Source organism: Peromyscus eremicus, chromosome 19, assembly GCF_949786415.1.
Source record: "Peromyscus eremicus chromosome 19, PerEre_H2_v1, whole genome shotgun sequence".
NCBI classification, from domain to species: domain Eukaryota; kingdom Metazoa; phylum Chordata; class Mammalia; order Rodentia; family Cricetidae; genus Peromyscus; species Peromyscus eremicus.
In genome coordinates this window covers 1-130,241 of record NC_081435.1, presented here as the reverse complement: position 1 = coordinate 130,241, position 130,241 = coordinate 1, and the positions used below count along the sequence as shown (strand labels likewise).

At 41.9% G+C, this 130,241-nt stretch overlaps 1 protein-coding gene and 2 long non-coding RNA genes across 3 annotated transcripts in view; 2 read left to right on the top strand and 1 right to left on the bottom strand.

Moving 5' to 3' along the window:
• Positions 1-2,400, bottom strand: part of LOC131895961 (uncharacterized) — a 10,054-nt gene extending 7,654 nt beyond the window's left edge. The window contains exon 1 of the long non-coding RNA XR_009375336.1: positions 2,243-2,400. This is a non-coding gene — a long non-coding RNA (uncharacterized LOC131895961). The remainder of the gene's footprint in view (positions 1-2,242) is intronic.
• Positions 2,401-2,652: 252 nt separating this feature from the next.
• Cetn1 (centrin 1) lies at positions 2,653-3,361 on the top strand. Its single transcript, XM_059246513.1, has one exon. It carries the CDS (start codon positions 2,708-2,710, stop codon positions 3,224-3,226), a length of 519 nt encoding a protein of 172 aa, XP_059102496.1. The 5' UTR covers positions 2,653-2,707; the 3' UTR covers positions 3,227-3,361.
• A 20,040-nt stretch (positions 3,362-23,401) lies between these two features.
• Positions 23,402-84,102, top strand: LOC131895784 (uncharacterized). The gene is made up of 3 exons (XR_009375269.1): positions 23,402-23,538; positions 44,335-44,432; positions 82,869-84,102. It is a non-coding gene; the product is annotated as an uncharacterized LOC131895784 (long non-coding RNA).
• The last annotated feature ends 46,139 nt before the right edge of the window (positions 84,103-130,241 follow it).

The window sequence follows — 130,241 nt, the reverse complement described above, 5'->3', positions numbered from 1 at the left end:
GCCTATCTTTTCAGCCATGCTATGTTTTACTAATAATCTCAATTCTGGGGGAAGGCAGCATGGTGTAAGGAGCAATGTCTAAGTGTTGGGCTCAGATAAGCCCAAGGTGTAATCTCAAATACATTTGTTGGCTGTATACTATTAAATATGCATTGCAGATCTCTTCTATGCCTTGCTTTTTTGTTGTTTCCATCTACAAGATGGGGAAGGAACACAGGGATTACATGAGGCAACAATGGGAGGCCCAGACTCAACACTAGGCACATAATTAATGTCTCCTTTTCAAGTCAGGGTTGAGACTATGAACATAGAATGTTCGTTAAGAACTGACTTCAAGGGCACTGTTTTCTATGAAGAGAGTACTTGGTGGCCTTTTGTTGTGACTGCTGATTGTACACATCTGGAAACTATGACAACCAGTTTGCTTTGAGTTCAACTTGGCCCCAATATTGCTCTATATAAGGCAACTTCTAGCCTTTAGTTTTCCTCAACACATCATAGCTTGTCTTGAATTGGGGCAGAGGGGGGCCTGTCAAAGGAAATGCAAGTCTGAGAGGAACTGAGGTCTGACTGGCTGGTACCCAGTACAGTATGATCCCGTTAGAGAACTGTCCCTGGAGCTTTTTTTTTTTTTTTTTAATTGAAAATGCATTAGGGAATTTCAGTATGGTGCTTCAAATGAGAGGGTGTGTGTGTGTCCCTGGGGTTGAGGGTGAGTTGATTTCCCCAAACCATAAAGATAATAAGATGGAGAATTGGAAGAAGACGCAATAAGTGCAAGAACAGGAGAGGGGAGGGGCTATACAAGCTTCTTTTGTCTTCAAAACCCTAACCTAAGCCCTCTGTTCACTGTCACTGGGGCAGGTCAATTAAACAGGCCATGAAGTTCAGTGGATAGCACTTTCATAGCATAGGTGCAACCCTGGATTTGATTCCAGGAAAACCAAATAACTAAACAAAATTTCCAAACACTTCATATAATCAGTATTGGATCACAACTTAAAAATGAAACAAAATACAGTTTGTAAAATACTCCTAGTATTATTGGATCTTTTGAATCCTGCCCCCTTTTCTTTTGATGACGTAGAAGGTATTTTAGGACCAATATTAACTGTCAAGCATTAAATCAATGGATACCAATGTTCCTTCAATGTGTCAAGCACTGTTCTGGGTGCCTGGGATACAGAAGCTTTGCAACAAAAACTCTCCCAGGTGTCATCTGTTGCACAGATCAAATACTGGTAAATACAGATTTTTGCAGGGGGCACAAAGAATGCTAAAAATTAAAAGTTGGCTACCTATATTTGCTCACTTAGTAACTTTTTCTTTTCTTTTTTTCCCATCTGAAAAGCTTCCAGTTTTCTCTTGTTTCTTTGGTTCCAAAAGACAATTTTAGGTCCTCACATGTGATGCATAATCAACTCCCATGTCCACAATCAAAGAGGGACCACAGTAACTGAATACAATGGGTTCTCCTCTAGATGAATGTGAAGTCAACCAGCATGACCAAATGAAAGTGTGCAGGAAGATTTATTACTTGCAGCACCTAAGGAGAACACTGGCATTATCTATAAAACAACGCTCTCCCCAATAAAGTGTGGGAGTTTTATTTCAGAAGTCTACAGATACTCATACAAGAAAGGACATATTGGAGGCACTTCTGAGCTTGCTTGGTGAAAGGTGTCTATCACTGGACATGTTCAATTTAAGGTCATGTATCACAGGCTTAAAAGGAAAGATGGTAGGCATGAAACTTCCAGGCATTTGTGTTTAGGATTTTAAGAGCAAAGTTACCTTTAGGCAACCTTGACTGTTTGCTTAGAGGTTTCTTAGGTGGACCTAAAAGGAAGAACAACTTCGAAAGTGCACTCATGGTCTTTTAAAGGGGAAGTAGATTTCTCCTTTATAAAGACAGTTTGCCCCTAAAGCTACCTTCCTTCTTAGCGGCTTTTATTACCAGAGTGTGGGTTTCTGTACAGCTCTGAGTGTATGATAAGCAGTGAGAGTAAACATATTGCTAGGGTTTCTAAAATACATGCCAGAATACCAGAATGCAATACTTCACCCCTCACCTGTTCAAGTCAAACATTACTTCAAGTACTTCAAACCTGGGTACTCAGAAGTGAATCATAATAGATATTACATTTCATACTTGAGAAACTTACAGAAAACTTTTACTATGGTTAAACATAGTCAGGATACAAACTTCCTTAAATTTTATACATAATCACTTCTGTCTTACCTATTTTCTAGTTATATCTAGCAGAACACAGGGTGTGACCTGGGTATTCCTTCCTTCTTTTTTGAATTTAATATCAAGTGATCAAACTCAATCTTGATTACCCTACCTTTGTCCTTGGGTAGCCCCAGACTAAGGAAGTTCTTTTAACTAGTATGGAAAAGGAGCAGGGGGCTTTCAAATAAATATACACAAGGCGCTGCAGATGCAAACCAGTGGCTTGGAGAGAACTGCGTGTGACGAAAAACTGTAGAGACAACAGTAGCTGCAGCAAGGCTCTTGCCAGCAGGTATCAACTTGTGGTATCAACTGAGGAAACTGTGGATTATAATGTAAATAAGATCTCACTGATGGGGCAGGGCTCTGTGGTCCAGACACTAGGCACATAGGGGCTGGCGCAGGCGCAATAGCAGGGGCAATAGCACACGCGGTGGCAGGGTGCCGTTAAGGACCCAACTGTGATGGAAGATGGCGTCCAACTTGAGGAAGTCAAATGTAGCCTCCACCAGCTACAAGAGAAAGGTGGGTCCTAAGCCTGAACTCACCGAAGACCAAAAGCAAGAAGTTCGGGAAGCCTTTGACCTCTTTGATTCTGATGGGAGCGGGACCATTGACGTGAAGGAGTTGAAGGTGGCCATGAGAGCTCTAGGCTTTGAACCCAGGAAGGAAGAGATGAAGAAAATGATTTCGGAAGTAGACAAAGAGGCCACAGGGAAGATCAGCTTCAATGACTTCTTGGCTGTGATGACTCAGAAGATGGCCGAGAAAGATACCAAAGAGGAAATTCTGAAGGCTTTCAGGTTGTTTGATGATGATGAAACGGGGAAGATCTCGTTCAAAAACCTCAAGCGTGTGGCCAACGAGCTGGGGGAAAGCCTCACAGATGAGGAGCTGCAGGAGATGATCGATGAAGCTGATCGTGATGGCGATGGAGAAGTGAACGAGGAAGAGTTTCTTAAGATCATGAAGAAGACCAACCTTTATTAAGTGACTGGCTGGGGTCCCCGCTTCGGGTGTTGTGAAAGTAGAACAGAACAGCTCTGGTCTGTTACCTCTTCCTGCCTCACTTGTCTTGGTTGGCTTCTAAGCCTCTAGATCAATTATACATTTTAATGGTACTTACTTTATGAGTTCTGTTGTTTAATTCTCAAAAGAAAACCTAAATTAAAGGTCCTTGAGGCTAGAAGCCACTAAACTGAACACAGAACAGCTTCTAGGTCAAACAAAACTGGTTTTCTGGTCACTTAAGTGATTTAAATAACGTGCATACACTGGTGATTCTTTCAGTTCAAGTCAGTATTCTAAGTATGGTGAGTTAGAATTTGCCCCAAGTCATTCAACCGTTGCTTTTCACTTAAGTGGATACTGCTCTGAGGGATAATAATGTGGCTACTTAAGAACTATTTAAATTAAGGAAAGATTACTTAAGAATTATTTAAATTATGGAAAGACACTCCTCAATAAAACATTGCTTGCTCCTCAGAAATAAAATATAAAGTGTAGGTTTGCTGAGTGTGATGGCACACAGCTATAATCCCCAGCCCTTGGGAAACAATGTATAAGGCCAGCCTAGACTACATAGCTCCCAGTCATCTGGAGACTATAGAGAGAAATCTTGTCTCAAAAACCAAAAGGGTATTGGGGAGATAGCTCACGTGGTAAGGTGCCTGCTGTGCAAGCTCGGAAACCTAACTTTGGATCCCCAACATCAATGTAAATAAAATCCAGTGCTATCTCCAAGGTTTGGAGATGGGGGAGCAGATCAGAGTTTTTAGAGCCTATTGGCTATCAAGCTTTAATTAATCAGTGAGTTATAGGTTTAGTTAGAAACCTTGCCTCAGTATAGTGGGGCTGGCTGTGATGGCACTTGCTTTTAATCCCAGCACTAGGGAGGCAGATGCAGATGGATCTCTGTGAGTTCAAGGCTAATCTGGTTTATATAATGAGCTTCAGGCCAGCCTGGGCTGCATAGTGAGATATTGTCTTAAAAGAAAGAAGGTGGTAAGCACATATGTATACACATGTATGCTGGTACCTGCTCACACACATGCACATATCCACACAAACATATCACATACATACAGAGCTAGGACTTTAGCTCAGTACTAGATTATATGTATATAGGCTTTCCTTTGGGAGGTGGTTAACTGCAATGGTTACTATTTTCTAGTTTTATTGTGTACCAGTGAGTCTTCCTTTAATGAGTCTAAATTATCTAGTGAGGAGTATGAAGAGAGGATATGTAGACCTAGAACAGGATAAAAATGAAATTTGATTGTGGCCTAAGCAAGTATAACTTTTTAAAGAAATTAAGCTAACTATTCCCATTGTTTGTTGAGACAGGATTCCTGTGCCCCAGACTGGCCCTCTACTCAGTATGTAGCCAAAGATGACTTTGAATTCTAATCTTCCTGCCTCTACGTCCCAAGTGCTGGGATTATAGGAGTTCACCACTACTGCACCCAATTTATGCAGTGCTGGGGATAGAACTCAAGGCCTCCTTCATGCTAGGCAAGCACTCTACCAACTGAGCCACAAACCCTTGGGTTTGTTGAGACAAGATTTCATTTGTATCCCAGGCTATCCTCAAACTTCTCCTGCCTTAGCCTTCCTAGTACTGGGTGTCACATGCATTCAACACCATGTTCAGCTTGATATTTTAAAATAATTATTTACAAATGCATAATCTTAGTTCAGGTATTTTTGTTTGTTTTTTAAACTTATCTGATATATGGGGCTGAGGACATGGCTTGTTGCTCAACTGTGAGGACCTGAGTCTGGATCCCCAGGACTTACATAAGAAGCCAAGTATGCCTCTGTAGCCCCAATGTTAGGAGTTGGGGAAGGGGTGGTAGATGCAGATCCCAAGCTTGATGGTGAACTAATGCAGCTAATTAGCAAGCCCCAGGTTCAGTGAGAGACTCTGTTTCACGGAAGTATGATAGAGAGAAATAGAGGAAGACACTCTAGATTAACCCCTGTCCTTCACAGTACATGTTCATACACACAAACCACATATGCACAAATACATCCTATGCTACTCATTCTCAGAAATAGCAATGGCAGTTTTAGTTATTAAAATATAACAACTGTACATATGCTATTAGAGTTTAGCTACAAGCTACTGTCTGCTAATTCTTAGAGCTTTGTTTCCTTGTGATATGTAGTTAATGTTAGAGTGTCTAGGATACAGTCAGTAAGCTATTTCATTGTGACATGAATATGTGTTCATACTACTCAGATTGTTGCACTTGTGTCCATTGTCATGGTCCACATGAATACTGAACCTGAAGCGTGTGCAGCCTGCGTGAGTCCTATCACTCTGTTTCAGCTACTTCATCAAAGCTTTTCTTATGGCAATCTTCAGGTAGTGCTGTTGCTTTGACAAGTTAGTCCCTGTTATGAGAATTAAGTCCAGAAGACGAGTTGCCCTCATTAGTGACAGACACGATCTGCCAGGAAGACAAGTGAAAAAATTTCCAAAATTGGAGCATTTAATGAGCAACTTTATGTGAAGATTTCATTTAGGTTTGCATATGACCACAACATCTACCTTTCTTATTGGTATTTGCCATTAGCTTTCAAAACCTCCATCTCAGCAGAAGCATATTATCTGAATTTTCTCTAATTTGAGATTTGTAAATCTTTAAGTACAGTGTCTTCTTTCATTTTAGAACAAGGAAGGCTTAGTTTATAGCACATACATACACATAAATAATGTTTTTATTTTGTTTTCTAAAGACAGGGTTTCTCTGTGTATCAGTCCTGGCTGTCCTGTAACTTGCTTTGTAGAGCAGGCTGGCCTCAAACTCAGAGAGATCTGCTTGCCTCTGCCTCCTAAGTGCTGGGATTAAAGATGTGCACCAACACTACCCAGCTAATGAAAATACTTTTTAAACAAAGACTAAAAGGGGAAAATAAGCTGAGTGCCACCAACATTTCTCTCTCTCTGCTTCCTGACCATGAACAAAAAGTGATGAGCTGCTTTGTTCTGCTGCCATGCCCTCCCACCACTGTGGACAGCCCCTCAGTCAGTTAGTCAAAATAAATGTTTTGTCAGGTATGGGGAAAGTAATCTGGGAACTGAGACTGTTTCCCATGAAAACAGAATGCCCTGGAGACATACACACCCTCCAAAGAAGTAGGACTTGCCACTGTGTTCCAAGAGAGAAAAGTGAGAGATGAAGGTTCCAGGAAGACTTCTCAGGTGTCAGAGTGATAACCCAGTGGTTAAGAGAGCTTGCTGCTCCTGCAGAGGACACGGGTTCAGTACCCAGAACCCACACTGGGCAGCTTACAACTGCCTGAAACTCAAGCTCTATGGGATCTGATGCCCTCTTCTGATTTCCCTGGGCACCCCCTACACACACACACACACACACACACACACACACACACACATACACACACACACACACACACACACACACACACACACACACACAGGCAATCATACATACATACATACACATACACAAAAAAAGTAAAAAGAAATCCCCCCCCCCCAAAAAAAAAGACTTCTTAACAATCAAACCTTCCTGATAAAGGACTGTGCTACCTAAGGATTGTGTTCCTGTCAGTCAAGGTACAGAGGCATGGGTTAGATAAGACCTTTCCCCAGGTGCCACAGATGTTTCAAGTGATTACTGTTGTGATAGTCTGTTAGGCATCTCCACTTCAGTATGTGTTCCCAGGATGTAACATGAAGTGAAACATCTAGGCAGAGAATCTGCAGACTCACAACCTATTTATTATTACTAATGTGTATATATGCAGGTGTGTGTGTGCATGTGTAAGCAGAGAACAACTTTCAGGAGTTAACTCTCCCTTTCTCCTACAGGATCTGGGATCAAACTCTAGTTTTCTGGGCAAACACTTTTACCCAATGAGCCATCTCCTCAGCCTTACAATTTTTATTTTGATATTAATAACTACTCCAAATTACTTTTCCTACATAAGAACATATTGGTGATGACAACCTTAAGAATATGTCTGCATCTGTCTTATATTGGACCTTGTCTGCTATGTTTGTAATTAAAGGTTTTATTATTAAGTGATAATTAACTTACTTTGCACCAAATACTTAATATAGTACATAAACAATAGAACTCAGCGCAGTTCTTGAAACAGCACATACCCTGTATTAGACACCAATATAGAATCATTGGCATACTCCATTATTATATCCATTAAAAACAAAGAAACTAAGTCATGGAGAGATTAAGCAACTTGTTCAAAATTATGTAGCTAATAAGTGCTAAAGGAAGGACTGTAGCCCACTTACTATAGCTCTAGACTTTGGGCACAAAACTAATATCCATACCCTAACTCTATTGCATTTAACTTATTTGCCAACCTGTCTAGGACAGCAGATGTTTTCCCCCAAAGTCACAGACTTAATAGCACTGCTGGACTTACAACAGTTTTTGAACTTTCCCATTTGGAGACAATTTAAAAAGTTCCAGAAATTTCTTCTGAATATTATGAAGAGACAAATCTTTTCTTTGAAATGAGGCTTAATTTTTAAAAAGACAAACTCAAGTTGTTTGTGGTTAAATCTGATGAAGAGAATGGCTTGAAAAGTTGGATACTATCACCTGTGGTGTGAAACAGTAAATGCCATTGAACTGGTGAGCCTAATTTCTTTCAGTAGTCTGAAAACTGGCTTTGAAGGAACTTCAAAGGAGCGTCACGAGGAAGGGAGTAGCTGACAGTAGAATCTTTGGGATAAGTCTCTGATCACCAAGACAACCTGTGTTTTTAAGGAATGACACTCACCTGACATTTATTACTGGTGATGTTCTTTTCTTTCTGTCCTTTTTTGGGGGGAGAGCAGTTTGGAGTTTTGGTTTTGAGATCAAATCTCATGTAGCCCTGGCTAGCCTCTAACTCTAGAGTAGCTTTGAACTCCTCATTGTTCTGTCCCAGCCTTCAAAGTGCTGGGACTGCAAGTATATCCCACCATGCCATGGTGGTGTTGTTATTTTCCAAGTTTTATATAAATGTAGCATTTGCTGTGTAGAAGAACTGCAACTGTATTTCTAAAGAAGTTACCTGGACAGAGAGAAGGCAAGCCAGTAGGAGATTTTCCTGTATTAAATGTTCAACATAAGCCCTTGATTAGAAAAGCCACAGACTTTGCCATTACAGGTACAACAGTGAACCACTGTGTAGTGAGGGAGACCCATGCTAAATTACCCACAGCTATTTTTTCTGGCTAAACTTGAGGAAAATTACTTCTTTGATCCTTACTGTCTATAAAATAAAAATCCATTACTTTGTCAATATAGCATCAGAATTATAAACAACTTATATAAATTAACCTGATACAAATATATGAGGAAAGAGGATATTAAAAAAAAATAATAAATGAAATGTAGCAAAATGGAGAAGGCCAGAGAACAAGCACATCCCTCTCCCACACAGAGAATAGTAGGCTCAGGACAACATTATTCAAAATAAACACACGTCCTCACCCACATTTACCAACACTTCAAAATAAGCACACCTCCTTACCTGCATTCATCCATAGTAAGGAAAAAAAGTTTGGGATCCAGTGGGGGAGATATTGAAAATGTTTGGTGGGGTAGTGGTGGTACCAGACAGAGGTTGAGTTCTACAGTCTCTTTTGAGGACTACTGGCAATGACTTGAGGCCCCATCCTCCAGCTCACTAGAGCTCATTCCACAGCAACCCATAGCCTCCAGGTTCCTGTGTACCATGCTGTTAGCTAGCAGCAAAGGACGGCATGTACTTAGGGGGCAGCGCACCACTGAAATTTCTTTCCTTCCTGCTGCTGTCCATTTTCCCAAGATAAAGATGCTTTCTGGGCAGGTAGGTGCACTTCCCAGATGCTATATTTCCTTGGAGGTGGGGAGAACTTCATGTTTTTCTTTCTGTAGCCAAACTACAGTTGACTGCCTCAGAGGCTGCAGGCAAAATTCAAGTGACCTGCTGGGATATTCCTATTCATATCTTTACAATTTTAAAGGAGCCAGAAGAGGCTGATGCAAGAAGACACACCGTCCATACAAAACCATCAGCAAAAGTCACACAGTCAAAGAACAAACAGCATGTCCAAATAAAAACATGGAGCACAGGGAATTCTCAGCTCAGCTTGCCTCCTTTATCAAGTCAGGAGGCCAGATGTGCCGATTGCTGCTCGTATCCTGATAAGTCCTGAATACCCAAGCTACTAAAGCTGAGAGCTGTGCAGAGTATTTCTGGATACACAAAGTGGCTTGGCTTATTTTTCAATACTCACTGCTTACCGCTGCCCAACAACGATGTTCCCTCTTTCTGCTCCCTGGGACCTTTCTCTCCACATTGAAACCATAAATGCAAGCATAAGGTCTTTCTCAATTGCCTTGCAGCAGGATTTTCAAACTTCTCTCTAAACACTTATGCACCCTTTCAGTCCCTGACAGTGATAGGTGGGAAAGTTTCCAGAAATATGTGGCAGCACTACTACCAGAAACCAGACATTGTTGACTAATAAAAAATGCTGTAAGTGCAGAATGATGAACTACATGGGTAATGCGCTGATAGGGAAGGACACTCAGGAATGTGGAGGAGTATAACTCACTTCAACTTTGTATGACCTTGAAAAAGTCAGAGTGATCTATTTTCCCAGGTCCCTCAGCTAATGCCAAATTGAGCTATGGTTATCTCCCAAGTCTTTCTGTGGGCCGAACTGAAGTAAGACCCCACCTTAGCCATCATCCTTCCTGGGAGTCTTTAGGCCTCCCTGCTAGCTTCCTGGCCCTTCAGCACCCTTCCTGGAATACCAACTGATGAGGCAACTCCTTTCATTAAGTCACCTCCTTGGTGGTGGTAGGTACAGAAATGCTTCTCTGGGATAATTCCAAACAGTGGTGGGCAGAGGTCAGACCACCAAACACAGCTGTGACACAAGGTTCCCTGCTGGTTTTTTACAGCTGCTCCTGATTTTCCATGTGCTCACCTTTAAATTAAAAGAATCTCTGCACTTTCAAGAATTTGAAAACAAAGCCATGTGTGAGAATGTGAGATTCACTTTTATGCTCTTGCAAGCAATAGGTTGTATTCCGTTTTCTGCACTAAGAAACAAAAACAAAAAACAAAAACAGCCAAAAAAAAAAAACCCAACAACTATTTTCCCACTCCACCCCAAAATGCCATCTATTAATCTTTAGCATGTACCCATGTTGTTTCGATTTACTACATTTTAGAATATATCCATTGTTCTCTTTTAACAGCTTTTGGCAACTATTTCAGAACTTGAAATGTATTAGCAAAATGAGTACAATTAGCAAATACCATTCAACAAGTGCTAATGGCATGAATATCCCAACAATATACAAATAATATGACAGGCTTTGTGATGCTGCATAAAATTTCTTTTTTTAAAAAAAGATTTATTATGTATACAGTGTTCTGCCTGCATGTATGCCTGCAAGCCAGCAGAGGGTACCAGGTCTCACTACAGATGTTTTTGAGCCACCATGTGGTCACATAGGACCTCTAGAAGAACAGCTAGTGCTCTTAACTACTGAGCCATCTCTCCAGCCCTGAAGTTCCTTATTTATCATTACTCTAGTGTGTGTGTGTGTGTGTGTGTGTGTGTGTGTGTGTGTTATCTGTGTATGGGCTAATCCCACGTGTAGGGGGATTATTTGTGCAAGAGGAAAATGTTAGCGTCTTGCTTTCTTTCTCTCTCCACCTTAGTCTTTTGAGACAGGGTCATTTACTGAACCTGGGGCTAGGCTGCCATTTAGCAAGCCCCAACAATTCTGCTTCCACTTCCCTTAGTGCTGAGGTTACAGGCCCACAGAGCAATGCCCAGCTTTTTATGTGGGTTCTGAGATCCAAATTCAGGTCCTTATGCTTGAGCAGCAAGTGCTGTTACCCAGTGAGCCATCTTTCTATCCATATCTGCATTTTTTTTTTTCCGAGACAGGGTTTCTCTGTGTAGCTTTGCACCTTTCCTGGAACTCACTTGGTAGCCCAGGCTGGCCTCGAACTCACAGAGATCCACCTGGCTCTGCCTCCCAAGTGCTGGGATTAAAGGCGTGCGCCACCACCGCCCGGCCATATCTGCATTGTTTTTAACTTTTAAAAAACATGTATGTATTTAATATGTGTGAATAGGCACATGAGTGCTGTGGTATGTGTATGGAGGTCATAGGACTTGTGGGAGTCAGTTCTCTCATTCCATCATGTGAGTGTCAGAGATTGAACTCAAGTCATCAGGCTTTGTGGTAAGTTCCCTTACCCACAGAACAATCTCATTGACCCCCTATTATCTCTTAACCAGCAAAATGCAGCAAACTAACATGGTTATCAACATCACTTTTAAATGCCTGTAAGTGTTTTTGTGTTGAAGGTAAGAATGTGATGTGATTGAAGTTGGACATATTAACTTCTTTGATCCTTGGTGGTTTTATTAAATTGTTCTTTAGTTTTAATCTATTCTGTAAAACAGGATGCTGGAGATCAAATTATAGCCTTTGAATGTGCTAGTCAAATCACAACCAAGCCATAACTCTAGCCCTTATTTTATTTTATTTTATTTTATTTTTTCTTTTTTCTGTTTTTTTTCGAGACAGGGTTTCTCTGTGTAGCTTTGCGCCTTTCCTGGAACTCACTTGGTAGTCCAGGCTGGCCTAGAACTCACAGAGATCCGCCTGGCTCTGCCTCCCGAGTGCTGGGATTAAAGGCGTGCGCCACCACCGCCCGGCCTAGCCCTTATTTTATTCACCTAACAAATAGCTTTGATGATGATACTCAGGGTGCTAAAGAATTAAATGCGATTCTATATAAAATGTCTAACAGAGTGCATGACATAGTATAAAATAATGGCAGCTTTCACTTTAGTTTTGTCTCAACTGTTGTTTTGATTTCTGAGACATAGCCTTGTTAAGTGGTTCAGAATGGTCTGGAACCCATTATATAGCACACACTGGCCTCAAGCTCACAGTCCTCCTGCCTTAGCTTCTAGAGTGTTGGGTTTATAGTCACGTACCACCACACTTGGCTTCATTATTAAGTTTTAAATGGTGTTTTAAACATTTAGGAAAATTAGTGCCAGCAAGATGGCCTAACATAAAAATGCTTGCCATCAAGCCTGATGATCTGAGTTCAAGTCCTGAACCCACATGGTGGAAGGAGAGAACTAATTCCTTCAAGTTGTCCTCTGTCTTCCACATGGGTACTATGGCATGCTGAGGATGTAGTTCAGGGATAAAGTGTTAATCTAATTAATATTTAACAATAAAAAATTGGGAATCAAATATCAGGGTAAGACCTGAAAGACTGGAGAAGCAGGGAGCAGCCACCAGTTGCTTCCTACCTCTACAGTTCCACCGTCCAAAGGGGCTGAGATCCTCTCTCAGTCCCACCTTACCACTTCCTGTTTCGTCTCCGGCTACAGTCCTCCAAACCTCTATGGTTAATTTTTGTCAGCTAGTGGCTAGCTCTGTGCTCTGACTCCAAGCAAGTTTTATTTGTCAGAACATAAAGTATCACACAATGGAGTGCTGGCCTGGCATGTGTCTACTCACACTGTTTAAGTTAATTTGGCTTGCAATGCTCACAGAATCATGGAGTAGATGGTAAGACTTATATGTCACTACATAATTGAGAGAAGAATTTATTTCTCCTTAGGTTATTGGGACAGGCAACAATTAAAACCTTTGAAGTATTTTTATCCTGTTGTCATGGAGATTAAGAAACAAATTAAAATACATTTGCCAGAGTCATGATAATATGACCCAAACTTAAGGAAAATCTTATTTGCCTTTAAAGATGTGATCTTACTGCATATCTCAAGTTGCCCTTAAACTTGTGTCCCTCCTGCCTCAGCCTCACAAATACTGAGATTACAGCTGTGTGTTCCACATTCAGAATTCAGCCTTGTTTTCTAAGTATTATGGTTGCTTACTCAGCAGTGAAGCCATTGGCTCACTTGGGTCCTTATACTGTATGGCCTAGATGTAAAGTATCTGGTGGTTGGTTTGGGTTGGCCACTGCACTTCCCGGGAGACAGAAGTCAAAGTGATCCCCAAATGTCTGAATCTGGTGACAGGAAGATACGACAGTGTGAGCTTGAGGAGAAAAGTCTGGATTTGAGTTGTTGGCCTGAGGTCCCTGTGGCTAGTGCTGACAAATGTCAGCTAGTAGAGGACTGGCTATACTTGTCTGTGGTTCTGGAAAGCAGCATCTGAACAGACTGCTGAGGCAGCTGAGGACAAAAATCTTTGGGGTATAAACATCTGAGGACCAGGAAAGAGTCTGAGCATCCTGTATCTGGGAAAGACATAGCTGGCACTCAAAAAGTACCACTAAAGGGATAAACACTGACCCCTGTGCCCTGTGTCTGCAGTGCATTGCTTGGGCCACAAAGCTCAGGTCATTCTTACTCTGTCTGCAAACACATCCCATGTCTGTGTTTCTCTGATATTCTCTTTTCCTATCCTCCTCTAGTCTTCCACAAGGGTTTCTCTAAGCTGGCTATTCCTGTTTCCTTTGACTTCATATTCTTTAGAGTGGAGCCCTAAAAGGCAAAATTATTTTTTCAAAATAATATTTTTACTGATGCTTTGGGAAGTTCACATCATACACCCCAATCCCACTCACTTCCCAGTCCTTTCATGTCTGCCTCCTGCCCTTGTAATCTTCCCCAAAAAAGAACAAGTCAAATTTGTGTTGCCCGTATTCTCACTGGAGCATGGTCAAACTCCCAGTGGCTTGACCCCTAAATAAAATTGAGTCCTTCTCCACCTGCATCCCCTCCAGAAGCCATCAATTGTGGAGAAATAAACTTCAGCATCTGTATCACAATTTTTAAGAGTTTTCTTTTATGGCTTCCTTTTTAAGGTATTACTTTTGTGGGGGAGGGGGATGGGTGGGTAACGATTGTCACAGAAGCCTTCCATGTCCCTATTTCTCAACTGCGTGTCTGCAGTCATTGATATCGCTGCCAAAGTAACTTCGTTACTCTTTACTGTCAGCAGGAATTTAGATCATGGGTTTCTGGTGACAGCACAAACCACAAACAGCCCCTGGCTGCAATAGGGCCATAGACCCAGAGAAGTTCCTTGGAGGCAGTCTGGACCATGAACATCACCATGGTCTCAAGTAGCAACTCAAGCTACTTACAGCAATAGGTCTCTGGCAACAGCATGACACATGAACATCAACATGGCTTCAGGATGCAGCACAGACTATGGACATCCACATGACCTTCAGTAGTTAGCACGAGCTACAGACATCAATACAGAACCCAGCTGTAGTAGGTCCACATACTTAGGATCCCTTGGCAGCAGTGGGATCTAGACATCACCATGGATCAGTGGGCAGTGCAGGCCATGCCTGTCAGTATGGCCCCTGGTGACCTCACCTCAGACATCGACATGGCAGGTGGCAGCACAGACCATGGACATTCCCATGGCCTTCAATGACAACATGGGCCACAGACATCAACATAGACTCCAGCAGCAGTAGATGCTGACCTGTACATGAAGGTGAGGGAAAAGGCCAAGCTCACTTTTATACCACATTCTTGGACTCATTTCTGTGAGTAAAACATTAATCCTTCTTAAAAGCCTCTACCTCCGTTTGTGTTTTTTGTTAGAGACAGGGCCTTATGCAACTCAGGCTGGCCTTGAACTTGACATGTTAGACTAGTCTTCTGCCTCCACCTCTCCAGTGCCCAGTGTGTCATCATGCCCGACCCCTAACACCCTCTTAACACTGTATTGGAGACCAAACTTGAACGTGATTTTTGCTGGAGACAAAGCACACTCAAGTTCCTTTATTCTCTAGGTCTCCTTTCTCTTTCCTGGCCTAGCTCTCCACAAGAAGAGCACCTCAGGGAACATTCTCCAAAATCACCACATTCTCAGTGACAAAGCAAGTCTCAACAGATATAAGGAAACTGAAATAACCTCCTGTATTCTATCAGACCACCACAGATTAAAGCTGGACTTCAACATCAACAGAAATCACAGAAAGCCTGTAAACTCATAGAAACTGAACAACTCTCTATTAAGTGATTACCGAGTCAAAGCAGAAATAAAAAAAGAAATTAAACACTTCACTGATTCAATGAAAAATGAACGCACAACATACCCAAACTTTTGGGACACAATGAAAGCAGTGCTAAGAGGAAAGTTCATAGGACTAAGTGCCTTCATAAAGAAATTAATGAGATCTCATACCAGCAACTTAACAACACACCTGAAAGCTCTAGAATGAAAAGAAGCAAACACATCCAAGAGGAGTAAATGTCAGAAAATAACCAAACTTAGAGCTGAAATCAATAAAATAGAAAAAAAGAGAAGAATACAAAGAATCAGTGAAACAAAGAGTTGGTTCATTGGGAAAATCAACAAGATAGACAAATCTTTATCCAAAGTAGCTAAAAGGCAGAGAGAGAGAATATCTAAATTAAAAGAATCAGAAACAAGAAGTGGGGCATAACAACAGACACAAAGAAATCCAAAGAATCATTAGGTCACACTTCAAAAACTTGTACTCCACACAATTGGAAAATCTAAAAGAAATGGATAATTTTCTTGCTAGACACCATTTTTTTTTAATAGTCAAGGCCTGCTGTGGTAACATTACTGGGCTCTAGTGAAGACATATTCTCCTTGCTGTTATTGTTTGTGTTTTTACACTGGTGTCTAGGCATCTGGGATTGTGAAAACTAAATCTGGCCTTGTCCTTATTGGGTGAATATATTCCTTGGTTTCTGTTTTCTCTCTGGTTCCTAGGCTGTGTGGTGACTGTGTGTTGCCTATAGGAAAATCTTCTGGGATTCTGAGAGGTATGGGCACTGGGGATTACAGGTAAAAGTTGTTTCTGGGTGTTGGGACATGAGACTTAAGAATGGGGAAGGGCTAGGGGAAGTGGAGGGGTTTCACAAGAGGAAGGAGAGCAGTGTTCCACAGGATCTGCTTAGTCCTTTAGGAATAGGGGCAGAGAGTGTGGAGAGGCCACAGCTGTTGTTTGATTTTGCTCTTTTGGGGGACACACCACCCAGCTCCCGAATAAATCACATACTTATTCTTAATTATAAATACCTGGCTTGGTTTGGCTTGTTTCTTGCCAGCTTTCCTTAACTTAAATTATCCCATCTACCTTTTGCCTCTGGACTTTTCCTATTGTCTTACTTCTGTAAATCTTACTCTTACTCTTTCTCTATGGCTGGTTATGTAGCTGGCTGTCTGTCCCCTGGAGTCCTCCTTTTTTGGCTACTTATTTCTCTCCTTCCTCCCAGATTTCTCATTCTATTAATTCTCTCTGCCTGCCAGCCCCGCCTATCCTTTCTCCTGCCTACCTATTGGCCATTCAGCTCTTTATTAGACCATCAGGTGTTTTAGACAGGCACAGTAACACAGCTTCACAGAGTTAAACAAATGCAACATAAACAAAAGTAACACACCTTAAAATAATATTCCCCAACACACAGCAGAGGTTTAGGTTTGCTAAAAAGATGGAGGTGAGACTGGGGAATTGAACATGGAGTAATAGAAGGAGAGTAGCTTGTAGGTTCCTAAGAAGAGCCAGCTGGAGTCTGAGGCTAGGAAAAAGCAATGAATAGAGGTAAGGAAGTTTGGAGAAGATCTGTGTGATCCACTGGAGATGGATGCAGGAGGGGAAGGGGGACTGCATTAGGTGTTCTGCTGCAGAGATGGGATGAGGCTGGGGAATTAGTTTGAAGGAGCTTAGGGAAAGGTGAAGATCTGCAATTAGCCTACCTGCTCCCCTGGCTGGAATGGACTATGTGTTCACAAGGAGTACCTGCTGGAATTGGGGGAAAGGACAAAGCACCAAGTGGGGGATGGGAGGCTAGGAGGGGAAGATCTGTGGGATCCCTCAGAGATGAGGTTGGGGAGGTTGTTGTGGATGTTCTGTGGCAAAGCTGGGATAAGACTAGAGGATTGGACTTGGAAGAATGGAGGGAGAGGGGAAGATATGCAGTTAGCCTACCTGATTCGCTGGCAGGAGTGGCCTGTGGCTTCCCAGGGAGTACCTGCCTGAGTTGGGGGCTGGAATAAAGCAATGGGGGACAGATTAGGAGCAGAAGATCTGTGGGATCCACTGGAGATAGAGGCAGAGGACAAGGGAGGCTTTAGCAGGTGTTTTGTTGCAGAACTGGGAAGAGACTGGGGATTAACTTGGAGTAGCAGAGATGGAGGTAAAGATCTGCAGTTATCCTACCTGCTTCCCTGGCTGGAGTGCAAAAATTAATCTTTTAAGATGAGTTGAGATTCCTTAACTTGTTGCTTTGCCATTTACTAATTCCGTATAGTCTACAGTATAAATCTTTCTTTCCAGTCCCTAAGTCCCATTCTCCAACTCAAAGCAACTCTTCAGATTATTTTCTAGAAGTGGCCTGTGCCTGTTATCCAAGCTACTATCTATATATTATATACTATATAAATAAAAAGAAGTCTTGGAATTATGGCTCAATGGGACAGCATATGTAATTCCTGCTATATGTATTATCTAGGTCAATCCCTATTATTTCCAAATATACCTAAAGTATTTATATTTTCACTAAATATTTTTATTTGTTCTTTGACCATTTCTTACATATATACAATATATTTTGGTCATATATGTCCCCAGCTTCCTTCTCTCACATAATCTATATTCTTTCATTAGAAATATTTTCAATGTTCAAGTGGACTTATAAGTTGTAGAGTTGAAATGCATAGTTCAGAAAATAGTTCCTCAGCCCAGAATCTCAGGGTACCCCATGCAAACACTACATTATTCTTCAAATAGCTTATCAATAGAGAGAACCACCACAGATGTTGGATTAGCACTATCCAGATGCTGTACTAGGCAACTGAAAACAGGGGCCCCTTTGACTTCACTAACTACTGGATAACAAACAACTAAGGCTAGTACGGTGTATATTTGGATTTTAGCTAGAATTAGATTAGGATTTGGAGAGAAGTACAGTGAGAACACTATAAGATCAAATTTGAAAGAGAGAGAAAAAAAGATTAAGATGTGTACAGCTGCTGGACAGGAAGTTTTGGGATATGGTCAGTGCACTCAGATTTTAGAGACTGTTAAAGCTATGAAATGTTAAAGTTAAGAAGCAAAAGGAAGGAACTGGATGTAGTGTCACATGTCTTTAATCCCAGGATTTGGGATGCAGAGACAGGAAAATCTGTGAGTTTGAGGTCAGTCTGGTCTACAGAGTTGAGTTCCAGGGCAGTCTGAGCTCATAATGAGACCCTGTCTGGAATAAACAAAATAAACAAAACAAAAAGGGAAAAGAAAAGAAATAAAAGGAGGAAAGAATAAGGATGATAAAAAGAGGAAAAGACATGGGAATAAGTAGGGAAGTATAGGAGATAGGGAAAAGGTGTAGAAAAGAACGCCTTGTGGTAAGCTGGGTGAGGAAACATACCCAGGAACCCTCAGACCTAACTGAGCAACATACAGACAAAAGCAATCATCATGAGACATACATAAGAATGGAGATTAATTAGAAAAACAAAATGAACAGAGTGCTTGTGGCATGGATTGCTGGCACAGCTAAGCTAAGATGAAAGGTAAAGTTCTCAGATCTCCTGACTATAGCAGGCTCTGCTTGGTGCTGTGTAGTAGAAAGGCAAGCAGGAGCTATTGGTCTCTGCAGCCTTTGTGTGTGACGGAGGTTGTAAGTCCTTTGCTGACAGACTCCTGCCCTCCTGCGGGTCCTCCTGGTGCTGATGGAGAGGCTTGCACCTGTGTTCTTGCTGCTCCTGCTTTCCTCCAGAGTCCCACCCCATCCCTTGCAGGTAAGAACTTACTGTATTTTATCTTCATTGTTCTCTTTCACCAACTTTCAAGAGGAAGCTTCCAATCTGCCATTTTATCCAAAAGCCCTAAAGTCAGAAATTGGTTGTAGGTATTCATTCTGCCAATAGCTTTGGAGTACCAACCTTAGGGCATGGCCTCTTGGCAAGTTACATGAGTGCTTAAAATCTGAGAAGGGGTGTGTGGTTGCTCTCTTGGGGTGACTGGAGACTGGACAGCCAGATCCATTTGCTCCCAGCAGAAAGGAGGACAGCAACAGCTGTTTACTTGGTTCTATATCCCTGAGGGTATTTTCCCCCGGTTTATATATTAATAAATCCTTGATACCCTTTTAATAGACTCTCTTGGCTTCACTTACAGAAATTTTAAGTGGAACACACTATTCTTCAAACATGTAAATGTAAGTTATCCCAAGGGGTCAATATACTGCCCTTAACCTGTGAACTTGGCAATGAAGAGAATAAGCCATTGAGTACAATGTAGGAGATGAGCCTATACTAGTGTGCTGGTTGTTTTTTGTCAACTTGACACAAACCTAGACATATCTGGGAAGTGGGGATCTTAATTGAGAAAATGTCTCTATAAAATTTGCCTGTAGGCAAGTCTGTATTGCATTTTATTTTTCTTTCTTTCTTCCTTTCTTTTTTTGCTTAAGAATTGATGTGAGTGGGCCCAGCTTACTATGGCCAATCCCACCTCTAGGATGATTCTGGGTGTTAAAAGAAAGCAGACTGAGAAAGTCATGGGGAATATGCCAGTAGGCAGCACTCTTCTATGGCCTGTGCATTAGTTCCTGCCTCCAAGTTCTTGCTTTGAGTTCCTGCCCTGATTTCACCGGATGATAAACTGTGAGCTATAAAACAAAATAAAACTTTCTTCTCCAAGTTGATTTTGGTTATGATATTTTATCACAGCAATAGAAACTCTAAGACAACTAAGCACCTTGAGTGTCTATGGTTCAGATCCCAGACTGCAACACCAAAGAGGTGAGCTAGAAGGCAGTTCTCTAGCTCCTATCATGCTTTGAAGCACTCTGTTCTTGAAATGCCGGCATTACTTAGAAGCATCCCTAACTCTGCGGAGGTGGAAGGCTTTGAAGGTCTGATCAGCACAGGAAGTACAGCTACTCTCCCCAAGGAAAATGCCACCAATAGAATCTGGAAGCTGTGGATGCAGCTCTCCCTTTTTTCTTTGCCTCAGGTAAGCAGTTTGAAGATGAAATCTACTTGCCTACAAAGCATTCTGTGTGGCCGGAAGTTTGTCTGGTCCTGCCCGCCTCACGGTCGGGATGAATCTCTCCCACCAGCGTTCCACAGCCACTTGGTCCCAAGTAAACACACAAAGGCTTATATTACTTACACACTGTATGGCCTGTGGGTCAGCTTATATTAGCTAGCTCTTTCAACTTAATTCAACCCATTCCTATTAATCTATATGTTGCCATGTGGCTGTGGCATTACCAGTCTGCTGGCATGTTGCTCCTTCGGTGTCAGGATGACATCTCCTTGACTCTGCCCTTCTTCCCTCTGTATCTCTGCTTGGATTTCTGGCTGTAATCTTTCTTGACACAGGCCAAAACAGCTTTATTTATCAACCAATCAGAGCAACACATATTTACAGCATACAGAAAGACATCCCACAGCAATTCTGTTCAGCCATTGCTCTTTAGCTCTCTGTTGCCTTTATCTTCTTTTGTGACCTTGAGGGATTTACCCTTACCCCTGTTTCCCTAAGATATCAGATCCTTTCAAAAGTCTTTTAAAAACAGCAACTATAGTTTTTTGTGAATGGATGTTTTGCCTACACACATGTCTGCATGCCACATTGTCATGCCTAATGCTCAAGGAGGCTAGAAGAAAGTATTGGATCCCCCGGAACTATAGTGACAGATGGTTGTGGGCTGCCATGCGGGTGTTGGGAATCAAACCTGGGTCCTCTAGAAGAGCATCCAGTGCTCTTAACTGCTGAGCCATTTCTCCAGCCATCACCACCCACTTCAAACATTTTGGCAGAGGAAGTTTTGTTTCAGCTTTATTTTCTAAGAAACTCAGGGCACGAGTATTACCATTACTTGAAAAGACACTGTGCCGAAGGGGCAGGGGAAGGGTTGGGGCTGCTATTATTTTTAGATTAGCTTTGTGATACTGTTGTCAATTCTCACCACCCTGATGTAGAGAAATATTTCAAAGGGGGTCAAAATTCCTAATTAAAAGTCTTGTCAGTTTTTATCACAAGAAGCTTTGGAGTGTACAGCTCCTCTAACAATGGAACTTTTAATTTCTGTGAGTAGTAGGGCTATATTTTGTGAAAGTAACGAGCATGTCATACAGTAGAGAGAAATAAAACCTTCTAGGAAGCAACAAAAAAGAACAAAATGAGCATTGTTGGTTGATGATTACACAGTAGGAAGAAAACTACTTTGCCTTACAGTGTTTCCTCATCTTTCTTGTCTAGCTCTAACAAGGTATGTAATTATAAGTGGGAAGCAAAAGATGTATATATTATGAACTAATAAAATATATTAAATATAAAGGTATAAATGTAATGGTTTGTTAATGGCTTTTACATTCTCTTATGTTGTTTAAGGGCTAATGGCTAAAGAGTAAACTTGAAAAAAAATTAAAAAAAAAAATCACTTAAAGTACATGTCTTACAAGCCTAAATTGTTTTAGTCACGTGTGCTGTGAAAACATGGAGAATTTTGCATTATGCTCTTAGACAGTTATTGTTCACCAATAATTTTTAAATTAGTTCCTGTCATGATAAATTAGGATGTGTGTGCACCATATATCTGTGATGGCTAAAGAAACTCCATTTTGTGCTAGACATCCATCTTGGTGTATAATTGCTATTTGTCTCTAACTCAAGTTTCTGGAAGATAAATTCCCAGCAACCTTGCTCCTTGACCCTCATTCAGACATGTACAGCTGCAACCATCTGCTTCTTATGATATGACTAACTGCTGATTTTGGCTCCTGTAACTTGCTTTTGCAGACATTCAAGGACTATTTTGATGTTACTTTGACCATCTAATCTTAGCAGAGTAGAACAGGTCTTGTGGCTTTGCCTTTAAAAGCCCTTTCTTCATCAGCCTCTGGGCGCTTATCTCTGATTTGGGCTAGAGATTGTGGTCCTGCTTGCAGCTTTAATAAATTTGCTTAATTATAATTTGAATAGAGTCTGGGAGTCTTTTCCTAGTGGTCTTGAACTCCATAATTTCCTCCCACCCCACACACAAGACAGGCAGTATAGAATACACCTCCTGTCCATATGCCATTTATGGGATGCTGTTTTTAGAGTAATTAACTTTCTTCTTTTTTTTTTTTTTTGGTTTTTCGAGACAGGGTTTCTCTGTGTAGCTTTGCGCCTTTTCCTGGAACTCACTTGGTAGCCCAGGCTGGCCTCGAACTCACAGAGATCTGCCTGGCTCTGCCTCCTGAGTGCTGGGATTAAAGGCGTGCGCCACCACTGCCCGGCAGTAATTAACTTTCTTGCATGTAGGCACAGAGTGTCCCCAAAGCCAGCCGCAAGTTGTGTAACAGATGTCCAAATTCCTCAAATCCTGTTATCCCAACATTCCTGTGAGTGTGCACAGTGGTTCTGAGTATGGGGATTTTTTTCAGTAACTTCTGGAGGGTTGGGATTCCTGGATGTATACAATAGTCTGGAGGTATCAGTCAATAAACACCTCTATGCCATCCATTTTACAAGCAGCAACTCTTGAGATCCTCAGGACTCTAGGTCCCATTTTTCCATTAGTTATGTGATTTTAAAGTGCATAAGAGTTTCTCGATGGGCCATGGTGGTGCACGCTTTTAATCCCAGCACTTGGGAGGCAGAGGCACAGGCAAAGGTAGGCAAATCTCTGAGACTGAAGGAAGCATATCAAGGCAAGCATGGTCTACAGAGCAAGTTTCAGGACAGTCAGAGAAACCTTGTCTCATAAAAAACAAAAACAAAACAAACAAAAAGAGTTTCTTTACACAAGTTCTGATTAAAATTTGCTCTTTCATCTTTCTTGTTTTCATTTCTTGCATTACCAACTTTGGCTAGATAACTCATAATATGTGCTTTCTTGTCGAATCTATCTTCTAGTTTGTCATTATCCATTGGTCTAGGTCAGGAACCTGCCTTCCTTTTAGCATCTGTTCCTAATTCAAAACTAACTTTGGATTCTTCCATTGATGGACATTGAAGTCTTAACACTGCTAGATTTCACAAAGTAATAGTGTCACCCAAAGTCACAAAAGTCATATATGGTGCAACGGACACATCATGTCCTCAGCTAATATTGAAATAATATGTAACAAATGTATCTATTGTTATGAGAACTTTAGAATGTCTGACCCTGGAACCCCAGCAAGAGAGGCTTGGCCAGCTGTCTCCGGTGTGCCTATTGAAGTGGTAAGTAATAGTGAAGAGAAGAAAAAGGAGATTATTCAATGTGGCCACCCTGGAAAAATAATAAGGGAATCCAGTAACCCCAAGTAAGGGTAAGGAAATCTATGAAACTAGACCTTTGGACAAAACCCCAGCTTTGGTAGCTTAAAGATGAGTCTTCCCCACCAGTCCAAATGTGCAAGAGTAGTGAGAAGCAGATAAAGGAGATTCAGTGTAGCACACTGGGAAAAACAACAGACAGAAGGGTTCAGCATCTTTTGGATGAGTCTTCCATTCTCTTGGTATTCACATGGACTTTAGATGGAAATAGGAAAAATTGGTAGGGAGGATGGGGAAGGGGTCTACATAGCTACATATCATGGTCACGGTGTGTGTGGGCTGAATGACCATTGCTCTAGTTCTGGCTCTGTGAGATGCTGAAGTCCTTACTGCCTGAGGTGATCTATCTGGTTCCCATGGGATGATGACTCTTGTAAGGTGCAGCTTTATTAGCACAGATGTTTGTCTCCATCTGGAGCATGGTCTGCCCTGTTTGACTTTGTTGTTTCTAGAACTCAAACTGTCTACAGATTTAGGCCAATGACCTCCTGCCTTGAAGGGGAATGGAATGAGATGGCTTTGGTCTCACTGGTTTGTAGATGGATACTCCTTGAGTGACAACAATGCCTATGTAGAGTCAAGTAGGATGGCCAATATAAAGGTGATAATTGTAAAATGAAGGAAAAAATGTCCAACTTTCATCCTGTTTTTAGTTGTTTTGTAGGTCCAAGTGAAGAGCCCATGGTTTCTAGCAAAAGTTGATTTTAAGTGCCTATACTACTAAAAAAATTTGGTTTATCAGCTAAATCACCTTGGGAAGCCAGTTAAGCATGCTTCTCTTCCAATTCTGTATCTGAAAAATGTAGATAATAATTCTTCCTAACTAAATAAACCAATTATGTAAAATACTCAGAAGAGTGTCTAATTCAGAGTAAGTGCACTGTGTGTATGTTTGTACATGTATGCCCCTCTTTGTGTACAAATAAGTGTTACTACGGACTTTACTCCCTGTCAATTTCTTCTGAGAATAACAGAGTACCTCCTTTTATATTGCTTCATAATTTTTTTTACTCAGATTTTTTTTTTCAAAATTTTATCCACTGGTCTGGTAATTTTTCCTGTTTCTCACCTTTGCCCTTTTTATAAGTAGTTGCCAAATACAGATTATTGTTAGTAGTAAATCCTGCTACTTCATTGTGAGTAACTAAACTGGGTACATATAGACATCTCTGGGGCTGAAAAGTAATGACTGTGACATAAAAAAGTACTTCTTGTCACCCCAAACAGTTTTGATATTCTCTGTGTTCCACCAACTGATCATCTTCCCAGCCTAATCCCTGGTAACCAATGCTCTTTGAATGCTCTATAGTTTGACATTTCCAGGATGTCATATAATTAGACATAGACAGCACATAATACTTTTTTCATGTATAAATATACATTTAAAGTTCCTCTATGTTTGTTCATGGCTTGTTTATTTTCATTGTCTCGATGTGCCATAGTTTATCATTTGTTCCTAGACTTTCTTGTCAAGACCCCAGACATGGAATTATGCTCAGCTACTCATCCTAGCAGGCTAATAAAAGAGAAATAAAAGACAAGAAATGGTGAAAAAAGAGAAGGATTTAGTAATTGTGGGCATGTTGTGGATAAGGGTTCAGTTAAGTTCTTTCTTTAAGCTATTGACCTGAACTGTAGCTTTCAATTGATAACTGGGAGTAATAGGAGAGAAGAATGCCCATTGAGCCAGCTTTGGAAGAATGAGGCTGGCTTGATCATTAACTTAGTTCTTGTTCTATGAGGTAGTTTGAAGATCAAGTCCTTATTGTTAGAGGACTAACCCAGAATACTGAGTTGGTCAAGGATGATCTCTTGAGGGGGCAATCTGCCTACAAGGCTCTGTGGTTCCTAGAGCTCCAGATAAATGAAGGTTTCAGACAATGACTAGAGGATGTCAGTCCCCTTTGGGGATCTAGAATAGATCTGTAAAATAGATCTAAAAAGCTGAAAGCAAGATGCATCTTATTCTTATCTTTGTGCCTTCAGCCTTGAAGAGGGATGAGCTAGGTTAGGTTCCACTAGTTGTTAGAAACTCCTTGATTAACTTACCTAAATTTTCCAGAGGTAAGCAATTATTTGTGCAACTCCCCCCCCCCCCGCCTCTCATCTCACAGGGGATAAGAGATAGTTTATTATGAAACCAAATATTAGTGACCATGGTTCAGTGACATAGATTGAGATTATCCCAAATTCCATGTTCTAAGTTTATGAAATTTTTATAGTTACTATAACAAAGAAAGTCATTAGTTAAGAGTATTTTCAAATATATTTGTGGAAGCATTAAGTATGTGATTACAGCAAAGCTGAAGAAATCTCAGCTATAGGTCTCAGATATATTTAATGACACCCTTATCCTTTTTTTTTGAACATGTTTTTTTTCTTTTTAAAATAGATTTATTTATTATGTATACAGTATTCTGCCTGCATGTTTGTTCACTGGAAGAGGGCACCAGATCTCATTATAGATGAGTGGTTGCTAGGAATTGAGCTCAGGACCTCTGGAAGAGCAGTCAGTGCTCTTAACCTCTGAGCCATCTCTCCAGCCCAACACCCTTATCCTTTTAGATGGTGGTTAATGCATCACCCAAAGTTATATCTGTTAGTCATAGATGTTGAGTTTGACACAGAGATGGGTTAAGAAACAATTATTGGTGAGGGGCTAAAGGTAGTCTAGTGTCCTCTATAGTTATCAGCTCTCTGCTGTTACAACACATGCCTAACAGAATGAACTTACAAAGAGTAAATTGTGGTTTCACAATTTAGAGGTTTCAGACTATAACCAATTGTTCCTGTTGCTTTGCGCTGGTGATGGCATAGAACATTATGGTGAGAGAAGATAATAGAACGCAGCTATTCACATTCACAGTGGCTGAGAAATAAAAGAAAGGAATGGGAAGAAGTAGCATTCCTTTAAGGGCATATACCCAATGAGCTATAGATTTCCTACCAGGTTCAACCTCCCGAGTGTCTGAGATTACAGGCATAGCTGCATCTTTTAGATCCTCTTCTCAATACAACCACCCATTCAAAAATGACACAAACTTTGCTCATTCCAGCTGGACTCTTGCTTCATAGAAATCAAACAACCTGGCTTTCCAAATGCTTAAAATTCTCTCTTTCCTCTGCTCTAATCATTTCCAATTCTCCCTCAATGTAGCCTTTTCAGGACTGAAGCAAAACAATGAAATTAGTTTGGTGTAAGTAACAGAGTTTTCTTCGGTTACTGAGGGGAGACAATTGTCAATAATACATGGCATTTTACTGTGATGTACTCAAGATCCCTTTGTTGTGCAGGCCCATGGTCCTGTGGTGTCATGAGTCTTCCACACAGGATTCCACTGTGAGGTGACTGTATCTCTGTTTATAGCCTATTTGCTTTGCTGAGTTTACTTCAAAGCCTTTATTTTGCCTCCTTTGAATAACAAATCTTTTCCCTATCTGACTAATCTTGAAAATTATTTTCAGATATCAACACCAAATGAATGAAAGAAACAAAGAAATAAAATGGAAAGGAAAGGATTTCTCCTTGGTATGGTGGAGGAAAAAGTTTATTGTAGATATGTGGAAGAGCAAAGCCAGAGGCAAGAGACATCTGAGAGAGTCCAGACTAAGCCAGGCCATGTGAGGAGAAGGGGAGAGGAAAAGGGGAGAAAGGGTGACAATGTGCAGCATCTAGGAGGCCCAAAGGTACAGAAGGGAGGGTAACCAAAATGATTGGATTATATAGGGAAGAGCAGTCCAGCACCATGTGCTGGAGAATCAGGGTAGGGGGCAGAGTATGCCAGCCAGGCAGACCCTGTAACTGGAAGGGACTGAGGGATGCAGGGAGAACCTGACAGCCAGAGTCCCAGGAAAAGCAGGCTATTTCACTTGATGTCCAGACTCTGAGGGACCTTCTGGGGCTAGGCAGCAGCTGGAGCAGTTTGTGAGGCTGGACCACCTGGGGCTAGCTGCTTTGAAGATGTCCAGGATGCAGATTTTGAGGGGACACCTGGAGCTGGTGCTAGAGCAATTTGTAGTTGATTTGAAATCTGCTGGGACAGATAGATTAGGGAGAGAAGATAAAGCTAAGAAGTTTAGGGGGAAATTTTTTTCTTAGGTGTAAATTTGAAACTTTTAGGTCTATGGTCCTGGTAGTTGGGGGAGAGTAGTCCCAAGACCAGGGAAAGAGGGAGAGATATCCTACCCTCAGGAATAGAAGGAACAGGCAGGTGGGAAAACAAGCTGTTGGTTGGCAGTACATTTGATTTGTGAGAAGTAGATTTAAGTCAATTCCCTGAAGCTTACAAGAGTTTTTTAAGTTTACAAAAAAAAAAAAAAAAAAAAAAAAAGACAAATGTTTTGGGTATGTTGGCATTACCAATGTTTGCAATCTGTACTGAAATCCACACTGTAGAAAAGGCAGTAGATTCACTTTCGAGTCATAGTAAAAGCTTGAGGACTCAAAATGATTTTGGGTTAAAAGCATGAACACTCTTTTCTCTATCCAGAAGACTGGGTATATAGAGATTAGATGGATGTTTTTATCACAATGAGAAGCACTTTTAAGTCTATACTTAGAAGAAAACCAAAGGAAATTTGTAACATGAATCTTAAAAGGTCTTATTAATAGAAAACCCAGAACCAGATATTGGAGTAAAAGCTGAAAGATCAGAAAAACAGAACAAGCCACAGTCAACCTCATCTTGTCAACTCCTCAGCCAATCTTGTTTCCACGAATCCTCAGACTGAAAGCCTCTGAGTCCTCACCCTAGAGGGTCTCAGTTGAACTGCTGCTTAGTTCCTGTCTCCTCACACCTTATATACCGTTCTCCCCCCAGCCATGTCACTTCCTGGGATTAAAGGCATGTGTGCTTTCCAATTAAAGGCATGAGATCTCAAGTGCTGGGATTAAAGGTGTGTACCACCACTGCCCGACTCTGTTCCCAGTGCGGCTTTGAACTCACAGAGATCCATCAGGATCTCTGCCTCCCATGTGATAGGATTAAGGGTGTGTGCCATCACTGTCTGGCCTGTGTCTAATCTAGTGGCTGGCTCTGTCCTCTGATCCCCAGATAAGTTTTATTGCTCTGTCCTCTGATCCCTAGATAAGTTTTATTGGGGTGCATAACATATCCCCACAGAAATTTAAAATCTTAAGTTTGTGACTATGATAATAGTAGTCAGCACTTACCAGTGCTAAAGTAATAGCTTATCAGAGCTCCATTGATTGTTAAAATTCTGAACTTTTTTTTGTTTGGTTTTGTTTTTCAAGACAGGGTTTCTCTGTGTAGTCCTGGCTGTCCTGGAACTCACTTTGTAGACCAGGCTAGCCCCAAATTTAGGGATTGCCTGCCTCTGCCTCCAGAGTGCTGGGATTAAAGGTGTGCACCACCACCAACCTAAAATCCTGAACTTTTGAAGTCTTAACAATAGCACAGCAAGGGAAAGAAGTCTGAAACATTTCTCAAAAAGTTACTTTGGGACCTGTCTGGTAGCAGAATAAACTTGTTTTCTCAGCTGGAGGCCTAGAAGCTCTAAGTAAGTGAGGCCTGGGGCCTGATTTTTACATATGAAGAGAACTGAGAAGGCAGCTGAAACCTTGGCAGAAGAGCTTGTAAACTTGTGCTGTTAAAGCTACAGTTAGTCAATATTGTTAGAGATCTGAGAAGGATAAAGTATAGCTGGAAGTATAATCCAAATGGTCTATGTATCAATTAAAATGACAGAGGCACATTACCTAGACCCTATGCTCCTGCAGTTATTGGGGACAGAAGTGGTCCATCTTTGGCTATCATACAGAACAGCATTTTATCTTCAGCTGTCATACAGAGCAGTATATGCCTTTAGCTGTCAGACCCAGGTCTGAGAATTTTTCCTGTAATAGAACTTGGGAAAACTGACTTTACTTTGGCCAGGCAAATTAGAACAATCAACCACCAAGTGTCCACAGTTTGTGCAAAGTCTTCCCAGCAGGCAAGGCATTGGGCAGTTTTTCCCAGTGGTTAGTGCTACCGTAATTCAGGTGGAGTCATCACATTCCATTTGTCTTCTTTGAAGACTTTATAGGTTCCCACTAGGAGGAGGCAATTCTGCCCATTATGGGGAGGACTATCTATCTATTAAGTATACCTGATTTTAGGCTCAAGCTTGAAAACACATACAGGAGGCTAAATAAAGCTCGTTACTAAATGAATAGTTTACGAGTTAGAATTTTAGAGCTTTATCCCTGTTAAGTTTGAGCCTTAAAATTTGAGTTGAAGATTTAATTGAGTTACTTTTGGCATCAAGATAGAATATCATGAGTCCACAAGCCTTGCTTAGCACCATTAGGCCTGAGCTGGTGGAGATGGATATACATACGCCCCCCCCCCCCCCCAGAACCATTTGTGCTATGTGGGAAGAAGAAACCTGAGCAAATACATGGTGGGGTATGAGAGAGAGAAAGGCAGAGCGGTTCATGTCCTGTGGAGAAAGGCAGATCTGAAGAGGCCAGCCTGGTCTACAGAGTGAGTTCCAGGACAGCCAGGGCAAACTCTGTCTTGAAAAACAAAACCCAAACAAACAAAAAAAGTTCAGAATTTTAACAATCAATGGAGCTCTGATAAGCTATTACTTTAGCACTGGTAAGTGCTGACTACTATTAAATAGTCACAAACTCAAGATTTTAAATTTCTGTAGAGATATGTTATGTACCCCAATAAAACTTATCTGGGGATCAGAGGACAGAGCAATAAAATTTATCTGGGGATCAGAGGACAGAGCCAGCCACTAGATTAGACATAGAGATTAGACATAGAGGCCAGAGAGTGATGGCACACACCTGAGAGGAGTTTCGGTAAGAGTCCAGTATTGATGGTGTACCAGAAGCCAGAGGCCTTGAACCTGACCAATAATACATTAAATAATGAATGTTTGCAAGTAAAGCTGTGTGGACAAAAGGGTATACTGCATGATACACAGCAGCTCCCAATGCCACTAAAGTGAATGAAGAGGTGATGGAGAGGCAGGAAAGATGGAGGAGTGTAGTGGGGATTTTTTGGGAGGGGGGTGGTTCTTTTGTCTTGTTTTATTTTTTAATTATTTGAATTTTTAATTTTTTTACTTTTATCTTATTTTTATTATTTTGTTTTTAGTTTTTCTTTGTGGGGGACACTACAAGGGTGAAGGTCAGATATGGAGGGACTGAGAAATGAATGGGATTGGAATACATGATATAAAATTCCCAAAGAATCAAACTGCCAGGTAGATTTGCTCCTGATCAGATCAGAGGACAGCTGTCTACTCGGTTCTGAATTCATGAGTCTATTTCCTCAATTTATCCTAATAAATTTTCCTAATATTCCTTAAGCAGACTCCTGTGGATTTCTCAAATTATCACAGTTTTTTGCATGACTTAGTTTACCCAAATAGCTAAAGCTTAACAAAGTGAACACAGACAAAGAAGCTAGACAAATACTAATATGACCTTAGGAATTTATAACCCTAGATTATCAAATATACCTTATTTATCAAACATATGATGTTACTAATCTAAATTTTTTTAGAAGCTTGATGTTGAACGTTAACAAAGACATAAGTAGAAAGGTGTAAATCTCTAAGTCAGCTTTTGTTAATTTGAACAGACCTTTATAACCTTAAATTTTTTCATAATACAAAAATTCATACCAATCCAAAATATTTTAGAGACCTGTTGTTTTCTTAGTCTAAAATGAGATACAACAATAAACTAAGGGCTCAGTAGGACTGAGAAATGTTATAATTGTTGCTGTATGCTATGTAGTCATCTTAAAATGGCGAAGCCACGTGGCTTTTGCTCTTTAACCTTAGTAAAGATGGCTTCTTGCCATGTGGCTGCTTACATCTTGATGAGGTTATCTGCCAAGATAGAGAGCCACATGGTTGCCATGTAAGAACATTTATTTTTCTAAACAAGAGTTGAATCTAAGTTATATACACAGTATATTCTAGACAAGAGTTGAATCACATATATATATATATATATATATATATATATATAATATATATATATATATATTTACCCATGTAGAGATTTTTAACTATAAGCCTTTTGTTATAAATTTAAAGCCAAATTTTATTACAGATTTTATAGTTTTTAAACTATACCCAAGGAATTTATAAATCCTGAGACAGAGTTAAGCATAGTCTTAAGAGATTTTTGAGAGCCGAGTGAAGAGAAATCATATTGATAAAAGATTTAAGAGTTGGAAGTTGTGGAACCTTAGAGATAAGAGACTTTGAGATCATTAGTTAGTGGCAGAAGTTACAATCTGCGAATTTGGAAATCAAGTGTGTCAATTTTTGGCCATTGATCTAAGCTGCAGTAATAAAATCTGAGTCCAGGAAGGGAGAGAAGGAGGGAGGGAGGGTGGGAGGAAGGGAAGGTGGGAGGGAGGGAGCTGAGAGCTAAAGCTGACAGACTGCAGACTGGAGCAAGATAAAGCCTAGTGGTACTGCAGGTGTTCTGTAGTTCCTACAGGGAAGGCGGAAGGTGAGAGAAAGCTAGGAGAGTGCAGGGAAAGGGAGCCAGTAAGTATCTTTAGTAGAGAGACCTAGACAGTGTAGAAAGTTGCCCATATGGTGGGCTGCCCAAAAGGGTATAGTAGCAGGCTCCAGGTTCCAGAGAGACACTTATGGAGCTCCAAGTGGGAGGAAGCAAGGAAAAGAGTTCCAGGCTGCTGTAAGCAGGACTGCAGCTTCAGGAAGATGCTAGAGAGACCATGGGGGTGTAGCAGGCCAGAGGCATAGTAGGTGCCGGAACCAGTGATGTACATAGGTTTCGGTGGAGGGCATAGCAAGCCAGAGCAAGGAGAGCAGCAGTCAGAAAGCAGGTAGAGGGAAGCAGCAGCTGAAGCAGCAGCCGAAGAATCAGACTCTAGAATTTGGAATCAAATTTTGCTGGTGACAGAAGCCAGCAGAAACAAATGTTCCATACATACCTTAGGAGACTCAGATCAACAGTTTACTTCAGAATGGTTGAGTTTGCCAGAAGGGAGCTCATTTGTGCCATTCCCAGGTTTTGGCACCAGATGAATGAATGGAGAGAGAGAGAGAGAGAGGGGAGGGGGAGGGGGAGGGGGAAGGGAGGGGGTAGGAGGAAGGGTGGAGAGGGGGGAGGGGGAGGGGGTAGGGGAGGGGGAGGGGGGAGAGGAGGGGAGGGAGGAGAGAGAGGGGAGGAGGGAGGAGAGAGAGGGGAGGAGGGAGGGGAGAGAGGGGAGGAGGGAGGGAAGAGAGGGGAGGAGGGAGGAGAGAGAGGGGAGGAGGGAGGAGAGAGAGGGGAGGAGGGAGGGGAGAGAGGGGAGGAGAGGGGAGAGAGAGGAGAGGGGAGAGAGGAGAGGGGAGAGAGGAGAGGGGAGAAGAGAGAGGAGAGGGGAGGGGAGGGGAGAGAGAGGAGAGGAGAGGGGAGGAGAGGGGAGAGAGAGGAGAGGAGAGAGAGAGGAGAGGAGAGAGGAGGGAGAAAGGAGAGGAGAGAGGAGAGGAGAGAGGAGAGACAGAGGAGAGGAGAGGAGAGGAGAGAGAGAGGAGAGAGGAGAGAGAGGAGAGGAGAGAGAGAGAGAGAGGGGAGAGAGAGAGGAGAGAGAGGAGAGGAGAGGAGAGAGGAGAGAGGAGAGAGAGGAGAGAGGAGAGAGGAGGACAGAGAGAGACAGAGAAGAAAGAAAGAGGAAAGGACATGACTGCTCCTAGATATGGTGGAGGGGAAAGTTTATTGTCATAAACATAGTCAGAGGTATCTGGGAGAGTCCAGAGTGCATATGACCCTGAGCTGTGACATGTTAGAAGAGGGGAAGGGGAAGGGGAAGGAATAAGGAAGAGAAAGGGGAACCAGGTGCAGCAGACAGGAGGTCCAAAGGTACAAAGTTAGTGGGAAACCAAAATGGTTGGATTATATAGGGAAGAGCAACCCAGCACTCTGGGCTGGAGAATTCAGAGTAAGGGGTAGGGTTTGCCAGACAGCAGGGCCCTGTAACAGGTAGGAACTGAGGGATTCAGAGAGAACCTGGCAGCCAGAGTCCTCTTTGATATGTTAAATGGACACCTTAGCCATTTGTTCCAGGTTTGAAACCTAACAACACCCCCATTGTGTCTTCCACAAGAGGCACAGGCACAGGGACTCCATGCTTTTAGTGGCTATAGCAGCTGATAAGTCCATGTCACATCTGATAAGATTCTTTCTACAGATCTTCATTTGGGCAGCTGTTTAAAAACTTGTAAGAACTTTCCTCAATCTTGTCTTGAATTTCTGGGGAATGTTTAATTTGCTTCCTCTGTATGTACACATCAGCTTGTGTGTGAGAGGGTTGGGTACACCTGTGGGTAGATTACAGAGGGATACAGACCGCCTGCAGCTATTTCTCCCCTGGCAGACAGAAGGGCATTTAGATTTTTATACATTTTTCTCTGAGCTTATTACCATGTTAAAAAAAAGTTGGCTCTGGCCGGGCGGTGGTGGCGCACGCCTTTAATCCCAGCACTCGGTAGGCAGAGGCAGGCGGATCTTTGTGAGTTCGAGGCCAGCCTGGTCTCCAAAGCGAGTTCCAGGAAAGGCGCAAAGCTACACAGAGAAACCCTGTCTCGAAAACAAAACAAAACAAAACCAAAAAAAAAAAAAAAAAGGTGGCTCTGTATTTTAGCAAATACAAACTTTGACTATAATTTCCCATGATAGAAGTTTGAGGGCTGGCTGGATGACTCAGAGAGTAAGAACACTTTCTGGTCAGCTCTGGCAACCAGAGTTTGATTCCAGAAGCCATGCAGAGGTGGATGGAGAAACTGACTTTATGGGGTTGTGCTCTGGCCTCCACGTGCTTGCCATGTTATGCAAACCCACACATTCGTTATCAACACATTCACATAATAAATAAACAAATACACAAATAAAATAAATAATTTTAAAAGTTTGAACAACATTCTATATTAGTTTTATGTACCCAGACGATTTGTCCAAGGTTAAAAACACAAATTGTGCTTAGTTCAATGAAATTATAATATGCTTCAGAGATTAATTATAATGAATTTTTGTTATATTACAAAATCATAAGGGATCAATGCATAAGTAAACTTACAGTTCTAATTTTTTTCAGTTCTAAATACTTAATTAGCTTTAAGTCTTTAGACTAACATTTAGCTAAGCTTCTTAATAAATGTTAGTATTGTTTAATTGAAAATTTCATGCATACATATCATGTGTTTTTATAAAATATACCATCATTCCCTCTCCTCTAATTCTTCCTTTAACCCTCAACCATATTCCCTTTTCAACTTCATGTTCTCTCCTCCCAGCCCCACTGAGTGTACTTTCTGTTGCCTGTGTTTGACAGGTGTAGGTCCACCTACTGCACTATGGGTTTATCACTACTCGGTCTTCACTTGCTCCAGTGCAATTAGAGTTTGTGTAGAAGCAGAATGCCTTGGCAGGTTGGCAGAGGTGGCAACTCGGGGCAAATATTTCAAAACACACCCCTTTTGGAAATGTCTAATCTTTTCCATGAAGCTTTGCCAGCATTTCTTTTAGAACTATGAGAAATATGGAACTTGTATCTGGATACCTAATGCAATATATATTTATCTGAATTCATTTACTTAGTTGGCTATAACAAAGGTACCATGGACTAAGAAGTGGCTCAAACAAAAGATATTAATTTTCTGATGGTTTTGAAGGCTGGGAAGTCTGAGGAGGGCAAGGTGCTAGAAGAGTGGAGAGCTTTGTTGGGCCCACTCCTGGTTTGTAGATGGCCCTTTCCTGCTACATCCTCATAAGTTGAAGGAACAAGGGATCTCTCTGGATGCTCTATTATAAGGGCTGGAATTCTGTTTGTAAGGGTCCCAATCTAATGATCTAATAATTTCTCTACATCTTGCTTTTTAATGCCATCACATTGGCAGAGGCAGATTTCAACTAAAGGATTTTAAGAGAGACACAAACCCCCAATTTGCTGGTAACAACATCTAAAACATCTCTCCTATTGTCCAGAAAAGGTTTAGCTGACACATCATGGGACACAGTAAGGTCTTTCAAGTTGCCTAATTCTGCAGGTACTTCTATGTAAACAAATTAAGTCATGGACTCATGACTCCAAATAAACTGCCTGAAGTCGCCAAGCTCTTTAATGACATATTTTACCCTAAAACTCACACTTAAAACTATCTGTTTTCACTGAATCCTCCTAATTTTGAGGAAGAGGAGGTTTTACCTTACTATGAAAACAATAAAATTCAGAGTCTGAGTGAACAATGAAAACAGTGCTTTTGAGAAAAAGGGACTAAATCAGATTATGTTTACTGTTAGTGATGGTATCATACAGAATAAAGTTGATTTTTTTTAGATGACTCACTTTGCTTTTATGTTTTAACATTTATACCCAATAAAATAAGACAACAATGGAGCCTTGTTGGAACACAGTATCTGAATAAAGCTGTGGGAGGAGAATTCTGAGTGTGGTGTGAACACTCTAAGAAAACAAGATGAGAGTCTTGTGACCTCAGTTCTTTCAAAATATGGCATTGTTCTTGCAATGTGTTTGTGTGCTCCTCCCAGGAGTAGCAAATAGGAGGAGTGGAGTTTGCCTCAGATTTCCCCATTATCTTACTATTGTTACTGAGCCAAACACAGCTTGTCCTTGTGATTATTTACAGCTTGGGATCATGTGAACTTTGCTCATATGACATTGCTGAACACTCAGAATACAAATAGTCTGATGCTCTAAATAAAGTTAGCTATTGAATGAGACTTTAGTCTGCTTCATTTTTAAGCCCCATTCTCCTAGGTCCCATAGCCTCTAGAGTGGTGACAGAGGCTACTAATTATTCAATCTTAAATGGATTCTTTTACTCCATTTTAAATTCCTAGAGGAAATGTCATCTGGATAATTCCATTAAAATTTCTTACATTAAAAACAGGGCGGTAGTGGCACATACCTTTAATCCCAGCACTCGGGAGGCAGAGCCAAGCGGATCTCTGTGAGTTCGAGACCAGCCTGGTCTACAGAGTGAGATACAGGAAAGGCGCAAAGCTACACAGAGAAACTGTCTCGAAAAACAAACAAATAAACAAAAAAAAACCCAGAAAAAATAATTCCAACAAATTGTGTTAAAGTGTTAATTTTTGAGAATATCTTCTTATTTATTTTTAAGAAGGCCATATATGAACATGCCTGCTTCATTTTGGCAGCTTGTCACATGTTTATTCATATTATTTAACTTTATAATAATTTAAAATAATAAATTTATGAGGCACTGGCTTTGAAATCATGCTAATCATGCCTTATACTAAATTTATCTCTTTTTTTAAATGAGGAAACAGAATCAGAGAATACAAGGGGATCAAGAGTTACCACTGGATAAATGATGGAATTCTATTGCATTTAGGATGTCACTACTTATCGGGGACTATGGGGGGTCTAGCCCCTTGATAGTCCCCTCCCAGGGTCTGGGAAGAATCTACAACCAGCTGATAATTAATCTTTGATGAGAAGAAATGAATCTATGTACAGGAAACTACTTAGTCCATATACTTTATTATTCTGTGTCAGTTACAAGCTTATATTCTGCTCTCATATTTAGCTCATTTTTAGCCTGATTTCTCTCTACACTTGTCTGCGGTCCCCTCTAGGTTCTATCTTAATTCCTTCATCTAGTTCTGCCCCTTCTATGTTCTCTTCCATCTTGTTCCTTCCCATATCATCTTTTCTCCCATCTCCTTCTCTCTCCTCATCTCGTTCTTCCTCATCTTGTTCTTCCCCATCTAGTACTTCCTCATCTGGCTCTTCCTCATCTTCCATCTCATTTCTCTAGTACTTCCTTCTAGCCCTTCAATCTAGTTCTTCCCCATCTCTGTTTGTTCCTCTCAAGTTCTTACCTGTCTAGTTCTCCCATACTCTTTTCTCTTCTCTGACTCTCCGTGCCCTGGAAGTCCTGGTATATAAAACCAGGCTTCCAGGGTCAAACGGAGGGGTGATAAGAATCACACTGAGAGGAAATAACTGTTAATTATCATTTGCAACCCCAAAGGGAAGTGACCAATGGGGAAATGAATTAACTAAAGGCTGAATTCAGGTAATATCTAAGAAGAGGGCTCTTATGTGCTCAACTATAATCTTAAACGTGATTGGTAGAAAATGTTAAGAATCTATAAGTTGCTAGGTCAATGAGAGAAAATAAAACTGTCTTCTTTTTTCCTGTGGCTCCTATCTGTCCAAGCTATCTGCCGTTTTTCTGCAGGGTGGGGGAAAGTGTGCTCAGTCGCTAGGCAACCTGTGTACAGCTAGATGCCTCTGGTGATAGTTAAAGGGAGATCTGGAACTGGAGGTAAGGTTTGGGAAAGGAGGAAGTAAGGCTTAATTAGCACATCTGCCAGGCCTTCTCAAACAGGTAGCCTGGATGGTTAAGTCTGTTCTTAGAGAATACAGAGGTATCTCTGATAAAGTACTCTCCTCCATCTGGGGATGGACCTGGCTGGATGCTGCTAATGATGATAATTACAGGGAGGCTTGAACTGGGGTTCTGGCTGAGCATAGCTGTCAGCCCAGAAGGTTATCCAAATATTTCTAGAAGTGGTTAGATAAGGAGTTAGAGGTCTATAAAGTTAGTAAGGCTGTAAGAAAGGAGGGTCTGAGCTAAATTTTGTAAAGCTATTACTGAACATCCACCTGACCTAGGCGGTGTCTCCTTGTGGAATTTGTCTTAAATCAGGAGACTTGCATGTGGACTGTTAGTATTGCTAGTCCTTGAAAGCGGCCAAGGGAGATATCTGATTCTAGGGAAAGCCTTTCCTGAGGCAGTTCTCCAAATACCTGGAATGTATATGTCCAGAGAGTGATCAGTCCACACTGTTAGCCCTTCTTAGGGAAAAGTCAACTGGGAAAACTATGAAGGCACACATGATTTGCATAACAGAAGACAGCTGATATATAACAAGCCAAGTAACACCAAAAACTCCTTGGGATTTGGCTTCCTCTGGAGGAATTCCCTGATCCCTCCAGGTAGTGACTTTGCCATAACCAGCTGAGTTCTTATGATATATTCCTGCGGCCTGCAGCAACTACTGTCTTTGTCTATTACATCAGAGCCCCCAAATTAACCTAATCTAAATAACTTCTGTTTAACTCAAGCCCCCAAATTAACCAAATTCAAACAATTTCAGTTTAACTTTTTTGAGGTTGATAATTAAAAGTCTGTGCTTAGATAATCTTAAAGAAATCATGTAGCATGATTCTCTTCTGGAATATAAGCCACATGTGGTTGGTTGACATCTTTGCTAGGGTTAGAGAGGGCAGATGTCATGTGGCTTCACTGCCATCTTGACTAAGGCAACCACACAGTATAGGCTAACCTGGGAGACAACAGGTCTCCAAAAGTACCTTTAAACTGGGATGGATTTTTGTATAATTCCTGTCCTGCATTGAAAACAAGGCTTATAATGAAGTATCAAAACTACACCTCCATACCTTCATATGCAAGAATGTACCTTGTGCTGGCAGCCAAACTTTATAACGTAAGAGTCACTAAGATGGTATTCATTTTAAGATATGAAGGAGTCATGGGGAACAACTGAGGTTTGCAAGTGTGTGATGGGGCTGGAATTCCTAAAAAGAGCCCAGTTACAAACCTTAACAGTTTTTGATTAAATTGTTTGCACTGTTGCAGCTTGGTTTTTGCCTTATCTAGATTATGATCGTGCCCTGTTTTTTTCCTCTTGAAGTAAAAAATACTTTATTTTTGAGAGATTTTACACTTTTTTAAAGAGGAAATTTTGGAGTTTTATAAAACATTTAACTAAAAAAAACTAGATTTTTTTCAAAGAATACCTTTTAAAAATGTTTAAACTAATAAGGCGATGGAGTACTTTAAATTTATAAAATATTTTTATTATAATGTCTTTATTAATATATAATATTGATAAATGGATGAATAAAAGGCTAAAACTTAGGGCCACAGCTATACACCAGAGACTGAGGTATTCCTATCTTCCTGCCTTGTACATGACCTCTGATAAGGAGTTGGAGAAGGGTCACAAGGTACCTTCTCTCTTTTATTTATTTATTTTATTTTTTATCCTGGTGTGATTGAACTTCGGATGGCCTGGGAATTGAAGCTGGTTCCTCTGGAACATCAGTCAGTGATCTTAACTGCTGAGCCACAGATCTGAGAGCTATTAATAAAGTAATTCAACCTATGAGCTCCCTTCAGAGTGGGATAGTCTTGTCCTCTCTGCTACCCAAAGAATAGCCCATATTAGTTATTGACTTAAAAGACTGTTTCTTTACCAAACCTTTAAAAGAAAACGATAGAGAAAATTTTGCCTTCACAGTACCTAATTATAACAATTCCCAGCCAGTCAAGAGATATCAATGGAAGGTCATTCTACAGGGAATGTTAAATAGCCCTACCCTGTGCCAATATTTTATGCAAAAGCCATTGGAGATAATTTGTGTGGTTATATTTTATTATAATTTATCATTATATGGATGATCTCTTATTGACTGATCCAAAGCTAGGTACCTTAGAAAGCATACTTGAAGAAGTAAAGAAAGTTTTGCCTTGCTGGGCACTACAAATTGCTCCTGAAAAAATACAAAGAGGAGATTCTATTAATTACTTAGGATATAAGATAGAGCTACAAAAATTTAGACTCCAAAAGGTACAACTCAGGCAGAGATCAATTGCAGACTCTTAATGATTTTCAAAAATTATTAGGAAGCATTTCCAACTTACAGGGTATCATTGGAATACCTAAAGATGGACTAAAAAAATTGGCTAATACTCTAAAAGGGTACAAGGACTTAAATAGTCCAAGAGAATTATCATCTGAAGCTGAGAAGGAATTGATTCTAGTAGAAAAGACAATAGGCGAAGGGCATGTGGATCGTGTGAATCCAGAACTTAAATGCATTCTGATCATACTTCCCTCTAGACACTCCCCCACGGGGATTTTGATGCAGAGGGAAGATATTATATTGGAATGGATATTTGTACCATGTAAACCAAGTAAAAAGTTAAAGATTTGTATAGAAAAGATCTCTGATTTGATTCAAAAGGGAAAATTAGGACTTCACCAGTTGACAGAAATGACAGAAATTGTAGTAGGCAAGATCCAGGAGAAGGGACATGTGACCCTTCTCCATCTCCTTATCAGAGGTCATGTACAATGGCAGAAAGCACTGTCTCCTTTGGGTATAGCCCAAGGTCATGGGTGGAGAAAATACCATTGTACCTCTCCTTACCTAAGTTCTTTTCAGGCTAACAGAGACTGATTTAGGGATGTGTGTCTAACCTCCTTGCTTTTGCTAATATTGCTAAACTATAGCTATTTTGGTAAACTGAGTCATGCAGAGAACTGTTATGTTTTATCATGATATACTATAAAAGGATCAGGAAAGTTCCCAGTCTCCTTGTGGACTGTGTTTATTAGTTAAAAAGTCTTGGTATTAAAAGAGCTTCAATTTAGAAATTCATATTTTCTAAGGCTAAACTTAACAGGGATAAATCTATAAAATCCAAATCTTATAAAATGGTTAAAGATAATTAAGACATACAAGTTAATAGTCAAATTCTCTGATACATTCAGATTTAGCTTCTATATGTTTTCAAAGTTAAGCCTAAAACAAATCTAGAAACAAGCAACATTTGTCTACTTTAGATATGCTTAATAGATAATGATTCTCAAACACTTCAGATATCTGAGAACATGGCATTTAAACTGTTATTAAAAAGCTTTTTGTGATAGAGAGTCATGCTAACTCCTGAAGACACCCCCATATCCCCCAAAGAAGATGATGGGCACAGAAGAACTCCACCTGGAGCTTGTTTTAAACGTGGCAAAGCTGGGTACTGGGTGGAAAAACTGCCCTTCACCTCAACTGCTGCCAAGACCCTGTCCAGACTGTGGACAAGCAGGACACTGGGGAACTGATTGTCCAGCTTTGCCTAGACAAAATAGGCCAGTCCCTCCAAGTTCCTATTCCACAGGAAAGTCTGTCAGATCTTCTGGACCTGGCAGCCAAAGATGGATGCTGCCTGGGACCTCTGACCGCAATAACGATGGAGGAACCTGGGGTAGCTATCTAGGCAGCTGGTAAGTCTCTGTCATTTTTTTCCTTTTTTTTTATTATTAAGAAATTTTCTATTCACTTTACATACCAACCACAGATCCCCCCTCTTCCCTCTTCCAACCCACCAGACTTCTTCCCTCCCAACCCACCCCCATCCCCACATTTCCTAAGTCAACGTTTCCCATGGAGAGTCAGCAGAGCCTGGTACATTCAACTGAGGCAGGTCCGAGGTTCTCCCCCTTGCACCAAGGCTGTGCAAGGTGTCACACCCTAGGCACTGGGCCTAAACATTCTTTTTTTTTTTTTTCTTTTTTGGTTTTCAAAGACAGAGTTTCTCTGTGTAGCTTTAGAGCCTGTCCTGGAACTCATTCTGTAGACCAGGCTGGCCTGGAACTCACAGAGATCCACCTGCCTCTGCCTCCTCAGTGCTGGGATTAAAGGCATGCGCCACCACTGCCTGGATGTCTCTGTCATTTTTAATAGGTTTGGAAGCTTAGTTGGGCTAAGCTGCTTACTTAGATGAAATTTATCCTTCTTAGATCTCTGATGGTGTATGATGAGTAGGCTAGTGATAGCTTTGCCAGTTTAGCAGCTCCTTCCCCCAAGGCTGCAGCCACCTTGTTAGTTCATTAGTCAGTACACTAGATCTCTTGTTTAAAAAAGGCAGCAATTTTCAACTTCATATGGAAACACAAAAAACCCAAAATAGTTAAAATAATCCTGAATAATAAAAGAACTGTATGAGTATCACTATTCTTGGTTTCAAGTTGTATTACAGAGCTATAGTATTAAAAACAACATAGTTTTGGCACAAAAACAGACATGTTGATCAATGGAATTGAATTGAATACCCAAACATAAACCCAAATACCTATGGGCACCTGATTTTTTATAAAGAAACCCAGAAACACACATTGGAAAAAAGATAGCATTTTATCAAGAAATGGTCATGAAGTAGATGTATACATGTAGAAAAATTCAAATTGATTCATACTTATCACCCTGCTCAAAACTCAACTCCAAATGAATCAAAGACCTTAACATAAAACCAGATACATTGAATTTGATAGAAAAGAAAGTGAGGAATAGCCTTGAACTCATTGGCCCAGGAAAAGTTTTTCTGAACAAAATACTGTCAGTGTAGGCACTAAAATAAAAAAAAACTAACAAATGGGATCTCAAAAAACCAAGAAGCTTCTGCATGGCAAGACACATCATTCAGACAAAGTGGCAGCCTACAGAATGGGAAAAGATTTTTTTTTTAACCAGCTAACATACAATAGAGAAAAATATGCAAAATATATAAAGAACTCAAAAAAAACCCTAGATATCAAGAGAACAAATAACCCAATTAAAAATTAAATATTCAACATCCTTAGTCCCCAGGGAAATACAAATCAGAAGTACTTTAAGATTTCATCTTATACCCATGAGAATGACTAAGATCAGTAAGTGATAGCTTATGATCGTGAGGATACTGTAGTAAGAGGAAGACTGCTGGTGGGAGTGCAACCTTGAATAGCTACTATGAAAATCAGTGTGGTGGTTCCTCAGGAAGATGGGAATTGATCTACTCCAAGACCCAGAGAAGCTTCCTCCTGCAACAGATGAGAACAAATACAGAGACCCTCAGCCAGACATTATTTAGAGAGTGAGAGACCTTGGAGCATTCAGCCCTAAAGGTATATCTCAAATCTCTCTCTTTAGGGCTCAGTAAACACTAGGGAAGAGGAGGCAGAAAGAGAGCAATTGCCAGAGGTCTTAGAGGACATGAAGAAATCAAAGCCCTTGAGGTCAACAAGATCAAAGTTCATATGAACTCTCAAAGACTGAAGCAGCAGGCTCAGGGATTGCATGGGTCTGTACCAGGTCCTTTGCATATATATTATGTTTCCAGTCCAGTGTTTTTATGGAATAGCTGTGTGTGTGTGAATGAGTGGGTCTCTGATTTTTGTGCCTTGTCTTGGGCTCTTTTTCTTTTGTTTGTCTTGTTCAACTCCAATGTGTCAGCTTTTGTTTTATCTTATATTTTATTTTATTATTGTCCCTTAGAGGCTTGTTTATTTTCTAATGAGAGATAGAAAGGAAGTGAATTGGTACAGGAGGGAACATGAAAAGGAACTGGGAGGAGTAGAGGGAGGGGAAACCCCAGTCAGGATATATTATGTGAGAAAAAAATCTATCTTTAATAAAATAAAAATATATAAAAAAAGAATAATTTGGGAGTTAGAATTCAGACAATATATAATCACCATTCATCTTGGCCCACTGTACAATACAATACCTGCAATACAGTTCACCTAACAATAGTACAAATGAATGAAATAAAAAACTACTCAGAAGAAATGAGGAATATACACACAGCTTGCCACAGCATACTAGAGCACAGCACAATGCCCCAATATTATGTTTAGGATACATCAGTAAATTCCTATGTAAGTGTATGTATGTAGGTATTTTTATCTTAGGTTGTTAAGTTGTTTTATTCCTCAGTTTCCCCTGAGTAATGAAAGGTTTTCATATTAATAGACACATAGATTTATCCCTCTATAAATACATATGCACATCACTATAAATATATAAATAGATGTGTGGATAAGATTGTATACATAGAAATAAATACTATATGGCTAAACACACAGATGTCCATATAGTGCTGTCAATTTTAAAATGGGGCATATATGCTTGTGATCCCTTCCATGCACATGTAACTTAAATATTTGTCCTCTGCCACTACTTCAGAGACTGCAAGACCTGGGAGAATGGAGCCAATAAATGAGGCAGACTGAAGTCTCATGCAATTTGCATCTTTATCCAGAGCGTCAGACAATTTCTGAAGGGTAAGAAAGTTCTTATGAGTAAAGTTCACATGAGTTCAAGCTGTATACAAAGACAAAGTTAGGATAAGCATGACAGAACATTTTTCTTTAGAAACACAGGAAGGATGTAATGTACACGTCATCTGATTATAATATTAACAAGGAGTCACAAGAAACCTGAAATAAGTCACTCCTTTCTGCTATGCCTGGAGGGAGCACGAAAACACATTATAAGAACATTTCTGTGTTTTGAAGAAACTGAGTCAGAAGACTCTTGTCCTGTTTTCTTGGAGTGTTCTTACAAGCACTCAGAATTCTTCTTACATGTCTCCATTCCTGAGCCATGTTCTGACATCACCTCTTTTTTATTTTTTAAATCAGGCTATTCAGAGTGTTTTTGATTTGGGATGTAGTAGATAACCTAATTGTCATTTCGTACATGAATATCCTATAAGTAAGCAAAATCATAAACACAATGAATAATATTAGATATTCTTTGCTACCACCACCAAGAATCTTTCCTTTTCACTTTGGCATTTAGACCACAATTTAAAGCCAAATTTGAAGTAAATTTTAATTAAATACTGGCCAGGTGGATGAGCTCTGGCCAGGTCCATCTCTAGTTTTCCAGAAGATGGCCCAGACTCAAGTATGGCAAGGGCTTAAGAAGGAAAACCCATAATTCATTGTATTTCCCCTCAGGTCCAATCAAGGGCAAGCCTATATCCTGACATTTTCTGCCTATGTACCTCCTGCCCACATATAATCAAGCACATCAGTGCAGGTGGGTCAAACAAACTTGTTCAGGGAAGTGAAAACATGTAGCTTGTTATCTCTTATAAACAATAGCCTCGAGCATTTCATGAACTATCTGTCCTTGGGCAAGTGGCTTGCAGATCAGGGGCATTTTTTATTACATGGATCTCTTAGGCATAGTAATTAAAAGTTAAAATGTAACTTTGGTTCTCATGAACACTCCTAGAATGTTTACTATGCCCCATGTCCTGTAACTTCTTTTGACCTTCTCAGAGCCTTTTCACCATTGGACATGATATTTTGTCCATATTCAAAACTTTGCACATGTCCTTTGCATCCAGGCTTTTGGTCTGGTATTTTCACTAGGATTTTCCACCTGGACTTTTGTGAAGTCTTTGTTACAGGCTTTTGTGCCCTGATTATTTCCATGGATTTTTCTTCTGGATTTTTGGCCAAGTCTTTTTGCCTGGCATTTTCACCTGGACCTTGTGCCTGGATTTTTGCTTCGCCTTTGGTACTGGTCTTAGCCCAGATTTTTCTCCTAGACTTTTGGCATAGCCTTTTTGCTGAGCATTTTAACCAGGATTTTCAACCAACCTTTGTGCATGGACTTTGCCACTCCCTTCACTCCTAGCTTTTGTTTCTGGCGTTTTTTGCCTGGATTTTTCTTCTGTATTTTTGATCCGGCCCTTTTGCCTGGTCTTTGTGACTAGACTTTTCACTTAGCTTTTGTGCCTGCATTAGAAAAATGGTAGCAAAGGACAAAAGTTCAGGTCAAGTACTCTTCTTATTCAACTTAGGTGAAGAAATGAATACTGTACTGCATATTTTATTTAATTCATGTAAACTCATGTTATAAATGTTTATGTATTATTCGTGTTTGTGCAGCACACACATACAGTGCCCGCATATGTCTGAAGAGGACATTGAATACCCTGGAACTGGAGTTAAAGACAGTTTTTAGCCACTAATTGGGGTCTGAAAACTGAACCAGTAGTGTCCTTTAGATGCATATTTAAAGCATGGTTGAGGATATACATTTCAGCTCTTTACAATTTGTGTCAAAAGAGACAATTGTAAACTCTGTTTTTATTATATTTTGGTTTTCCTGGCCAGGCTTGCTTTGTGTAGCCCTGGCTGTCCTAGAACTTACTCTGTAGCCCTGGCTGGCATCAAGCTCAGAGATCTGCTTGCCACTGTCTCCAGAGTGCTGGGATGTAAGGTGTGCAAAACTACCACCTTTTAAAAATTACTCAAGAGCTTATCTTTTAAAATGACAGATACCCAACTCTTTGGGTTGATGAGCCAGACTGACTTCTGAGAGATCTGGGCAACTCAAATTGGTTCTCTTTCTGCAGCCACAGATATTCTTAGGAGAGCAATACTAGGAAGAGATCAAGACTTTCAGAGTGTACATTCCACTGTCTATAATTGTTCTGGATATTGGGAATGGGGATACAGACCTTACACACATCAGGCCTAGTCCCTTTGTGATTAGGAGAAGCATGAATATATTCTACAAACTACCCATGTAGATAGCACTGTTAGAACGTTTGCTGTGCCCCACACCCTGCAACTTCTTTTGACTATCTCTGAGCCCTTCCACCACTGACCCATGATGTCCCATTCAGTTCTATGAGACCTTTGGAAGAAAGATACCAAAGGTCAAGTCCTTGGAAGAAGTATCTGCATCCACAAATTAATTCTTTTATATTTTTGAAATTAAGTTATACCATTTACTACAGTTTGTGTTCCTTTTTTGTTATTCAGTTAATATTCTTTTAATTTCTTCATAAGTCTAATTCATTTTACATTTTGGGTATAGCATGCAGAGAAATAGGTTTCATTTTCACAATTTCATACATATAAAACATTACACTTTATCCTTATTCACAACTTTGTACCCAACTTTTTCACCTGATATTTCACTAGAGTTTTTCACTTGGTTTTTATGCCCACACTTTTCACTTACCCTTTGTTCCTGGCTTTTGTACACCTAATTTTTGCCTAGATTTTTCTCCTAGATTTTTTTTTCTCAAGAAGGCTTTCTCTGTGTAGCTTTGGAAGCCTGTCCTGGAACTCACTTTGTAGATCAGGCTGGCCTTGAACTCACAGAGGTCCACCTGCCTCTGCCTCCCGAGTACTGGGATTAAAGGTGTGCACCACCCCCACCCCACTCTTCTCCTAGATTTTTGGCCTGGCTTTTTCACCTGGCCTTTTAGCCTGGCCTCTGTCTTGGCTTTTTGTCTGGCCTTTTTTTGCCTTTTTGCCTAATTGTTCACCTTTTATTTTAACCAAAACAAAATTACATCCATAGTCAAGTGTGGTGCCAAATCCCAGCACGAAAAAGGAAGAGGCAGGAAAATCTCTGAGGTCAGGTCAGTCTGGTTCCAGGACAGTTGAGACCCTAACTTAAAACAAAAATTTAACAAATATTTGTCTGTATGTGTACATGCCACAACCTGAGTGTGGAATTCAGAGGACAACTTTCAGGAGTGGGTCCTCTCCTTCCATGCTCACACTCAGCTCATTAGACATGGCTATAACTGATTTTATCTGCTGAGCCATCTCAATAGCCCTTATTTATTTAGAACCTGCAGGATAAATCTTACCAATGAGAGACATTACAAAATGAAGGAGGCCCAAGGTTCAATCTCTAGTTTCAAAACTAACAAAAAAAGTATAGAATGATAGTTTGAATAAGTAATAATGAGGTAATTTTTATATTTTGGCTACATTAATGATAGAAGTTACAATGACAAGAAAGGGTAAATTATATTTTAAGGGAAAATTCAGACTTTTGAGCCATATGCGTAATATGACTTTATAAATTGAAAAAGTAAAGCTGGATGATGATAAGAGTGTGGTTTATATTTGTTTTCTTTATAATATAGCCACATATATAGTTTATACAATGACAAAAATATAAAAAAATTTCTGCAATGAGTATAAATTGCTTTTAGTAATAAGAAATAACAGATGTCATAGAGAACAGCATAAAAGTTTATAAGCTCCAGTGAATAAATGATAAAAATCAGAAGGGCAGCCTTCCTGTGGAAGTCTGTATTTTAACCAGTTCAAAGCTTGATGCAATGGGAAAGTGGGAGAAAAGATTACTGAGAGGGCCATGAAAGGCTCATGATTGGTCCAATATGGGTCAGTAATTGGCCTGTGATAGGCCTGTGATAGGCCTGTGATTGACTTATGGAGTCTGCACTTGGGCCAGACCTGAAAACAACAGTAAGTCGATTCCCAGCTCAAGCTTTCTTTCCAATTCACTCCAGGAACTACATGAGTCATGCTTTAACTTCTTTGGGACAAGCCTCAGTGATACAGAAGACAATACTTTATTCAGAGGAGCATAGAAATAGACGCTCAGGGACATATTATCAATGGTGTTGGTGGCATGAATTATATTTTTGTTTAATTCTTTGAATTGGAATTTCCCTTTCAACCAAATCACTCCCAGAATACTGATTCTGTCAAGAGCTGAGGGTCATTCTTGTACCCTTAAGGATTGATAGTATAGCTAGGGTGGATCCCAGGGAAGAGCATTAGGGTGTGAGTACAAACCTGAAAACACAAAATGCAAGAATAAAGCCCATAGATAAGAATTGATAAAGTCAGTTAACTAGCTTGGGGTAAATCAATGTAAAGTAAAACTAAAAAGCCATTAAAGTGATAATTTGCATATTTATTAATGTTAACTGATATCATGTATTTAGTGAAAAAAATTAAGAATTATGTTATAAGTGACATTCTAATACTTATATAATCATATAATCTATAGATATTAAAGTATCTGTATGTGTGAATGTGTGGTGGTGTGACTGCATGGCCCCTATAGGCTTGAAAATATTAGGATGTGGCCTTTTTGGAGGAAGTGTGTCACTGGGGTGGGCTTTGAGATTTCAAAAGCACAAGCCAGGCCAAGTGTCACTGCTGATGGATCAGAATGTAGTTCTCATCTACTGCTCTAGTGTCTGCCTGCATGCTTTTATGCTTGCTGCCATGATGATACTAGACTAAACCTCTGAGTCTGTAAGCAAGGCTCTAATTGCTTTTTCTGAAGATAGTTGCCTTTGTTATGTATAGAAGAATTTCTAAATGGTCTTATTAAATAAGAAACACAGAGCCAAATACAGAGGTAATAGCTGAAGAGATCAGAGAAATAGTGAATAGCCACTGACTAACCTTATCTTACCACCATACCATACCTTCCCAAGAGAGAGCTTCTTCCTGTCTAACTTGCGCTTTTATTGCCTTCCTGTTCTGCCTTCTCATTGGCTCTAAGCCCAGCCACATCACTTCCTTGTCACTGCCTGTCTATACAGACCTCCAGGTCTCTATGGTTGGTACTGGGATTAAAGGCGTGTATCACCAAGTTTGGCTGTGTCCTTGACCACACAGAGACTCTGCCTGGCATGTGATCGGATTAAGGGCACATGCTACCACTGCCTGATGTCTGTTTAGGCTTGCTATGACCTCTGATCTCCAGGCAAACTATTTATTAACATACAAATAAAATCACATTTCAGCACAAATAAAATATCACCACAGTTATGATGTCTCTTCATAGCAATAGAACAGTGACTAAGATATTCCCAAACAGACATATAACTATACTAAAATTGATGATCTTTTATTTTTCCTTTGCCTCGATATTTGCATGCTAGGAATTTTTCATACTAAAAGTAAAAACAAAACAAAACAAAACAAAAACAAAATGAGAGCACATGAAGACATACATGCTTCACTTATCAAATGAATAAAGATAAAACAATATGACAAAATAGAGTGCTGGCAAGAACACAGCATTCACATGCTGCTGCAGAGAGTTTAACTGGGACAGCCGCTATAAAAGATGATCTCACAAGGATGATCCCCAAAGGACATACTTTTCCAATAGATTCCATTTCTGGGAATTTATCCTACAGGCACACTTGGACATTTGTAACATTATATAGCTAGGTGATAGACTCATAACAGGCACGTATTAGTTTGGGAAAACATCTTAGGGTTTTTATTGCTGTGGAGAGACACCATGACCATGGCAACTCTTATAAAGAAATCATTTAGTTAGGGTTGCTTACTTACAGTTTCAGAGGTTCAGTTCATTATCATCAGGAGGGGGAACATGGTACTATGCAGGCAGACATGGCACTGGCTACATCTTGTAGGCAACAGGAAGTCAACTGAGAGTCGGGTTGGTCTCCTGAGCATAGGAATCCTCAAAGCCTGCCCCCACAGTGACACACTTCCTCCAACAAGGCCATACCTACTCCACCAAAGCCACACCTCCTAATAGTGCCACTCCTTATGAGATTATGGGGTGGATTACATTCAAACTACTACAGAGAGGCATGTGATAAACCTGTGGCAGGTTCCCTCTAACATGGTGTTCCCTATAGTAACTAATATGACTTATGATTTACAGGAACATTTTCACTTTAGATATTTTGGCACAGTTTTAATTAAGCCATTGCTGAACATGGAGAAAAACAGTATAGGGTCACTGTTAACACGTACTTGTCGCTAGCTGCCTGTGTGATCAAAGCCTATGACTTGTCCAGCCTTGTTGTGTGCCATAACAACCTGAATATGGTAAGTGACAATATTAATCCAAAGCCAACAGTTGCTCAGATAAGGAGGCCATTCTGCATCAGAGCTGAGTTTCTAGGTCAAACTACCGAACAGAATTTGGAGAATGTTTTCTGCTGAAGAACCAGCTCCAACAGGTCAGATTGGAGAAGAGATGTGGGGTTGGCGAAAGCTAACACACACAGGAGGCTTATCTGAGGGGGCAAAGATTCATTCTTCAATTTACTTTTCTCCTTCTTTTTCCTTCTTTCTTCTTCCTTTTCTTCCTTCTGTTCCCCTTATCCCTTTTATACCACCTAAGACAAAAATTTCTATGCAAGAAAAGATTACCTTATAACCTCAAGTTACATATTTTCCAAAAACAAATTAAAATCTTTACACAAGTGGAAATCACATTATGAACACAGGTTACATGTTTTTCTTAGAAGCTCACAAGTAGCTAAACATTTTTATTTTGTATTTGTTTTCTCACCACAACACCTACACCCCAAAGCAGTGATTCTTTTATTATTGATTAGCAAAGTTTTAAGAAAGCCAAGTATATTTCAGCCAGTTCCTTTGTATTGGCAGGCAGCTGTTTACTGTTTTAGTGTAGTAGATTCCTACACTATTTCTACTGTACAAAACCTTAAACAAGTGGTTAGTTCACTATCTATTTTTCTTTTTTCTACACACACAATAGGGTCATTTGATTTCCTTTCACAACTGTGTTTTTTCAAGGTGCATATTGAAACCTGTGATTAATTCTTTTTTTAAATTTTTAAATTTATTATTATTTATTATTATTAAGAGATTTTCTATTCATTTTACATACCAACCACAGATTCCCTTATCTTCCCTCTGCCCTCCCCCCAACCCAGCCCCCATTCCCAAGCCCCAGTCCCACCTCCTCCAAGGCAAGGTCCCATGGGGAGTCAGCAAAGCCTGGTACATTCAGATGAGGCAGGTCCAAGCCCCTCCTCCCTGCATAAAGACTGCACAAATGGCTGGGGATGGGTTCTGATCCCACTGCCTGGGGGACCCCCTAAAAAGTTTAAGCTAAACAACTGTCTTGCCTATCCAGAGGGCCTAGTCCAGTACCATGGGGGCTCCTCAGCTATTGGTCCACAGTACATGCATTTCCACTACTTTGGCTAGTTGTCTCTGTACTTTTTCCCATCATGGTCTCGATGTCCCTTGCTCATAGTATCTATCCCTCCTCTCTCTCATTGGACTCCTGGAACTCAGCTTGGGACCCAGCTGTGGATCTCTGCATCTGCTTCCAATCATTCACTGGATGAGGGCTCTATGATGACAGTTAGGGTATTCAGCCATCTGATTACCAGAGTAGGCCAGTTCAGGCACCTTCTTGACTATTGCCAGTAGTCTATGGTGGGGTCATCCTTGTGGATTCCTGGGAACTTCCTCAGCACTCTGTTTCTCCCTGTTCCCATGATGTCTTCATTTATCATGGCATCTCTTTCCTTGCTTTCCCACTCTGTCCCTGTTCCAGCTTAACCCTCCCATTTCCCTATGTTCTCATCCCCCATCACATGCCCCCCCCAGTACCTCCTCTCACCCTCAGTTTGCTCATATTGATCTCATCTATTTCTCCTTTGCTGGCCGATCCATATGCCCTTCCTAGGGTCCTCCTTACTAGCTAGCCTCCCTGGAGCTGTGGGTTGAAGTCTGGTTATCCTTTGCTTTACATCTAGTATCCACTTATGAGTGAGTACATACCATGTTTGTCCTTCTGAGTCTGGATTACCTCACTCAGGATGGTATTTTCTAATTCCATCCATTTGCCTTCAAATTTCATGATGTCTTTGTTTTTCTCTACTGAGTAGTACTTCATTGTGTATATGTACCACATTTTCTTTAGCCATTCTTCAATTGAGGGGCATCTAGGTTGTTTTCAGGTTCTGGCTATTACAAATAATGCTGCTATGAACATATTTGAGCAAGTGTTCTTGTGGTATGATTGAGTATTCCTTAGGTATATGCCCAAGAGTGGTATAGCTGGGTCTTGAGAAAGATTGATTTCCAATTTTCTGAGAAACCACCATACTGATTTCCACAGTGGCTATACAAGTTTGCATTCCCACCAACAGTGTAGGAGTGTTCCCCTTGCTCCACATCCTCTCCAACATAAGCGGTCTTCAGTGTTTTTGATCTTAGCTATTCTGACAGATGTAAGATGGTATATCAGAGTAATTTTGATTTGCATTTCCCTGATGACTAAGGATGTTGAGCAATTCCTTAAATGTCTTTCAGCCATTTGAGATTCTTCTGCTGAAAATTCTCTGTTTAGCTCTCTAGCCCATTTTTAAATTGGATTGTTAGGTATTTTGTTGTCTAGTTTCTTGAGTTCTTTATATATTCTGGAGATCAGCCCTCTGTCAGATGGGGGGTTGGTGAAGTCCTTTTCCCATTCTGTAGGCTGTTGTTTTGTCTTATTTACTGTGCTCTTTGCCCTACAAAAGCTTCTTAGTTTCAAGAAGTCTCATTTATTAATTGTTTCTCTCAGTGTCTGTGCTACTGGTATTATATTTAGGAAGCAGGCTCCTGTGCCAATGCATTCAAGACTAATTCCTACTTTCTCTTCTATCAGGTTCAGTGTAACTGGATTTATGTTGAGGTCTTTGATCCACTTGGTGTGGTGGTATTTTACTTGTACTGAAATGTGATTTTAATTGTATGTTAATAAATAAAGTTGCCTGGGGGTCAGAGCTATTAGAACCATAGCAAGTGCGTGGCGGTGGTGGCGCACACCTTTAAGGACCTGGAGGGCAGTACATACAGGCCGTGACAAGGCAGTCACGTGTTTAGGTTTACAACCAATGAGAAGGCAGAACAGCTAGACTATATAAAGACATACATACAGGAAGTAGGTCCCTTTTCAGAGAGCTCTCTTGACTGAAAAGGATCACTGAAGCAGGAAGGGTGAGGCTCTTAGCTCTGACCTCTTGGCTTTCTTCTCTGAATCGGCTCTGTGTATCTTATTTAATAAGACAGTTGGTTACATCTACAACTTGGACTTAAGTTTTATGCATGGGAACAGATCTGGATCTATTTGCAATCTTCTACATGTTGACATCCAGTTATGCCAGCACCAGTTGTTAAAGATGCTTTCTTTTTTCCATTGTACAGTTTTGGCTTCTTTGTCAAAAATCATTTGTGTGTGGATTAATGTCAGGGTCTTTAATTCGATTCCATTGGTCCATATGTCAGTTTTTATGCCAGTACCAAGCTGTTTTTATTACTGTAGCTCTATAGTAGAGCTTGAAGTCAGGGACCGTTTGCCTCCAGAGTTTGCTTTATTGTACAAGATTCTTTTAGCTATCCTGGGTTTTTTGTTTTTCCATATGAAACTGAGTATTGTTCTTTCCAGGTCTGCGAAGAATTTTGTTGGGATTTTGATGGGCATTGCACTGAATCTGTAGATTACTTTTGGCAAGGTTGCCATTTTTTACTATGTTAATCCTGCCTATCCAAGAGCATGGGGGATCTTTCCATTTTCTGATATCTTCTTCAATTTATTTCTTCAGGGACTTAAAGTTCTTGTCATACAGGTCCTTCACTTGCTTAGTTAGAGTCACCCCAAGGTATTTTACATTATTTGTGGCTATTGTAAAGGGTGATGTTTCTCTGATTTCTTTCTCAGCCCTTTTATTATTTGTATATAGGAGGGCTACTGATTTTTTTTGAGTTAATCTTTTATCCTGCCACCTTACTGAAGGAGTTTATCAGCTGTAGGAGTTCCCTGGTAGAATTTTTAGGGTCACTTATGTACACTATCATATCATCTGCAAATAGTGAAAGTCTGACTTCTTCCTTTCCAGTTTCTATCTCTTTTATCTCCTATTGTTGTCCTATTGCTCTAGCTAGAATTTTAAGTACTATATTGCATAAATATGGGAAGAGTGGACAGCCTTGCATTGTTCCTGGTTTTAGTGGAAACGCTTTGAGTTTCTCTCCATTTAATTTGATGTTGTCTGTCAGCTTGCTGTAAATTGCCTTTATTATGTTTAGGTATGTTTCTTGTATTCCTGATCTCTCTAGGACTTTATCATGAAGGGTGCTGGGTTTTGTCAAAGGCTTTTTCAGCATCTAATGAGATGATCATGTGTTTTTTTTCTTTCAATTTGTTTATATTGTGTATTACACTGACATGTTTTTGTATGTTGAACTATCCTTTCATCCCTGGAATGAAGCCTACTTGATCATGGTGGATAATTTTTTTGATGTGTTCTTGAATTTGGTTTGTCAGTATTTTATTATTTTTGCATCAATGTTCATGAGGAAAATTAGCCTATAATTCTCTTTTTTTTCTTAGATCTTTGTGTGGTTGCAGTATCAGGGTAACTGTAGTCTCATAGAAAGAGTTTGGCAATGTTCCTTCTGTTTCTATTGTGGGGAACAATTTGAGGAGTTTTGGTATTAGTGATTCTTTGAAATTCTTATAGAATTCAGTGCTGAAACCATCTGTCCTTCGGCCCTTTTTGGTTGGGAGACTTTTAATGACCTTTTCTACTTTCTTAGGTCTATTTCAATTGTTATCTGGTCTTGATTTAATTTTGGTATGTAGTACCTATCCAGAAAATTGTCCATTTCTTTTACATTTTCCAATTTTTTGGAGTACAGGTCTTTGAAGTATGACCTCATGATTCTCTGGATATCCTTATTGTCTGTTGTTATGTCTCCATTTTCATTTCTGATTTTGTTAATTTGTATGTTCTCTCTCTGCTTTTTGCTTAGTTTGGATAAGGGTTTGTCTATCTTGTTGATTTTCTCAAAGAACCAACCCTGTGTCTCATTGATTCTTTGTATAGTTCTCTTTGTTTCTATTTTTATCTATTTCAGCCTCAATTTGATTATTTCCTAGTGTCTAAGCTTCCTGGGTGAGTTTGCTTCTTTTTGTTCTAGAATTTTTAGGTGTGCTGTTAAGTTGCTAGTGTGAGATATCTCCAACATCTTTAGGTAGGCACTTAGTGCTATGTCTTTTCCTCCTAGCACTACTTTCATAGTGTCCCATTAGTTTGGGTATGTTGTACTTTCATTTTCATTGAATTCTAGGAAATCTTTTATTTCTTTCTTTATTTCTTCCTTGACCCTGTGGTGATTCAGTTGAGCATTATTCAGATTCCATGAGTTTGTAGGCTTTCTCTATTTTGTGTTGTTGAATTCTAACCTCAAACCATAGTGATCTGATAGAATACAGAGGTTATTCCATTTTTTTTGTAACTGTTGAGATTTGTTTTGTGACAGAGTATGTGATCAATTTTAGAGAAAGTTCCACGGGGTGCCGACAAGTAGGTATATTCTTTTGTATTAGGGTGGAATGTTCTGTAGATATCTATTATGTCCATTTGAGTCATAACATCTTATTTGTCTGTTAAGTTTCTGTCTTGTAGACTTGTCCATTGGTGAGATTGGGATGTTGAAGTCTCCCACTATTAGTGTAGGGTTTGATGTGCATTTTAAGCTTTAGTAATGTTTCTTTTATATATGTGGGTACCCTTGTATTTGGGCATAAATGTTCAGAAATGAGACTTCATCTTGACGGATTTTTCCTGTGATGAATATGTAATGTTATTCCCAATCTCTTTTGATTGATTTTAGTTTGAAGTCTACTTGTTAGATGTTAGGATAACTACACCAGCTTGCTTCTTAAGTCCATTTAATTGGAAAGTCTTTTCCCAGCCTTTTACTCTGAGGTAGTGTCTGTCTTTGAAGTTGAGGTATGTTTCTTGTATGCAGCAGAAGGATGGGTCCTGTTTTCATATCCATTCTGTTAGTCTTTGTTCTTTTATAGGTGAATTGAGTCCATTGATACTAAGGGATATTAATGATCAGTGATTGTTAATTCCTGTTTTGGTGGTAGTGCATGTGTGTTTCCCTTTTCTAGAATTTTTTTGCTGTGGGATTATCTTTTGCCTGCATTTTTGTGGGTGCATCTAACTTCCTTAGGTTGGAGTTTTCCTTCTAGTGCTTTCTGTAAGGCTAGATTTGTGGATAGGTATTGTTTACCTGGTTTTGTCTTGGAATATCGTGTGTACTCTGTCTATGATGATTGAAAGTTTTGCTGAGTATAATAGTCTGGGCTGGCATCTGTAGTCTCTTAGTATCTGCATAACCTCTGTCAAGTTTAGAGTCTTGACTGAGAAGTGGGGTGTTATTCTGATGGGTATGCCTTTATAAGACACTTGGCCTTTTTCATTTGATGCTCTTAATATTCTTTATTCTGTATGTTTAGTGGTTTGATTATTATGTGGCAAGGAAAGTTTTTTTTTTAGGGGGGGCATCAAGTCTATTTGGTGTTCTATAAGGTTTTTGTATCTTCATAGGCATTTCCATCTTTAGGTTGATAAAGTTTTCTTCTATAATTTTGTTGAATATATTTTCTGTGCCTTTGAGCTGGTATTCTCCTTCTACTCCTATTATTCTTAGGTTTGGCCTTTTCATGGTGTCCTAGATTTCCTGGATGTTTTGTGTTATGACTTTGGGTTTTGTGTTTTCTTTGAATGATAAATCTATTTCCTCAATCATATCTTCCACACCAGAGATTCTCTCTCCTATCTCTTGTATTCTGTTTATGCTTGCATCTGTAGTTCCTATTCATTTACTCTGATTTTCCATTTCCAGCATTCCCTTGGTTTGTGTCTTCTTTATTGCTTCTATTTCAATTTTCAAGTCTTGAACTGTTTCCTTCACCTGTTTGATTGCTTTTTCCTGGCTTTCTTTAAGGGATTTATTGATTTCTTCCAATTTTTTGTCTTTTACTCGATTTCTTTAAGGAAAATTTTCATTTCCTTTTTAAAGACCTCTATCATCATCATCAAATTATTTTTAGTCTTTTTCTTCTGTTTCTTCTATGTTGTGATATTCAAGTCTTGCTATTGTAGAGCTGCTAAGTTCTGGTGGTGCCATATTGGTCTTTATGTTGTTGTATGTATTCGTGCACTGGCGTCTACGCATCCATTCCTCCAGTTGGTGCAAGAGGTGTCTGTGTCTGAGGGAGCTGCTTTGGTCCCTCTGTGCTGGATGCATCTGTGTTTCAGGGGGTCACTATTGGTCCAATAAGCACTCTTGGTCCAATCAGAGCTCTTGATCCAATCAGAGCTAGTAGATTCTGCATTTCAGGGAGCTGCTGAGGTGGCAGGGGAATGGATGGGTTTGGGGGAGTGAGTGGTGAATATTGTAGATTGCATGGCCCACTGGGGGGGTATTGATGGGGAGGCCTGACTACAGAAGTCTTCCATGCTGGCCTGCAAATGAGGCAGCAATTGGGGGGGGGCAGGAGTTGTGCCCTAGGGCATAGGTCCTAGAGACAAGACTCTCCGGCTGGGAGAAGAGTCACTTAAATCTTGGTCCAATCAGAGCTGGCAGATTCTGTGTCCCAGGGAGCCACTGAGGTTGCAGGGGGATGGGTGAGTTTAGGTGAGGGAGTGGGTCTTGTTGATTGCAGGGTCCCCTTGAGGACCTCACCTTGTTGGTGAGGAGGTCTTCCCTGCTGGCCTGCAACTGGGGCAGCAACGGGTGGTGGTGTTAGGCACAGGTTGTGCCTTGAGGCCTGGGTCCTAGAGGCTAAAAGGTTTTCTTTTTTCTTTCATAAGAAAGCTAACTGAACTTAACTCTATAGAAAAATTTCCCTCAATACTTGATTTGTCAAATGTAGGAAAAGTGAATAAGATGGTGGATGTTGATACTATTCTTCCAATTGCAAGTCTTCCCAAGGAAATTATTATTCTGTGCAGTCACTGGTAAAATTTTCTTACCCATTGGATGGCTGCACACCCTTGCATGTATGGGAATCATTAACTGGACCTAGAGTGTATAAAAAAATTTGAAGTTTGGAGGGGGCATGTTAGAAGAATATAGGGAGAGATGTAGGAGTAAAGTAGATATAATTATATTTCATTGTGTGTGTGCATTATTTCCAAAGAAAAACTTAAAATAGAATAAACAATCCCAAATATGGCTTTAGAGAAATAAAATGACAATTTAAGGTGCTAGTGTAGTCCAAATAAGATCTTTAATAGTATTAAATTAATGATCATTGTCTTTTTTCTATGTTTATATAAGATGTTAATGCTGTCAGAATAAGCTTCACCTACAAATTCTATGAAGTAATCTTTGCAGCTTCTATGTGCTTATAAAGCAACATAACTTCTTTTTAAGTCCAACCCAGCTTGCCTTGAGCTTTTTGCTTGCAGTTAGAGAAATGGTAGGAATGGATAAAAGCTCAGATAAAGTACTTTCTTATCCAACCTGGGGGAAGAAATGAGTGCTCGACTGTATTTTTTAATTAATTTATTTTTATGTTATATGTATGTATGTTTTGCCTGCAAGCATGTCTATGCAGCACATGCATGCAGTGTTCATGGATGCCTGAGGAGGATATTGAATACCCTGGAAGTGAAGTTACAGTTTTTATCCACTGTATGGGGTCTGGGAACTGAATCAGTGTCCACTGGAAGAGCAGCCAGTGTTCTTATGCACTGAGCCATCACTTCACCCACTAGACTGTATGTGTAAAGCATGGTTGAGGACATACATTTCTGCTCTTTACAATTTCTATCATAAAACTGTAAAGACTTTTTTTTATTAAGCAACATTTTTCATTCATTTTACACATCAATCAAAGAGGCCCCTCTTCCCTCCTCCCACCCTCCCAGCCTCCCTCTCCCAACAACCCCACAAGAAGGCAAGGCCTCCCATGGGGAGGCACATCCAATAGAGGCAAGTCCAAATCCTTCCCCCTGCCTCAAGGCTGCATGAGGTGTCCCATCACAGGTAGTGGGCCCCAAAAAGCTCCCTCATGCACCAGGAATGGATTCTGATCCTACTGCCAGGGGGTCTCCCAAGCAGATATGCTGTGGGATGGTCTGTATGTCAAGTGTGTTGCTGATTGGTCAATAAATAAATCACTGATTGGCCAGTGGCCAGGCAGGAAGTATAGGTGGGACAAGGAGGAAGAGAATAAAACTGGGAAGTGGAAGGCTGAGTCAGAGAGACATTGCCAGCCGCCATGATGACAAACAGCATGAGAAGATGCCGGTAAGCCACGAGCCATGTGGCAAGGTATAGATTAACGGAAATGGATTAATTTAAGCTGTAAGAACAGTTAGCAAGAAGCCTGCCACAGCCATACAGTTTGTAACCAATATAAGTCTCTGTGTTTACTTGGTCGGGTCTGAGCGGCTGTGGGACTGGCAGGTGAGAGAGATTTGTCCTGACTGTGGGCCAGGCAGGAAAACTCTAGCTACACAGATCAAGCTACACAACTGTCTCACCATGCAGTTGGCCTAGTCCAGTCTCATGCAGGCTCCACAGCCATTGGTCCAAATTTCATGAGTTCCCCCTAGTTTGGTTTGGAATTTTTGAGACTGGGTTTCTTTGTGTAGCCCTGGTTGTCCTGTAACTCTCTATGTAGACCATGCTGTCCTCAAACTCAGAGATCCACCTGCCACTGCCTCCTGAGTGATATGATTAAAGTTGTGCACTCACACTGCCAGTAGACTGTAAAGACTTAAAGAAATCATACTCAACTAAAAATAACAGATAACTAACTGTTTGTGTAGATGAGCCAGACTCTGGCTTCTGAGATATCTGAGGAACTAAAATTGGTCTGTCTCTGGATCCACACATTCTTTTGAAAGCAATACTAGTAAGACCTCAAGACTTTTAAGAATAGTGTCCATTTTACTGTGTACAGTTCTTATGGATATTGGGAACAGAGATACAGACTTTCCAAGGACACATTATCCCCAGTCCCTTTGGGATTAGGATAAGCATGAATATGTTCTACAAAGTACTTATATAGACAGAACACTGCTAGAATGTTTGCTGTGTCCCACATTCTTACATTTCTTTTGACTTTCTCATAGCCCTTCCACTGGCTCATGATGCCTCATCCACTGCTACTAGACCCTCAGGAAAAAGACATCAGGGGCCAACTGCTTGAAAGAAGTATCTATGGTGGTATTTTATTCGTACTGAAGTGTGATTTTAATTGTATGTTAATAAATAAAGTTGCCCGGGGGTCAGAGCTATTAGAGCCATAGCAGAGCTGGGCATTCGTGGTGCACGCCTTTAATCCCAGCACTTGGTAGGAAGAGCTAGGTAGATCTCTCTGTGTTCAAGGATACAGCTAGCATTGGAGACACACACTCCAATGTGTGTCTGGAGGTCTGTACAGATAGGCAGTGACGAGGCAGTCACGTGGTTGGGTTTACAACCAATGAGAAGGCAGAACCGAAAGTCTATATAAAGACAAACAGACAGAAAGTAGCTCTCTTTCGGAGAGGTCTCTTGGCTGAAGAGGATAGCTGCAGCAGGCGGGTAAGGCTCTTAGCTCTGATCTCTTGGCTTTCTTCTTTGCATTGGTTCTGTGTTTCTTATTTAATAAGATGGTCGGTTACATCTACAAGTATCTGTAGCCACAAATTAATTCTTTTACATTAAAAATACTCAAATTAGCCGGGCAGTGGTGGCGCACGCCTTTAATCCCATCACTCGGGAGGCAGAGCCAGGCAGATCTCTGTGAGTTCAAGGCCAGCCTGGGCTACCAAGTGAGTTCCAGGAAAAGGCGCAAAGCTACACAGAGAAACCCTGTCTCGAAAAAAAAAAAAAAAAAAAAAAAAGAAAAGAAAATCAAATTATGCAAATTTTATAGTTGATGCTTATTTTTTCAGGTAACATTCTTTTACTTTCTATTTAAATCTAACTCATTTTCCATTTGGAGTTTAGCATGCAGATAAATGGGTTTCATTCTGGCAATTTCATACATAAAAATCATTGTACTTTGTCTTCTTTACAACTTTGCACCTGGGATTTTTGCCCAGCCTGTTTGCCCAGCATTTTCACAAGGATTTTCATCAGGCTTTTGTGCCCAGACATTTAGCCTAGCCTTTCTTCATGGCTTTTGTGTCAGATTTTTCACTTAGATTTTTGTCCAGGCCTCTTTTTGTCTAGCCTTTTTGCCCATCACTTTACTGCGTATTTTCATCCAACCTCTGTGACTGAACTTTTCACCTTGCCCTTGCTCTCAGCTTTTGTGCTCAGATTTAGAGAAATGTTAGTAAAGGACAAAAGCTCTAATCAAGTAGTCTTCTTATCCAGCCCAGGGGAAGAAGTTAATGCTGTACTGTATATTTTATGGATGTTTTGCATGCAGGAAGGTTAACTGAACACATGTATGCAGTGCCCACATGTGTCTGGGGAGGACACTGAATGCCCTAGAACTGGATTTACAGTTTTTAACCACTATGTGGGGTCTGGGACAGGGTCCTCTGGTAGAGCACTCTGTGCTCTTACCTATTAAGCTATTGCTGCAATTCCTTTACCTCATTTTTAAAGCATGGCCTCTGTGTACAGACCTTTTGCTTAGCCTTTGCTTAGATTCTTCTGCCCAGCTTTTTCACCCAGCCTTTTCTCCCCACAGTGATGCTTTTGGTATTGCATGGGTCTCTATTGCTCTCTCCTGGTTTCTGAGGGCACTGCATGGGAAAGTATTGCTTCTGAAGGCTTTTGGTACTGCATATGGATACATAATACTCTTCTGGTTGCTTTGTGTATTGTAAAGGTATCTGTCACCCTCTTCTTGATGTCTTGGTTACTTCATTGGCATATGTCACCCTCTTTTGAGTGCTTTGTGTACTGCACAGTATCTATGGTGTATTTCTGGTATTGTATTGTGTTCTGCATGGGGATCTAACCCCTCTGGATGCTTTAGATACTGCAAGGGGTTCTATTGTTCTCTTTTGGATGCTATTGGTACTGCACGGGGCTTGATTGCCCTATTCTGGGTGTTTTAGGTATTGTATGGGGTTCAGCGAATGGAACTATCACCTTCTTCTGTATGCTCTTGGAACTGCATGGTGCTCTATTCTGGGTGCATTGATTACTGCATCGGGTTCTATTGCACTCATCTTGCCACTTACATTACCATCCTCTGGATTCTTTGTATATTGCATGGGCACCTATCACCCTCTTCTGACATCTGCTGGTACTGCATGGAAGGTATTGCCCTCTTCTGGATGCTTTGGGTACTGCAAGAGAATCTAATGCTTTCCTCTGTATGTTTTGGATATTGTGTGAGTCTCTATTATCCTTTTCTGAATGATTTGGGTATGACATGGAGATCTGCATGTGGAACTCTCACATTTTACTGGGAGCTTTGTATACCGCATGGCGATCTATTGCACTCTTCTGGCCACTGGCAGTATTGCATGGGATCTAGTGCTCTCTTTTGTGTGCTTTGAATACTGTAAAAATATATCTATAACCCTCTTCTGGATGTTTTGGGTACTACATGGGTAATCTATCATTGTCTTCTGGGTGCTTTGGGTACTGCATGGGGAACTGTCTCCCACATCTGACTTCTTTTGGTACTACATAATGGTCGAACTTTTACCTTCTTCTTTGAGGTTTTGGTACTGCCTAAAGTTCTATCACATTCTTTTGGTCACTGACTGTACTGCATGGGAAGCTATCACCTGTGGCTGGAGAGTTTTCTCTCCGAGTCCTGCCAAGCCCTGGCAGTCCGGCAGCCCACTTATAAAATAAACACACAGACGCTTATATTATTTAAACTGTTTGGCCTAATGGCTCAAGCTTCTAGCTATCTAGTTTTTACATCTTAAATTAATCCATTTCTATAAATCTCTGCCTTGCCACGTGGCTCGTGGATTACCGGCATCTTCACATGCTGCTTGTCATGGCGGCGGCTGGCAGTGTCTCCCTCGCCTTCCTGTTCTCTCAATTCTCCTCTCTGTTAGTCCCACTTATACTTCCTGCCTGGCTACTGGCCAATCAGTGTTTTATTTATTGACCAATCAGAGCAACACATTTGACATACAGACCATCCCACAGCAATCACCCTCTTCTGGATAATGTGGGTATTGCAAGGGAATCTTTTGCCTTTTTCTGGGTGCTTTGGGTACTACATGGGTGGTACTACATCATTGTCTTCTGGGTGTTTTGGGAACTGCAAAGCAATTTATCAAGCTATTCCTGGTGATTTGGCAACTGTGAAAGAACCTATTGCTCTTTTTTTGGTGCTTTGGATTCTGAATGTGTTGGATATCTTGTACCCTCTTCTGGATGCCTGTATAATGGTCTGGAATGGGAACTGTTGCCCTCTTCTGGATGCTTTGCATAGTTCATGGGGATCTGAATGGAGATCTATTGCTCTCTTTTAGAAACTTTGAGTACTGTAAGGGGATCTAACATCTTCTTCTAGATGCTTTGGATCCTGCCTGGGGCTCCACTGTTCTTTTCTGAATGGTTTGGGTATTGCATGGGGCTCTACATATGGATCTCTCACCCTTTTCTGGGGGCTTTGGGTACAACATGGGCATTTATAGCCCTATTCTAGATGTTTTTGGTATTGCCTTGTGCTCTGTTGCCCTTTTCAGGATGTTTTGGTTACAATGTGGGGGTTCTGTCATACTCTTGTGGTCACTGACAGCACTGCATGGGAAACTATTGCCCTTTTCTGGATGCTTTGGTTATTACATGGTGATCTACCACACTCTTCTGGGTGCTTTTGGTACTATCAAACATATCTGTTACCCTCTCTGGTTATTGCATGGGTAATCCATCATTGTCTTCTTTGGGAAGACAATGTCTTTTCAAAGGTGCTTTGGGAACCATTCTTGGTGATTTGATAACTGCAAGGAGGTCTATTGCCTTTTTCTGGGTGTCTTGGGGATTTCATTATAATCTATTGCCCTCTTTTGGATGTTTTATGTAAAGCAAAGGGATCGATCACTATCTTCTGGATGCTTTAGGTACTATATGGAGATTTATTTCCCTCTTCCAGTACTTAATGCATGGGAAGATATTGCCCTCTTTTGGATGTTTTAGATACTACTTTGGGTATACTGCCACTTCTGGGTAATTTGGTACTGCTTGGAAGCTATCATCTTCTGGATGCTTTTGCTACTGCATGGGTTACTATTGTCAACTTTAGGATGTTTCAGGTACTATATATGAACCTATCCCCATCATTTGCCTGCTGCAGCAACACTGGGTGCTTTGGTTGCTGCATAAAGGTTATAGATCTCTTCTGGGTGCTTTGGGTTCTGAAAAGGGATCTATCACCCTCTTCCATATGCTTTTGATACTCATGGGAATCTGCATGGGTATATATTGCCCTCTTTTGGGTGCTAGGGTACTGCATGGATAATCTATTGCCCTCTTCTGGATGCTTTGAGTACTGCAAGGGGATGGATTGTCCTCTTATGGGTGGTTTGGGTAATGATAGGAATCTGCATGGGAAGCTATTGCCTTCTCCTGCTTGCTGAAGAGACTATATAACTCTCTGCTTTGGGCACTGTATTGGGATGTATGGCTCTCTTCTGGGTACTTTGAATAATTCAAAGGCATCTATCACACACTTTTGAATGTCTTGGATACTGCATTGGGATATATTACCCTCTTCTGGATGCTTTAGGCACTGCAAAACACCTTCTTTTGGGTGCTTTGGGTACTGCATGCAGCTCTGTGGCTCTCTTATGCGTACTTAGGGTATTGGATGGGAATCTATCACCATCCTCTGAAGGTACTGAACAGGAAGCAATTGCCCTCTTCTGGGTACTTTGGTTACTGCATGGGCTCTATTCCAATCTTCTGGGTATTTTGGGCACCCTCCTTTGGATGTTCTTGATAGTGCATGGGGTTCTATTGACCCCCCTCTGGGTTCACTGGGTGCTGCAAGTTGTTCTATTGCCCAATTTTGGATGCTTTTGGTATTTCTAGGTCTCTATCACACTCTTCTGGGTGCTTTGGTTAATGCCTGGGGACCTATTGCCATCTTCTGGATTCTTTGGGTACTGACTGGAATATGCATGGAAATCTTTCAACCTCTAAATAGTTTACATTATGTGTAAAAATGCACATAGGCTTGGAAGAGAGAGGAACAGGCGGATAGACAGTTATATAGAGAAATAGCTTTAAAAAGTAAAATCTTTAAAGAAACAGTAAAAGTAATATAAAAATAAGCCACATAAAGATGAAAATTACACAGTCTGGATTATATTGTCTTTGGGATTTTTAACTGCAGAAAGACTGTAAAGCTGCTGAGTTATCCAATATATATGTTTTAAAGGTATCTTGATTTGTGTCTAAGGATACATTGCTTTGGAAAAGAGGTTCTGCTTTTGTTTCCACAGAAGATGAGAACCTTGGGTTACTTCCAAGCTAATATGGTTTGATCAAGGAAGACCCCCTGAGAGGTCTCTAGATATTCCAACATCCAGAACCGCCAAGGCAACTAGATCAGACAGTGCAGGCTCATAAACTTCTCCAGTCTGGACTTGACCGTAATTCTTAATTTTCTCAGAATCCTCATAAGATTGCCAGCACCCCCAACCAGCAGGAAATAGCATGAGAAGCTATGCCCAAATTCTAAAAATATTGTTTATAAGTGTTTATTTTATTTAAAGGGGATTGATTATAAATGCAATTTCTTTCTAAAGAAGAAAGGGGGATAGGATGAAAGGATAGATTATTGAATCTACTTTTTTTTTTTAGTTTTTATTTTGCAATACAATTCAGTTCTACATATCAGCCACAGATTCCCTTGTTCTCCCCCCTCCCGCCCCCCTCACCTTCCCCTCCCAGCCCGCCCCCCATTCCCATCTCCTCCGGGGCAAAGCCTTCCCCGCAGACTGACATCAACCTGGTAGACTCAGTCCAGGTAGGTCCAGTCCCCTCCTCCCAGGCCGAGCCAAGCGACCCTGCATAGGCCCCAGGTTTCAAACAGCCGACTCATGCAATGAGCACAGGACCTGGTCCCACTTCCTGGATGCCTCCCAAACAGATCAGGCCAATCAACTGTCTCACCCACTCAGAGGGCCTGATCCAGTTGGTGACCCCTCAGCCATTGGTTCATATTTCATGTGTTTCCATTCGTTTGGCTATTTGTCTCTGTGCTTTATCCAACCTTGGTCTCAACAATTCTTGCTCATATAAACCCTCCTCATTCTCGCTAATTGGAGTCCCAGAGATCCACTTGGGGCCTAGTCATGGATCTCTGCATCCAGATCCCTCAGTAGTTGGATGAGGTTTCTAGCACGACAATTAGGGTGTTTGGCCATCCCATCACCAGAGTAGGTCAGTTTGGACTGTCTCTCGACCATTGCCAGCAGTCTGTTGTGGGGGTATCTTTGTGGATTTCTGTGGGCCTCTCTAGCACTTTGTTTCTTCCTATTCTCATGTGGTCTTCATTTACCATGGTCTCCTATTCCTTGTTCTCCCTCTCTGTTGTTGATCCAGCTGGGATCTCCTGCTCCCCCAAGCTCTCTTTCCCTCGACCCTCGCCCTTCACTACCCCCACTCATGTCCAGGCTGTTCATGTAGATCTCATTCCATTTCTCTGTCATTGGGTGATCCCTGTGTCTTTCTTGGGGTCCTGTTTTCCAGGTAGCCTCCCTGGTGATGTGAGTAGCAGTCCAGTCATCCTTGTTCCACATCTAGTATCCTGCTATGAGTGAGTACATACCATGTTTGTCCTTCTGAGTCTGGGATACCTCACTCAGGATGATTTTTTCTAGATCCATCCATTTGTCTGCAAACCTCATGATGTCATTGTTTTTCTCTGCTGAGTAGTATTCCATTGTGTATATATACCACATTTTGTTTATCAGTTGAAGGGCATCTAGGTTGTTTCCATGTTCTGGCTATTACAAACAATGCTGATATGAACATAGCTGAACAAGTGCTCTTGTGGTGTGGTTGAGCATTCCTTGGGTATATGCCCAAGAGTGGTATAGCTGGATCTTGGGGGAGATGGATTCCCAATTTTCTAAGAAAGCGCCATATTGTTGAATCTACTTTTATTTATTTTTATTTTTATTTTTTATTTTTATTTTTTTTTTGGTTTTTTGAGACAGGGTTTCTCTGTGTAGCTTTGCGCCTTTCCTGGATCTCACTTGGTAGTCCAGGCTGGCCTCGAACTCACAGAGATCCGCCTGGCTCTGCCTCCCGAGTGCTGGGACTAAAGGCGTGCGCCACCACCGCCCGGCTGAATCTACTTTTAAAGAGCAACAACTTATTTGAAATATTTTACATTGCTATGGATTTTAGTTTGATACAAATTTAAAGTTAATTTTGTTATACTGTATATATTTCTACTCTTGTTTAAGGTATTATGTTTATGCAGTTCATTTAAATTGTAATGTATAATTAAGAAATACAGATTAATAGTCACCTAGGATAATCAAACTTATAGTCATGTTAGTTAAGTTTTCTAGGTATACATAAAAATATTTCCATTAGGTAGATAATCTTTAAACATTTCAAAGACCTAGAGAGTATGGAATTTCAAATGTTTTAAGAACTTTGATTTTCTGACATGTCTTCTTCTGGCAGCACCAATCTACTTCAGAGAAGGTGGTGGGCATTGAAGAAGCTCCATATGGAGTTTGCTTTGTTTGGAAAAAGTTAGCCACTGGGCAAGAAACTGTTCATGCCTGAAGTGCTTGACAAAATGTTGTATCAACTGGACATGCCTGACCCAGGGAAAAATGACCGACCACTAAATGTTGCCAAAACAAGGTGAGATGGTCCTTCAGGTTCCTGCTTCATAGAGGAGACTGCCAGACATTCTGCAGGACACAGGGAGAAGCAACTGAGAGAAAAACTCTGGGCCTATAGGCTGAAGATGGATGCCCCAATGTTGCAGAGAAACTTTGGGTGACTGTCTAGGCAGCCAACTGTCTCTACCATTCTAGAATTTTGGAAGTTGCTTACAATGTACATCTTGTTTACTTAGATAATATTATATCCTTCTGAGGTGCATGCTTCTAGTACTGCTTGTGAAGTTATCTGACTCTTCTAGGTACTTTGTTTACTGCAAGGGGATGAACTGCTCTCTTTTGGATTCTTTGGGTACTGAATTGGGAGTTATCTCCTAGTTCTGGATGCTTTAGGTACTGTATGGAGATCTATCCACATTTGCCTGCTTCTGAAATTGCATGGAAGCTATAGTCTTATTTTGGATACTTGGAAATTATTGCCCTCTTCAGGGTCCTTTAGCTTCTCAAGGGATCTATGTTCCTCTTTTGCCTGCTGCTGATACTCCTTGGGAAGCTATCACTCTCTTCTGAGTGCTTTGTGTACTGCAAGGGGATGCATTGCCCTATTCTGGATCTTTTAGGTACTGCAAGTGACTGTATACTGCTCTTATGTATACTTCAGGTATTGCATGGTGATCTACCACTATTCTCTTGATGCTGTTGATACTTACTGGAAAAGCAATGGCTTTTTTCTTCTGGGTTCACTGTCTCATGGATGCTTTGGGAGCATCCATGGGGGCTCTAACTGCCTCCTCTGGGTACCTTGGATACTGCATGGGAAATTATAGCCCTCTTCTGGATTATTTGTGCTCTACATAGTATATACCACGGGATGTATCAACCTCTTCTGGATCCTGTGAGTATAGCAAGGGAATCTATTCCCCTCTCCTGGATGCTTTGGGTACTGCAGGGGAATCTATTGCCCTCTTCTGGTCACTAGAGGTACTGCATGGGAAGTGATTGCCCTCTTCTGGAGCTTTGGATACTACCATATATAGCATATAGCTCTCTTCTGGATTCTTTGGGTATTTCATGGAATTTTCATGGGGGATCCAAGACCCCTTTTTGATATGTTTTGCATTGCAAAGGGATCTGTAGGCTTCTGAATGCCGTAAACACTGCATGGAGGTACATATTGGGAGGTTTTGCCCTCTTCTGGATGTTTTGGGTACTTCTAGAGGGTCTATCACCCTCTTCTGGGTGCTTTTGGTAACGCATGGGGGAAACTATCACCCTTTTTTGCCTGCTTTGGGTACAGGAAGGGAATCTATCTCATTCTTCTGGTTACTGAGGTGCTACATGGGAAGCTATCACTAATGTTCTGCATGTTTTGAGTATTGAATAAGGGGCTATCACCCTCCTCTAGTTGCTCTAGGTACGGTAAGGGAATCCTTCATCCCTTTGCTGATGCTTTTGGTACTGCGTGGGGTTCTTTGGCCCTCTTCTGGATGCTTTGAGTACTGAATGGCAATCTTTATGGGGTTCTTTTTGCCCTCTTTGAGATTCTGTGGGTACTGAGTACTTCATGAGGAATCTATTGCTTGGTTCTGGATGCTTTTGCTACTGCATGGGACTCTATCACCCTTTCCTGGATGCTTTGGGAACAGCATGGGTATCTACTACCATCTTCTGGATTCTTTGTGTACTGCATGGGGAACTTAATGGGAATCTGTTGACCTCTTCTGGATGCTTTCAGTATTGCAAGGGGATCTGGTGCCCTTTTCCAGATGCTTTGTGTACTGTACTGCATAGGGTTCTGGATGGGGACCTGCTGACTTTTCTGGATGCACTGGGTACTGCATGTGGATGTATCACCTATATCTTGTCACTGAAGGATCCAGGAAGCTATCTCCCTCCTTTGGTCAGTGCATGCATAGCCATCACCCTCTTCTGGATGCTTTGTGTGGTTGTTATGAATGAGAATGGCTTCCATAGCCTCATAGATTTGAACACTTGGTCACCAAGGAGTGGTACTATTTGAAAGGATTAGGCAGTGTGGCCTTGTAGGCAGAAATGTTTTACTGGGGGTGGGCTATGAAGTTACAACCAGCCCATTCAAAGCATGAAGTTTTTCTCTTGCTTCTGCCTGTGGATTAGGATGTAGAATCTTAGCTACCTCTCTAGGACCATGGCTGCTGCCCTGCCATAATGCTTCCCACCATGATAATAGACTAAATCTCTGAAACTGTAAGCAAGCCCCAATTAAATACTTCCTTTATAAAAATTACCATGGTCCTGGTATCACTTTACAGCAATAGAAAACTAATTAAGACTTTTAAGTACTGCAAGAGGATATGTTGCCCTCTTCTAGGTGCTTTGGGAACTGAATAGGAAAGCCATCTCTCTCTTCTGGGTCTTTTGGATACTGCAATGCAATCTAGTTCCCTCTTTTGGATGCTTTAGATACTGCCAAAGTACCTATCACTCTTCTCACTGCTGGAGGTACTGCATGAGGCTCTATAGCCCTTTTCTAGATATCTTAGGTACTGAAAGGGAATCTATCACAATCTTCTGGGTGCTTTGGGAACACGTTTTGAAAAATGCTTACATCATCTTCAAGAAAAGGTAATCTTAAGTGGCATTTCATTTTCTTTCTTTTGGTGAATAAATATTTGACTGTGAAATACCCTGGAACCTGACTAAACATGAATATTTGGGAAGTCTTGTTACTCAGTTACTTAGTTTTAAGAATTCATTATTACTTCTTTATTCTTTGTGAGTCAGAGCATCAGATTTGAGCACTAATGCATGGGTGTTGACACTTGTATTTGTTCAGTGAAACATCATTTGCACAATGAGAGCAGAAAGGCAACTCCATGTGAGCAGAAAGGCAACTCCATGCTGTTCTAATAAGATGATGTCAGTACAAAGGACATATAACTCAGCGGATCCAAGTTTCCTTTATATGAAGGTACAGGGGGAGCACCTGGGATCTCTTTGTCTAGGTCATGGTGATGTTTAGTCTCATTCTGATAGGTATCAGTATGGGTTCTTTGTCTTTCAATTCCAGTCTGTGTAGCATAGTCTAAAGTTTTTCAGAAAGTCTGAGTTCAGTTTGAGGCTTAATGTGTTATGTAGTACAGTTATGGATCAACTATGGATTCACAGACTCTTCCGTGGTCAGGAACAATCTCTGGCTCCTACGAGGCCTTAGTTGGGGCCAGAAACTGAATGTAAGGGGGGCTGGATACAAAAGTTCTGAAGCCCAGATGTGGCTCAGAACCCAAAAAAGACTATGACATGGTCCTGGCATGGATTAAATGAAAAGTTTGTATAACATATTGCCTTGAATTTCATGTGGCCAGTGTCATTTACAGTGCAACAATGCTGGTAGATATGTTGGTTCCAGTCTTTTCTGAGGCCTTGGTGTTGAGTAATGCACAATTGGGATCAACCTGTCCTAGATTTGTTGAAGACCAGATAGCATCTGGGCCCACACATCTATCTTACCAAAGTGTACACTTATTGTTTCTGTGTTCTAGAAACCATGGATATCCTATTGTTGACCTGGCTCCACTAAATTGAGAATTATCTCCTGGGTATCATGAAGCACTTGGGGGCTCATACACCCTTGAAGTTAAATTGGACCCAGGCATCTATCACAGCTTGCATTTTTTCATTTGGCTGTCAGTCATCAGCTTAGAAAGACTCATGTTTGAACTCAAGATTTTTGGTGAGTAGGGTCTGGTCTGGTAAAAATCAACTGAAGTCAGGATAAGGTTGAGTGCAATCTATTCATTATTAATATTAAGGCATAACCATGATTTTTGGTCATTAATTTGAATCTTTGTCTTATTTAAGGTCATGTTATAGTCCAGGCTCCTGTGTGTTTAGGAATATCCTGCTTCATATGAAAAGAGGGTGTGTCCCATACTCCCCTGAATTTAAGCTTGGCATAGTCTACTTTGTAATTAGAGAGATGCTAGGCTGCTATTGATGTCCCTTTATGGTCTTTGTCCTTATGTTACTCATTAGGCCACCACCTCTAAGTATTACTCTGGGTCCTAACTTCCCAGAGTTGTGTGTATGGACTAGATCACACTTGAGGTTAAGTTGTCCTTGAACTGTGGTAATCCAGAAAATACCTGGGTACAGAGTATTCCTGGGTATGGCCCACAAACTCTTGATTCCAAAGTTTGTCCATGTTAATATTTAAGAGTGACCAGGTCACATTAAGGCTGTGATATGATGTTTACTTACCCCCTGATTTAAGAATGTTTTCCATGGTGATTGAAAGGAGCATGAAGCTCAAAAGTCCTAAAGATATGTGTTGGATTTCATTCATCAGATTACCAATATTTGTTAGTACAATGGGTCTGTCTTTGTTAGAGGATTTGGTTTGGCTAACTCACACTTGAAGTCAACTTGGCCTTCAACTTTTGAAGTACATATTGCACATGGTCAGACATCACTAGAGAGAGTGGCCCACACATTCTTCATGCCCAGACTGTAGAACTGTCCTTTGTGGCCCAGACATCACAAAGGCCATGGTTTGGTTCTGACTCTACTAAACTGGGGATGTTGTCTAAATTTGAAAGAGAGTGGGTGTGGCCCAAACACATTTGAAAGTTGGCCCCTAACTTCTTGGTGGTCAATGAACCATCGGGTTTCATAGATATCATTTGGTATCCAGTCATCAGGTTAGGAAGACTTATGTATCATTGCATGGTTTTGTTGAACAGAGTCTAGTTTGGAAAAGTTATTGATTGAAGTCAAGAGAAGTCTAGATGCAGTTGAATCATTTTTTGTATTTAGAAATGCCCATATTATTTGGTGATTAATGTGAGCACTTGACTCCATTAGGACCATGGTGTGGTCCTGTCTCCCTTGTTGGAAGGATCATTGTGGGATTCATGAAGAAAGTATGGTCCACAGCAATAAAGCTGGTTCCAGGCTACTTGCTAATCATGGAGTTGCTAGGCCACCATTGATGTCATGTTATTGCCTTTGCTTTTTTGTAACTCATAAGACTACCATCCTTGGGGTTCATCATTTTTACTTATTCTGGAGTAATGAGTGTGGGCCAGGGAATAATTGAGGTTAACTTGTTATCATTGATCTCTAGAAGTCCAGATAAGAGCTGGGCACAGAGGATTTCTGGGTGCAGCCAATACACCCTTGATTCCAAGTTGTGCTCATGTTATATGATGTTCATGTGCACCCCAGGCTATGTGAGAGCAGTGATGTTATCCTAACATATCTGGAGTTAGAATATTGCCTGTATTGGAAGAATAGAGGGTGTAACCCACAAACCCTTGAATTTAAGGAGATGGATATCACTCATCAGATTTTCAGTTCTTGTTGTTACAATGGCTCTAACATAGTTGGAAGGCTTGTTTGTGGCTAACTCATACTTACGGTAAACTTGTCCTACATCTCCATAAGTTGACCTAGGACCTAAAAACGGACAGTTATTAGGTCCAGACATCCTTCATTATTGCTAACTGGGGGAGCTAACTTCTAGTCAGCACCCAGGGTATGCAAAAAAATTCAGAGTATGCAAAAAATCCAGGGTATAAAAAAATCCATGAATGCAGTGATGGCTTAGGAAAAATTCTTATCTATCTGAAGGGGAAAATAAAGAAACTCATATGCTTCCTGATGGTAACTTTCTCTTTTACTTAATCTTGAAAAAAATACTTTCTGAAAATCTCTTTCTCCTCTGCATAGCTCTACACAGACACCCTCACAGCCAAACTCTGGACAATTATATGTTACATTTTCAGGGCTCAATCCCATCTCATAACACATGATAAGTCACATTGTTTCTCTTAGGCTAAGGAGGTCACATTGACCTGCCAGTGAGTAATGCTTGGCCATGCACATAGCTCTTTCACAGACAGAAAATGACATTGAAATTCAGGACTTAAACAATGAACAGTTAGTTAGCTGAACTTCGAGTGGTAGAGAGTATGTGCAGAAAGTCTATTACTGCAGGGGGTTATGTCTATCAAAATTGCTTCAAGTCTTACCATGAATCAGCAATAAATACCTGGGAATTCATCCTTGTCTGTTCATCTCCAGGGGCAACTAGCTTGCTTTGAATTTATTCTGAAGTCTAAAATTAGCTGTCGTTGTGAGTGAAAATATTATTACTTTTCTATGTCAGTCTGAATAATGAGAAATATCTTAATATTATTTCTATTCATCAAAATTATACAGTTTAAGTAGAAATCTTCCTGACCATCCACACCCATATGTGTGCCCAAAGATGGAATACTCACATGAAATAAACAGACAAGCAGTAGGAAGCACCCGTAGCAATTCTTAGGGAAGAAATGAAGTGGTGCATGAGAGAAATTACAGATAGGAGCAACTGGTCATTTGCTGTCAGTGGGTTTTTCCATGGCTTTTCCAGGTGGGGCTTCCCATCCGAGAGTCATTTATTTGGTGGGTTGACCTGCTCAACACTAGTTGTCACCTGCTATATATTCCCATAGCTTCTTGTAAAGCCATTGCTACCAGCAGCTCTCAGCACTTCATGCCCAAGGTTTCCAGACTATTGAATTGTCAGATATGACCCAGATATCATAAAGGCCTTGGTGTGGTCCTGGTTCCCCTGTGGTGAGGATATGTGACTTGGCTGGATAAAAGGAGAGTATACAATACCTGTACATATAATTTAAATGAGCTCAGCCTCATTTAAATGGTCAAGAAGCTGCCAGATTAGCATTGGTGGGTGTTCATGGCCTATGACCTGATATGCATTTTCAGTGAAGAAATGATAATGGGTGAGTCCATGTTTCTTGATGAACAGGGTGTGGCCTAGGTCACAAATGAAGTTATGGGTTGTCCAGAAAAATAATTTGAAAAGGCCTGGCATCAGAGCAGGCTGAAGTCATGGGTATGTCCATTTCTTTTGGCCATTGGTCCCTTTAAGTCCTGGCTCATTTGTGGTGGGATTGTTTTCTGGTTTGGATGGAAAGAGGGTGATGACCATTCACCCTTGAAGACAATATGGCTACCTGGAGGTCAAAGAACTGTCAGGTTTCTTTGAGGTCTGTTTTGTGCCTTGCATCTGTGTTAATATTCAGGTCACTAGCAAACTTTGCTGGTTTGGCTAGGATGGAATGTGTCCAGATGTCAGTTAATTAGAAGAAGGCCAATTTTGCGTTAGTTCAAGCTTCTTGATAGGAAGGGTTACTCCTATGTTACTTTTGAGACTTGTTTGTTCCTAGAAATATCAGTTGAAGTCAAGATTTGGAGTTTTATCAGACCACAACAGTGTGCAGTATAACACCCTTTGTATTATGCTATGTCCATATTCACTGGTTACTCAGATGAGAGCTTGGATCATTATGGTGAGTGGAATATCCTGGCTTGCATGTTTTGAGGATGGTGGTACATGTTGTAAATGAAATGTATGTGATCCACACAGTACATGAAATCTGTGAGTCTTAGACTCTCAACAAACATGCCTTTGTGTGTCTCTTTTGAGGCCTTGGTTGACTGTAAAATATCAAGTGAAATCAAAGTCTGGGATCAGAGTGCCTCAAGGTTCTCTCTAACTACCAAATATGTTAATGTCTCCATTTGCTTTCATCTGTAAGGGAGCCATTGGCTCCATTGAGAACGTGGTGTTTCAGGCCCTCTCTTCAGGTGAGGGTGTTTCCTGGGTTGGATGAAGAAGAGAATTCTTGTATATTATTAAAGGGCCAGCTTTAATAATATACTTCCCAGGGCCCAGGAGAGAAACTACAAATAGCAAGAACTATTTTTGGGAAAAAAGAATCTCAACATAATGAGCTCTTTGTCCATCTACTTTATTCTTCTGGGATAAAAATCCTATCTATACAGCTACAGTTCTGTACTCAAGCCTAGTTTCTTTCTTGCCTGATTTGTCTCTACCTTTATCTGCTGTCCCCTCTAAGTTTTATCTTAATTCTCTCATTTTAGTTTTGCCTCATCTAGGTCCTTCTTATCTCGTTCTTACCCATCTAGTACTCTTCCTCATCTTCCATCTCATCCTCAAGTTCTACACTCCTATCTTCCTCTTCATCTCCTTGTACCCCTAAATCCTCTCAAGTCTCTGAGGTGTTCAGTTATAAACCCAAGCCATAGCAATCCTCTCCCCGAGCAAGGTTACCAGGCTTGAATTTTATGGGGTCATAAAGGCAGATAAGAATTTTCCTCAGGCAGTGACTGTCAGGCTTTCTTTTACAATCTGAAAATGGATTGGTTAAAAGAGGAGGTCAGTTGAGAGCTAATGATCAGTTAGGGGATCTGTGTGCTCAGTCTTTATTCCTAGAAGTAGTTAGGTAAGAAATTAAGAGTCTATAATGTTAGTAATAGAAAGAGAGGGTCTCAGATTGCACAAGAAATAAAGCTATCCACCTAACCTAGGGAACAGGTGTCATTTCCACAAGGGTGTTACCTTAGTTCAGGAGATCATTTGGCCTTGGATGCTTGATAGGTATTTTAGATAAATACATTGTTAGGAGTTCTTGGAAGTACACAAGAAAATCATTTTAGGAACCAGCTAATATATATACAAAAGCTAAAATATCACCAAGACTTCCTTTTTTTTAAAAATTTTTATTTTGCAATACAATTCAGTTCTACATATCAGCCACAGATTCCCTTGTTCTCCCCCCTCCCGCCCCCCTCACCTTCCTCCCAGCCCACCCCCCATTCCAATCTCCTCCAGGGCAAAGCCTTCCCCACAGACTGAGATCAACCTGGTGGACTCAGTCCAGGTAGGTCCAGTCCCCTCCTCCCAGGCCGAGCCAAGCGACCCTGCATAGGCCCCAGGTTTCAAACAGCCGACTCATGCAATGAGCACAGGACCTGGTGCCACTGCCTGGATGCCTCCCAAACAGATCAGGTCAATCAACTGTCTCACCCACTCAGAGGGCCTGATCCAGTTGGTGACCCCTCAGCCATTGGTTCATATTTCATGTGTTTCCATTCGTTTGGCTATTTGTCTCTGTGCTTTATCCAACTTTGGTCTCAACAATTCTTGCTCATATAAACCCTCCTCATTCTCGCTAATTGGAGTCCCAGAGATCCACCTGGGGCCTAGTCATGGATCTCTGCATCCAGATCCCTCAGTAGTTGGATGAGGTTTCTAGCACGACAATTAGGGTGTTTGGCCATCCCATCACCAGAGTAGGTCAGTTTGGACTGTCTCTCGACCATTGCCAGCAGTCTGTTGTGGGGGTATCTTTGTGGATTTCTGTGGGCCTCTCTAGCACTTTGTTTCTTCCTATTCTCATGTGGTCTTCATTTACCATGGTCTCCTATTCCTTGTTCTCCCTCTCTGTTGTTGATCCAGCTGGGATCTCCTGCTCCCCCAAGCTCTCTTTCCCTCGACCCTCGCCCTTCACTACCCCCACTCATGTCCAGGCTGTTCATGTAGATCTCATTCCATTTCTCTGTCATTGGGTGATCCCTGTGTCTTTCTTGGGGTCCTGTTTTCCAGGTAGCCTCCCTGGTGATGTGAGTAGCAGTCCAGTCATCCTTGTTCCACATCTAGTATCCTGCTATGAGTGAGTACATACCATGTTTGTCCTTCTGAGTCTGGGATACCTCACTCAGGATGATTTTTTCTAGATCCATCCATTTGTCTGCAAACCTCATGATGTCATTGTTTTTTTCTGCTGAGTAGTATTCCATTGTGTATATATACCACATTTTGTTTATCAGTTGAAGGGCATCTAGGTTGTTTCCATGTTCTGGCTATTACAAACAATGCTGATATGAACATAGCTGAACAAGTGCTCTTGTGGTGTGGTTGAGCATTCCTTGGGTATATGCCCAAGAGTGGTATAGCTGGATCTTGGGGGAGATGGATTCCCAATTTTCTAAGAAAGCACCATATTGATTTCCAAAGTGGTTGTACAAGCTTGCATTCCCACCAGCAGTGGAGGAGAGTTCCCCTAGCTCCACATCCTCTCCAGCGTAAGGTGTCTTCAGTGTTTTTGATCTTAGCCATTCTGGCAGGCGTAAGGTGGTATCTCAGAGTTGTTTTGATTTGCATTTCCCTGATGATTAGGGATGTTGAGCAATTCCTTAAATGTCTTTCAGCCATTTGAGTTTCCTCTGTTGAGAATTCTCTGTTTAGTTCTATAGCCCATTTCTTAATTGGACTGTTTCACCAAGACTTCTTAAGCCATGGTATGACCTTTGAAGAAGTTCTTGACTTTTCCAAGTATTAGCTTTTGTGACAGTAGCTGAATTCCATTATGTTTTCCTGTGGCTAGCAGCAGAGACTATCCTGCATTCATCCATGCATTTTATGGTCAGGCATGTTTCTCTTCTAGGATTGCCTGGACTTCTTGCCCATAGGGCTTGGTCCTTGGCTACTTGACTTCAGTGTTTGGCCTATGAAAAGTTCTTTGTAGTTGGACCAGGAACCATTTAGATTGTCTTTTCAAACTGGGCTTCTTATGGTCACATTCAGTCTGGCCACATATCTCTCATTGGGTTGGCAGGAGTTCCCTTGATTTTAAAGTTTGGATTTTATCTTCAGCAAGGTCTATGATTGGCCTGTAACATTTCTTTCCACTTTTGATTTTGCCTGGTTTGTTCTATGAGATTTGTATGAGTTCTGAATTCTTCAGAGTCAATATTTGCCCCAGACCTACTTCTTCATTTGGTCCTTGGTTTCTTCAGAATAAGGATTAGAGCTGGGCAAATATGTTTTCTTAGTTTTTAAGAGGATGGCCCAGGCCCACTTCTCTTCTTGATTAGGGCCCAGGCATATTCATAGTTAGGATTGGACTCAGGCCCACTACATTTCTTGGGCTCTGATGTGGCCCACATCTCTTCTTGCTTAGGCTCATACTTCATCAGGGTAAGGATTATAGGCAGGTAATTTTTTCTTGCTGTGATCGATCTTGGCCTCTTTAATTTAAGAGAATGTCCCAGGTCTTCTTCTCTCCTTGTTTTTTCTCAGGCTTTTGTCAGGGTAAGTGTTAGGCCCCTATGTTCCCCTTTTCCTGCTTTGCCCTGGCCTCTTTCATTTGAGGGATTGGTCTGGGCCCACTTTCTTTCTTAGTTTGAGCCCAGTCTTTTTCAGGGTCAGAGTTATGCTCAGGCCAACTTCTCATCTTGGTAAGGGCCCTGGCTTCAGTTCAGTTAAAGTTTAGGCATGGATATTCTCCTTTTCTTTCTTTGAGCTGTGTCTTTTTCTTCTGAGGGGTTGGCCAGGACCCATTTCCTTCTTAGTTTGGGGCCAGCCTTCTTTAGGGTCAAGGGTGGGCATGGACATCCTTTCCTTTCCTTCCTTTCCCCTCTCTTCCCTTTCCTTCCCTTCCCTTCCCTTTCCTTCCCTCCCCTTCCCTTCCCTTTCCTTCCCTTTCTTCCCCTTCCCTTCCCTTCCTTTCCTTTCCTTTCTTTTCCTTTCCTTCCCTTCCCTTTCCTTTCCTTTCCTTTCCTTTCCTTTCCTTTCCTTTCCTTTCCTTTCCTTTCCTTTCCTTTCCTTTCCTTTGCTTTCCTTTCCTTTTCCCATTTGGCCTTGACTCTTCCATTTAATGGACTGCCCCAGGCATACCTCTGTTTTTCCTCTGGGCCAGAGCTTACTCATCTTCTGGTTTTGGTACAGGCCTCTTTTAGGTCAGGATTTGGCCCAGGTACACTTTTCTTCTTAGAATTGGTCCCTGGCCTCTCTGAGTGAAGGAGAGCCATTGTTACTTAAGCTTTATTCCTGGTCTTCATCCTTAGGCCTTGGAATACTTCTCTTCTTGACATTTTTAGTTTAATGGTTAATTCTGGTCTATTTTCACTTTAGGTGCTTATCATAGGCTTTTTCAGCGACAATGTTGGCCTGAGTTACTTTCAGTGTATGGATGTATCCAGGCAGTTTTTATGTTAAAGATAAATCTGGTTACATTGATATTCTGGGACTATCTGGTACCCATTTCTCTTTTTGGTTGAAGCAGTGGATACTTTTTAGTTCAGATTTGTCTGAAGCTACTTTGTAATTTGTAATTAGCCTTGGACTATGTTTAGCCTTTCTGGAAAAAAAATAACATGTGGATACTGATAGAGGACAATATTTATTGCCCCTTTCTTTTAAAAATTTTTTTCTTTAAAATTCATTTTACATACTAACCATAGGTCTCCTTCTCATCCCTCCTCCCACTCTCCGCTAGCCTCCTGACCCAACCCCCATCCCCTCCTCCAAAATGGTAAGGCCTCTCATGGGGAGTCAGCAAAGTCTGGTACATTCAGTTGAGGCAGGACCTAGCCCCTGTCCCCTGCATTAAGGCTGAGCAAGGAGTCCCATCATAGGTAATGGTCTCCAGAAACCCAGCTCATGCACTAGGAACAGATCCTGATCCCACTGCCAGGGGCCCCTACACAACTGTCTCCTGTATGCAGAGGGCCTAGTCTGGTCCTACGTAGGTTCCACAGCTGTCAGTCTAAAGTTCGTGAGTTCCTAGGAGCTTGGTTCTGTTTTCTCTGTAGATTTCCCCATCATGATATTGACTGCCCTTGCCCATACAATCCCCCTTCCCTCTCTTTGACTGGACTTCCAGAGCTTGTCCCCAGATTAGACTACTAGCAATAGTGGAGAGGGTGCTTGAACTGGCCTACCCCAGTAATCAGACTGGTGAATAACCTAACTGTCATCATAGAGCCTTCATCTAGTAACCAATGGAAACAGATGGAGAGATCCACAGCCCTTCTCTTATATCTCAAGTATGCTCTGAGGAACACTGGCCTTTTCCAAGGGAAATGTACACAGACACCAACACTCACAACACAGAGTCCAGATGAATACACATTACTCAAATAGAAAGGTGAAGTAGGTAGGAGAGAAAGGTGCTTGGGAGAGTTTTTCCTGTTGCTTTGGTGACTATGCCCATGGTAAAGAGGCACCATGGGCTCATGTGGAAAATTGTTGCTTCTGAGTAGAGATTACCAAATAGAGTCACAACATGGTCCCATGATGCCTTTCCTTCCTTCTGTGGTCTGCTTCCATGAAAGAATATCACAGGCAGTTAATATAACAGCAGAGGCTGGTCCTCCATTGATCTAGAGGCTGGCTTGATAAGGCAAATGAGGGTTGTATAGATCTTCACAGGGCCTCTTCTGCATTGTGGGCATGGCGTCCTCTTCTGTGTATCATTTATGGCATGCACTATCAGGGTGTTCCTTGGTTCTTGCTATTGAAATTCTTCTCAAGGTGTCATTTGTCTTCTACCTTGAAAACCCCTGGAACACTGAACTGTGCCTTAGTGACCCCTTTCAATAAAACTCCCTGTCATGTCCACTCACTGATGTGAGATCAGGTCTTCCCACAAAGAATGTCAGCACTGACTTATCAGAAATTGATTTCTGCTCACTTTTTTCTGGTTCTGAATCATAGCCCACTTTAATAGAGTGAGCTGCCAACTAGTCAAAGGCACATACATAACCATGACATTGATTCCTTATGTAGTGTCACAGAGGTCAGGCCTCTTACTCTGCTCAGGGAAGCACAAAGGTGGTCAAGCATGCAGATGTCTTTGGATTGGTAATTAGGGAAGGTACCTGAAGGCTTCAGTCATCATCATTGCTTGGGGACAACTTACAATTCAATCATCCTGTCCTACTACAGAACTTCACTGCTGAAAAGAGGAAGGTCATTGGGGATGGGGCAGACTCAGTCCGTATGTACGCAGTTCAAATACTGGTCTATCATTCCTGAGACTCGTCTTATCATCAAGATTCTCTTATCATGAGGCTTGTATTGTGCTATCTGCAGTACCTGGGCCTTGGGGAACAGAGCTTTTTGAAATTTTGCCCTCCAGCTTGTCACTTTACCATCATTAAATACAACTTGAAGTGGGATTGACCAGAAAGCAGAAAGCCATGAGGCTTTCCCTACCTCCTCTCATCATGGTAGTTGATGACTTCTGAGGCTGTCATTCACTGAATAGCAGTGTAACAGCAGTTTATCCTGTCCCATTTTGGAAAGTGGAGTCCTGGGACAGGTGCTGACTCTGCCTCAGCTGTTGTCACCTTTTCTAACAAATGTAAGTGGAGATTAGTAGTATAAAATAATGGACATATCCCACTTTGAACATACCCCTTCCCAATCTCCCATTGTCCTTTGCCTCTCTCCTTCCCTGAAAGTTTATCCCTCAAGGTGGGCCTCAGATTTCCAACAATCTTTCTAACTCAGCCTCCTTAGTGTTGGGTTTCCTTTTTATTTTATTTTATTTTATTTTTTTACCATGGATGCTTTTTTCTTGCCCTAACATGACATTTGAAGGGTAGTGGGAAGGAAACATCTTAGAGATCTGAGGGGTTAGTCAAGGTATTCCTTTCCTCTATTCAAGATCTTAGTGTGGATGAAAATCCACACTTAAGAATTGTGGCATGCAAAAAGAAAGAAAACAAAACTGAATTAACATGTCTTTGTACTGGTTTTCAACCAATAAAATCTCAGTTATAACAGAAAAATTGTGGGGAAATTCTTCCTGTTATTTCTAGATGAAGTATAAGCATTGTGCTACCCTCAAAAGTCAAACAGGATTTAGGGAAGGTAGCCCCAATTAAACCAGCTTTCTAATCATAGAGCTTGAAATACTTTTCCTGTTTACAGCAGCAGAATCTGGAAGAAGAGAACTTATAAAGTCACCCGGCAGAGATGCTGCTTTGCTGTGCCAGCCTGGATGCCTGTAGTAACAGTTGCAGTAGGAACACCTCACCTGGAAGTCTTCCTGTCAACATTAGTGTGCCCTAGGAACCCATACTCTCTTGTTCTTTACCAAGTTCTGGATAGCCAGTAAGTGTATTTAGAGTTACTTGGTGGTGGTGATTTACCATAATCTGAAAGTGCAGTGGAAGAGGAAGGAGAAGTTGAAAACTTACATGTACTTGGTGTCAAACATTATCTTAGGGACTTAACATGTGACATAGATTGTAGACATCCATCTAAGAAAGATCCTGGTATCTTAGACAACATCAGTGCTCTATAAGCATAGAAGTTCCATGCATAGAATGAAGCATGAACAAGCATGCCCCACCCCACTGTAATAGTGTCATTGGCCCATCATAAAGGATGAGAGCACCATCATTGTTGTGCCACAATACACACATGCTTATTCCCACACAATACACACATACATGTACCCATATTCATACATTTAAAATCGTGTATGTGTCTACACATATGCATGCACACACACATATACACACATAGAAATGCATTTTGAAATTAAATTAGATGTACAATAAATTAGCATAACAGGAAGTTAAAAAGAAACAACCTTTGTGGGGTTGGTATGCATGTTGTGTGAAGATCTATGAGTATAGTTATGTGCATGTTTTTATAAGTATCTATATGGTATACATAATGTATACAAACATAACTGCATACACATGTATATATATAAATAAAAAAAAATTGAAATCTCAACTCCCAGACACCAACCAAGGAGGCAGCACAACTTTCCAAGTAGAGTGGCCAGCTTGCTGTGTTAGCTCTTTTCTGCCTACAACTCTGAGTGCCTGTTATGTGTTTTGAAATGTGGTGATATTTTATTTGTGCTGAAATGTGGTGATATTTTATTTGTATGTTAATAAATAAAGTTTGCCTGGAAATCAGAGGAAATAGCAAGCCATTAAGTAAACACAAAAGTCAGGCAGTGGTAGCACATGCCCTTAATCTGATCACTTGGCAGGCAGGTTCTCTGTATGTGTGTGTTCAAGGTCACACTTGGAATAGAGCCAAACTTGGTGACACATGCCTTTAATCCCTGAAGGTCTGTACAGACAGGCAGTAACAAAGAAGTGAGGTAGCTGGGCTAAGAGCCAATGAGAGGTCAGAACAGCAAGGCAATAAAGGCGTGGGTAGACAGGAAGTAGCTCACTTTTGGTAGCTGCAGAGCTGGAGAGGTAAGGTTGGTTGCTATCACTATTTCCCTGATCGCTAAGGCTTTCACCCCTATATTTGGCTCTGTGTTTTTTATTTAATAAGACCATTTAGAGATTCATCTACATTGAAAGTCATCATTTTTTAATTCACAACAGAGACATTGCATTTGCCTTATTAGAAAATATGTAAAATTTGACTTTCAAAAAGAGGAAATATGAGAAATAATTTTTGCTTTCAGCATTTAGAGATAAATATCAAAAATTCCTTCAAGGCTTTTTTCTATACCTGCATATTGTTTCAGTAGTTTAATATTAATCCTATTTTTAAATCTTTGAGTCTTCAATATATATATCATGAGGTATCATTCTCTAGGATTGTAGTGGCCACTACTGTCTCTGTCTAAAACATCTTCTAGTTGCCTAGAAGTAGAGTTGTTAATTTCTTCATGTACTAGTTTATGTTTTGGTGTAGACTTAGGAAACATTTATTACACTAGGCTTTGAAGACACAGAGGTAACTAGGGTGAGTAGCATGGGAAGGAAATGGCTTGGTTGGGCTGACTGCGTGTGCTGGGAAAGTTCTAGTTAAATGGGTGAAAGGTCATGTCAGAAGTAATAGGAAAGAAAAAGGCAGAACACAAAGAGAAAGGTATTTCTGACTCTCCATGCTGCTACTCGGGGCAGAACAACAGATCAGCTCCTACCCACTGCATGACACATGGCTGTCCCAGGTTTCCACTTAGCAAGGTGAATTGATTGACCTTGGGCTTGCTCTTCAGTGGTGTCTGTGTAGATGATACAGATTTGAAAGTATTTGTAACAAATACAGCTAAATGTGCAAACCCTTACAAGGGATTCTGCATCTGAGCTGGTTTATACCAGAGATCCATGCCCAAAGGGTGGTCCAAAAGTAAAATTCTCTTTTGAGTCCATTGTTCTCTGCAAGTATGTTGGATACCTACTGTCTTAGTTAGGGTCTCTACTGCTGTGAAGGAACACCATGACCACAGCAATAATTATAAAAGAAAAACTTTAATGAGGTGGCTTACAGTTTTGAAGGTTTAGTCCATTATGATCATAGCAGGACATGGAGGCATGCAGGCAGACATGGTGCTAGAGAAGGAGAAGAAAGTGGAGAAGGAGCTACATTTTGACCCCACAGGCAACAAAAAATGCTCTGAGACACTGGGCATGACTTGAGCATAAGAGACCTCAAAGCCCACCCCCTCAGTGATATACATCCTCCAACAAGGCCACACTTACTCCAACAATGCCACACCTCCTAATAATGCCACTCCGTATTAGCTTATATTCAAATTACCATACTTCCAAGATATCCTTAGAAGGCAGAATAAAACAGTTTTATGATGGTTCTAATAGAATACATTTTTGAAGAGGAGAACACTTTTTTTTTAAAGGAGAGTCCTATTATTTGGTTCTCAAATGAGTTTTACAAGAAAAGTAGTAAATAGAGGAGGAAAAGTACATTTTCCTTCTACCTATTCTTAGGTTTCTTGTTCTACAACAAAGCAGAGATTTTTAAGAGAAAAGCATGAAGACTTACTTACAAACTTTCACAACCCGAGTCTTTCTAAGGAAGGGAAGCCCCAACAAGTGCTTAGATCTGAAAATTTTTTCAAGATTCTTTTAATCCAGAATTAGTTTTCATTACATAGAATATCCTTTTCTTAAGAAATACTCCTTAAATGTGCATATTTTCATATAATATTAAGTGAATATGCTAATTTATAATTTAAAAAGTCAGATATTTTAAATATACGCTAATGGCAACTTTTTGGACTTCACTTAATCAGTATCAAATTACTTAATCATAAAAGAATATAATATTGAGGCCCAGCCACAGAGTGGTGGAGGGAGATGAGAGAAGACAAATCCAACATCGTCGGCTGCCATCCATCCCCACCTCACTGTCCTGGGGAGCTTCTAACCCTGAATCCTGTGCACCCAGCCAGGCACTAGGCTCATGTGGGGAGGTGCTGGTTAGACTCAACTTATTCAATGAGCTTCCAACTATCAGGGGGAAGGATGGAAGGAGGTATCCCTTGCTCAAACTGTTTGATATGTATGAAGGTATAAGGACAGCTGTTACCCTTGTACATGCCTGCAGGGTCTTAGAAAAGTTGTCATTGCCCAGTATATGCCACCCCTAGCCAGCCTTCCAAGCCTAAAAGCCAAGAACAAAGTTGATGACACCAGCGTCTCACTAGTGCCTAAAGTCTCAACAGGATGAGCAAGCAAACAGGAGTAGTCAGTCCATCCCCAAGAGTTCTGATGCCTCCACCAAATGGCAGTTACCACAAGCTTCACAGAGTCCTGCTACCAACTGTCCCAAATGACATCCAGCAGTCCCAGAACACCTCTTAGTTTAAAAGTGGGGTAACATCCCAGGCACAGGTTAGAGTGACTAATGGAGATGGTGGAAGGGCATTAAGCCTGCTGTGGTGATTATCTCAAGAGGAATTATTGACCCTACAGGCAGCTAAAGACCAGAACAAGGCTTCCAAAGAAAAGGAATCTTCCAAACACTCATCTGGGCCCAAATCAAACCTCTGTCTCCAAATTCTTCAACTTGTAGGAACAGAGGTACACATGGCCCTGAAGAACTGATGGGCCCTTACTCTAGACTTCATTATGGTCCTGATTCTTGAGGTGGGCTACAGCCTTCATGTCCACTACAGTTTCTTCCCTACCACACAATGATGCCTTTATGTATCCCCCATATTTCCCAATACCCCTATCCTTCCCACCTCAGGGACCTTCTCTGATACTCGACTTCTGGTGAGCCTAACATTTCACCCATGTGGCAGGCCTCTTGGGCTCAGGACCAGTTCTGTGCCCTTTAGAACATGTGGTAGACCTGAGATTTTATATTAGAGTTGATGGAAAGTGAAATGTTATGAAGTGTGTGTCAAAATGAAAGCAATATGAGTCAAGCAGATAAATGGCAAATAGTGAGGGCTTTTGGATCATGTCCTTTGTGTGCCTTCATCAATCTTCAGATATGAGGCTGCACCTTTCCTCTATGGAGGACATGTGGTGCTTCTGACCAGCTTCAAAAAATGGTCAGGAGTCCCTTCTAGGTTTTATGAGCAGCTTCAGGGGAAGATCTGAGTCCTTTCTCACATTCATTCATCCACTCATAACTTCCTGTGTCTAGGCCCATGTTTTGAGACAGCATATTCTGAGTACCATCAAGTATGAAATAAAGCCAAGGTCTGGGTATAATTAATGACTGTGTTCATATTTGATCCTGAAATGCAACATTTAAACATGAACCTCAGTATACCATGTTCTGTGCACATCATTTTGCATCATCTTTTCAGTAATTCTTGTTTTAAAAGTATCTAGAGATCAAAATATACAAGGTAATTCATCTAACTGGAATGTTTTTCACTAATTCTTTGAGACTTTAGCATTCTAAAAAGTGCAGTAACCATGAAGGTTATTTAACTTTTGAAGTTCCTTGGAAATTTTGACCCTTGTAAGAATGTTATATTTGGATAAGTATGTGATGACTACTGCAACTAGTTAAATGCTAAAACCTGAACTGTCCACAGGGGCATGCAGCGCACTAATGACCAATAGCCTTAGACCAGTGCATGGGGCACATAGGACAGACTCTTAAAGGCACAATGCCAAGAAGGAACATGCCACTTTAATGACTCACCCTGAAACCTTCCTTGGTGCTTTTTCATATTCACTGGTGGTTTCCAGTGAACTCATTTACCTGCATGGCAGTGTAACTTCACTTTTGCCTTTTCCCATCTACTACTCTGGACAATCAGTTTTTTCAAACTAGACACACAGCAACCCTCCCATCAAGAATTCTTATCCCTAGGGTGAGCTTTTATTAAGAGCATCATTCATTTGAAACAAAATTTTGCACAAATTTTCACAATACACTTTAATGTACAATATTATATGAGTTTCAGAACCACAAGAAAACCCTCTAAGGCAGAAAGCTGCAAGTTGATCATGAAAAGTACCAGGGAGGGGCCACTGAGATGGCTAAGTGGGTGGAAGGGAAGAGCTTACTCCTCCTAATTTGTCCCTTAGCCTCCATATGAATGGAATGATGGTATGGCATGACATGTATTGTATGTTCATTGTCTGTCTTTCTCTAATGTATACATATGTATAATATTTACAAATATATATTTATACAGATATATTTCCCCTTCTCTATGAATAAATAAGTATATATTATTATTTTAAATACCCATCAGTAGATTTCCATACACTCATCATATGAAATAATTACTATTTAAAATAATGAAAAAAAACCACATGTAGCTCACAACTGTCTACAACTTCAGTTGCAAAGGAGTTGATACTCTCACTCAGGCATACATAAATGCACATAAAATAATAACTAAATTTTTGTAGGAGCCAGTGGGGTCAGGAGCACTACCAGAGATTCCACAGAACTAACTAACCGAGGCTCATAGTAGCTCATAGAGACTGAACCACCAACCAGGAAGCATCCATGGGACAAGGACCTCTGCATATATGTTACAGTTGTGTAACTTGGTCTTCTTGTAGGACTCCTAACAGTGAGAGCAGGACCTGTTTCTATTGCCTGCTTTTGGGAACCATTCTTCCTACTAAATTGCTGTAATAGAAGAGGACATGCCTAGTCTCATCACAACTTGATACAACTTGGTTGGCAGACATCCACAGGTGGCCTGCCCATTTCTGAAGAGAAAAGAGAGGAGGAGAAATGGATGGGGAGCAGGAAAAGGGGGAGTGGGGGAGGGACTTAAAGGAGAGGAGGGAGGGGAAATTTTGTTTGGGATGTAAAACCAAAAATAACTACCTACCTACCTACCTACCTACCTACCTACCTACTTACCTAACTAAATAAATAAAAACAAATTCATGCCAAAAGAAAGGAGAATATTGATGGTTATCATATTTAAATTTGAGACTTTAAAAGAATGTCCCTCAAGGGACATTGCTACTTATTCTAACTTTATAATGTGTTTGCAGTTGTACACGGATAGGTAAATCATGTTAGGCATAATTTTTAGCTAGTCTAATATATAATGTGTTTGCCTTGTACTTGGAATAGTTATATCATGTTTAGGCATTATTATGACTTGGTTACTGTTTTATATTTGGAAATTAATCATGACATAAAAAGATATAATTTTGTGTCAAGTTGACATGGGGTGCAGTTGTGATGACTATTTTTGTTTGTAAAGTTGTTTACATCTGGAATTAACTAAAACCTAAAATGGAGGGGCACATCTGTGAAGAATTTTTGCTTAATTTGAAGAAGGAAGATCCACATGTAATCCAGATCTTTGTAGTACAAAGACATTCCTTTAATCTGGATATTGATGGGGAAAGACACACCTTTAATTCAGATGTTTTGAGGTGAAAAACCCCACCTTTAAACTCAGCCATGCCTTGTGCTGGAAGCCTATATAAAGAAATCAAGAAGGAGCTTTTGCTGTTTAGCTGCTTGCTCTCACCTTGATAGCAAATCTTTCCTTCACTGGCATTGGAGCCAGTTTCTTTGGGATTCCAGACTATATTACAGATGGGCTGAGACATCCAGCCTAGTGGACTGAGAAACTACTGGATTCTTGGACTTTGCCATCATAGCCAGCCAATGCTGAATTAGCTGTACCCTAGCCTCTAAGTCATTCAAAAAATACCCTTCAATACCCTTTCTGTATATATAGAAATTCATTCTATAAGTTCTGTTACCCCATAGAACCCTGACCAATAAACCAGACATGTATAGAAGAACGTTTAGAGTAGTTTGAGCCTCAGAACAGCCTTACTCAGTTACAAATTCTAGATGGTCACATTCCCTTAACCTGTTTTTCTTAGGTGATGCTTTGATGCTGGCCTACTTGGTTTCTATAGCTTCTGGGCAAGAAAGTAAAATAACAAAAGACTGAAATTTCTCAAATGGAACACAGTAATACAATTACATGAGTAATTACATGAGGTAGAGAGGTTCTAGCTTAAGTGAGGAATGAAAAACCAAATGCCTCTGTGGGAATTGGATGTACATGGTGGCAAAACACCCATAAGTATAAAGAAAAGCATCACAAAATATTCCAACATGTCTTGCAAGAAATTATCTCTGCTGTTCAGTTATCACTCATGTTATAGTTCAAGAAATCCAGAGGCAGATTGAGTTTCATTTCCTGATTTCTTTTATACACCTTTAATAAATGTTCTTATTTACTGAGAGGCCTGGAGCAGTATACTTGTGTTTCCCTTTAATTTGATCTACATGATGATTTCATGAACCTGTGTGTCACTGGTAGGTAAATATATGATCTCAAGGATACAATATGTCTAGTTTTTCTATTATATAGTGGGCATCCATGGAGTAGGTTATGCCATCCACATCCAAGGTGCCATCCCCCTGTGTAGCCCTGAGACCCATTGCTGGGAAATCATTGTACAGCCCGAGCTGCCTAGAAATTGCTGAGATACACCCATGCCTGTGAGTTCTAGATTTACAGGAGTGTAACACCTCACCTGACTAAAGAAGAGTCTTAAGAATGAAAAGTTGGAAATTGTTTTTTTATTCATAAAAATATATTCATTTTAATAAATGGGGGCTTTAAAAATAGCAGTCATTATATACAGTGTATAGCCATAGCAAACTATTAAAACAAGAATAAAAGAAATAATAAAAATTAACAAAACCTTAAACCAAAATGAAGAAAACCAAAAAACCAAAGCAGAAATATCCCAAGATATAAACCAAAAACAAACAAACAAATAAAACCAAAATTAAGCAAATTTCAGAGCTTCTTTTGGAATTTTATTATGGAAGAGCAAATGAGGTGAGTGTAAGGATTCTGCATATGCACAGCTGGGGGTCTTGTCTGTTGCCTTATTATGCCATCAGTGAGTGACTGTGTCCCAGCCTAAAAGCCGGATGTGCAACCACACACTCTGTCTGCGTCTCTCTCTGAGCCCCTCTATCTGTTTCCTCTCTGCCAGGCCTTCTCTCTCTCTCTCTCTCTCTCTCTCTCTCTCTCTCTCTCCCTCCCTCCTTCTCCTAATAAAGCTCTAAAAGGTACCACTGGGTTCTGTCGTGACTGTGACCTTTGGCCAGCCACCAGTGCTGACACCCTTTCATTGGTGCTGTACTCTATACCGAGGGCTTGCGACCCTGCTCACCACTCGTGTGACCTCCACTACCACCTCCTTCCAGTGAGACCACGTGTGCATCCCCTGCCCTTGAGCCTCCACTTCTGCCACAGCTTCCAGCCGCTGGACCCACACACCACTCCCGCTGCTACTGCCATGTTTCTGCACCATACGTGAGTCCTCCGCTGCTGTCACATCTCGTGGCTGCAGCCTTTGTGACCAACCCCCTGGGAGTGGTCCTCAGGCTGTGCTGGCAATGACACATTTTCACTCCTGACTGAGGAGGTCAATATTGTTTTGGTCCACTGGGTGGTCCACATGTGGCATACGCCCCAGCCCTTAGCTCTCCCTTGATGAAGTGGGGGCTAACTTGAGCTGATTCATAGATCTTTCTCCTTGCCTCAGGGATGCCTGGGATTGGAGTCTGATACCAGTTTGCTATTTTAATTTTTTATTTTTCTTTCGGCTGTAGTCATGGGACAAAGGAGACAAAGGGGCGGATACCAGTAAATCTGGCCACATAACAGCTTTGCGGGAACTTCTGCCAGTGAATGGGCAAATAAAAAAAGTTACTGTTGTGCCCAGATCGTGACCCCCAGAGAGACCACCAAAGACGAGCATGTTGGAATGCAAAAGCAAGGTTTAATTTTGGATATACAAGCCTAGGCAGGGACTTCGTCCAGTACATCCTGAAAGACCCTAACCCTTCAGGCTTACACCCCCCAAGCCCCAGGAGAATAAGGAACTAAAAAGAAAACTAGTTCCAAGGGCAACCTGACTCAGCCGTTATTCAACCACCGCTTCCACAGTGTAACAATGTAAAGAGATTTCTGTTAAGAGATGTGCTCAACTGTGACTGGGATAGTTGCAGGTGTTCCAGGAAGAACCACTGTGACCTTTGTGTAAACTCCACTCCTGCCCTGATACCCCCCTTGAGGTTTGGGGAAGAATGTACATGCAAACGTGACTGTACCCACTCTGTGATCAGACCATGATCTTGTGAAACGAAATTGTATGGGAATTGTAATCTTATGGCTTCTGTGGGTTTTTCCTTTAAAAGTACACATGTGATTGCAATAGGTGCGACTCTTGCTCTTTGGAGCTGAGTTAGCCTGACTGTACAGCTGCTTCTTCAATAAACACCTTGTGCTGTTGCATCAACTAGACCAGAGTTTGGGTTCTTGGGGTGCCCACTCGAGACCCTAAACTTTGGGGTCTAACATTGGAGGTTCCACCGAGATTTTTGGGGTGCCCCAGACCCCCACTCTGCCAGTTGGAAGTAAAAATGAGCTTGATCTATGTTTTATGTTATTGTGTCCTTGTCCTTTGTCTGGTTGATTTGACATTCATATTCGGTGCCTGCAGAAGTGTGCAGGCCTTGTGTTTGGGACTTGCATAGGGAGCAGACGTGCTCAAATGTCCCTGGGTCCCCATTCTGGCCTCCATAATGATCTGAAAAAAGGAGATGAGTCTCTCCTTCCCTGGGGGAGCGAGGCTGTTCGCGGCCACTCCCATTTGAATTTGTGCTTTCAGTTTAAACTTTCAGTTTTGTAGCCAAATCAAGCACTGCGCAGACTGTGTCTGTCCATTTTATGTTCTATCTGTCTTTGTCTGTCTCTACTTCTTAATTCCTTCTCTATGGGGCAACAACTAACTACCCCCCCCAAGCCTGACTTTAGATAACTGGAGGGATGTCCTCGCCCAGGCTCACAACGCCTCTCTAGACGTCAAGAAAAAAAAAATGGATCACCTTCTGTTCCTCAGAATGGCCAGCCTTTGGGGTCGGCTGGCTGGGGGATGGGACATTTAACGCTGACATCATTTCACAGGTGAAGGCTTGAATCTTTGACCAAGGACCTCACGGGCACCTAGATCAAGTGCCTTATATTTCAGTCTGGGAGAGTTTAGCCAGCTCTTTGGAGCTGAGTTAGCCTGACTGTACAGCTGCTTCTTCAATAAACACCTTGTGCTGTTGCATCAACTAGACCAGAGTTTGGGTTCTTGGGGTGCCCACTACCTGCCTGGGTGAAGCTGTTCCTCACTGCTTCACCTGCCCCATCAATGCTGGGGCCCCAAACCCCACCTCTTCCTTCTCAAACTCCCCTTACTCCCCTTGTCCCTTCAGCCCCAGCTGCCCTCTGACCATTTCCCACTTCCTCCCTTTACCCTCTTAAGGAAATCCAGCATGAAGAATCTAAAAAAAGTAGAAACCCCCGGTTCTCTGGAAGGACCAGGGAGACTAATGATAAAATCACACACCCCCACCCCCCTTATGCCGATCCACCCACCGGCACAGGGAAGAAAATCCTCCAAACCAGCTTTGGAGGTGAACTCTCCCTGCTGAGACCACTCTCTCTGCTGGGATCCCTCCCTTCCCCCAAGCTGCCGCCTCGGCTGCCGATGCGATAGGGCAGGGGAGGGAAGAGACACTGGGGTGTCACAGGTTTTTCCCCTCCGCTCAGGGGGCGGCCACTAACTGAACTCCCCCATTGCTTCCTTGCTCCCTCTCTGACCAGAGCACAGGCAGCAGGCAATAGAAAGCTTTGCAATGGGTCCTGCAGGCAGTGGCTGCACAGCTGCTGCTTTGGGGACCCAGGGCACCGCTGAGAGGGCTAGGCAGCCTGTGGGCAATGGGACAGAGCTGGCAGGAGCCAGCTGGAGCATCAAGGAGCTCAAAATGTGTGGGATGGTGGAGAACTAACTGCCCTTCCAGGGTCACAGCTGAGGAATGGCCTACAGGTCTGTGAGCCCAGCCAGGGCATGGAGTCACTTTTAGTCTGCCGCTCTCGTGTACTTAAAAATCTGAGATTAACAGCAATCTTTTGTCCCCATGGTGCATGCCTTCCCATCTTCTTCATCTCCCATGCTGTTTGGTGGGGCTCCCAAGACCTGACCTGGGGGTAAAACCTGATCAGGGTCTGGCTCCGAGAATGGAATGTCACTCTCTATATGAGGCTAACCAACAGTTTCTTGTCTATGGTACAGTGCTGGTGTAAATTTAGATTTATTCTTGTTATGATATATGCATGTATTTCTGTTTTTGTTTAAAATATTGTAACTTCACAATATATTCTAGATTACTGAGGGGAATCACAAGAAAGACTTTGATATAAAAGATTGTAAAAGGTCAGTAAACTGTTTATTATGGTTTCTTATACCTGCAAATACTGAATTTAAAAGTTAATTCTGGTTGGTTTTCACCTTAAAAATGGCTAATGATTCTGCAAACTGCTTATGTATGTATATAGACAGGTAAGTGACTTAGAAATGTAAGCAAGCTTTAACTGTATGTATGCATGTATATAACTTAGATCCAACTAAATGTATATGTACAAGTAATTATTATTTTAAAAAATATATATGTGACACCTAAGTACTTATGTCTTTACCAAATGTTCAACAAGTTTCTAAAAATTTAAATAAATAACAACATATATTTAATAAATAAGATATTTGATAAATATTAAAGCTACACATCAATGCTTTTACACAGGAATATACCTTGCTCTGGCAGCTAAACTTTGTAATTTAATATTTACCCATGTAAAATGATAATGATTTTAAAGACATAAAAGGATCATAGGAAACAGTTGAGGTTTGCAAATATATGGCAGAACTAGAGTTCCAAAAAGAGTCTGGTTGCAGTGGTGGACCTTAACAGTTTTAAAGTTGCCAGTGTCAGGTGATGATCACCGGAAGCACCAGCCATAATAAAATAAAGCAGGCAGGCTATGTATGTGCTGCCAAAGGTAGAGTCAAAAAATCATCCAAGCCTCTAAATAAAAGAACCAAAAAGATTATAAATTAAATCCCAGATATTAAACTTTGGGATTGTTTGTACTCTGGAGCTTGGTTTTACTTTATACAGATTATAATGATGCCATGTTTTCTCCCCCTTAAAGTAAAAAAAGGTACTTTATTGTTGTTACAAAAGACATTTGAAAGATCTTAATTGTAGGGAAAAGGGGCTGGCTAGAGAAACCCATCCTGACCCTGGAGCCCAGAATTAGGGAAGGATGGCTCAGATAAATCCAATGAGAGAAACACAGTTAAGCTCAGATCAGAGTCATCTCTGCCCCTGTCCAACTGACTTGTGAAAACAACCAATCACAGAGCAGGACAGTAGAATCCTGGCCTTAGGGCCCTGGACCAGGGAAAGAAACACAGCCTGTGTTTGAGACCTGAGCCAGAGAAATGAACACTTTATTCCCAAACCCAGAACCCAGGAAATATGCCCTGACTCTGAGACTAGTACCAAAATAACACTCTTGGCCCCTAGAATCAGAGTCAGTGAAAGAAATGTGCCCTGGCCTTATAGGTAGTGTCAAAAAGCCAAGAAAGGCCAGTGAAAGAAACACAGTTTGGCCCTGAAATCAGGGCCATCTCTACCCCTTGCTCACAAAACTGGCCAATCCCTGGGCAGAAAATAAACCAATCACAGTTGACTCCGCCCCCTAGACATCCTATATAAACTTCCCTGCCCGGTCAGTTGTGAGCTATTCTCTCCACCCTGGTAGAGGCAGTTACTCTCCTGGACTCCTCCTTCCCAAATAAACCTCTTTCTCAAAAGAGTATTGAGTGAAGACCTTCATTGACTGCTGAACAGAAGAGCCTTGCTGGGACATCCCATAGTGGACTGAGCAAGGGGGAACTGAACAGAAGAACCTTGTTGTGATGTCCCATAGTGGACTGAGCAAGGGGGAGCTGAACAGAACCTTGCTGTGACATCCCATAGTGGACTGAGCAAGGGGGAGCTGAACAGAAGAACATTGCTGGGACGTCCCATAGTGGACTGAGTGAGAAAGAGCTGGTAACACTGAGCCAGAGATTGTGGCTCTCTAGGAAAGGAGCAGGATTGCTGTGTCCTGCGGGGAAACCATCCCCCATCATACCATCATACCAGGTATATCCTGACCTTCCCCAAGAGTCAGGATCCCCTTCCTTGCTGAAGCATTTCCAAGCCTGACTCTCCTGAGAAGTCAGAAAACCTTCCTTTCTAAGGTTGGGCTGTTTCTTTACAGTCTCAGCCATCAGAGCTGTGCTAAACAGCTCCAGGTGTCCGGGACACCTTCAAGGCAGAGCTCTTGTCCTAAGCAGCTCTGAGGTGTCCGGGATACTTCACCCTCTAGGGCTGAACTGTCTCCAGTTCAGCCATCACAGCTGTGCTGAACAGCTTCAGGTGTCCGGGACACCTTTAGGGCAGAGCTCTTGTCCTAAGTAGCTCTGAGGTGTCTGGGATACCTCACCCTCTAGGGCTGAACTGTCTCCTCACAGTTTCAGTCATCAATTTACTTACATTTGGTGCCAAAAACCGGGACACCAAACCCAGAGCTTTTGCAGTTCACTAACATTAATCCTTTAAGAACAGTTTTTATAGTTAAAAACCAATGACTTTTAACCAGTTTTTATAGTTAAAAATGTTTCTTCTTACCCAAGGTACATTCAGGCTTAAGAATGTTATCTAGCCTCTTTGTATTTGCTAAGTTTGTTAAACTTAAGTTATTTAGATAAGCTGATACATACATACATACATATATATATATATATATATATATATATATATATATATATTGATATTTTGTTTTGGTTTCTTTACTAAACCTGTATTTGATGCTAGAAGAGCTTCAACTCAAAAGCATTGTTTTTAATAGTCAGTCATGAGTAATCAAGTTTCTTTTTAATTGTAGTCAGGATAAATAAGTACTGATATAATATTACAGAGACAAGTTTACTCATTTACTCAGTCCCTTGCATATGTTTTCAGGATTAAGCTTAAAACAAGTAATTAGATACAAAGTTTGTCTATTCAGATATTTAGACGGCCCTCATACTTCAGAGATCTACAAAATATGGCATTTAAATGTTGATCTAAAAGCTTATTATATCAGACAGGCTTCCAGATCCTAACAATGACCCAAGGTTTCCAAAGAAGATTATGTACGAGGCACCAAAATGTCTCTGCCTGGATTATGACAACGCTGACCACAGGGCAAGATGCCCCAATGCAAGGCCTGCTGCCAGGACCCAGCCCAGACTGTGGACAAACAGTAGGACACTGGAATTGATTGCACCCTTTTGCCTAGTCAAGGTCAGTCTTCCATGTCCCTATTCCACAGGAAAAATACTCTCCCTTATGTATGTATATAGACAGGTATGTGACTTAGAAATGTAAGCAAGCTTTAACTATATGTATGTATGTATATAACTTAGATCCAACTAAATGTACACATACATTTAGTTGGATCTAAGTACACATTAGGCCTGATGGCGGAAGAAGATTGATGTTGCTCTGACTGGTGCCTCCAATGCTATTGAGACCTAGGTCGGGATTGGTCCCTTATAGGATTGGTCTGCTTCTTGGTCTGCACTCAGATATAATTTATCCTTCTCAGATCTCTGACAGTACTGATGGCTAGGCTAGTCTAACTTTGTCAGCGTAGCAGCATCAGACAACCAGATCCTTCTGCAAGGCCATAGCTAGCTTGTTAGCTCACTTTTTTAAAAAAAATGTTCTAAGATATAAAAATTTAAATAAGTCATAAAAGTTCAGATATAAGTCTAAAATAAAATATGTTTCAGATTACTCTCCTGTTCTGTGGTTCAGATTTAACATTTAGGAATCCTGATGAGCTGGTAAAACAATGACTACTTACTGTTCAGTCACAAGCTCAACATTTTAGATTTGTTTTAGATGTCATCTAAATATGTCTAAATGTAAACCTAAAAATGCTTCTCACCAGGCCAAAAATCTCTGTCCAATTTATACCTGGCTTTCTGGACAGAAGAAAAATGCCCAAATCTGTAGTTCTTATTGAGACTCAAAGGTATGAGTTCACTTCTGCTGTTTTACAGATACCCATTACCTGCTTTGTCTACAATATGGATTTCAGTACAGATTGGTAATACTAATGTATCTAAAACTTTTATGTCATTTTGTAAGTAGGCCTCAAAGGATCAAAAGAGTCATAAAAAGCTAGACCCACTTCACAGAGGTCAAAAGGACCCCAGATAAGTATTCCTAAAGATGGTATTTTTCCTCTCTCCTGGTCTTGGGACTACTGCTTTTCCCATTACTAAGGGTATGGACCTAAGGGTTATAAATAAGTTCATAAATTTTAACTTCTATTTCTAGTTTAAATTTGTCTCAACAGATTTCTACTTGGCTGGCAGACACCTCCAAGTTTCAGTTGCTGACTCCACTGCTCCAGATGACTGTAGGCTCCAGACTTGCTAAAGGCTATTGTGGACCAGCCCAGCTAACATGATTCTTCTCTGTCCCTATGGGGTCAGGCAGCTACATGCTACTAACAAATGCCCCCTTGCCCAGTCTTTGACTAGCTTTTCAGCCTTTGGGGGGGGGCTGACAATGGCGCCCCAATGCCAGCTCGAAGCAGTTCCAGAAGAGAATACGTCGTCTCATATTCCCTGTTCAGAAAAGGCTGAAATGCTGGGTCAAAATAAAACTCCCTGGCATAGAGACAAGATGGCTAACTATGCATGGACTATGCATGGCCATTACAGGCCATGAGTTACTAAAATAGGCCACAAGTTACTAAATTCCAGAAAATATAATACCATAATTTTAAGATTAAAATTTGCCAAAAAGAAAATGGGAGAATGAAAGACCCTAACCCTTCAGGCTTATACCCCCAAGCCCCAGGAGAATAAGGAACTAAAAAGAAAACTAGTTCCAAGGGCAACCTGACTCAGCCATTATTCAACCACCCCTGCCACAGTGTAACAATGTAAAGAGATTTCTGTTAAGAGATGTGCTCAACTGTGACTGGGATAGTTGCCGGTGTTCCAGGAAGGACCACTGTGACCTTTGTGTAAACTCCACTCCCGCCCTGATACCCCCCTTGAGGTTTGGGGAAGAATGTACATGCAAACGTGACTGTACCCACTCTGTGATCAGACCATGATCTTGTGAAACGAAATTGTATGGGAATTGTAATCTTATGGCTTCTGGGGGTTTTTCCTTTAAAAGTACACATGTGATTGTAATAGGTGCGACTCTTGCTCTTTGGAGCTGAGTTAGCCTGACTGTACAGCTGCTTCTTCAATAAACACCTTGTGCTGTTGCATCAACTGGACCAGAATCTGGGTTCTTGGGGCACCCACTCGAGACCCTAAACTTTGGGGTCTAACACATCTAATGCAGTGGAGGCTGGAGGAAGTGCCCACCTGTCTGCAAGCTCAGTTTTTAAAGGGAAAAATCACAAGGTTACATCATTTAGGGGTGCTACTACAGGTACAATTCTGATTGGCTCGCTTCTAGGGGCTTTCTAGAAATCATGGCTTAATCTTACTTCTAAGGGGGTGGTTGCCCGCCACCATTGCTCATTGGCTACCCTCAGGTGGGGGCATTTTTATGGTCAGTTACCCTGGAAACCAGGGTTGGAACATTCTATAGTCCGGCAGTCATTATCTTGTGACTGTGTACTTTTACACTTCCTGGTTTCTGGAATCTGGACTGACTTGTTTCAGTAACTATTGGCCTATTCCTAGAAGGAGAAATCTTAGGCCTTAGTTTTTGGGTGAAAGCATTTTGGTCTTATTTCTAGGATATCTCATTTTGGTCTCACATTATCTTATCCCCAAGCTTTCCACTAAAGCTCTGAACCCTTCTCCCTCCCCATTTCTGATGTTTTCTTTTTCTCTGCCACATGCAACCATTTCTGTCTGTCTGACTTCCACCTTCTGCTCTCTGGCAGTGGGAGGGCTCTCTACTATTTTGTGAGTGGACTCTCTACTGTTGTGTGGGCGGGCTCACTTTGCCTCACCTTAACTCCTGAATGAGTGGGCGGGCTCTGTACTGTTATGTGGGCCACTTCTGCTGACTCTCACGTTAACTCACCTTAATTCCTTCCACTCATTCTCAAGCTGCTGTGAGAGGCACAGATAGATCTGGAAGTGGGCTAAGATTCATACAAATAAGTTTACAGTAATCAAGATGACTCATAATCCAGAGATCAGTTTATAGTCTGCCTCCTGGCAGATCTTCCAAAAAGCTGTTCTTAAGCCAGCAATCATCAAGGAAAAAAAAATTCAAGACACAAAGTAAAACCCGTCTCTTGTTCTCCAGACCTCCCTGACTAAAACTTAAGCATCTTGGAGAGCAAGGCTCCTGACCCTACAGGCAAAAATGTCATCTGTGACATTCAAGGTGTGCCAGGGAAGAGATAAAAAGCCCCAAAACACAATTGCCAAGTGCTGGCACTCACTGACTCCCGAAATGCTGTTGGATCCCTGTTCAAAGTGTGGAAAAGGCCATGGGCTAGCAAGTGCCCTGCCAGACCATCAATAGCCTTGTTGAAAGTGCTGCCTAGAAAAATAACCAGTCAGCTTACTGCCCCCAGGCACCAAGACGCATGGGAACATCAAGCTAAGACCTCCAGCAGACCTAGGCTTGCTTACAGGCATGCAGGGAAACCAGAATGCAGTAGGGAAGCAATCCATTTCTTTCCTTCTGGACACTAGAGCCACTGACCCAATCCTGGGAGTTTGGAGATGTCACTTCTCCTCATTTCCCTATTGTGGGGGTAGGGAGGACAGCCTTACCCACCTCACCAGATTTAATTGCACTTTCAGGGTTACTTAATGGGCAAAGGTTTCCAGCTAAGATAGGAGCTTCCATATGCCTCACTCCAGACCTACCCGCCTGTGTTTCTCATGTGCACACAGACAGGGCCCAGATCTTTGCCTTGTCCCTAATTAAAAAAATATAAGTTCTCATGCACCACAAACTTTTCTCTTCCCAGTTCCCTGTTCTAACTCTCTTTTCAGCTAGTGGTACAGGATCACTACAGAACTGAAGTCCAGAGATCATCAAGTAAGAAACTGTAACAGCGAAAAGGTATTTACACCCCCAGACCCAAAAGCGTCTGGGCTCTATAAAAACAGGCTTTAATCTGGGCTCTACAAAAACAGACTTTAATATAAACATCTATTATTGTGAAATGCTTTTAACAACCTGTCTCCTGGATGTCAAACTAGTAAAGGAAACAGGTGCCTTAAAATAATCTCTCTCTAATAAATCTTAACATGTTCCAATCTCTCTGTCTCTCCCATTAACACTAGCCAATATAGGTAGAGTACTAAACACCACATATGGTCACTTATCTTCTCATGGCTGCTTCTTAACATGTTCAAAACTTTTCCCAAGCTCCAGAAACCAGCTTAAATCCATCTGGACAGATCAGACCTACTTCAGGCTTTTCTTGTCTCACCAGCATCCTGTCAGATACAAAAGCAGCCAGAGTGCCAAGCCAAGAAAGATGCACAGCTCCAGGATGGACAGCCCATCATCCAACAACACCTGTCTACTTCAGAAGACCCTCCCTTCCCTATTATACCCAAGAGCCAACCAATGCCCTCTAAGTCAGCTGGAAGCAGTTTTGCCTGGGAGAAATGACACCCCTATTTCTATTTACTTGCTTTTTTTATAATAAGCAAAAGTCTGGAATGTAAGGATTCTATATATGCACAGCTTGGGTCTTGTCTGGTGCCTTATTATGCCATTAGCAGGCGACTACATCCCAGCCTAAAAGCCAGACGTGCACCCCATATTCTCTCTCTGCGTCTCTCTCAGTCTCTCTCTCTCTGTGCCCCTCTATCAGTGTTTCTTCTCTGCCAGGCCCCCCTCTCTCTCCTTCTAATAAAGCTCTAAAAGGTACCACTGGGTTCTTTCGTGACTGTAACCTTTCCATGTGGTAACCAGAGCCAGCCACCAGTGCCAGTACCCTTTCAGTGAGGAACTGGTTTATTCTCTGTAGTGAATTATCTTCAGCAACACTGGCCCATGACATGGCATCAGCTTTAGCACTGCACTAGAGGGAATCTTATGCTATGGGTGTAGTCTATTTGGATGGTAGTGTGACATTAACACATATGCCACATATGGAGTCAGCTTGCCAAAGCCCTTGACAGTAAGCTAACAAAATAATTCTTGCTCACCCACATATCCTCCTCCATGTTATTTTGTCCCTCACTGGGGCCACTTTCTGATGGATGTCAGGGTTCTGAGTAATTCATGTTGTGTTCTCCATATCTCAAACTTATGTTTGATACAATCTTTTCTCTGGAATAGTGAGCCAATAGATGTGGATCAGACTGGAGCTGGATCGCCTGTTGGTAGGTGGATACTTGCCTCACTAGTGAGTTCACAGCTGCAAGAAGGTAGCATTTTATGAGGAGGCCTTGATCCTGGAGTGTAGAATGTTATGCCTTCAAGGTGTCTCTGGCTTCTTCCAGCCTTCTCAGTTCTCTTAAGAGGTGCTGTGAGAAAAAATTAGTAAAAGAAATCAGATTTAGAAACAGTCTTGCTGTGCAACTGGCAAGAAAAGTCAGGGCCTATTAGTCCCTTAACAAAAGTTAAGGAAGAAAACCCACCCCATGAATACCCTGGCTTCTGGGGATGGGGATAAATGGTGGCTCAATTGTCTGGGACATAGTGTTTCTGCTTCAGTAGCTCCATCTGCAGGAGGCTCTCATTCTGGGCTGTGGTCTGTTCCACTTCCTCCTGGAGGTTTTCCAACCTAGAGGAGGAAGGAAGCTGGGACATAGGCCTGGTCATGCCAGCTTTTGAGCCCCCACCAGCTTTACTCAGCTAGACAGTCCAGCATTATCTTTCAGCTGAGCTCATTTCCTAGTTCCTCAAGGGAAAAGGGTCAGAGAGCACCCAGGCAGGATTTTTTTCTCAACTTTTAAAAACTGCTAGAAGATGAACTGGAAAATACACACTGTGCTGGACTAGAAAAAAACAGCATATTTCTCCAACAGTCCAAAGACATTACTTTGGAGAGATGACTGAATAATGCCCTACTAATTTTAAAATTTTTTAAATGCTAATGAAGCAGGAACAAAATTGAGTTATGGAAAGAATTGCTGAATTAAGTCAGCCCATGTATTATAAATATTCTAGCATCAAAATAGTCCAGGGAAAGTGTTAAGTTAGGGCCAAAGTTACACTTACATTTCCACAGGAGACCTTTGTAACAACTAATCCTTCAAACCTGGGGACAGTTTAAGAGTTTGTGTGACAAAGGAGAGATGATACTTCACATGATTCACAAGCCTCTGAATGCTACAAACTTATTTCTTGCCATGCTTTCCATGGTAACAGTGCAGGTAAAAAGGATGGATCATAATTATTGGGCTTATATCCCCAATCCTCCAATTAACATAGCAGTAAGTTGGGGAGATAGAAATATTCCTGTAATGGTTAATGAATCTTCTTGGCTACCTGGTGTTAGTTATTTTGTGGCACTGTGCTCTTACCCTGCAAGGAAATGTCATGAAACACGACAGAATCCGCTAATAAGAGCTTTATTAAGATCAAAGGGACAAAAGGTGCTCAGGCTTGTGGGAGACACATGTGTAGAGAAGAAGAAGGAGCCGGGAATATGGCGCCAGCTTATAAAGGCTGGACGTGCACAGGTCGACATAAGTACTCCATGCATGTGTGTAGATCACATGGCTACACTGCGTGCTTATGTAAACATGCAAAGTCACGGATCCTGGTCACGTGAGACGCCTTGACCCAGAAATGGCTATCTTGACCTGGAACTGGCTAGGTGGAAGTGTCCAGGTCCACCAGGCATGCACAAGCACGCCCAACGTGGGGGCGTGTTGTGAACCCTTCATCCCTGACTCTTTTCTTTTAAAAAAGAAAAAATTGTGGTTGACTAGGTATGGGGGTGATGTTTATCTCAGACTGCTTCCAGCTGAATAGTGGGCGTTGGTTGGCTCTTGGGGGTGGGAATGGGAGGATATCTTGTGAAGTCCTGGGATGATGGTGGGGAGGTCCTGGAATGATGTTCTTCTGTCCCCTTGTTCTTCAGCTGTCCATCCGTGCTGTGGCTGGGAACCTTCCGTGCTGTGGCTGGGAACATTCTGTTTGACAAGATACTGTTGACATAGAAAAGGCTTAGAGAAAAAGAATCATTATTATTTTATTTTGGAGTTGGCATTTATCTGAGGTAGATCTGGCCTGCCCAGATGGAGACATGTGACATTTATCTGAGGTAGATCTGGCCTTAGTACTCTGCTTAATTTTTATCTGAGACAAGCCTTATTAGAGATAGTTTATTTAAGGCACCTGTTTCCCTTATTAGGTTAGCATTTAGGAAACGCAGGTGATCAGTTGCTGAGTATTGAACAATGATAGATTGTTGTATTATATTTTTCCTTACCACCTGGATATTTTTGATGGTCCTTTTTGCCTCCAGCTCTGTGTGGCCCTGGTTGGGAAAGGAAGGGGGTGATACCTTATTCCTCTGGAATTGATGACAAGGCAGTGGATCCTGGTGTCCTCTGGAGCTTGAGAGTGAGAGGCCCTGTTTGTTTCACTGTATATGAAGAGAGATTTTTCTGGGATGGAGGTGAGATAAAAGGTTCTAGATGTGACAGGTGGACCCAGTGAGGAAAACCCTCAAGTTTAACAGCTGTAGGAGTTACAAGAATTACCTTGAAGGGTCCCTGCCACTTAGGGAAAAGGGGTGAAGGGCACTGGCCTGGAGGGAAGAGAAGAATCTGATCCCCAATGTGTATTGGAGGTGGACAATTATTGTCACATGGCTGAGGTAATGAACAGTCTGCATAGCTCCATAGAATAGACCTTAGGTGACATAAAAGGGGAGTTAACAGGCTATCTGGAACAGTTGGAGGGTTGGATAAAAGACCTGGTGTTAGAACTGGCCTTCCATACATTAGTTCAAATGGAGAGATTGAAAGAGGCTTTTTAGGAAGAGCCCTGAGCCTGAGAAGAGCTAGAGGCAATAATCTTACCCAGTCGAGATGAAGTTCCTGTGACATCTTAGTAAGAATAGTTTTTAAAGACCGGTTGGTACGCTCCACCTTTCCTGAGGATTGAGGATGGGATATGAAAATGCCAAGAAATGTTAAGAGCCTTAGCTAGTGTCTGAGAAATCTGAGAAGTGAACTCTGGGCCATTGTCAGACTGAAGAGAAGCAGGAATCCCAAACCAAGGAATAATTTCTCGGAGAAGGAGGTCTGCAACTGTCTGAGCCCACTTATTAGAAACCGGATATGCCTCCATGAGAGGAGAGTCTGGCAAGGGAAAAGAACTGTTAGAGTCAATAGAGTGAGTGGCTGGGAGGAGAAGGAGAGGAGCTGCTGGTGCGTCTGGGATGAGGCGAATGTGTGGAGCGAAAGAAATGGATGCTCCTACCTTAGCTAGAAGATCCCTCCCCGTTAAAGGTATAGGGCATCTTGGCACCACTAAGAATGTGTGAGAGGGATGCCTCTGAAATGCAATTAAGTGGTGGTGTCTGATGAGGTAGATAAGGCTGTCCCTCAACCCCAACAATAGGGAGACAAGCAGGAGAGGTGGGCACCCAAAACTCTCTCAGGACAGAGTAGGTAGCTCTGGTGTCCAAAAGGAACGAGATGGGTGCCCATTTACTTTTATTATTACCCTTGGTTCCCTGTGTGAGATGGGAGTGGCTGGGGCGGAAACCGGGCAGTGTCAGTCCTTGCTGTAGCCCAAGCCTAGAAAGTCAGCTAGAGGGTGGTCTTCGTCTGGCATTCCTATGTCGCTTGGGACATTAGGACAGTCAGCTGACCAGTGACCCTTTTGGCAACACTTTGGACAAGGCTTTGTTGGTGCCCTTCGTGGGCCAGTGGTACAAGCCCGGGCCCAATGGCCTTCTTTCCTGCACTTGAAACAGGGACCAGACGGCTTTCAGGGAGCCGGTTAGATGGTGCTTGCCAGCATCTGGCAGCTCCTTTTCTGGGCTTTTTAATCCCTCCCATGGTACACCTTAAATGCTATCACCAGCACATCTGCATGTAGAGTCAGAGGGCCATTCTCCAAATGTTTAAGTTTATCCCTAATGTCAGGGAAGCTCTGTAAGACAAAGTGGGTCATTAGCACCTGCCTGCCCTCAGGACTCTCCGGGTCTAAGCTAGTGCACTGAAGTAGTGCCTTGGTGAGCTGCTCTAAGAATTGAGATGGATTTTCGTCCTTATCCTGAATTATCATTTTTAGTTTTTAATAGTTTACTGGTTTTAGGGCAGCCTTACAGAAGCCTGTCAGGAGACAGGTAATAAACCTATCTCTGGCTAGACAGCCACCCTGGGTGTTATAGTCCTAGTGTGGTTCTTGGTCAGGAACCACCTCAGCTCCTGGGGTGTGTGAAAGGTTAGTCTGATGAATTTCATCTGCATGGGTCCTAGCCTGTTCCCATACCCACTTGCACTCCTCAGGAAGTAAATTATTAGAAAGTATTATGTATATATCATGAAGGGTGAGACTATAAGATTGAGTTATATATTGAAACTGTTTTTTTTTTTTTTGGTTTTTCGAGACAGGGTTTCTCTGTGTAACTTTGTGCCTTTCCTGGAACTCACTTGGTAGCCCAGGCTGGCCTCGAACTCACAGAGATCCACCTGCCTCTGCCTCCCGAGTGCTGGGATTAAAGGCGTGCGCCACCATTAATAAAAGAAGCAGAATTAGAAGTATAAGAACCCAGCTTTTTATCTGAGAGGGTTTTACTAGAGAGAATGGAACATGAACTTTAATCAGAGGTTCATTAGCAAGATCTAGAGTCAGAGATTCTGGAGTCAGAGAATCCTCCGGTTTAGGTATAGCTAGGAGCATATGAGCAGAAGAGAAGGAATCGAGAAGAGACAGCTTAGCACTGAGAAAGAAGAAAGCAACTCTTTCCATTTGCCTGCATGCTTACAGAAATTAGAGAACTCCCGTAAAATATTGGGATCTAAGGAGCTGCTTGGCGGCCATTTTTTGTTGTTTTGTAAAGCATATTTGGGCCATATTTTAGTACAGAGACGGGTCAGCTTAGGAATCTTTATGTAAGGCATTAAGCTGAGAGGTTTTAAAGCTTCAAGAAGACAGCCTAATGGAGAGGAAGGACTAACAGGGTTGGAAGCCTTGTTTCCCATGCCTGCAGTGGAGAGGCAGAAAAATAAAAATAAAAAAAAACAAAAAAACAAACGTGATCCCAGGTGTCCCTAAGGCCAAGGACGGATACCGGGCACGGGCTGCTACTTGGCTCGTCAGCCAGAGAAGCAGGGCCCCCCCACCACATGAGGCAAGGATTCCCCGGGAATTCAGACAGTGTTTGCTGCTTCATCAAGCTGGATGAATGTGTTGGCCTCACGTGGTCCCCAGGATGCACCCAATGGCAGTGGTCCCACTGCGAGAAATATCTCAGGCTGCAGATGTGGGAGATGGCTAGAAATTTAGGCCTGCTATACGGGCCGACTATAGCCAATAAAGACCATGGCCGGGGGTTCCCCCAGTCTCAGGAATACTTGTGAGGTGCCAGATGCTCAACGGTTGTTCTCACAGATTCAGGAAACTGTTTACACTGGCCGAAAAGTGGGGGGACTCACCAATCAGAGAAAGCAGTGTTGGATGTACTTTTGGTGCGACCAGGCGAATGGATAGTGGTCTGTCATGTACGGAGTAGAGTTCCCGGTTTGTGTGAAGCAGTCCCCGGTTTACGGGTTTCCAGGCACAGGGGGCCTGGAAGTGCCCGCTCGGTTTCATGGCACCATATGTTAGATATTTTGCGGCGCTGTGCTCTTACCCTGCAAGGAAATGTCACAAAACACAACAGAATCCACTAATAAGAGTTTTATTAAGATAAAAGAGACAGAGTGCTCAGGCCTGTGGGAGACACGTGTGTAGAGAAGAAGGAGGAGCCGGGAATATAGCGCTGGCTTATAAAGGCTGGGCGTGCACAGGTCGAGGTAACTACTCCACGCATGTGCGTAGATCACATGGCTATGCTGCACTTACGTAAACATGCAAAGTCACGGATCCTGGTCACGTGAGATGCCTTGACCCAGAAATGGCTATCTTGACCTGGAACTGGCTAGGTGGAAGTGTCCAGGTCCGCCAGGCATGCACAAACACGCCCAACCATGGGGGCATGTTGTGAACCCTTCACCTGGTCCTTATGACAGCTGAGGTCCTGCTCAGTCCATGGAAGAGGGTAAAGTGATTGACAATTACACTGTTGGAGTACAAGAAATTCCTATTTGCATGGGAAATGGAATTAAATGCCTAAAAATTACCTCTTATTATCCATAGTCAATACTACCCAAGACTATCATAAGTTTTATATGCTTCATGCATCCAGTTTTAAAGGACAAGAGATTAATGCTACTAATTCCATAAATCTACCATTCTGTGAGATGAAGGTTACCAACAAGAAATCTGACTGGGTACATTGGCAACAGTGTAAGTGTGAGAAACCTTGAGTGCTAATTAATATCTCTAATGGAGATGTCATTGATTGGAGCCCTTATGGCTCACCTCAAGGAAAATATTCTCACTCAGAGTTAAGGCAGAAAAGGTATAATATAAATGGAACTGTGGAAATCAGTGCTTCTATTAAAGAACCTATTCAGTGGCATGGAGTTGGAATGGCAAATCCTCTCCTACAATTTGACAATTCAATTCAGACTAACTTGTGGGAATTAGTAAGTGCCTTCCACCCTCTTAAGGCATGAGAAGGAAAATTAAACATTAAAGATTAAGTATACTCTGTCTTTTAGATTAAATCAAAGCAATCCTATTATGGCATGTGTACCATTACCTTACTTGCTATTAAAGGGGCCTGTAGAATGACTCTCAAATAATTACAATATCACTTGTGAATGGTGTACCTTTCATATCTGTGTTAATTGTAGCATGTTTTTAAATTTGACCTTTAAAAGTTTATATGTTCTTAGAGCAAGGCCAGCAATCTGGATACCAGTGAAGTTGTTGAGGCCATGGCAAGACTCTCCTGTGATGATCCTGGTACAGAAGCTCACTAAAAGAATATTAAAAATGGTTAGACTGATGATTGCAGTTATGATGGGGAATCACTGCATTGATAGCTACAATAGCAACCAATGAGTGACACTTTATAAAGAAATCCAAACCACTAAATTCATTAGATACTGGCATAGACATTCAAAAAAACTTTGGACTAAACAAAATAAAATGGATAATGAGGTAGTAAATTAATTAGCTGAATTAAGGCAAGCTGTTGTATTGTTAGGGGATCAGTTAGAGATTTTAAAGGAACAGATAAAATTAAAATGTGATTAAAATGTTTCTTGTTATTATATCACACCCTTAAGATTTAATGAAAACAAATATGATTGGAAAAAGGTTAGGATGTATTTGTTGGGTCACCTTAATTCTTCTCAAATGGTTTTTGATTTACAGAAAAAAAATCAAAAACACTTTTACAGAAAAGTTACCTGATATGATAGAAACAGATTTATGGAAAATCTAACAGATACTATAGCCTCACTCAATCCTATGAGTCACTTTAATAGATTTCTTATCCTAACAGGTGTTGCCCTTGTTTTAGCAATAGTAACTTATTTGGCTATAAAATGTGTTTTGGTATACTTGTGTAAGATTGTTAGACAAATAGAAAGAAGGCTATATTTGCTGTAAGACAACATAACCTACAAGATAGTTGATTTTTTTTTTAATAAAAAGGGGATCTGTGGTGGCATTCCTGCTGAGCTGCACCTGGCCTAACTCCAGAGAGTAGCACCTATCCCTAATCCATCGTTTGTTTAGCAGACACCTTTTGTTTCCCTTGTTGTCCTCTATGTGAATCTTGTCTCAGAGTTTCCCAAAGATACAAAGGCCTATACAAAACTTGATTCGGAAAACCATGGTACCTGACAAATCGAGGAATTTTTACTTGGCATTGTATTGTTGGGAGTCCCTTTCAGGTTGTTTTGAGCATTTAGAAATTAACTGGCTAAACTGTGTTGGAGAAAAATAAAATTGGCCTGAGGAAAAGGGAAGGGGTCCTTTGAGGCTGGACCCCCCCCCCCACAGCCATCAAAGGCTAAATACATTATTAAGATGCCTCTGAATCTTCATTCCATGGACCCACATGAACCCACACACCTGTGTCATGACCACTCAGTTACATCTGAGTCACAGTTCAGGAAAGATGTACCTGGCCTTGATTAGATACAAGGTGAATGTGAACAACCTGGAAAAGTCTATGCTTGCCCTCTAGTGGAGCCTACACAACACTGCAGAGAAATCTCTGGTTATTCCTACAGCTCAGAACCCTGCATGGGATTAACTTGTCAACTCCTACTCTGTTTGTGACCAGAGTAAGTCTTCTCATGAGAAACTGATGAACACCACGGAAAGCCTGCAATCAGCAGTAGCATGCTGTATGCAAATGTGCTGAAGGGTAGAAACTTATCTCTAAAGGTGATGTTCCTGATGGAAAATAAAGTTGCAGGAGGACACACTTTCCTTCACGATTGATGATCCCCCTCCTAGGTTTCTGATTACCATGGGAATATTTGTGGGGAGATCTAATCTAAGAAATGAGATGCTGAGAATATACTAGAGGTCCCAGAAGGGAAGAAGGGAACACAATCCCCATAAGACCAAGGAGAAAACATATTGTGTGCACACACACACACACACACACACACACACACACTCAATATGAGGAAGTTTGGAATAAAAGCAGTTTCTGAGTGCTGCAGACACAACATGGAGTGGGTGCTTTAGAGTATGATTAACTTAAGGGGTGCAGTGAGACAGCCTCTTCTCATACCTCAGCATAGGTATAGGACTTCTACTGGGCTGAGATGCAGCCACAAGCACCTCTGCAGTTTCAGAATTTTTTGGAGAATAAAATCCAGGCCAACCTCCAAGGATAAGGTTAACTGAACCAAGGTTAGGCAAAAGTGAAAGGAAAATGGCAGCAGACAACGAGGAGAAGAACAAAACAGGATGCAGGGAAGTCATGACTGGGCAGTCACTATTCACCCAGAGCAGAGAAGGACACAAACGCTTAGCCAGCCTTTCCTGCCTCTCAGGTACCTTGATTTGCCTTAGTAGCCCCTGAAAAACTTTTTTTTTGGCTTTTTGAGACAGAGTTTCTCTGTGTAGCTTTGTGCCTTTCCTGGAACTCACTTTGTAGACCAGGCTGGCCTTGAACTCACAGAGATCTGCCTGTCTCTGCCTCCCAAGTGCTGGGATTAAAGGCGTGCACCACCACCGCCCAGCCCTGAAAAACTTTTAACTTGCATCAATTTTGTGACCTTTTGTTGTAGTTAGCTGTGTGGACATGCAGAATGATGGGCAGATCCTTGTATTCTTTGACTGATGCAAAGTGGTACTAACCAGATTAGGCACAGTACTTTCTTATTAAAGTCTGTCTCCATCATTCTTAAAGATGTTCCATTGTTCCATGAGTAAGTGAACATATACATAGAGGCTCAAACACATATTCCCACACCCACAAAGATACACAAAAAACTAACACACACACACTTTCTTGAACCCAGAAAGGCAAGGGAGAAGACTTGCGTGTTGCAGCATCTTTTCTACTTCAGGGAGAGGTAGTGGGTGTTGGTTTTTATCGTGCTCTTACCCTGTGAGGAGAAGTCATGAAACATGACAGAAGAGTTTTCTAATCCACTACTAACAAGAGTTTTATTAAGATGATGAGAGAGGGATAAATGTGAAGGCCTGTGGAAAGACATGTGTGTGAAGGGGGCTGGGGTGGGTGGACATGGCACAGTCTTATAAAGGCTGGGCTGCATCTGCACACACAGGTCCATATGGCTATTCCACACATGTGCATAGATCACATGATTGCACTGTGTGCTTTACACAACCATGTGGCCACAGGGTCATGCAGGACGTTTGACCCAGAAATGACTAGGTGGAAATGACTAAGTGTCCCTGATAGAAATTCCCAACATGCCCCCATGGTTGTGCATGGTTGTGCATGCCCTACAGGACACCTAGTCATTTCTGCCCAGTCATTTCTGGGTCAAACATCTTGCATGGCCCAGGACCCCATGGCTTTATGTGGTTGTGTAAAGCACACAGTGCAACCATGTGATCTATGCACATGCATGGAATAGCCACATGGGCCTGTGTGTGCAGGCGCCATGATTCCCCGGCCCCCTTCACACATGTGTCTTTCTGCAGGCCTGTGCACATCTCTCCTCATCTTAATAAAACTCTTGTTAGTGGATTCTGTCGTGTTTCATGACTTTTCCTTGTAGGGTAAGAGCGCCATAAAAACCAACATCTGGTGCCATGACCCAACGGGTGCTCCCAGGTGCTCTGTGCCTGGGAACCTGTAAACTGGGGAGTCTGCTCCATCTGCGAGAGACCACTGTCCATTTGCCTGGCTTCAGGATCCTGCATGCAACACCGCTGCTTCAATTGATGAGTCCCCTACTTTTCAGCCAGTGTAAATGGTTTCCTGAATTTGTGGGAATGACCATTGAGCATCCGGCATCCCTCTAGTTTTCTTGAAACCAGGAGAACCCCTGACCACGGTCTTTACTGGCTATGATCGGCCCCTATTGCAGGCTTAAATTTCTAGCCATCTCCCACGTCTGCAGTTTGAGATATTCCTCGCAGTTGGACCCCTGCCTTCAGGTGCATCCTCAGGCTGTGTGAGGCCGACACATTTTTCTGGCTTGATGAAGCAGTAAATGCTGCTCTGGATTCCCAGGGAATTCTTGCCTCACACTCCATAGGCCCCTGCCTTTAGGCTGACGAGTTGTCTGGCAGTCTGTGCCTGGTACAGATCCATCCTTGGCCTTAGGGATGCCTGGGGCCTTGGCTTGGGGTCACATTTGTTTTATTTTATTTTTTATTTATTTATATTTTTTATTTTCTGCCTCTCTGCTGCAGACATGGGAAATAAGGCTTCCAACCCCATCAGTCCTACCTCTCCTCTAGGATGCCTTCTTGAAGCTTTGAAACCTCTCAGCTTAATGCCTTGCTTAAGGATTCCTAAGCTTATCTGTCTCTGTACTAAGAAGTGGCCCAAATATACCTTAGAAAATAATAAAAAATGGCCACTGAGCAGTTCCTTAGATCCTGATATTTTATGGGAATTATCTAATTTCTGCCAGCAAACAGGCAAATGGAAAAAGTTGCCCTCTGTCATAACTTTCTTCTTTCTCAGTGCTAAACCATCTCTTCTGGATTCCTTCTCTCCTGCCCATATGCTCTTAGCTATGCCTGAACTGGACGATTCTCTGACTCCAGAATCTCCGGCCCTAGATCTTACAAATGAACCTCCACCTATCCAACTTTCCACTCCTACCCTTACTCCCAGGGCATCTGTTCCTTCAGCTCCTCCTCCAGATCCTCTTCTTCTAAAGCCGTTTTTTTCTTCGGCAGTAGCTGTTTCCAAAGGCCCTGCCCTGGCTCCAACCTTCACTCCTCCTGCTACTCACTCTCAGACTGCTAAAGGGCCTGACCTCAGCCATTCAAACCCACCAACCATTCTCCCTTTGTGAGAGGTGGCCAGTGTGGATGGACTGATTAAGGTCTATGTTCCATTCTCTCTCACAGAACTCTCTCAGATAGAAAAGAAACTGGGTTCTTATACCTCTACTTCTGCTTCCTTTATTAAACAGTTTCAATATATAACTCAATATTATAGTCTTACCTTTCATGATATATACATGATACTTGCTAAGGAGCACAGGCAGGTGTGGGAGCAGGCTAGGACTCATGCAGATGAGGTTCACCAGATTAACCTGGCACACCCTCCAGGGGCTGAGGCAGTTCCTGATCAAGACCCACATTGGGATTATAATACCCAGGGTGGTTCTCTAGCCAGAGATAGGTTTATTACCCGTCTCCTGACAGGCCTCTGTAAGGCTGCCCTAAAACCAGTAAACTACAAAAAACTAAAAAAATGATAACTCAAGATAAGGACAAAAATCCATCTCACTTATTAGAGTGGCTCATCAAGGCTCTCTTTCAGTTCACTAGCTTAGATCCTGAGAGCCCTGAGGGCAGGCAGCTCCTAATGACCCACTTTGTCTCACAGAGCTTCCCCGACATAAAGGCTAAACTTAAATGCTTAGAGAATGGCCCCCTGACCCCACAGGCAGATGTGCTAGTGGTAGCATTTAAGGTTTACCATGGGAGAGATGAAAAGGCCCAGAAAAGGAACTGCCAGATGCTGGCACACACTATCCGACCGGCTCCCTGAAAGCCACCTGGCCCCTGTTTCAAGTGTGGGAAAGATGGCCATTGCGACCGGGCTTTCACCCCCCCCCCCACCACCACAAAGGGCACCAATAGGGCCTTGCCCAAAATGTTGCCAAAAGGGTCACTGGTCAGCTGACTGTTCTAGTGCACCTAGTGGCATAGGAACACCAGATGAAGACCACCCTCCAGCTGACTTTCTAGGCTTGGCCTACAGCAATGACTGACGCTGCCTGGTTCCTGCCCCAGCCACTCCCATTTCACACAGGGAACCTAGGGTAGTGATAAAAGTAACTGGGTGCCCCATCTCATTCCTTTTGGACACCGGAGCTACCTATTCTGTCCTGAGAGAGTTTTGGGGCCCTACTTCTCTTTCTCATCTCCCTATTGTCGGGGTTGGGGGACAGCCTTATGTACCTCATCAGACACCACCACTTAATTGCATTTCAGAGGCATCCCTCTCACACACACATTCTTAGTGGTGCCAAGCTGCCCTGTACCTCTAATGGGAAGGGATCTTCTAACTAAGGTAGGAGCGTCCATTTCTTTCACTCCCCTCATTCACCTTACCCCAGACTCACCAGCAGCTCCTCTTCTTCTTCTCTTCCTACCCACTCTATTGACTCTAATAGTTCCTTTCTGTTGCCAGCCTCTCAGGTAGACCCAAAAGTCTGGGATACCCAGAACCCTTCTATCGCTAGGCACCATCAGCCTATTACTATCCTGTTACAGGACCCTACCAGATATATCACCCAAGCTCAGTACCCTCTCTCACTCCAGAACCTAAGAGGACTTAAGCTTATCATTTCTGACCTTCTCAGGAAAAAGCTGCTCCACCCAACTTCTTTGTTTTTTTAACGCTCTCATACTTGCAGTTAAAAAGTCTAATGGAACCTACTGCCTGGTTCAAGACCTTTGGTTCATTAATTCTGCAGTGGTCCCCCTCCATCTAGTAATGCCTAACCCTTATACTCTCCTGTCCACTGTCCCTTCAGGAACCTCTCACTTCTCAGTTCTAGATCTCAAGGATGCCTTCTTTTCTATTCTTCAGTCTCAAAATATCTTTACTTTCACTTGGACTGGCCCTGACACTCACTTGTCCACACAGCTGACCTGGACTGCTCTGCCACAAGGATTCATGGACAGTTCACACCTATTTGGTCAGGCTCTGGCCTCTGACCTGCTTTCTCTGTCTCTCCCTGGCTCTAAACTAATACAGTATGTAGATGATATTTTTACTCTGTAGCCCGTCCTTAAAGGTTAGCCAAACTAATACCTCTGCTCTCCTGAATTTCTTATCTAGCTGAGGCTACAGGGTATCCCCTTCTAAAGTTCAGCTGTGCACTCCCCAGGCCACCTATTTGGGTCTAACCATTACTCCAACCCACAAGGCTATTACTGTAGACAGAAAGCATCTAATCCAGTCTCTTACAGTCCCTTCTACTAAACAGGAGATTCTGTCTTTCCTAGGAATAGCTGGCTTCCTATGGTCTTGGGTTCCATCTTTTTTTCTCCTTGCTCACCTCTTTTACAAGGCAACTCAGGGCTCTCCACATGAGCCCCTCCTCCATCCTGTTACTAAACCTTTCCAGAAGCTCCAACAGGCTCTTCTCCAGGCCCCAGTGCTTTACCTCCCAGACCTAACCCATCCCTTCTCCCTCTATGTAGCAGAGAAGGAGGGATTTGCCCTGGGAACTCTAGGGCATCATCTGGGACCCTTCTTTGTACCTGTAGCATATCTGTCAAAGAATTTAGACCTTACGAGTCAGTGCTGGGCACCTTGCATCCATGCCTTAGCAGCTGCTGAGCTCCCTATTTGGGAATCAAAGAAGCTAACCTTTGGGTCACCGATTAGTGTCTTCTCTCACCATAACTTGTCCCATCTCTTAACTTATAAAGGCTTACAAACTTTACCTACTTCCCATGTTCTTTCTCTCCAGGTAGCATTACTAGAGGATGCCACACTTACTTTCTGAACTTGTCCACCTCTTAATATTTCAAGCCTCCTCCCTCAACCTAATGCTAACTATTCTCCTTCTCATTCCTGCACTGAAACCTTAGAGGAACTGTTACCTCACCCTTCACACATACAGGAGGGCACATTGTCTCAGGCTACTTGTCTTGGTACACAGATGGCAGCTCCTTTTTATACAAAGAGACCTATAAAGTAGGTTATGTCATAGTGTCAGATACTGAGATAATAGAAGCACAGGCATTACCCCCACACACCACTAACCAACAGGTTGAGCCGATAGCTCTCACCCGTGCCTTCCAATTGGCACAGGGACAATCTCTAAATGTTTACACAGATTCTAAACATGCTTTTCATATCCTCTTGTCCCATGCCACTATTTGGAGGGAGAGTGGCCTTCTCACAGCAAAAGGGGGATCCATACCTAACTCAGGCCAAATAATGGCCATGCTGGAGGCTTCCCACCTCCTCAAGGCTATAGGAATTGTCTACTGCCAGTCTCTTCAGACCAATAGCTCTATTATCTCTAAGCAAAACAACCGGGCTGACCAGGCAGCCAGAACAGCAGCCCTCCAGGGCCAATTCTCTCCCAACTCACCACAGGGAATCCATACAGTGCAGCTCACACCCTAACAGGGAACCCCTGACACTAGGCAAGTTCTTTCCTAACTACACCAGCTCTTTCACCCTAATAATCTTGCTCTGTGTCAATTTGTAAAAGCCCACCTGCAGCCCACCTCTGAGGACTTACAGTTCTTAAGAACTATTACTGCCTCTTGTGAGATTTGCCAAAGGACAGACCCCAATACCAGGTACAGAAGTCAACCTTTTCCCACTCACCAGGCTAGAGATTCCCTTCCAGGGACTGACTGGCAGCTTGATTTTACCCATATGCCCACTGTCAGAAAAATTAAATATCTCCTTGTGATGGTGGACTCATTTTCAAATTGAGTGGAGGCATACCTGGTTTCTAATAAGCAGGCTCATACAGTTGTAGATCTCCTCTCACCTCACAGATGTAGTTCACCTCTCAGATTTCCCAGATGCTAGATAAGACTCTTAGCATTCTTTGGCATTTTCATATCCCATACTGTCCTCAATCCTCAGGAAAGGTGGAGCATAGCAACTGGTCTTTAAAAACTATTCTTACTAAGATGTCACAGGAACTTCACCTCGACTGGGTAAGATTATTGCCTCTAGCTCTTCTCAGGCTCAGGGCTCTTCCTAAAAAGGCTCTTTTAATTTCTCCATTTGAACTAATGTATGGAAGACCAGTTCTAATGCCAGGTCTTCTATCCAACCCTCCAACTGTTCCAGATAGCCTGTTAACTCCCCTTCTATGTCACCTAAGGTCTACCCTGTGGAACTTCACAGACCATTCCTTATCTCAGCCGTGTGATAATCCTTGCCCACCTCCAATCCACATTGGGAATCAGGTTCTTTTTTCCCCTCCAGGCCAGCACCCTTCACCCCTTTTCTCTAAGTGGCAGGGACCCTTCAAGGTAATTCTTGTGACTCCTACAGCTGCTAAACTCAGGCTTTCCCCACTGGGTCCACCTGTCTCATCTAAAACCTTTTTATTTCACCTCTATCCCAGAAAAATCTCTCTTCATATACAGTGACACAAATAAGGCCTTGTTCTCTCAAGATCCAGAGGACATCAGGATCCACTGCCTTGTCACCAATTCCAGTGGAATGAGGTATCACCCCTTCCTTTCCTAACTAGTGCCACACAGAGCCAGAGGCAAAAGGACCATCAAAAAATATCCAGCCAGTAAGGAAAAAAAAAAAACAAAAAACCCAGTAATAATCAAAAAGTATTTACACTCCCAGACCCAAAAATGTTTGGGCTCTGTAAAAACAGATTGTAATGTAACAGTCTATCATTGTTAAATGCTCAACAATTGATCACTGGTGTTTTCTGAATGCTAAACCAATGAAGGGAACAGGTGCCTTGAATAAACTACCTTCTTATAAAGTTTGTCTCAGGTAAAAAATTAAGCAGAGTACTAAAACACCACAATAATCACTAATTTTCTCATAGCCACTTCTTAACATGTCCAAATTTTTTTCCAAGCTCCAGAAACCAGCTTAAATCCATCTGGACAGGACAGATCTACGTCAGATAAGTGCCAACTCCCCTGGTCTGGGAACACTCCAAAAATTAAAACAATGATTATTTTCTCTCTAAGCTTTTTCTGTGTCATCAGTATCTTGTCAGACAAAAGGTTCCCAGCCATGACCATGAAGGATGGACAGCTCCAGAGCAATGGATGACAGACAGCTCATCATCCCAGGACTTTAGAAGCTCCCCTCCCCATTCCCCCAAGAGCCAACTGACATCCACCAGTCAGTTGGAAGCAGTTTTTGAGAGAAATGATGCCCCATACCCACTCATGCGCCATTTTAAAAAATAAAACCAGAGTCTGGGATGATAGAAATTCCCAACATGCCCCTGTGGTTGGGCATGGTTGTGCATGCCCTGCAGGACACCTAGTCACTTCTGCCTAGTCATTTCTGGGTCAAAACGTCCTGCATGACCCATGACCCTGTGGGTCACACATGCCCGGCGGGATACCTAGTCATTTCCACCCAGTCATTTCTGGGTCTTGCGTGACCCATGACCCCATGGCTTTATGTGGTTGTATAAAGCATGCAGCACAACCATGTGATCTATGCGCATGCACGGAATAGTCACATGGGCCTGTGTGCACAGGCACAGCCCAGCCTTTATAAGCCAACACCATGATTCCCTGGCCCCTTTCACACACGTGTCTTTCCACAGGCCTGTGCACATCTATCTCTCTCTCTCCTCATCTTAATAAAACTCTTGTTAGTGAATTCTGTCATGTTTCATGACTTTTCCTCACAGGGTAAGAACGCCAATAAATACCCAACCATCCTGCCAGGCATGCATGACCATGCCCGACCGTGGGGGTGCATTGGGAATTTCTATCAGTGGGTCCTCCCTGCTGTCTACAAGACTCAGCCAGGCTCTTCTGCCCTGGCCTGAACTTATTTCCCTTCCCAGGAAAATTTATTCATTGCCAGACTCATTGATCATACAGGTAGGTGACAACCTCTCCACAACTGAGTTTGACCACACAAGGCCAAATACCAAAGGAAAAGGGCTGAAAATGAAGCTTCCAGATAGCTCCAAGTTGGCCCAGCATAGTCTCCTTACTTACTAAACCTACCTGGGCTCCTCCACAGAAGACCTTGATAGCACCAGAGAATGGAAGTCACCCATTGTCATTACCCAACAACTTTTGACCACATTACAGTGCATATTATATGAAAACAGCCCCAGGTCAGTCAGTAAGAGGCTATTTAGGTCACCCACAGCATTTTCCTGAAATGCAGCACTCTATACAACTATGAGGAGGAATCTGTCTTAAGACACGGCCATATACATGATAGAGTGAGCATCAAAATGTCAGGTTCCATGTTGTGAAGCCAGTTAAAACAAACCAGACATTTCCTGGGAAGTTAACTCTATGCTATGAAAGAAGAGAAGAAGTCTCCTTTTTATTTTTAAAATAGCTCCATTGTTTGATTTTTGTTATTTATTTGTTATTTGTTACAAAACATGAATTCCAAAGTAATAAAAATGTGTAAAAATTTAGAGAAACCATCTCTTTCTGACCAAATGAATGATTTTGCAATTAGATGAGACAGAAAAAGACAGAAAGCTCTACTGTGAAGAGACAGGAGATCCAAAGATCTCTGGCTATCCAGCTTAGCTAGAATAGAAAATTTCAGGTTCAGTGAGAGACTTGGGCTAAAGGAAATAAGCGAGAGAGTAACAGAGGATACCTGATGTCATTATCTGGCCTTCCAACAAACCCACAAATGTGCATATCCTCAGGCATGCATACACCACACACACACACACACACACACACACACACACACACACACCACACCACACCACACCACACCACACAAATCATAGGTGAACAGAAAGCAATGAGGAGAACATTACCAGTTGAATTTAGAATCCTCGCACTAACTGTTTCAAATGAGACCCACAATTCTGCTGCTTTCCATCATTTGAGGACTTAAAATGCTTCTGCAGACCATGTTGATACAGTTAGAGAAATTGTTTTCTTGAAATCTCAAATCTACCACCCTGACCCCCACCTGTCATAAGCCCTTACCACATCCCTTGTCATCTAGTGAGCTCTTGAGTGTAAGATTCAGGATGGAAGAACTGGCCAATGCTACTCATAGCAAACAGTATTGACGAGGTGTTACTTAGGCTTCTGTCTGTGTGAACCAAGAGCTTGCCCAGGTAAAGAGAACTCCATGCTATTCTTGGAGCAAGAGGATTAAATGCCATATGACACCCAAAAAGATGACTATTAGAACCACTCATTTGGCTTTTGTGGGGGGCATTCTTACTTCCATGATATTTCTGCCTCTGATCTCACATGACCCATGCTAAGCAAATGAGCCACAGACCCTTGACCTCACTCACTCAAAGCTCTGTGCTACTCACTAAGTGGCTTCCATCATAGCACCCCTCCTACCAAACTGATATGTAGGTGAATAATATGTGATTTACCAGTTTTCCTCAATGGACTGAAGCTTTTAGCATAGTAGTAGGGATTGCTTGCCAGTCATGCATTCTTCCAAGAGGCTAACTCCACAGAAAGACTAATTCCACAGAAAGCCTAACTCCTCAGAATGATCACATAAATGAACTATTGGATGGGATGGTTCAGTTGGATAAGTGAGTAGATGGTTACATGGGTATGTGTATATGTATGTGTATGGTTAGACATGTGGGCAGCTTGCCCCTGCTGCTCCAACCCACCTGCTGCTGTTTTGTTCAGAGGTCATAGATCTTCTCATGGGCCTCCTAACAGAGCCTCTTAGCATCATCACAGGACTCTTGTAGTAAAATCTACTCCCCCTGCAGCTTTCTGTTGTCCTCTCTCAACATGCTCACTTTTTCCTTCAGCTGAGTCCATTCAACCAGGAGACAGCTGTAAAGGGTGCTGAACCATCACCAAAAATGATGAGCTCTATCTCTATCTGCCACTTCTACCTCCTAATACCATCATTCTTGCAAGGTCCTATATCCCCAACAGCCCCAGACTGGAGCCCACATTAGCCATGTTAGCATCACCCAGGTGCAGGCCAAAGCCAGAGAACAGTCAAATTCCAGAAAGATTCGAACTACTTCTGAAGAACCTGACAACAAAAGGGATCCATGTACCTCTGAAAACTGGATCCTCCTCTTCCCCACATACATATCCCAGTGCTTAACTGTTCATAGTATTGGGAAAACATGAGCAGGTAGAGGGAAGATATGCTCTGAGGGAGGATAGAAGGCCCAACAGGAATACATTCCATCTGTGTGTCCCATAGAAAGCAGCCCTGTAAGCCCCTGACAGAGCCACAGAAACCATTCATGGTGCAAACCATGTTTTCTTTCTAGAAGCTCTGGAAGCTTACAGAAAAATGTTGAGAGGGCCTGCAACTCTTCACACTTAGAAGAACTTAGTCTAGGAGGCACAAGTCCAAGAGCTATAAGGCAGGCTTCTTGCTAAGAGATAAACAGACTAGAACCACAGCCCTTGCTTTGGCTCAGAGGCAAAGAAAAAGAGAAGCAGTCCTTTCCAAGTGCTAAGGTCCTATCCAAGTCAGGTACTCACCAGTAGGAGTTGGGTCTTCTCATTCAGCTCCTTGCACTTGTACAAGGCCTTACTAATCTTCTTGGGGTATTTCTTCAGATCTGACATCTCCTTTTTATGTTCCATTTTCAGCATCTCAAGCTCAGAATTCAGCCTGTGGTAGGCCATGGACCCTGGAGCAAAGAAACCCATGAACACTGGCCTTGGGAACCACATGAATTAAGGCTGTATCTTGGACTACCTTAGCTCACTGGATGTCACATCCTGAATCCTATGTACTGGGATCTCCTGATGTGAATTAGACTTCCTACCCTGACCAGGGCCAGGAAAGGCTGGGTGTCAAGAGGGAGGGAGGAAGGGCTACATGAGTTCCCACAGTAGAAATGGAGGGATAGACTAGCTCTCTAAGAAGGTTCCAAGAGTCTGCGCCACAGGTCTGGGCCTACCTGAAATCTGTGATGACATTTCTCCTGTCTTCAGAACAGGGATTATTTATCCTGTGTTCCTATTATTATAATGATGCCTAGAACTCATAATCAGTATTTACATGGAGGATGCACTACACCATGATGGCTTTATAAACTCCCAAGGGGATTCCAGTGATCCACAAAGGTGAGCACAAAGGCTAAGAGCAGTGATGCTCAAAGAGGGACTTCCTGGTCTCAGCACTTACATCACCTGAAATCCCTGAGACAGGCAAATCCTCAGGCTTGCTGTTAATCTGACTCACAGGATTTGGTAGGACACACACACACACACACACACACACACACACACACACTGTAAGGGAACCCCTCAGAGACAGTACAGAACACACTCAGACACCAAATACTCAACACAAAGAGATTTATTACCCCAGAGGTGCAAGTTTGGGGTTTGGAGGCTGCCTCTGGATCAGGCTGTATTCAGAATTTTTCTGTGTTTCACCTGGCCTGTGGTCAGGACAAATGTCTCTCATCCACTAGTCCTGCAGCCGCTCAGACCCAAGTAAACACACAGAGGCTTATATTAATTAAAACTGCTCAGCCATTAGCTCAGGCTCACTACTGACTAGCTCTTACACTTAAACTAAGCCCATTTCTGTATGTTGATCTATATGTCACCACGTGTTCCATGGCTTTGTCTGTGTACCATTACATGCTGCTCCCTGGATGATAGGCTGGTGTCTAATCACTCAGCCTTCCACTTCCCAGAATTCTCCTTGTCTGTTTATCCTGCTTATACATCCTGCCTGGCTACTGGCCAATCAGTGTTTTATTTATCAACCAATCAGAGCAACACATTCACAACACATTCACAACATATAGAACATCCCACAGCATCAGGCAAAGGTAGACAGCAAGCAGCAGATATTTTTTCAGCGGTGGGTTTTTATGGAGAAAAAGGGAAGTCTGTGCTAGGGTGAATTGTTGAGACCTGATTGGACATGTTGGCCAGTGTAGCCAAATAATGAATTTTGATTGCTGAACCTTGGTGTTTAGTCTCAAGAATGAGTGAGTGTCCAAATAAGGGAATGGACTTTGGGTACTAAATTTAGGAATGTAATGTTTATCAAGGGAGAGGGAAGTGAAAAGAGTAAAACCTGCCACTTCCATGTTTGCAATGTTTGGGCCCATTAGAGAGCACTTCACATACACAAGTCAACACACAATTAGGATGTCAAAGAAATGCCGGTAGGTGGAATTGTCTCAGAGTACAAGGAACAGGACCAGAGAGGGGCATGGATGAACTCCAGGCCTTCCAGTCACACACAGATAGACCAAGTAGGACAAGGTCCTTCAAGCTGCTCCCAGAGCAACAAGTAAAAAATCACCTAGTAAAATACAAAGACTAAAGATAAACTTACATCACCCAGCATCTCCTACAAGACAATACTAGTCAAGGCCTCTTGAAATGCATGTTGTTTTCTTACAACCTACTGCACCTATCTGTAGATTGTGATTCAGGCCACAGGTTCTGATTTTCATTTGGAGGGAGCAGAACAGCCTATGTCTCATCTCACTCCTACCCAAGCTACAATTCTGCTTTGCAGATGCATTCAGGAAAATATGTCTTGGCAGGAGATAACCCTGGAGGTGCAGCTTCCAGTGACCTGATGAATGCTGGGGTTGAAACAATAGGGTCAAGAGAGTCATCAGAAAATAGAGCATGGCCAGACTGCAACCCACAACTCCAGAGAGGCTAGCTAACAGGAAAAGCCCCTAGGAGGGACACATGGATGATCCTGTGAAGGAGAAGTAGAAGAGATCTACATGAGTGGACTGGGGGTGGGAGGATGGCAGAGGGTGAGGAGTGGGGGATAAGAACATAGGGAAATGGGAGGGTCAAGCTGGAACAGGGACAGAGTAGGAGGGCAGGGAGGAAGATACCGTGATAGATAAAGACACCATAGGAATAGGAAGAGGCAGGGTGCTGGGGAGGCTCTCAGGAATCCACAAGGTTGACCCCACCTTGGTCTGCTGGCAGTGGTCCAGAGGGTGCCTGGGCCAGTTTACTCTGGTGACCAGCCTAGCAAATAACCTAACTGTCATCATACAGCCTTTGTCCAGTGACAGATGGAGGCAGATACAGAGATCCATGGCCAGGTACCAGGCTGAGCTCCGGGAATCCAACTGATGAGAGAGAGGAGAGATACTGCAGGTGAAGGAGGTCGAGATCATGATGGGAGGATGTGCAGAGATGACTGGCCACATTAGTGGAAGCCCATGAACTGTGGACTGGTGGCTGTGGAGCCCCCATGGGACTGGACTAGGCCCTCTGGATACGGAAGATGGTTGTTTGGCTTGAACTGTTTGGGGGGCACCCAGGCAGGGATATCAGGATCTGTCCCTGGTCTACAGGTAGGCTTCTGGAATCTGGTGCCTGTGGTGTGATGCCTTGCACAGCCTTGGTGCAGTGGGAAGGGGCTTGGACCTGCCTAGGCTTGGTGTTCTGGGCTTTGCTGACTCTCCATGGGAGACCTCATTTTGTGGGATGTGGGGATGTGGGGTGGCTTGGGAAAGAGGACTGGGGGTGGGAGGAGGGGGGTCTTTGGATAGCATGTGGAGTAGAAAATTTCTTAATAAAGAAAAATTAAAAAAAAGAAAATGGGGCATGATGAATACCTGTTATTCAAATCATTGTTGGTAAAATGGGCCAGGATTACACGAAGTTCATTCCTATCATATGTCATCATCTTTAGCTGAAGGGTCAATTTTCCACTTTGCTTAGCTGCTGCTCCTGCTCAATGAGGAAGAAGGGTGTGGATGATGCCTTCCCAGTAGTCCCTATAGGTAGATATACACAAGTGAATTTGTACAGCTGAATGGCATAGGGCCAAGAGAGATCACATGGAGTCCCAAGAGGAGGCCTGAGGAAGAGGAAATTCATGAAACCCATAAAGCCCTCAAGGATCAGAGCAGCTATCCTTAAGCTGGGGCCCATAAGTCATGTGTTTGTCTCCAATCACCAATACTAAATATATGTTTCAGCCCCTACTGCAAGCCCCACTGGCCCTGGAAGGCATAAGCAAGCCCAGCTATGTAGGTTTGGAATTGTCAGCTCATATCTGATGTGATGCAAGTCAGTCCTAGAGTCTCTAGTGCTGTGCACCTCCCAGCCCTGATAACTTGTGTCCAGGACTAAAAGCATCTGAATGTTTCAGACCTGGGTGCATGGATGGGAAGTTTCTCTCTCTGGGATTTACATCAGATATCCAGGAAACCTACAGAAATCCACTGAGAATGAAGTCTAGCAACATCCTACCCTGATACCTCATTAGTGTTTCTGTGTCTCCTGTTGGCATTCTTTCCCACTCAGAATGCACTGAAGGAGGTCCCAGCACAGCATCTGCAGCCTTGACCATTCCTGTCTCTCTGCCAAACTAACCATCAGAAATCCTCCACTTTGGATTTGCTCTTTAGGAACCAAGAGAAGCAGCATAGGCCCATTGCTTCAGATGATTACAACTACCAAAACCCATTTCTAACAGGTCCAATTCCAGGCTCATCTCCTTAGAAAATCAGAGATTTCTCTGCCAATCAGTGTGCTCAGTTTTGCCAACATGTCGATTGGTAAACCCTGTAAGCACTTAATGAATGCCTCAAGGGCAGTTGGCATTGCCACAACATGTGATTTCACAGAAGATGCCAAGGGCTCTCCAGGATACAATAGAATTTCCAGAAAAGAGACTGTTAGGGTCACTGCCAACAACCATTACCTACCTGATAACAAGCTCTTCACCAATTCACCAAAAGCCAACCTGCCCTTTCTAGGAGCTTCCCCTGAGACACAGGGGAAGGCCTTTAGCACCCCCTCCTTGCAATCCAGAGATCTCTCTGATTCATTAGAATCTAGTTCATCATGTGTGGAGGGCAAGACTCACTTTCCAAACACTGTCCAGGAATGACTCTTCCCATCCTTAAGATCACTAACCAATAAGATGAGAAATAAAGGATGTCAAGAAATTAGCTCAGGATGATGGGGAAGAAAGATCAGTTCCATGAGGTGAACAAGTGTAACATGAATCTTAAATGCTTTTATAATAAAAACCCAGAGCCAGATACTGGAGTGAAAGCTGAAAGATCAGAGGGATAAAACAAGCAAACCACAAGTTCTTACTTCCTATATACTCACACCTATATATCTTTCTGTGCCCTGCCAATTTACTTCCTCTTTCTTCCTAGCTACATTACTTCCTCTTTTTGTCCAGCTCTATCACTTCCTGTCTTGTCTGTATAGACCTCTAGACCTCTACGGTCAACTAGTGCTGGGATTAAAGGCATGTGCCACCATGCCTGGCTCTGTTCCCAGTGTGGCTTTGAATTCACAGAGATCTGGATGAATCTCTGCCTCCTGGATGCTAGGATTAAAGGCATGTGCTACCACTGCCTGACCTCTACATTTAATATAGTGTCTGGCTTTTTCCTCTGATCCCCAGGCAAGCTTTATTTGTTAGAGCACAAATAAACTATCACCACAAACAAGTACATCAGAGAAGATCCATGGGGCTGTTATAATGTATAGAGTGGTGGGAGATTGTACAGGTCCTGTCAGAACAATGGTAAGTCACATAGGTAATGATGAAAAGTTTGCCAAAAGCTTCAGTGAATACACTCCAGCCATCATGATGTTAGCAAAGGTGTCATCAACTACTGATAGGTACAACTGAAAATACCTAAGGATTGGGCATCCCCAGGTGAGCCCTTAGACACCAAGAACAAACACTTATAGGAAGAGTGATTTTAAAGTTCTGTACCCAAGTTAGAGGAAATATGACTAGCTAATGAGAGGACAGGAACTCAGAAACCTTAGGGGTCACTGACATGCATCAATATTTGGTGCCCTGCTAGTGATTGTTATTTGAAATGTGAGAATCTCTAGCTTTAGCCAGGGGATTTTATTTTCCCAGTTATTAGTGACACACATCAAAAGAAATCTAGTGTGATTAAAGTACAAGGCTGGTACTGAAACCTCTTTAGTCCCTCTGTGCTTCCTTTCCACTCACAGTGAGGGCCACAGTGCAGGGCTCTCAACAGAGCAGCTTCAGCCTTGACCATCCCTGGCTCTCTGCCAAACTAACCATGAAAAATCCTTCACTCTGGGTCTGCTCTTGAAGAACTCAGAGAACAAGGATAGGCCCATTGCTTCTTAGAAGCTCTCACCTCCTTAGCCCTACCCCTGAAAGGATCAAGTGAATTCTTCCTCCTTCAGGAAGCTCCCCATTCCTCACACAGGACTCACTGTGCTTTTCCTAGAACCATTTATTTCTTGATGTGTGACACAGAGACCAAAGGCCATCTTCCTTCTGCCTCCCTCTAGTCTCCCTATGCTTTCCATCTTGTCCTCCAAGAAGCCTGTTCAGTCTAGTCAGCATGTCTGTAGGTGAAACACTAGGCACTGAATGAATGGCCATTCACATCACAGTGAATGACAGGGCTCTCCAGGATAGAGTAGAATATGCATGTGCTGATATCACATGGTATAGCTATTACATCCCTGCTACATACTTCACTGCAAAGTGACTTGAAACCAAGGTGCCATTTCCAGGAGCCTTTGAGGTCACAATGGAAGCCTTTAGGTATATTCTTCTTCCAAAGCCAGAAATCTAGCCCTCTGCTTCATTAGAAACTTTAAGTGAAGTTGAAAGCTCACTTTGCATGCACTGTCCAGGGTTGGCTTTTCCCCTCTTTAGGATCCATAATCAGTAAGATGAGAAATAAAGCATTATTAGAAATGAGGTCAGGACAATGGGGAGTAGTAGGGATGAGACCTCTGAAGTGAACAATCACCCAGGGAAGATCTTCAAACTTTAAGAGATTGGTAGGTTCAAAAAAAGTCACATAAATAGTTATAAAGATTTCCCCCAGAGTGTCAGTAGAACTCACTCAAGGTATGAGGTTGTTAGTGAAGATGTGACTAGCTCTGGACACATCTGGTTGGGGCCACTGAGCCCAGGTGAGCTCTCAGATATTGAAAGCAAACAATTCATGGAAAGAGTATGATGACCCAAACCTTGAATTAATAGACTGAGGAAAAAGTAGAGGCAAGACAGAGTTCAGTGTTGGGTATGGAGAAACATCATGAGTGAAACATAAACACATACACACACACACACACACACACACACACACACACAAACCAGGCACACAATCATGGGGTAGAAAATGATGTAGATCACTGCTATGGTGCTTCAACCAGTAAAGAAAAGCCAAATTCCTAGTTTTGGAGCCACCTGTTCCAATTCACATGCTCTTGAATAGGTGGCACTGCTAGCTTTGGGTACAAGATCCAGTAGGAGAAAATGAGGGCAGACAAGGGGAGAGACTCAGAGTTGTTGCATCATATAGCTCTGTTATATCTTAAATTCACATTTCTTATCCTTACAGTCCCTATGAAGAGAAGCTAGCTCACGGTTAGCCTGGAATGCATGTTCTTCAACCAAATCTTTGGATTTTCTCCACCAAAGCATGATTCTTGCAACCTAGGACTGATGAGTCTGTTGGGTGATCTGTGTCATTTCAGATTCTGAAGCCCTAATCAAATAAATGTGATTGTCAACTTTATTTATTGGTCTTGTAGAGACCAAGAAGTTGAGGACATACTGGAATTTAGGAGCAAGGGAAGTGCCCTAAACTGATATAAAAACTCTTTTAAGAACATAGATGACAGTGTTGGGGGTAAAGAAATCAGAAGAGAGAGGTGATATAGAAGAGGGGGGAGAGAATGAGAGGATGTGCTTGCACACATGAATCCAGAGATGAGGCAGTAGATCTAGATGGAAAAGTACAAAGGATTGCCTGCAAATCCCAGAAATTAGAAAGAGGCCTGGAATCAGCTGTATACTTGAGACTTCAGATAGCTCTTGGCTTTTCCAACAATTAATTGTGAAACATCACACTTCCATGAGCAGACACCTTGCTCAAGATACATAATTATTCACCCAGCAAAGTATACACCGAAACTTCTTCTGCATGGTCCTGGCTCTTATCTCACTGATGTCTCATATCAGAGGAGGGTTCATGGTCTTCCAAATGCTCTGAGATCCAGCTGTCAGGGGACAGCACCTGCCTCCACAATATTCATCTCAGCCCACCCTAGGTAGTTGAATCATATTCAGGAAATAAATTGAGAGATAAGACTTTGCCTAGCTGGTTCTCAAAGTTCAGGCTTGAGACTCCCCCTCTATGAATGTCAACTTTCCCATCTTCTACAGGGAGGGGAGTGTATCAGGGGTCTGCTGGTTTCTTCTCCTTTTCACATGCTTCAAGTGACCCAAGGGACAGTCTCCTTAAGCTTATTCACAGCTGTACAGGATATAGCTTGGCTTCAGACCCCTTAAGTCTGGCCTCAGAAGCCATGAGAATGGTGGCATAGTTCAACATGACTTTTTTGAGACACAGGCTGGCCTGGAACTTGCACTGCACTCAGTCTTCAATTTTCCTGCCTCATTTCCCAATTTTTGAGATCACAGGTATGCATTACTATTCCCAGCTACTTTTTTGTATTTCTAAATGTTCAAATATCCAGAAAGATGCAAAATCTAAAATGATTGTGTTCCCAGACCTTTCCCACAGGTGATCTTGATCTTTGGAAATCCAGAAGCCAGTGTTGTTTGAGTGGCTACTTCATTCCCAGCCTGAGGCCCAGATCTAAAAAGCAGTCTATGTGAGATGAAGTGTTCCATGTTGTGATGTCACTGGGGGAATTACCACACAGCAGAGCTGACTCAGGCTGCAGTTTTAGGCTGGTGAAAGTGAAACAGAGCCTGACACTTGGCCATTGATAATCCCACCATCCTCAGGTCCTTAGATGGCTCCTACCACAGGACCTTAATCTGATCTTTCTTTGTAGTCT

Bases quoted from the DNA above. Each gene is read 5' to 3' on its own strand.
- Cetn1 (XM_059246513.1), top strand. From the start codon at position 2,708: ATGGCGTCCAACTTGAGGAAGTCAAATGTAGCCTCCACCAGCTACAAG.